This window comes from Chenopodium album, chromosome 1 (assembly GCF_948465745.1).
Source record: "Chenopodium album chromosome 1, dcCheAlbu1.1, whole genome shotgun sequence".
Taxonomy (NCBI): domain Eukaryota; kingdom Viridiplantae; phylum Streptophyta; class Magnoliopsida; order Caryophyllales; family Amaranthaceae; genus Chenopodium; species Chenopodium album.
Genome location: NC_137834.1, coordinates 82,900,781 through 83,036,042, shown reverse-complemented (window position 1 = coordinate 83,036,042; position 135,262 = coordinate 82,900,781). Strand labels below are relative to the sequence as shown.

The following is a 135,262-nucleotide window of genomic DNA, read 5'->3' as shown; positions in this document are numbered from 1 at the left end:
TCCATTTTTTTTTATTGTCTATTTCATCTTACTTTTGACCCACCATACAATGTACTAATCATATTTTTTTTAAAAAAAAATTCATAATCCACTACTTACGATAAAATTTTCACTATACTATCTCACCATAAAACCACATACAACTTAATTAAAAATTAATTACTAATAATGTATATGACCGTAAGATTTCAAATCCATTTCTTGTTGAACCCAATTTCAAATTATATAATGTTTTTTGTTAAGCATTCGTAATTGAGATGACATGACATGTTTCTTGTGCATTAAGGGATGGTTAACAACTTAACATTGCTTGCCACAAATGGAAATTTATGAACATGTCCAACTACATGTCTCATTGAGCACATAATGCTAGTTACTGCCAATTAGGTTCATGTATGTGTGCACAGTGCACCTTATTAATTATTTACAACCCCTTCTAAATTGATTGAAATGAGTTTGGCTTTGTAAAAATTGGATCGTTCACATTTGTAACAAATTCACCCTTTACCTTGGGGAGATGTGCCTTCATTTGACAATTATATAAGTAATATAAACATATTGTAAATTTGTAATCGATATATCAATTCCAAGTGTTTAAGTGTTGTTCATGTACTTTTAATATAAAAATTAGTGTAGGAAAAAAAAAAATCCACCAACTAGACCAACGTCTAATGTGCCTCTTAGCCAATAATACTAGACATTAATCATACATGACAAGTTTGATAAGTGGAAACATCTAAGCAATCCATAGAAATCATAACCCAAGGAAATGTTGTTATGATATAATCTCGGACTAGAGCCTTAAAAATGACAAGAACAAGCTTATTAGGGTTAGTTATGACCCAAACCCCTAAAATACATTTCATTATCTCCGAAATCATCCACATTTCTTTTTTCCACCCCCCAAACCACCCTAAATTTCCTTTTCTCATCCCAAAATCAATCATATGGATATGGTTACGGAGATTTGGAGTGGTGTTAGGGATTAAACAAAAGAAGACAAGTGGTTTTGAGGATGGGGAAAGAGATCTAAGGTGGTTTCGATGTATAATTAATCAAATTTCATTCATCTTGTTGTCATTAAGGATATATGGTGAATTATTGTAACAAGTTATGAGTATATGGTGAATTTGGGTACATGTCGAATAAACAAAAAACTCTAGGGTATATGGTGAAAAAGCCGAAAAGACAAAGGTATAGCCTCTCTACTCACAAACTTGTGACTCAAAATCTAATACCGATAAGTCTCATTATTGTTTTGTGCACCCAATGGACATAGAGGTTACATTAAGAGCATAAAGGCTTAAATAAATGTACATAAATAATGAACATAGAAGTTAAAATGAATGAGCATATAAGTTAAAATGAATTAACATAAACTCTAAAAGAATAAAGGAGTACAAACAAATGAACATAAACCTCAAAAGAAAAAAAAAATCGTATCTGTAACTTAATTGCAAATAACTTGCCTAATTTCCTCATCCAAACCCAAAAAATACCGTTAAGGCTTCAATAGCTCAATATATATATATATATATATATATATATATATATTTGAATAGAAATACATGTATATTTTGTATTCAAAAATTAAAGAATCAATAGGAGTCATATTGAAAATACTAATTTTAGATTCTACAAATGTCATAATAAATTTATCGAATTCTCTCTCAAAAGATAGGGTCTCACTCTCTCGAAAGAAAGAACTGCTCTCCGTCGTTGCACGCTCGATCTCCGGCACCATGGCCGATGAATTAGCTCTACAATATTCTTCTCTCAGATTGGGAGAGGATGAGGGGGATATTATTGATCTTGGTGATGTAGAATGCTCTGAATCGAATGATAATTTAGAACTATTGCTTGTAGGGCGCTTATGTACCGAACGTCCGTATAATATTGAAGCTTTTAAAAGGACTATGGTGAAGGCATGGAACCTATCGAATAAGGTGGTAATTAGGGTCCTTAGCCCTAATTTGTACGCTTTCCAATTCTTCCATTGGAGAGACAAGGAGAAAGTGTTGAAGGGAAGGTCGTGGTGTTGGGAAAATCATCTTCTTCTGTTGTGTGAGGTTGAGGGTGATGAACAACCTGATCGGGTTGATCTCAATTGCTCTCTGTTCTGGATTCGATTCCTCAATTTACCTTTTAACTGTCGATCCGATGCTTATGTGAAGGTTGTTTCATCAAACCTAGGGGAATTCATGGAGTTAGAGGAGGATTCTTTGGGTTTGAGCAGATACAGAAGGGTGCGAATTATGGTGGATGTGAAGAAACCCTTGCATAAACACCAATGGATGAAAGATAAACGTGGTAATGAAGTTAGGGTTGAATTCAAATATGAACGACTCCCATATTTCTGCTTTGCGTGTGGGATTATTGGTCATTCCGAGAAGGATTGCGTCGCTATTTCTGAGGAGGATAAAATGAAGAAATTGGGATGGGGACTTTTCATGCGTGCCTCTCCAAGGAAGGGTTTCTCTAAAGAAGCTGAGGAGTTGGCACAGATTACATTTAGTAGACGACAATTATTTGTGACGAGGGAGAATGACCTGACTCTAGAACACGATCCTAAAATTGGTGATGAAAGTGGAGTGCAGGAAGGGGAAGGAAAGAAGGACGATGCTACACAGAATTTTCAGCCGTGTACTGATCTAAAGTGTAATGGAAAGGAGGGGGAATTATCTGCTGAGCCGAATGTGAGTGATGCTGGGGATTTTGTGCTTAACTCTAACACACCACTTGTGTTTTCAAGTGGAGTTGCACCTGGACAATCGAAGAGCAAGAAGGCCAAAAAAGTTTTTCGCCCTTAGTCCAAAGACACTGATGATATGGAGCATGATGCCATACTTCCACCAAAACAAGCTGGTAAGCGCAAATTTATATTGAATTTTAATGATGATGCTTCTGGAGATAATGGTGGAGGTGGTAAGAGAGTAAAGAATGATGATGTTGTTTGTGAAGGGGTGGATAACACTCAAGTAGCGAAGGTTGGCGATGTCCAATCCCGCGAAGGGCAATGAAAATCTTAAGCTAGAACTGCTTTGGGCTTGGCAACCTATTGTCAGTTAAAGCCCTCCGAGATTGTTGTTGGAGGGATAGGCCAAATATTGTGTTTGTCATGGAAACTAAAATTGATAAGCGTAGACTTGAGTTGATCCGTAATAGGTGTGGTTATACTAATGGTATGTGTCTTGATAGTGAAGGGAGGTCGGGTGGTTTGGGATTGTGGTGGAAAGATATTAATGTTAATATTTGTTCCCTCTCTAATCATCATATTGAGGCTAATGTATGTGACACCAACAATGTCCCTCTTTGGAAAGTCGTTGGTGTGTATGGATGGCCCGAAGCTGCAAATAAATATAAAACTTGGGATTTATTGAGGAACCTGAAAGCTAATAGCTCCATTCCTATGTTATGTTTCGGGAACTTTAATGAAATCTTGGGTATGCATGAAAAGAGTGGTGGTGCTATTAGAGGGGAAAGACAGTTGGATGCCTTTAGGGGTGTAATGGATGATTGTGGCTTTCGTGACCTTGGTTATAAGGGGAGTGTTTTTACTTGGCAGCGGGGTACTACGGTGGAGACGATAAGAGATTTCACCATTTCAAAGACGGTATATGTACCTGCAATGACTACTCACTACTGGTGAATGAATATGTTTTGACAGCCAAAGACGAAGGTAACACATTATCTTGTTCGTGTTATAAAGATTACTATCATTGCACTTCCCATTGAAGAGTCGTCTTAGCAAAAAATGTTATAAGCTTGTTATATCCGATATTCCAATAGTATATTTGTGTATATGATTCACCTTGGGTTAGACTTTTTTTTTTTTACGGGATGGGTTAGACATGATTTCAACACATTTGAATTTCAATTGTGTTTTCACGTAACAAAAACTTCGTACTACGTTATTCTAAAGTGCTTATACACAAACTAACTAAACTACAACAAAATATTTGTTTCTAGTTTCTACACAAACGTTGGGCTACATTCATATGGGCTTGATAACAGAAATGGGCCGCTGATATGTGGGTCAGTAATTGTTGCCCAGTTTTAGGCTTTTAGCAATTCACACAGATTTGACAAGTCAGCATTCTCAGCATAGTGCATACCCAAAGAAGCTTTTCAGTAAAATTTCTATTACTTCAACTTTTAATTAGATATGGTTAAAACTCTTGGTAATTTTTGGTTCAAATTAGATATGGTTACTTGTTTAGAGTTTTTTCTAAGATACGTGGTATGATAAACGGGTCTAGGCCACACCCGATATAACTGTCCACTTTATACTACCAAAGAGGTTCCACCTCAAAACCATATGACAATGGGGAGAGTAGCCCATTAGCCTTATAAAGTGGACACAACTTTCTTATTTTTTCAATGTGGGATACTTTTCCCAATACAAACTCTTACTTATAAACTAAACCAATGTGAGACAACAACACACCACTCACATGTCGGTTTTCTCATGGGCTTAACATGGTAAATTATTGGTTTACATGATCATAATGAAATAGTCCTATTTTTTCTTTTTTAGGGATATACTAGATTTAGTTCATGAAGAAATTAAAAGGTCCTACGACATCTACAAAATAGATTGAACCAAGCTAATAGAACTTTCGCACCGAGTAATTTACTTACCCTTAATATACATTAAATACCAGTGGATAATAAGGATGTCAACGAACCGAGTCACTCTGAGTATTAGCCTGTTTGAGTTAAGCTTGATAAGAACATCTTAAGCTCAAGCTGAGTATAACCACGCTTTAAATGTTTGTTCCAGCTTGACTCATGTAGGTTTTTTTGTTGTCCGAGCTTGGTTCACGAACAATCTGTTTGAAATCAAGTCAAGCTAATCTTCAAATATTTATAATCTGAACTTGAACACGATTCAAACAAGCTTATTAACAAACACTATCGACTTTATAACAAAATTAATCTGATTTTGAACCTCAAATTTTTTAATTTTTTTTTTAAAATTTTTTTAACTCATTTGCTTACTTAACTTAGAATGAATTAAATTTTGGTCAAAGTTGTTCACGAGTGTATCGACTCGATCGACCATTGACATCCGTACTTGTAGAAGAACATGGATCGGCGTCAATGACGGTAATTTTAATTTGTGCATCGAGTTGCTTTTCTATACAAAGGTGGTTAGTGGTTACAACTTACAAATCATAATTAAAATATCACTCTACTCCATGAAAAGAATTTGCAAATGTGTAATTATTCCAATCTATTTTGTCTAAATTTATCATTATTATTATCAATTAGGGTATATTCTCATTGACTGAACTCAGCTGAATTGAACTGAACTGAACTGAATTGAGCTGAACTGAACTGAAATGAATATTTTATAAGAGAAGGAAATTAGGAGGTGAACTGAACTGAACTGAGCTGAACTGAATTTTAACGTAAGAGAACAGACCCTTAGTTGTTTTGTTTCTGTCAATATAGGTTCAAGACTGAATATTATGTACGCCTATTTAGACGCGTAGGACCCATCTCGACACGTGGCAGTCGGAATCTTCGTTGGAAGTAAACTGCTCCATTTTTTGTTTCTTGATGATCAAGCTTCATTCTTTCCCAATTGATCTATTGAACCTTTCCTTGTTTATATCCTTGCTTAGGCAAACCTATAATGGAGTTCTTTAGACCTTCTAAAAGTGTATTAGATCTTTCAAAAATAATCAGACATAATATTTTCTTTACATTTTTTAAATTTTAAAAATCTTTTTTATGGGTTTGAAATCTCCAATTTCCAAATGAATAATATTGTTTTTTTAATCCTTTCTATTTTATTACCCGCTACCTTGTTCGGCAAGATTTTTTCGTCAAACTTGTGGCCTTGGCGTTTCATATATTAATAATACTAGATTATTCTTATGCGATGCACGATTTGAACAAATAAATTTTTAAAAAAATTGTTTATTTTTTCATACCAAAATTAAAAGCAAAAAAAAAAAAAAAAATCCCTAAATAAATAATGTATCAAATATTAAAAATAAAATTTAGAGTTCATATAAAAATTAAAAAATAAAAGGGCTACGTGAGAAAGAAAATTTAAATTATTATTATTAAATGGATAGACTATTTTGAAAATTGATACTAATAATAAAATAGCTAATCAGAATTTTAATTAAATCAAATAAAAAATTATGATGACATCATTTATAGTTTTGGAGGGAAAATTTTTAATGACGATATGACATGTGTTTAGTTTTAGGAAATGATTATATAAGCGGTTGTTACTTTAGTATTAGTTATAGATTGAATCCAATATGAGCAATTGTTCAAATTAACAAATTAAAAAAAAATAGAGAAAGGATGGGAAGTATTACTCCGTAATATAATTAGGGTTGTATGTATGAGTGCAGCAATAAATCAGGCTTGACTTTGTCTATTACACTAAGTTAATGTATATCCTATTATCCTTTAGTGAACTTAAATCTTCTAGGACATTTTTGCAATGGCCACAATAAAATTGTAGCCACTACAAAAACAAAATCTACACCCTTGATTATCATTATGCAAATTAGGACTGTTGATTAACGTTGACCATAAAAATACCAAAAAAAAAAAAAAAAAAAAAAAATTTCTAAAACTGTTTTCCATAATCCTCTACGCACTTAACATGAACAACAAGACAATCCACTTAACATGAAATCGATGTGATCAATTAGTGCAATGGCCAGGGATAGTTCTAGACAGCAATAATTAAATAATTATGTACTGTGTAATTATCTATGTAGTTCGTATATATATCTTCTAATATAGTTAAGCAGTTATTATTGATATTTATTCTGTTGTTATTAAGGAGACTAAATATTGTGTAAAATATTTACCCTATGTTGTTCTTCCGTCCTTTTGTACGCCTATTTAAAGGCTTCTTAAATTACTTGTCAATACAAATCATCCAAAATCATTCCCTATCTCTCTATTCTTATAGTAGCGTCCATGAAAATGACACGATGTTGGTTTAATAATAATACGAAGCCATTGAATCGAGAGGAGGAGGAGGATGATGATTTAAGATTGTATGTGAATGGTATGCCCCGGGAGTTGATAGAATTGATCTTAAGTAGAGTCGACGACATTGTAACCCTTTGTCGCTGCTCGATTGTCTCTCGGGAATTTTATGATATTGTTACAAGTAAGAGTGTGCTCAACTTCACCATGCCAAGGTCGCTAATTGTGTACCCAAAAACAACGCCACTCATCAACTTTCCGTTCTCTGATTATTGTATGTTGTCCCTAAATATAAAATCCTGTGATTTTTTTACAAGATTCTCGTTTCTTGAGTCTGTGGTTGTTCAACTCCCGCCTCCACCCGTACCCTTGGCTAATTCTGATTCCTGGTTTAGGTGGGATTCTCAGATCAATGTTACCTCGCATCTTTCAAGTTATTACTTTGTTTCTGTTGACGCTACCATCGTCAACAACAACAATAGTAGTAATAATAATCATCAAAGTGGTCCACCTACATGGTCGTCACTCATGTATAGGGAGGCAAAACAAAGAGCGCACGTGACATGGAGGCACTTGAAGCGCCATGCTAGTACAGTCCTTGTACAATTTCCATCTATGAAAATCAATCCTACCGGAAAGGCATATTATCGCCAACCTATGTTGACAACAATTGTGAGCAAAGACGACGACACAAGTAATTTAAATAATGCAATGGGAGGTTAACTACTACCTCCGTTACAGGTTATGTGCAACGATTTGACATAAAGCAGAGAGGAAAAATATCTAATCATTGCACATAACCTGTAACGGAGGTAGTATATATAAAATCGACCAAGATGAATTACGTAATAATAAGTATCGATATCGATGCAAGTTTTGTTATTTGGATCAAGAGTTGGAGTTGAACTGTAGTGGTGTTACCATAAAAAAATGTCTGGCTTTGGTTGTACTATTATGACAATGATTCAATCGGATTACATAATAATGATGTTATCATGTCTTGCCTTGATAGAGGGGATTATCCAAGAGAAGAGCTTACGGAAGCTGTTATTAAAATACTCACGAATGACAACACATTTCACAAGGTGTGCCCTTTGGGGATCTTCCAAACAAACAAGACCAAACAGAAGCTGTCAAAACTCTACTTGTGATCTTCCAACACCAAACAGAAGCTCTCACAACTCTCCTTGTTTGTTTATTCGAATAACTGAATAAAGTATGGAATTTTTAACGTGTCAAATTATAATTTTTATTTTTTATCGTAAATTTAAGGTCAAATTTTATTCTCCTGCATCGAGTTACCTGTCATTTTGTGTCGTGTATGATGTCCAACTTCCCAACGTACTCATTCATCTAGGCTAATCTGTAATACCTTTTCTTTTATTTCCTTAGTTTAGTTGCAACACTAGGTGACTTGTGCTTGTGGACAGAGAATTCGATCATATGATTTGTTTATTTCATTGTCGTACGAAATTTCACAAGACATATGAGATATTGGAAAATATATACAAGTACTACGTTAGTGTAGAATAAAGATATATTTTACAGAATATTAACAAGATAATATAAACATATTATCTAACAGTTAGATCTCGTGTCATGTACGGTAATTTTTAACCACTTAAAAATAAAAATAGAGAGAGTATTACATGCACAACTAAAAATTAGATAACATTACAAAGTTAAGATAGGAAAATATTATTATTTAAAAGCAAATAATAACTTTTTGAGTGAAATCTTTTAACCAAGATATGGCACATGTCTTTCATGGTTTCGCCTTTAATATATAGTCGTAAAAGAGATAGATAGAGGGAAATAAATAAATTAAAAGAATATATTGAAAGTAAAAATTGGCAAGTCAAAATCACAATTGAAGTACTTAGAACATAATATTGCTAATAGTATGCAACTATCTTTTAATAAGATACTTAAGCTTGCATCATAAGTCATAATAAAAGAGAATATTTTTTTCGGAAAAAATTAACTTATTCAATTTTTATTTTTTTTGGTACATTTTTTAATTTTTAATTTTTTTTTATTTATGTAAAGTGGAAATCATACGGAGTATATTAGTTAAAGTATAATTAAGGGAAATTATAAAAAGTAGGTTAGAAAATTAAAATTGTATCATTAAAGTTAACTTATTTACTGCCTAAAAAATTATAAATGTGTTTCGGGTGAAAACAATGGGACCTTGCCGAAGGTCCGATGAGGTGGATGAAGACTAATCCGGTCCAAATGATGCTGGGCCGAAGGTTTCCTGCACTGCAAACACACGTAAACTGGCCTCGGGGGTGGATCCGAGGAAGACCCCTCCGATGCCGAAGTCAAACAGTGTTTAGAGAGAAAGCTATGCAAGAGAGTTAATGCTTGAGGCTTTTAATGTGAATGAATGATAAATGTTGCAATTGAAGGCTTTTATACCTTAGCATGACAAAGAGAGGAGGACTGGGCCGGACCTAATCATGGGCTGACCATGACGGTTTGGGCCGCTTGACCTTATGCTGACTTGGCTTAATGGAGGCTTGGGCCTTGACCTTGGAATATAGAATCATTTAATGACTAGGCCTAATTGGCATAATTGAACCCAAACAAAATGTATTTATAGGTATTTACCAAAATAAAAACCTAAGGACACATCAAAAGATAACACGTGTCATTGTTGGTGTGTCTTTTAGTATAAATATTATTGATCCGTCCGGATGAATAGATATAGGCCTCTAGCTCCTTTCTAAATTCAGGAGGTCCATAATTGATATTGTGATCAACATATCAGTTGGTGTAATGACTCTCTCCCTTGTCAAGGAAGAAGCCGAGGAGGCGAGGAGAAGTGACCTTGGAGTAAATATAAATTCGGTAACTTGGATATTCCTTCAGATGGAATATATGAAATCCCTTAAAATCTTAATGACTTATCATAAACTAGGTGACTCCAATGAAGGGGAAACTAACTGCATCATATCAGCACATCAGTAACCACCAGACTGATGAGTACTGTTCTGCTTCAACAGAATTCTTTCATCAAAATCTTATCAAATTTACCTGTCTTGTTGAATTCAGCATTTTTAACAAGATATTGGAGATTTGGATATGTATGGTATGGTACATGTGGTTCAATGGATGGCGCTTATAGTACATTCATACCAACCTAACAGGTATGCACTTCTTGTAATAAAAAATCTCCGCGTCTGTGGTGATTGACACAATTGTTTAAACATAATTTCAAAACTTGTAGGTAGGGAGGTCATCATGAGAGACGCTAAGAGATTTCACCATTTCAAAGACGGTATATGTAGCTGCAATGACTGCTGGTGAATGAATATGTTTTGACAACCAAAGCCAAAGGTACCACATTATCTCGTTCGTGTTATACAGATTACTATTATAGTATGAAGAGTCGTCTTAGCACGGAATGTTATGTACCCAAGCTTGTATATCCGATATTCCAATAGTATATTTGTGTATATGATTCACTTTGGGTTAGACATTATATCAAAACATTTTGAATTTCAAAGTATTATATTACACCCGTCTACAACTCTACACAAAGATCAAAACTGTGTTTTCATTGTAAACATATACTCTTTCCGTTTTTAAATACTTGCTCCATTTCTCCATGCGCGGAGTTTTAGGAGAAAGTAATAAAATATGGAGGTAGTGGGGTTGGTGGAAGAATTTAAATATGTAAAAGGCAAAAGTAGTGGAGAGAATTAGAGAAGAGAGAATAAATGTTGGGTCTACTAGGTGAGAGAAATTAATTAAATATTGTAAGAGCTTTCTAAAAAAGAAAATGGAGCAAGTATTTAAAAACGGCCGCAAATGAAAAGTAGAGCAAGTATTTAAAACAGAGGGAGTAACTCTGAAAGTACGTGTACACAAACTACCTAAACTTCAACAAAATGTCAAAATATTTGTTTCTACCCAAACGTTGGGCTACATTCATATGGGCTTGATAATAGAAATGGGCCGCTGATATGTGGGTCAGTAATTGTGGCCCAGTTTTTTTTTTTTTTTTTTTTTGACAAATGTGGCCCAGTTTTTATTCACACAGATTTGACAAGTCAGCATTCTCAGCAATATCAGCATTGTGCATAGCCTGCATACCCAAACATTTTACTAAGTACTTAAATTATTGGTTTACATGATCATAATGAAATAGTTTTTCTTTTTTTTATTACTTTAGATAGGTTGGGTTATAGTATTGAGAGAAGACTAACTTTTTGTATCTTTTCTTGTAAAAAATAAAGCAAATAATGAAATAGTTTTTTTTTTTTTTTTTTTTTTTTTTTTTGGCAAATACTAGATTAAGTTCATGAATCAAACAAGCTAATAGCATTTTTCAACCTTAAGGCTGACAGTTCAATCTCCACTATATACAAACTTTCGGATGATAAAGTGATTTCCATTAGTAATTTACCTCCTTCCCTTAATTATATAGTATGTAAATACTAGTGGATAATAAGGATGTCAACGAGCCGAGCCACTCCAAGTATTAGCCTGCTTGAGGTAAGCTGATTAGAACATCTAGAGCTCAAGCTGAGTATAACCAAACTTTTTAAATGTTTGTACGAGCTTGAGTTATTTAGGTTTATTGTTGTCCGAGCTTGGTTCACGAACAATCTCTTTGAAATCAGAAATCAAGTCAAGCTAATCTTAAAATTTTTTTATAAATGAGCTTGAACATGATTCAACAATTTTTTTTTTTAACTTATTTGCTTACTTAACGTATAATGAATTAAATTTTGGTCAAAGTTGTTCACGAGTGTATCGACTCGATCGACCATTGACATCCGTACTTGTTGAAGAACATGGATCAGCGTCAATGACGGTAATTTAAATTTGTGCATTGAGTTGCTTTTCTATACAAAGGTGGTGGTTAGTGGTTACAACTTACAAATCATAATTAAAAAGTCACTCTACTCCATGAAAAGAATTTGCAAATGTGTAATTATTCCAATCTATTTTGTCTAAATTTATCATTATTATTATCAATTAGTTGTTCTGTTTCTGTCAATATAGGTTCAAGACTCAATATTATGTACGACAAAATGGTGAAACAATGTTGAATTATGTGATGTTTCTCATAAAGATACAAACTTCAATTTATTAAATTAGGCCAATATCTTGTTCATGAATTTTAAATTAATGCATTTATTATACTTTTATTTTGTTTGTGTCCTAATTGAATAATTTGGTATACGGTACGGTTGGAAAATAGTTAGCTAGAGTTATGATAGGATTATTTATATGTGGATCTAAAGACAATTATAATGCTGAATAACATCCACCCTAAGTTATGTTCATAAGATAAACACAACAATAATGAATATTCAAGTAAGAATACATTTTAATTACAAAACACCAAAATTTCAATCAACTAAATCAGTTATGATCATTTAAAATAATTTTATACCTACATTAAAAATTAGTTTCAATTAGTAAAAAATTAAACTTAAATTTTAGGGCATCCTTGGATATAGATGGAGGTGAATTAAGGTAGTTGTAGAAGCAAGGAATAAGGTAGTGATAGTATAGGAGGTACAAATGAGAGACTTGTTACCATTATTTGGAGGGTCATTGTTATTAATCACCATATTAGGGTAATTTAATAGTAGTATTACCCCAAAAACGAGAAAAATAATTAAGGTCCCCTCTAGGCTTTTCGTTCTCATTCAATTATTAGTATATAATCCCTTAAATCGCCACCACATCAACTCATTATCATTCTCTCATTTCGTCTTCATTACCTTCTTCGTAATATATTACCCCCAGTTCAAGTGTGCCTTTTTTTAGTTATATTCGAACACTCATCTACATGCATCGTTCCTTGCAAGAAAATTCTATTCATTGAAATAATAAAGCATATTCCGTACAAATTTCCATTGATCAACTCAAATTAAGCAAAATTCCTTTTTTTTCATGCGCTGTTGTAGAAATTGATTTTAAGCATAAATCCAAATTTCCAATAGTTTTCATGTATTCAAAATGGTAACATAGTCTTATTAATCATAATAATCATATTTTCAGAACTTCAAGTTGAATACAGATACAAAATCATTGATCATAATAACAAAAATAATAAGCATGTTGCATTGCACTATTTGCATGCACAACTTTTTATTCAAGTCAAAAGAATATTATTGTCCACAACTAGATTTCATAGATGCTTTATTAATTTACTAAAGTATCTTATCAAAAAAAAAAAAAAATGTTTACTAAAGTACTAAAGATAAATTTGTTTGGAGAGTGTCTCAACTCATCAATCATGCCTCAATCTACTCGTGCATTTTTTCCAAAATATAGACCATTATACCCTTTTATTTATTTATTATTTTTATTAATTATATTTATTTTTGCACTAAGATTTGCTCCAAAAGACCAAAACCCAATGAGAGAATATTCTTAAAAATTTTAAAAATAAAAATATGGTCTTCCAAGACAAATAAACATTCCATACTGTACATAACAAAAGAAAAAAAAAAAAAAAGTTTCTTGCTACATTTTTGAACAAAAACACAAACAAATAAAATTCAAACTATTTTTTTTAACAAGATAAATCAACCAAACAAAATGTATGAATTTCTCACTACATACAATACCATCAATCCTCATCCCAAAAAAAAGAAAAAAAAAAAAAATTGTATCAAAGTTTCAAGTTTTGATGGGAACACTAGTAGCTGAAGATCTCTTGATATTGTCCATATGAGTAGTCTCATAAACGGGCAATCCACTCGAACAAAACCCGAATTCGTAATCGATCCGTAACTCGAAAAGATCCGAACTTGAATCACTATCAGCTCCATCTTCATCATCATGTTGATCAAATTTCTTGTAGTTTTCTTTCTTCTCTTGATAAACAACATGTGATGAAATGTTATTATTATTATTATTATTATTATTGTAATTTTTTGATTTCTCAACCATTCTTAATTTCTCATCAATCCAATCAATATTATTATTGGATGATCCTTTCATAACTTTATTATTATTATTATGATCATCCTTGGGAATCCCATTATTATTCCCATTTCCTTGGATTTTATACTTGGATAAGGTAGCCAAAACATCCTTATAATCCGAAAAATTCCTAAAATCTTTACAAGATTTTGTAGGAGTGTTAAGGTTATAAGGAGGCGGTGTTCGAAACCCAGAACTTGAAGTAGAGTACATTGATCTTGCATCAATTGCACTACTAGTTGACCTAAAATGGCTAATACTACTTCTCCTTTTTCTCCTATTAATCGGACTTTCATCTTCATCTTTTAAAGATGAGGATTTATTCGATGATTTCTTGTTCTTAGAGTTTGTTTGACTAAAGAGTGAGTTCAAGAATTGAGCTATCTTACCACCAGGAGAGCTAGGTTGTTTGTATTTCTTTTTATCCTTGCTTTTTTGTTGTTGTTGTTGTTGTTGTTGTTGTTGTTGCTGTTGTTGTTGTTGTTGTTCAACTATTGACAACGGGTTGTTGTGTTGGTGGATGTAATAATGTTTAAGGGAAGGTACGTCGAGGCTAACCCTACCTTCCCTTAAATAACCGCGTCTCTCTTCTTTAGACACCGCCTTTTGAGACACCAAGTAGTTGTTGATGTTGTTGTCATTGTAGCCGGAGAAGTAATTAGCCGCCTCGAACACATCGAGCTCCTCGGAGTCGTTCCGTCGATGGGAGGGCTTCTTAGACATGGTGGTGGTGGTTGTTGGAGTTTTGGTGGTGTTGAGCTAGTTTATGGAGGATTATTATGCAATGTTGTGGTTTAAGTTAGTTGTGTGTTTTTTTGAAATAATTGTGAGTGGTATGAAGAGTGGTTGCTTTATAATAATACTTGTAGTTAACAAAGAGAGGGTGTGACTAAGTTAAAATGATAAAAAGAAGGGTAATAATATTATGATGAAAGTTAATGCAATTGTAGTCCCACAAATATATATAAATAGATGTGATATTTTAGCTTTAGTGTAACAAAAAGATGGAAAAAACAAAGTATGGGAATTTCTTTTTTCTTTTTCTTTTTTTTTTTTCTTTTAATTTTTTTGTATGGTAAGTGAAAGATAATAGGATTATATATGTTGGGGATTGTGGGGGGGCATAGTGCGATCTGTCATACTTTGGATTCTTTGGAAAAATACTGTGCTACTCAAGTTATATAATGTATGGGGTTATAATAGCTACATTACCAAGATTAATATTTGGGGTGTTAGTTATTCAAACTTTAAGTGTGGCATGACTTGTATGTGGTTGAGAATGAGGGAGTGAGGGTGAAAGTGACTCAAGAACATCTTTGATTATATCTATCTAGTAGTATTATAGAGACACTATATGTCTATTGGGGCACCCCTTTGGCCCTTCTCTTTTATCTCTCCCTTCTTGCCTTCTTATGTTGTCGATGAGTGGAAAATAAAATTTGAATTTCTCTTTGCGTGATTTTTGGTTTTTGATTGAGAGAAAAATATATTATGTGGGGGTTACTCAACATGTGCTAATTGGAGTTGTCACTTAACATGAAATATTGTGATTTTAGGGTGATAGATTAAGGGGGAAAGAAAGTTACTAGTGTACCAAATATGAATTTTCTAGTTCTGGTCTACTGATTTTGCTTCACTATAAACCAATTTAATGAAAGTTCTAATGTGAGACACATTATGGTGTTAAAAAAGGGTTTTCTACTTTCACAATAAACCACATCTGGCCTATAACTTAAATGTAGAAAAAAGTTCCAAGACATATTAGCCAATAAATCCCTACCTTAACCTCTTAAAGTATGATAAAACACTTATAAAATAGTGTTACAAATTTAATGCTAAAATGTTTGTTTACCTATATAATGCCCCTATTTATATAAAGATAATTGGATCTAACTTTTTCCTCGTGTGATTTAATGATTTACTCCACAACTCTTATGAATAGTGGTTGGATAATTATACCTTCTAAAATTTTTTATTACTTATTTGCCCTCGTGTTAACTAATTATTTGATTGAATTCTTAAGAATAATGTGCAAATATTTATACCCCTAAAAAAATATTTGTTTACATATTTTTCCCTTATTAATATAACCAAAAACTAAAAGAACTCTTCAAACTAGCTTAGTAATTCACCAATATTTTCCCGCATTAGCCACCTAATTAATTCAAAGCTTTGTTAAGGTTATATAATAGTACAAGTTAGAATATAATACTCAAAAATTTTGTTTCGCAAATATGTATTTTCTACTAACTAATACTTTCTACAATATAAGAAAAATCATCATGCTAAATTTTTTTCTTGTAATTATTTTGTAGAAAATTTGAAATCTTATTATAGCAATGTCCCATGCATATACAGTGATATAGTCTAACCTAGATAGTTGCCTAGTTGTCTTATTATTCTTGCCAATACTAATTACGGTTGGCCTGGTCTCTGAATCCATATAATTGATTATCTGAGCAGGTTTGGGTTTTAGAGAAAAGAAATGTGTTTGACTAATTTCCCAATTTTTAATTTTTAAGTAAATTAAAGGAACGATTTTTCCCACTTCATTCTACCCTATTAGTAATTAGAAGCTATATAAATATATAATGAGATTAAGAATGAGCCCTTTGTTCTCAAATTTGATTTAATTTAGATAATGTTGTATCAAGGTACCTTAGCTTGTCTTTCGACCATTTATCACTAAGTATCCAACCCCTTCCAGTACTAAATTATTGAGAAGCCAAAGCGATATCAACAAGTCCACATATTTAGTAAAGCAAGTACTTGACTTGCCATAACCAATCGTTTCGAAACCAAGTACCTTACTATTTTGCTCCATATATTAATGACTTCTTAGTACCTTATATTTCAACCATTAATGACCAATCGAGTATCCAATCACTCCCGGTTCTAAATTATTTAGAAGATGACGCAATTTCAACAAGTCCCCAATTTTATTACTCGTACCAAGTACTGGACTTGCCATGCGTAACCTACCATTCAAAAACCAGGTGAGTACCTAATGAATTCGCTCACTACGTATTGTTAATGAATGAATGAACTAATTTGTCCAGATTCAATCTACTATATCTCCATTAATTTTTAGTTGCAATAAAAGAATTATTTACATCTTACAAATAATACCGCCCTTTTGTTACAAGTTTACAATTAAAAATTACCGGAGGTATAGTAAAATTCATCTTAATTAACCCAATTTGTCTTGTGGCACGTTGTGCGAATGCAAAACGATTATAATGTTAATAATCAATATTCAAGAGCAGTAGATCTACCAAGACAAAATAGTTCATTTATGATCGATGTTGATAATGCAATAATATGCAAGAGACGTTATTTCATTTATGACGTTGAAAGTCTATGCGGTCCCAAATCCCAAATATAGCTGCATCCCACGTTATAATTTTATTAGGTCCAAGATCACAAATTCACAATGTAGTAGTTTCAAAATTCATAACACTTATCTCAATATTTCCAAAATATCATCATCAATTTCAATGACACATCATATATTCTTGTTAAATTATAGATTAATATACATCCCAATAATACTCCATCTGTCCCTTAATTAGATTTTTATTTTTAACATTTGTTCCTCACATAATAAAGAGAAGTAGAATCTAATTAAAGGACGGAGGGAGTATGATAAATTAAGTCCCTATCGTATTATATAATAGTATTACATATTATTCTACTACCAATCAACCTTATTAATACGTAGTATAAGAAATAAGAATATAGAAGGTCGTAGTTGAGTACAATATCCATGTATTTTCAATTTCCCTTCATCTTATTTTATCTGATAGAGTATAATATAAATCGATTTTGGAGTTCAACCATCAGCTTAATCTTTTGGTTGAGTTAATCCTTTAATATTAACTTTACAGAAATTACCTATTATTTAATGATACTAATAGAGGTAAATAAAATAACTAGCACTCTAACTAATTTATTTCCATAAAATTAACAAGATCAACAATTTATGCCACATGATCATGTCCTATCATAACAAGAGGTTGGGTTTTAATTTCTAGTCTAGTTCATATGACTCAAATTAGCACAAACATGGTGCACGTAGTTATAAGTCTTATGACCCACATTTATCTTAACCAAAAGAAGAAAATGATAGTAGCACCTTTTTTCTTTAATTGTGAAACCACGCACATTAATTTCACTGATCTAAATCATTTTACTTTAACATGTTGTATGAATGTATGTGTTATGTGTACCATTTTTAAGTAGGTTCATCGAATCATATAACTAGAGCATATATTGATTTTGAAAATTTAAATTTATGGTGTCCAATATCTTACATCCATGAAGGGCTCACATCAAGAAAACTACATGAACGGATTTAGTCATGGTAGCTATTTATGCCTAGTTATTGTCACGATGATATGGCAATTTTCGTGCCAACGGGAATACGACAGTTGTCACGTGCATTATGGTAGATTTCTTCATACTTGAAATTCATTGGGTAGTTTTTTAACTTTAGGGATAGTGATACTTGTTACATTGCTTTCTTTCAATGTAAACCATACACTTATTGCTATAGTGTCACTCATATATGGTACGCAATCCTCATAAATCACTCGTGTATAAGCTCTTAGAAGAAGATTCCCGATAGAACAATTGTGTAGGAAATAAAATATTAAAAACTTGAACTTAATAGAATAACAAAGATGAAGAAAGCTATGTCACGTTGATTAGTTGAAAATCTCATATAAGTTGTGAGTCTTGTGACGCATTGTCTTTTATATTTGCCAATTTCGACAATATTTGTGTGATTTTCAATGACGGGTGCTCCTCAAGGATAACAATCCTAAATCTTGATATGAAGATTGAGATTAATTCAAGAATTGCTCAAATCTCTAAGAAATAATGTATTAGACATAATCATATTAATCAATATGAGTACATGTTCAATTTAATTATGATTTGATATATATTTTTTTTTAATAGTGGAGGTCAAAGGATTTACGGATTATATTTACTCATAAGAAATATGTAAAGTCAATGAAAATGGAAAATTCACCAAAAAAAAAAAATCCGTTAAATTGCATTATTATTTATGTATATACTTTTTTAACAAATTTTACCTACTATTCAGATATAATTTTGTAAAGGAAGTTCAAGATGAGCTCCAACTTAACTACTTATACGAGAAATAGCAAAGGGGTCAATAAGACAATAATTGCGGAAAGGATAGTGTAAATCGAACCCGAGATAAAGCCATGAAACCGAAGCTTGCTCCAATTGAGCTCAACTTCAAGCACACTATATAATATTATCTAGCTTAAACACATAAGATTAATAATTGTGCATCTACCCTCTTATATATACCTCATATATACAAGGGGAAGTTTCTGAAATTTGGTTGCATGGTGTTGACGTAACATATAATTATATGAATAGAAATTAGATGGTCTAGATATAATGAATAATATGATAATGGACCAATCGAACTTATAATTTAAATTAGTAAGAGGATAAAAGGGGCCACACACTATTTCATCAAGTGGTGATCTACATAAAAACATATACGAGTCTAATCCAATCCTCTCCTAGTTAGCTAGGGGCTAGGGGTTGATGACTTCAAGTGTTTGCCCCCTATTTGTGGAAACATCCAATGGTATAAAAGCAACCAACTTTTAGTTTTTGCTTAAATCTTTTCATTGTACTCATTTTTGTACCCTAAAAATGTAGCCTTTTTGGTAGAAAAAAGGTGTGGTTGTTGTAAACCCTTGTAATAAGATTTTTCCAAATTTTTTTTTTTTTTTTTTTTAAAAAAAGGGTAAGAAACTAGTGGAAAGGTGCATGGGAAGAGATTTATCTTTTTGATTAGTTGAAATAAAAATCAAATCGATTAATGTAATAGAATTGTTCACATTAAAACCGCTTATAGATCGAGTTATAGTATTAGCGGTTTTATTCAAAATATTATAAATTTGTCTCTTAATGCATATTTCATTTATCAAGAAGATAAATAAACTTGAGTTTTCTCAAGGTGGAAACTCTCAAACCTTCCGATCATATTTTATAGGTTCAATTTTCACTAGATCGATTTCTATGTAAAATAAAAAAATAAAATTAAAAAAAAAAAAAAAAACGAGCAAGTACTCGCACAACAATAAAATCATGAGTAAGGCACCACACAGGCACACAATAAGGAACAAGCAAGCCCAACGATCACACAATAACACGAATTTAAGATCACGTCAAGTAGTCACACAAAGGATTTAAAAACTTAATACCCTACTTTAGAGTAGTTCTTGGTACCATGTTAAGATTAGGAAAAAAGAGAATATTTGAAAGTAACCTCCTTAAGTCTCATCTATTAACCACAAACATATACTTTGTATATCATTACACAAAATAGGGTTAATTACATACACAACCCTGATACGCTACATAAAAAAAAAAAAAAAAAAACAAAAATACAAATACATTGTATATTTAATCATTCCTAATGGTATATATTTACATTTTTTTTACAAATTAGTGATTGTGACTTTACAATTCACTTATCCCTACCTTTTAAAAGTTTGAGATGATTCTTGTGAATTAGTGTTTGAACAACTATACCATATAAAATGTTCTTCTATTTATTTGTCCTAATTAATTCCCTATATATATATATATATATATATATATATATATATATATATATATATATATATATATATATATATATATATATATATATATATATATATATATTCCCTTATTAATGCCGCAAAAGGTTAAAGTTGTGACATAATAAGGCCAAACCAAAAGTTTTCTACGGACATGACTTACTATGACGCACATTAACCGTCCTAGTAGTTATTCTTGATTCAGATAAACAATACAAGAGGGGGTGAATTGTTTTGTAAGGAACTTGGAAAACTTTTTGCATAGTTAAAACTTAAAAGTATGACTCAAGGAACTCAAAGTGATAAGAGAGATTTTAGCATGGAAAACTTTTGGCCCTTATCAAGAAGAAAAACCATGATCCACTCAAGATTTTAAGCTCAACTTATTAATTATAATAGGGCAAACAACCTATTTTAATATAAGATTCAAGCTCAAGTTCCTCAATAAACTTAAGCACCCAACAATTGATCCCTCAATCAGTTGCACTCTTGAATATCTCTTTCTCTTAGCTTAAGTCCATACAACTTACAAACCACTTAGATTTACGCATGAGTTTGCTCTAGTCATCATCAAAACTTAGAGGTCAACACTTATTAAAAAAGAAAAATGTTACTATCTCCGTTAACTTTTAGTTGCAACTTTGGGGTATTATTTGTGAGATATAAAATATTCCAAAATTGCAACTAAAAATTAACGGAGGTAGTAGATATTTCATGCATCAGATGCATTTAGATCTAGTGATATACTCAGATACTGATGAGCAATTCATAATCCAGGTAAAAAAAAAAAACTTAATACTACCTCCGTTTCAGGTTATCTGCAACGATTATTTGACATAAAGTAGAGAGGAAAAATGTCTAATCGTTACGCATAACCTCTGACGGAGGTAGTAGATATCAACCAACAACTCAATATTTGGGCCCAAATTAAATCCTGAGTTCTCACCATTAAATGAGAAAAAGGCAAAATTGGAAGTCCAAATATAAGGGCCCAATCATGTGCATATTGTAGTAACAAAAAGGGACAATCTTCAACAATGTTGCTTATGGTTGGCATGTTATGTAAACTGAACTGTGTATTGTGTATGCCAATTATGTTTTAACAGTTAGGCAATTTTCCAGTTCCAATCAGAGATAAGATCATAAGAAGATCAGATAATGTTTTCTGATGATATGACATCAACTTATACTTGTATAAAGCAACAAACACAACATCAACAAAGTTACACGACTTGTACCACAGCATGTAACTACTCTGTACATAGTATGATCAAATCCCTACTTCTAAAAGAAAAATAAAAAAGCCTAAACAACTCCGGACTACATAATTAGTTCTCATTCACTCGTGTAACTTCAAAAAAACAAAAACGTCAGTCAAGTAGTATTAACAATATCATTATATCCTGGTGTATTAGTAAATAATCGTGACAATCCTATTATGAAAGCATTCGTGTTGTACTCACAAAGAGAAATGTCAAAATAAATCATCTGATGAAATTATTTCTTTTCATGTATTACGTCACAAGTTAGATTTAGTAAGGACATTAAAGCAATTAGCGAATACAAATAGTGTTAAAACATAACCGATTAATTAACCTTTTTATGTGAACTCGAATGGAATAGCTTTGTATATGAATAATGGATGTATCCAAGCCCACAGTTTTATTTATCAACGTTTCTCATCATTTATGGACGTGGCTGTTCTTAATGCACATATAGTGCCTTTAAGAATCTATGTCTCCCAAATTGGTTACATTTTTTATGGTCTTCCCTGGAACACCAAAAATATGTGGATCACCCTAATTTTCATGTTCATAATGTTTTTAATAATTCAATTTATCAAGTCCAAAAAATAAAGTCCATTTTCAGCAGAATTTATTGTTAATTTTCAACTAGGACAATATTGAACTAGTCCAAAATTGGATGTTTCATGTTTCATATCTTAGTTAGACAAAAGTAGTGGCTCAAGTAGTAAAGGAGCCCTCATTGAATTAACTTCCCCATTCTTATTCTATGATTCATTGAGACTATTATCATACATTAATTATTATTAATTTTTATTTTTTCTAAATGTGATTGGATAGGAGAAATTAAGTTGTTACTCTTATCTAGTTTTATGATTTCAATTTGGACTATTTGTTCTCTTTTTCTGATATTTAAGTTGTGTTTTTAGTCCCACTAACAGTACATAACTTGCAAATTTTCTTTTGTTCCTATCTAATTCCAGTATGTACTCTTGTTGTACAAATATTTTAAGAATTGCGCTGCATATATAATTAAGCCGGCTATTAATTCCGGAAAAAGAGATCGAAGCATACAAGTAAAACTATCATGTATATAATATATATATATAATCGAGGTGATAAAAATTAGCCCGGCCCGATTTTGGGTGGGTTTTGGGCAGAATTTTTCGGCCCGGAATTGGGTCGGGCCCGGCATGGCCCGGAATTATTTTTGGGGGGTTTGGGAATGCATTTTTATGCATGTGTTAATAGATTTTTTTATCCCGGGCTGAAAATGGCTCGAAAAGCCTGTACGGTCCGACCATTTTCGACGGGTTTGGGAAAAAAAATTTCGGCCCGAAGCTTGGCCCAGTTCGAGAAACGAGCTTAATTTTTTAGCTTCGGCCTGGCCCGATTAATGATCACCTCTAATATATAAGACGTATGTTGCTATTAATTCCAAATAAAGAGAACGAAGTATACAAGTAAAAGTTGCATATATAAGACGTATGTTGCTATTAGTTCCGAGCAAATTAAAGATCAAAGTATTACATGTAAAAGTTAGTAAGAGTATGTACAACAATGATGCAAGTACATAAGTACGTGATGTCGACAGAGGGTGTGATAAAAGCGAACCTTTTGCAATATGATCATGTATGTTTAAAAGTATATTCAGCCCCCCTTATACTATTACTAGTAGTAGGTACTAGACCATGTATGTTCTACTTTTGATCATTGATAGTATCATACGACGTACCAAATACGGAGTACTAATATAATGTATCTAGAGAAATGATATTTGTGACAACAGCATGGGTTCCTCGAAGCTTTAATTTGTAGCATTATGGAAAGTTGCTGTGTTTAGAGCATCAAAAAATTGATTGGCCCAAAAGTTTATGAAGGGGAAATAAAAAAAAAATGTTTGGCCCATGCAGGTCTCGAACCTGCGACCTTCGCGTTATTAGCACGACGCTCTAACCAGCTGAGCTAATAGGCCAATTGATTTCAATTTTGTAACATAATATATTTATAATTAAACTAATTTATCATGAATAATACCGTGGAAGTTGAAAAGGTTTCCAAGCGAATATCCATAATAATGTCTTTTAATAGAGAGTTTTTAGATGAATATCTTTATTTGAGATTCACTAGTTATTATATGAGTCCAAACAGGGCAAACACACGGTGATACTGTGTAAAAGATGTAAATTATTGGATATTTCAATGCTTTCATATTAGTTTTTGAAAATTTCAATTTTTGAAATTTAGATACTACCTCCGTTTCTTATTATGTGCAACAAAAGGGGTATTATTTGTGAGACATAAAATATTCCTTTGTTACATATATATAATAAGAAACAGAGATAGTATAAGTTTTAGGATAATTCATTTAAGTATTTGAAAAGTTCATATTTTGTTAGTTTTTGGAGTCTATATATTGGGATTGGTAAACTAAAAGTGAAACGAATTCACCGATTCACCATATATTTTGTGAGTAAATTATGATGATTTATTATGAGTAGAGGATTCTCTTTCTTTCCCTGTCTACACTCAAGCACGGTGATCTATCACATATAATTGGGAGTAGAGGGTCCTATTATCTTTCCTCTATACTGTACATACTTATATAGCTGAGTGGACGGACATGTGAGATTTAGGCGTTGTTCTTTTGAGCTTTTGGACAAAGCAGGGTAGGGCAGAGCCGAGCAGATTTCAGCAAAGCAGAGCTACGCTTTGCTTTCACACAATGCAAAGCAAGGTAGGGCAGGATAGGACATGCAAAACAGATTTCAACAGAGCAGAGTAGGGCAGAATAGCTCAAAAGAGCAAGGTCATTCAAATGTTCATTCTCCTAGATATAAATAAATATATAATGAAATTTAGATTTCTAGGTCAACTGTATAGGAAAACGACCCTAGTGTCAACTGTCCAACTGTCCATAACCCAAGGCCCAAGCCAAGCATGAAAAAAAAAGCCCATAATAGACGAGTTGGCCTACTCCTTTACCTGGCTTAATGCCTCGTTTGAATAAAATAAAAAATAAAAAAAAAATAGACGAGTTGGCCTAAACTAAGACAAAGTGTACGAGGAGTTGATCGAAATCCTTATATATGCAAAATTTACAGCAATATAGACGGTCTTACACATTCATATGTATGGTGATTTGTTATATTAATCTCTTTCTTCTTATCTCTTTTCTCTTTAGGATTTCAGTGTCTAGGTCATGTTATCTTAGGCTAAACATAGTCAAATTTCAATAACATTTCGGCTATATTTGAACTCTGTATTCTTCGTTTAACCAATTTTTGTGTTTTTGTTTCGATAAATCTACATGTTGATTGTTAATTGTGACTTGTAAATTTGTGATTTTCACGAGTGGGGTATTCGAGAACTTGTTTCCATGGGATTTGGGACTTTGTAAGTCCAGTGTGAGTTTGTTTCCATTTTTTAATCCTCACTATTAAATAATTGTAAGCCAGGTTGTTTTTTTTTTTTTTTTTTTTTTTTAGTTTAGTACAAATTTATTAGTTGAATTTTTTTTTTTTTTTTTGGGGAGGGGGGGGGGGGGGAGGTGGTGAGGTTACGTAGTTCTTGTGAGTTGTGACTTCGAATCCGATCAATTATTTGTTTAAGATAAGTTGAATAATCAAACCAAAGTAGTAACTTAAAACTTGCAATAGATGGATTGACAATCCCCTTTAAATGTAATGGACATATGCTACTTCTTTCATCTCATTGGAATTGCCTCATTAAAAAGGGGTTGTTAAATACCGTCGTCCAAATTTATCGCCACCGCCATCATTTCAAGCAAACCGACAAATCTTCCCTTAGTAACTTTTTTTTCTCATTTTCTTTCTCTAATCAACAACAACCATCTCAACCACCACCTTCTACACCGGACAGCCACAACGACGGTAAAAGTCGACGATAAATGGATAGTGATCGTGGTGGCTCGACGGAGAATGAACCGGTGACGCCACCCTCACGTTTAGAACAGGTATGACTTTTTCTCCGGTTGTTGTGAGTCGAAATATTGATCGGAGAAACCGACTGACGACGTCAACCGGAGACAAAAACTGGTTAACCGTTGCGGTAACCGGGTTTTGTCTCCGATTATTGTCACAGTAACCGGATTTGGCCTCCGGTTACCGTGCATAACCGTTGGTGGATATCACGGTAACCGGATTTGCCCTCCGGTTGATCATGGTAACCGGAGGTGAAATCCGGTAACGGTCCACGGTAACCGGAGATCAAATCCGGTTACCATGGATTCTGGTTGACCAAATTTTTTTTTTAAATTATTGTTATTAATATTAAATAATCAATGTTATTATTAATTAAAAAAATAATTATTTGTATCAGGCGTCATTACCGGACTACGGCGGTGATGGTGTTGATTATAGTCCGCATTTTCAGACTAAAGAAGTGTTCCCGACCTACGAAGCAGCTCTTGATTGGGCAAGAGAGATTGCCACTCCATTAGGATTGTTTTTAACAAATTCATCGTATAAGAAACAGAGAAACGGGCTTCCAATTAATTATATGAAATGTGATCGAGGGGAGAGGAACAGAGGGGAAAATCGGGATAGAGAGAATGTTATACGCAAGAACACGAAGAGTAAGGGTTGTAAATGTACGTTTAAAATCTCGGCTCGATGTTTGAGGGACATGGAAGGATTGGTCCTTATATCAAGAAAGGGTTTAAAAGGCATGCATAACCATCCGCTCATGGTATATCAAGAGGGTCACCGACAAGTTAGTGGTCTTAGTCCATCTGCAAAAGCACTTGTTATCGACATGACTTCTGCTGCAGCCCAGCCCCGTCACATTATGACAGCCGTGAAAGAGAAGTTCCCGAACGAGAACCCTAACAAGAGACATATCTACGATGTGAGAAATCGTGTTCGGCTAGATGCTTGTGAAGGTCGAGATGTTGCCCACCAATTTGTTCACTTGGAAAATGAGCACAAGTATGTCACTTGGATAAATGTCGACCCGGATACCCGTGCTATCACCCATGCTTTTTTGGCCCACCCAGAGATGGCCAATATGCTACGTACATATCCACATGTCATTGGGATGGATTCTACTTACAAGACGAACAGATATAACATGCCATTCTTCGAGCTCGTTGGTGTCACACCTATAAACCAAAACTTTCTGATCGGATATGCTATATTGAAGAGTGAAACTTATGATAGCTACAAGTGGGTTTTGGAAAGATTAAAGTTTTACATTGGATATGAGGTGGCTCCAAAAGTTTTTGTAACTGATTGTGAGTTGGGGTTAATGAAGGCATTGAAAGAGGTCTTCCCAGACTGCGCGCATTTACTATGCGGGTGGCACATTAACAAGGATGTGTTGGCAAAGGCGCACTATTTGTGTGGGAAGGATATGGTGATGGCCGAGAGATTTCGAAATGGTAGATGGAGAAGTGTAATGTGTTCGACCACTGTTGCCGAGTATGGGTTAGAGTTGCAAACTATGAAAGCGACATGGGTAGCATCGAACCCACCACTGGTGAAATACGTTGAGGAGCAATGGTTGGTCCACAAGGAGAAATTCGTGCGTTGTTGGACGAATTTGGTTATGCATTTCGGCAACGTCAACACATGTAGAGTAGAGAGCCAACATTCCGTGCTTAAACAATGGTTCGACAGTTCTACGGGAGCGTTAGACACTATCTTCCGCCATGTGCATAGCAACATTGAGGGTATGCTGATCGAGATTCGTCACCAATTAGAGGACTCGAGACGGCGAATGGGTTCGCAGCACAACGTCATGCCTTTACTTCACCTTAACGGCTTTTTGTCATTTCGAGGTCTTGATATTTTACAAGGAGAGTTAAGGAGGATGAGAGAGTTATCTGATGACGTGTTTGATAGGTGTGGGTATGCGTTGCTGACGACGCATGGTCTCCCATGTGCGTGCACCATGTGGACAGCAATTTGTGCTGGCACTGGGTTGTATTTGGATCAGGTCCATCCATTTTGGAAGACCTTAGTGATCGGTGATGGCGTTGATATTCATGTTTTTGCTGAGGAGTCAGAGCAAGATGCATCCTTGTTTAGGTCTTTGCTGGATGAGGTCTTAGATCGTGATCCGAGCTTTGTGAGAGGTTTCAGCCGGGTCCTATTTGAGGAGCTACACCGAGATCAGACAGATTTTACGGATCCAGAGATCAACAAGACTACAAGGGGTCGGCCACCGACAGGCCAATGGTCTACTTCTACTAGGCATAATCGTAGCGGATTTGAGCATATTTCGGGTTCTCGTGGCCGTCGAGGTGGGCGTAGGGGTGGTCGTAGACCACCCATTTTTAAACCTTCAGGTTCATTGTTATTCTTTTTGCTATTGTTGTTGTTGTTGTTATTTTTTCTAAATTTGTCCTAACTTGTAGGGAATGATTTGAACTTGGAGGAATTTGCATATTTGGACAAAATTCCAGCCTTCATGCTTCCGTTCTTACAAGGGTGGAGTGATCCGCTTGGTGATGGAAATTGCGGATTTCGATGTGTTGCCGATTTCTTCATAGGTAACCAGAATGAATGGATGTTAGCTTGACGTTTGATTGCAAATGAGGTTGCTGCTCACCGCGACATTTATTCTCAAGTATACACTGCTGGAGAGTTAGATGGAGCAATACACCGTATCACATGGACTGGAGGGAGATGCGGCATGGACCATTGGATGATTGCTATTGATGACTTGTTTCCGGTTGCCAAATTTTATAATGCCGTTGTTATGTGTTTTGGTATTGGTAGGGACGGTCGTAGTGTCTACCCATGCCTCACTGTACTACCTTGGATTGCTCCATCAACTGCCACTGGTCCGTATAGGGAGTTTTGCATACTATCATTAGGGTGGCATTTCGTGCGATTGGAGTTCGAAGATAATTTCCCGGTTCCTCCTATTGCTACTCCTTGGTTCCGTATACGTGATGATATCGTTATAGGTTGGGAGGACCGATATCAAGATAGGCGTGCTACATGGCAAAATCTATCTGGTAGTGAATGATGTTAATAGGATATGTATTGTTTTCCTACTACTTAGTTCGAAATACTATTATAATAACATTTAAAACATGACATTGAATATAATAATTGTTTGCTCCAAATCTAATAACACTTAGAATATTAAAACTCTTAAAATTACATCAAACCACCAAATCTAATAACACTTAGAAAACTAAAACCAAATCTAATAATATAATAAAACATATCAATCTTCTAACATGGCATTCCACTCCATGATTGCTTCCTGCGCCTCGATCACCGTGGGGGTGATGTTGCCTCCCTGCTCAGCTATGAACTTGCGCAATGGAGACATGAATCTTTGCACCCACTACACAAATGAAATTAAAATTTTAATTGAGTCTAATTTAATTAAGATAATTGAATAAACGAAGGTAATGAAATTAATTAATAAAAATTAAATAAATGAAATTAAATACTTAAATAAACTTACGTAATCCACGTCTGTCCTATCGGGTCGAGGTGGTGGGCGAAGCACTTCATCAGTACTCATAAGACATGGATGTGAGTACGTATAGAACCATTCCAAGTAATCATCAGAACAAGTAGGCTCCTTGTCCAGCAACAGCAAATAATCCGATAAGGGTATACAATAAGACCCAGAGTGAAATCTGTCCCAGAACTGAGGTGCACTTGCGGAGCTAACCACGTAACTCCGCGTCTCATACCCTGGCCGGTAAGCATAATCAGGTTTAAGAATGGGATGAGGAATCTGCTGAACATATCCAAGTTGTCGCACAACTCTGTCAGGGTGGTATGACTCAACAATGTCTCGATACTGTATCCAACCCAAGTAAGTAGTCCTCGGGACCAAATGAGCTGGAGTCAACGTGTAGGGCCTCCAATTAACCTACAACCAATTCCACAAAACAATGACAACACGTTAATAATTAGTAAGTGTGAAAACAATAATTTTCAATAAATACATTGCGCCAAATATACCTCATGATCTGTCATCTGATCAAGACGTCTACGAAAAGAAACTACACGATGGTAGTCCTTATCCAGTTCCTGTGTGTCCCACATGGAGGCCCGACCATCAGTCGGTGCTACGGCTAAACAGCCCTGAATAGGTCGAAATGCGGGAAAATACTCGTAAATCCAAGACTGTAGCAACGTCAAACACCCGGCAATCTGTTTGCAATCTATCCGCGAGGCAATGCCTAACTGCCGATACAGATAAGCAAGGGTAGCTGAACCCCATGAATAAAGAGAAAGTCGAGCATCCTCCTTCTTCACCTCTAAGATGCAAGAAGGAATAATACGACTACCACTCTTATCGACTAAGAGAGTGTTGCCAAGAACTAACATCAAGTAACCCTGCACCTGGATATCAACGTCTCCCCTCTCTGCCAGGCACCTCTCATGTATGGCCTGACATGATACCCCCCCCCATTATTCCAAATAGCTCCTGGCTTGGCAACAAGAGCCGCTGCTCTTACCCCCAAAAAGTTCTGAAAGTCAACCCTCAAAGACGCATCATCGCTACGCTCCACAATAGGAGCACCCTCCATTGGTAACCCAAGTATGTATTGGACATCATGGAGCATAATAGTCATCTCGCCGAAAGGAAAGTGAAAAGTGTTTGTATCCGGCTGCCAGCGCTCTACAAATGCTGAAATCAGGGCCCAATCAATGTGGTGATGCATGATGTGAGCTAGTCTACTCAAACCAGTACTATCTACTCGACTACGCACATCGTCTGTCATATTTTTGTACATCTCCTGCAAATCTAGGCACCACCGAGTTCTAGGATGACACCTCAAAATCTGACGATCTCTGGCACCACTCCCCATCCAGATCTGTGTGGCGATGTGACCTGCGTAACTAGGAATGACACTACCATCCTTGGGACCACCAGGCATTTCACCCTGAACAAGCCACATAGTATCAGTCAATGCTCGGCCACTACGAGGTCTACGAGTCTGGGAAGCAACAGCTCCTGTACTCTGAAATCTACCATCAGCGGCACCTCTCCTCAAAGTAGCCTCAGATGACGCCTGGCCTAGCTCTCTACCTCGCCGACGTCGAACATATCTGGAACTCCCATCATCACCCATCAAAGCCATAATTTGGTCCTCGTGCCACTCCTCCTCCATATCCTCCCCCTCTCGTCCCTCCTCAAAATCATCTTCAACACACGCTTCCTCGGCTATAGCAACAGATGACCTTTGTCTTCTAGCCGAAGCAGTCACTACACGAGAATTAGTATGTCGCTCACCCGACCCATCAATACGATCGAACGTCATTTTGAGTCTAGCCAACTGTCATAACCAAATTAACTAAAAAAAAAAAAAATAATAATAATAATAATAATAATAATAATAACAACAACAAAAAAAAAAAAAAAAAAAAAAAACAACAACAACAATTATTTTTTTAATTTTTTTTTTTACAGAATTATTACCAACAAAATTAACATTACTAAAAATAATTCATTTTTTTAGGGACATTACTAATAATAATTAATTACAAATAAATAAAAATATAAGCATAATTAAAAAAAAATAATAAGGTTTTTTTAAAAAAAAAAAATTCAAAAAAATTTAAATTTTAAAACCTGGTAACCGAATCCGGTCACCGTGACAACCGGTGGTCAAATCCGGTGAACAGCGGTTACCGGAGGGCAAATCCGGTTACCAGCAGCACATTACACCGCCGCGAGTTTCAACGCTGCAGGTAACCGGCGGCAAAATCCGGTTACCGCTGCTGGTAACCGGAGTCCAAATCCGATTACCAGCACCGGTAACTGGATTTGGTCGCCGGTTGCCAGCAGCGGTAACCGGATTTCGCCGCCGGTTACCTGCATTTCATTAAATAAAAAAAAACGAAACAGAAAAAAAAAATTCAGAAACTCGAAACACACCTCCTTGCCACCCATTCTGACGCCGCTGCCGCCAGTACTTGAATCCGCGCCGCCTCCACCACCGCAATTAGCGCCGCCGCCGCAGCTGCTGCCTAAAGTGGCCCTGCTTTTGGTTGTTTGTGGAGGTTGTGCGGTAAAGGTGGATGATTGAGATAAAAAAAAATTTATTAACTTTAGAGTGAAAATATAAGGGTGAAAAAATAAGGGTAAAAATTGGGTTAGGGTTTACTAAGGGTAAAATTGTCAACTTGCTTCAAATGATGGCGGTGATGATAAAAATGGACGGCGGTATTTAGCATTCCACATTAAAAATGGTCAAATGGAGCAATTCCATTGGAACGGAGGGAGCAAGTGTGTATATATAAATTTACTTTTAATAGTATGTACTCCGTATTTGTTAGATATTAAATCTTTTTTTTTTTTTTTTTTTTTTTTTTTTGTCATATGGACTTGCAATTGATTATTAATTATGAGTAATCTGAAAATAATAAAAACCGGACTCATCCGTACAAATATAGATACTACCTCCGTTTCATATTATTTGCAATGATTTGTCATAAAATAGAGAAGAAAAATGTCTAATCGTTGCAAATAATATGTAACGGAGCTATTAGATTACCATACATACTCCTCTAATACCTGGCACCATTAAAAGCATATATAAACTCTCCCCATCACCACCCATCACTAGTTGACTAGTACCACCATTAGTATTCATGTCAATCTTATATTAGAATATACGACGTACAAAATATGACATAAAAATGATAAAACCTTGATTTTCTATAGATCTAATTGGTCGTTACTAATAAAATAAAAACTTTTAAATCATCATACCAATAGTTCAAATGATCCATCATAAAAGAGTCTCACTAAATGAATGTAGTTGAGACTTTGGGGGTGTTTGACAATTGTCTTTTTTATGTGGTTTTTTAGTTTGGTCAAACAACCAAAAAATATGTTTGATAGTTGTTTTTTTGTTGGCTTTTAAGCTGTCTTTTCCACCAAAAGCTTATAGAAGTAGTTTTTTCTATTGGCTTCTGGCTTGCATGCCCACTTTATCACTAATAACCAGCTAACAACAATTAATAATTATACCAATTACTTTTGTAACACAGCCGACTTAAACAACTAAGTTGAAAAGTCAATCTATATAGTTAATATTTCCAGCTATTCAAATAAGCCAACAGCAAACACCCAAACAACCCTTTATTAGTGAAAAATGTTGTTTAAATACTTACTATAGTATTTATTATAATACCTCTGTTATAGGTTATGTGCAACGATTAGACATTTTTCCTTTCTATTTTATGTCGAATCGTTGCACATAACCTATAACGGAGGTAGTATCTGTTCTACAAGATATAACATATAACATAGATATGGATTGATATTTAATTTCCATTCAATAATATGAGCTATATGTATTCAAAGCGCCTTTTCAACGATGTCGATCTCACACGAAAATGATATAAATCCTAGGCCTATATTTAACCAAACACAAACCAACCAGGCTACTAGCCACATCAAATTGCTGAAATTTCCATATTGTGCTAGGTCCATAGTCACTATCTGGATAACAAAATTAGTGGTAGGGGTTACCCCCTTGTCATAATTTACGACAATAGTATGTGACAACAAATGTTATCAACAAGGACAACTATATAATATTGAGTCCTTTCAATGTGACATTTCCATTAAATGAATAATACCACTGATGTTAGTAATTTTTCAAAATTCTGCTTAATTTTGTATATGTTTCTTAGTGGGACAAAGTGGCAACACATCAAAAGTTGCCAGTTTAGATGAACAATCAACTTTCATTATGATTTGGATTCTTATTCCGTTTATCTCCCGTAAAATTGATAATTAGCCCGACATATACCAAGTATGTTAGAACCCGTTACACTTTTAAAGAAAAGTGACATACGTGTGGTATACGATATACAGTATATAAAATATAGAATCGATATATTATCTCCGTAAATATAATAAATACATCATTTTAACTGACATATCTTTCAATTTATTACTTTAACTATTAATATCTTTAAGGGCTCGATAGTAATAAATAACTAAAAATATTACTTGTGGCCAAGTCTTCCCCCAATCGGCCGAGTGTTGGAGGATCATCATGTTGTTGTCATAAGTGGTGGTCCTCATGTTATCCAATGCTTGGAAGAGGACCAATAGAAGCTGCTCATCTTGTTGCTCACTTAATTATATCATCTTTGTCAATAGACTTTGCTCACTTAGTTTGCTGGTTTCAGTCAAATATATATGCTCGAGTTTGATAGGATGGATATATAGTCATATAGGTATCCAAAGCTATGAGAAAATTATATTGTATCACATGTTTCTTGTGTTTTTATTTAAACTAAATGAATTGCAATATGATTTTATTTATTTTTAATTAATCTGTACTCCGTATTATTTTATCAAATAGCAACGCTAAGTCGCTAACCCTAAAAGCTTTGGTAGATCTATAATAAATTACTTAATGATCAACATTGAATAAATGAAAAAAAAAAAAATGAATTGAAGTAACCCGGCCAAGTGAATCAAGTCTAAAAAAAAAGGTCACATGCATGATATATTAATTATTAATTATATTGTGTTCCATAAAAAATAAAAACAATAAAATATACTCCGTGGGTGTGTTCGGCAAAATATAGTTGTGAAGGTAGTTGTAGCTGTAGAGTTAACTGATAGCAGTCAACAAGCTGTTAGCTGTGAAGATAAATACTTTAGATATGAGTGTTCAGTAAAGTAACGATTGATTAGTTGTTACATATAAAAATCAATATTTTATTTTTAAAACTATAGATTAAATTTTCAACAGGTACCTGAACAGCTACCTGTAATTTCAAAAGCTAATCTTTCTAACTTTTCATAAAAGCTACCTCCACCACTAAAAGCTACCATAACCACTATTTTGTCAAACACTCACTTTTTTGTTAAGTAGTGGTTTGAATTGGCCAAACCACTAAAAGCTACTTAAAAGCTAGAACACGCCCCGTATTTCATATAATAAATTAAATTTAGAAATTTATTATAAATTCATGAGTTTTTTTTTTTTTTTTTTTTTCCTTGATATAAATTCACGAGTATGTTTGATTGATGTACTCTTTAAGAGTTTAAGTTATACCACTTGCAATTTCGTTTGTTAGCTCATAATAATCTCCTCGTTGTATATTTGTTGCTATATAGTTGTGGCCTTGCAGGTGAGATAATTGAATGTCAATTAAGAGAAGGGTACACAAGAAGGAAAAAACAATAGGACATAGACTAATGAATTTGACCGATTAATTTAAAATATAAAAATGTGTGCATGGTGAATAGCTGATGATCATCATGAAAATTATAATTGACTATATATAAAAAATACTTTTACAATAAAAGATCATAGTTAAAATTTTTAACCATGCAAGTTTGCAAGTTTTATATGCTGATTATTCCCAATATTTGTAAATATCTAAATCGATTTAATTATTACTACTCCCTCCACCCCTTAATTAGATTCCTACTTCTCTTTATTATGTAATGAATAAATAATAGAAATAGAAATCTAATTAAGAGACGGACGGAGTAATTAAAATCACCCTAGCTATGTGCAACTCCTTCAACGTAACTATTGTTTCATTATCTTCACCAGGAGAATTCATAAATGAAGTACTCCCTCCTCCGATCAATACTTATCAACACCTTCTCAAATCTTTGAGATTTGAATTTTTATTTCCCAAATTGCATGATGTTTTCCCAATTTGCATGATGTGCGAGGTGCTTCCTCGTGGTACGACATTTCGAATTTTTAATACTCATTTCTTCTTTCCTTATATTTCTTCATTATTAGTTTCCTAAAATAAATAAATAATACGAGTATCTTAATTAGTTAGTACTAATAATTGTTATACATTTTTGCTTGTTTAATGGTAGAAGCTGATCTTTCTTAATGAGGGAGGTTACTAATAGTCATTTTTCTTTATTAATAGACATAAATGTAATTTTAACTTTTTGAATCAAGCATTTTTTATGCATATACTGATTTTTTTTTTTTAATGAATAGCACCCCTCTCTTATTAAACACTGATATTTTTTGTAAGATAATATACACTGATAAGGTTATGAAGTATTCTTTTGGTATCAAATCCTATACCTTATGTAAAAAGAGGTATTGATGTATATCTTTTTAAAAGAATATACGTAAGCTAAGTGTTCCATTTTAATAAAAGTTGAAATACTTAAACACTTTATAAGGCTTTATAAAGGGTTATTCCTCTGGTCTCTTGTTATTGCCATATGATCAATTGATCATTTTGGGATGAAACATCCTTAGACTTGTGAAATAGCACTAGGTGAAAAAACGTAATTGGCACCGGTTCAAAACCCCTCAATGTCACCGGTTTGAACCGGTGCCAATGTGGAGGGTGCCAATTACTTGGGTGAAAAGCCACCGGTTCAAACCGGTGGCAAAAATGATTATTGGCATCGGTTAACCGGTGCCAAAAATAACCCCAAAAAATTTTTTTATTGCTTTTGGCACTGGTTAACCGGTGCCAAAAATCCCCAAAATATTAATTCTTTTTTTTTTTTTAAATTATTGGTATTTGGTTACACATAAAATTCTTTGGGTATTTGGTATTAAAGTATATTAATCTAGTAATTTTATTGTAGAGATTAATATACATAGAACACATAATGTAAATCGAACACAGAATGTAAATCGAATATCAATCAATATAGATCAATTACAACATATAAATAAAAAAAAATACAGTATAAATAAAAAAAAAATTACAGTACAAATCAAACAAAAAAAATTTACAACATCACAATCAAAAATACCCCAATACAACATCTAAATTAATATATACTTGCATCTTGATTCTTGCATCAATATACCTGCACAAATTACAACAACAAAAAAATCGATTAAAAGAATTAATCGAAACACCTAGAAAATAAAAAAATAATAAAAAAATCAGTTAAACACCCAGAAAATAAAAATAAAAATCGATTAAAAAAAGAAAAACAAGAACAAAAGCCCAGAAAACAAAGAAATCGTGTAAAATAAAGAAAAAAATCCAGAAAATAAAAACAAAAATCGATTAAAATAAAACAAAAATCGATTAAAAAATCAATAAAAACAAAAGGCCAAAAAATAAAAAACAAAAACGAAATAAAATCGATTAAAATAAAAAAAAATTAAAATCACTTAAATAAAATAAAAAATCGATTAAGACAAAAACCTAAAAAATAAAAAACAAAAACGAAATAAAATCGATTAACATAAAAAAAAAAAAAAAAAAAAAAAAAAAAACTTCGATTAAACTAAAAAAAATAAACAGAAAATAAAAAAAAACGAATTAAAATGGATTAACATAAAAAAATTAAAAAAAAAATTAAAAAAAAAATAAAAAAACCGATTAAAACAAAAACCCAAAAAAAAAATATAAAAAATAAAACCGAATAAAATCGATTAAACCTCGAATTGGTGGTGGTCTTCGATTAAAATGGTGTTGCATGTGGTGGTCTTCGATTAAAATGGACTTCGTGGGGGTGAAAGTGTTGGTCTTCGAATCAAAGAAAGAAGGAGGTAGGACTTCGTGGTGGTGAAAGTGTTGGTCTTCGTGGTGGAGAAGGAGGTGACGGAGAAGGAGATCGAGAAAGAGAAAGATAGAGAAAGAGAAGGAGGAGATCGAGGAGCAGGAGAAGGAAGGAGGAGGAGCTAGAATGAATTAGGGTTGGGGCTGAGAAGAAATAGGGAGAGAGAGGGCCGCTTTTTTTTTTAATAATTATAAGGGCCGGTTCACAAGGGCACCGGTTCAAACCGGTGACCTTTATGTTTTTGTCACCGGTTTGAAGTGAACCGGTGCCTTTTATTCTGGTTCAACTTCCCTCCAATTTTGTAGCCCATTTTTGCCACCGGTTTGGCAATTAGGGGGTGTCTTTTTGATATTTTCTACTAGTGTAGATTTTCTCTTTTGGTGGCGGGTGTAGTACATTACGCCGAGCAACTGTTTTTTCTATTATCTTGTGGTTTCGAGATGAAATCTCTTTAAACGTATAAGGTGGACTCCCTCTCTTAGTCGCAGGTAATGTCAAACCCATATTTAACAATAGGTAAAATAAAATAAGTCAGACGTCTAACCTAAAACCGCGATACAAACAAATTAAACAGGGTTAGTAATAATCCATTAAGTGTTAACCACCTCTAGGCCAACTTTCATTTTACTTTAGAAATAGTAGAGTGTGGCTTGGTAGGTTTAATTTCCTAATCTTGGTCCTGTTAATAATGTTCCTCATCAAGTATATTATTCCGTCCAAACTCCGCATAAAAGCAATAACTACGGAGTACTGTATTTATTTTTTTTTAAAAAAATAAAATAAATAAACTATGCCTAGGCGCCTAGCCTAGTAGTTGAGTTGATATTAATACTGTCTTTTCCAAACTCGACACCTGTCTTCAGTACGGATCACAATGTACGGACATCTTAGACAAAGATCATCTATACCTCGTGACTCGCACCTTTTAACACATTCGGTTATTTTTTACTCTTAATTTGGAGTAATTTTTAGATAGGACGAGCAAAACTACTCGAAAATAGGTTCCGTGATCGTTCCGATAATTACTCCCTCCGTTCCTAAATTACATTCCTCTTTGGAAATTTACACGGGAATTAAGGAGGAAAGAATAAGATAAATAACAATAATTAGATAATGCAATGGGAAATACAAAGATAGATTAATTATTATTTATGACATGTCATCAATCCTTTGCAAAAAAACAAAAAAGGACCAATCACATGCTCCTAATTGAAAATTTTTAACCAATCATATTCATTGTAATTTGGCACAAGAATTATGAGTGAGATTAGGTAAGGATGAGTGAGAATGCATTAAATATAAAACAGAAAAAAAGAGTTGATTTACTAAAAAAAACTTACCAAAAATAGAAAGGAGGAATGTAATTTTGGAATACCAAAAATAAAAAGGAGGAATGTAATTTAGGGACGGAGGGAGTATAATAGTTTGGGTACCCATTCTGATAATTTGTTATTGGGTATGACTATTGTATATCATTTTAAAATTAACGATTATCCGCTCCAATTCGATAAACTTTTTTTTTTCTTGTACTTAAATCTTTTTTTTAATCTAAACTCTTACTTTACTTCATAATCACTTTATAATATCAATGAATAGTAATATTATTAATAATTTGGTGCAAGATCATATAGTATTGCTGTTAATTAGTGTTAAATGATATCATAATAATTACATTACTTACTTTATTTATCATTATTGGATATCTTATTGGGTACCCGATAACCGATTCGAAAATCAAGGTACCGAACTTATCGGTTCGGTTTATGGATATCACTTTTAGTGATTTTGGTTATCGGATACCCAAACCGTTAGTACTAACGATACGGGTGTCCGTCTCATGCTCACCCCTAATTTTTACTACTGAGTATATTTTTTGTGTTTTTTTTTTTTTGAAAGAAATATATATTTTTTGTGTTAATTAGTCTTACCTCTTTCGTCCCAGTTTATAGTTCTTGCTTGTATTTTTTCACGGTATTTAAAAATATGAGGAAAAAAAGTAAATGAGTACATTCACTACTAGAAATAGGCCGATTTCCGACGGACACAATTTTCTGTTGGAAACATTATTGAAATTGATTCTTCGATGGATGGTTTTCGTCGAAAATTTTTGACGGAATTCGTCGGAATATTAGTCACTTTCGTCGGAAAGTAGTTAATAAAAAAAACCTACCCTCTTAACCTAAACCATCCCCTTCCCTTATTTCATGTTTTCTTTCTCTCTCCGCCCTCCTCCTTCTTTCTCACCTCTCCTCTTCTCTTTCTCTCCACCCTCTTTCTCTCTCTCCTTCTCCTTCTCCTCCCTCTTTCTCTTTCTCTTCTTTGCCAGAATTAAGAGAGAGGAGACCGAAGAAGAGAGGTAAAGGGAGAATTGCTCGGTATGTTGTATGTTAGCCAATACTAATTTATGCACTCTTAGCTTTTTCGTATTTTTTTTAATGTTCCATTTTGATTTTTTTTACTATCCACATACACCACTTTATTTGACCAATATTTATAATTTATGCATAAGATCAAACATAAACATATACTCATATGAGTGTTTGTTATGGAGTAAAATCATCTCAATATATAATATTCTACAACTAATAACATTTTATAATTTATAATTATTATTAATAAAATATATTATCAGTTAAAGTTTTTGATAGAGTATATAAATCAATCATGAGCTTCAACCATCCGATTAAGCTTTTGGTTAAATTTGTCCTCTAACATAGTAACAATTATCCCCGGCCTCTGTCCAACAATTCGCTTCTCCTCCTCCTTCATATACACACCACCACCACTCAATGGTATTCCACCTCTACAACCAACTCGCCCTCCTCCTTCAACACCCCCCATCACTCGTAGTCAACGAGCTAAGGCATATACAAACCGAATCCCAAGTATAACTTTGTTGACCCTAAGAATAACTCAAAGCTCTGCTCCTCCATTACCAAAGTCTCACAAGCTAGCTCTTCTGGACCCTATTTGGAATGCGGCTATGCATGACAAGTACAATGCTTTGATTAAAACAAGGACGTGGGATTTGGTGCCTAAGTATGCGTGGGTGAATGTTGTAAATTGTATGTGGCTTTTTAAACATAAATACAAGTTTAATGGTGACCTAAAAAAGGCACAAAGCTCGTCTTGTTTGTGAAGAGGTAGGAGACTAGGAGTGGATTGTGATGAGACGTTTAGTCCAATGGATAAACCGGCAATTATTCGTACAAAACTTAGTCTTGCATTGGCTAAAAAATGGTCAATTCCTCAACTTGATGTAAAAAATGTCTTGTTAAATGGTGTCTTTTTACATGATGACGACGGTAGGCGAGGAGTGTCATGCCCTAGGGCCCATGGCCAATAGGGCCCAAATATAATATTAGAGTCTGTTCTCATTGACTGAACTGAATTGAGCTGAACTGAACTGAATTGAGCTGAACTGAACTGAACTGAGCTGAACTGAGCTGAGCTGAACTGAACTGAACTGAACTGAATATTTTATAAGAGAAGGAAATTAGGAGCTGAACTGAACTGAACTGAATTTCAACGTAAGAGAATAGGCCCTTACCCTTTGCTTTCATAATCGGTTTATATACCCTTTCAGTTTTGCGTTGACGAATAGGAAATGAGGGAATAGTTTTTTCAGCAATTAGCATACAAAAAAAGAGTAATGCATGAAATCAAATAAAAAATCGACACGTAGTAGTCTAAGAAACAGTTAAGCACACAATTAGGTACTCAATTCTTTAAAATTTCACCTTTTAGGTACTCAATTCTTTTTACTTTGTTTTTGGGTACCGAGTTAAGATTCAAGCCAAAAAAAATTAAATCAGCCAAAGAATTGAGTACCTTGGGTTAAAGAATTTAGTACCCTTAGTTAAATATGTGGGCCCCACCCGATTAAAAAATTAATAATTATAAAAATAAAAAAAAAAAAAAAAAAACATGCTCAATTGCTCATCTCTCTCTTTCATACAAGGTGGAAATTTAACGAGTAATTATTTCATTATGTTTGTAATTTTTACCCCATTTCAATCCCTAATTTTGTTCTCTATTTTCTAGGGGTTTTTAAGTTTGAGTGCAGTATATGTGATGCGAATTAAATTCGTTAAGCTCTTCTAGTTTTTAGAAATGTACTCCGTATTTCACTTTTTATACAACTTTTTCCATTGCTTGCCCTTTATCTATCCCCTGCTATGAGCATATCTGTCTCCTCAGTCCTCAATACTATCAGGTTCAATAATCACATAACTTTGAGTCATATTTCTTCCTGATCACTTCAAAGACTTGGAAAATACTATATTCTAATCAATTTAATTGCCAGTTTCATTGAAGATACACCCCCCCCTCCACACACTAAGCTGAAGCATATAAAAAATTATATCTAAGCTTCAATGTTCCTGTCTTCAATCCAGTGTTCTTTCTTATTCACCGTATTTTAACATCTTAACAAAAGAAGGGGTCCAAGGACAAAAAAACCCCAAAATTCGAAAACCCTATGTCGCAAATTACATCATCAAATGGGCAAAAAATCTAAAATTTATATCAAATTCACAACATAAATGATGAGAAATTGAGCTTACCTCAAAAAAATGGCGGTTTTGGTGTCGTTTTCACCAGATTCGAGCACAAAGAAAGCTTTGTTCTTCGAGAATGAAGTGTGCAGCAAAGTTCCAGAAGAGCATTTTTTTTTTTTTTTTTTTTTTTTTATAATTATTAATTTTTTAATCGGGTGGGGCCCACATACTTAACTAAGGGTACTAAATTCTTTAACCCAAGGTACTCAATTCTTTGGCTGATTTAATTTTTTTGGCTTGAATCTTAACTCGGTACCCAAAAGCAAAGTAAAAAGAATTGAGTACCTAAAAGGTGAAATTTTACAGAATTGAGTACCTAATTGTGTGCTTAACTCGAAACAATTGGATTGAGAGTGACATAAGTGGTATAGTCAGAAGTCTAACAATTTCCTTTTTAGATGACACGAAATTCCAACGGTTTCTCGATTAAAAGCGCGCACCATACTATTGTTGGCCGGTTATCCATGCACCACTTACTTTAATTACTACGTAAATTTCCTTTATTTACCACTTCATTTTTTTTTTTCCTTTCAATTACTCCAAATAAATGATGATGAACAATTTACAGCTATTACAAGTTTTGTTTTAGGTTAGACAAGCACGTCGTATGAAGGTCGGATCTATCACAAGTTTAGTTGGGCATAAGTCAAGCTATATGGATTGGTTGATGAGTTGTTTGGACAATTCGAAAGTGTCCTTTAACGCGGTGTCGATCCGAGAAAACCCTCTTTGATGTAAACGAGTTAGTTACGGCAACTTAATTAATTCGGATGTAATTTGTGAGTGGAACATATGAGCTTGAGAGTAAATGTACGTGTTTAATTTGTTGCAACTTGTTTTTATTTGACTAAAAAATACGAAGCAAAAAACAGACTTACAACCTAAAAAAGGATGAAGTAGAAAACTTACCCAAAAAAAGTCCTTTTACTTATTTGTGCTTTTTAAAAGCTGAAAATTGGGCTATTTAGCTATCAAACGTGCTATCATCAATGCTAGTTATAAAGGAGATCAAATGTTGCTTGGCACCATACAATGACAAAAGTGGCAATAGGTGGTTTGTGCACCTGGATGTACCATACGAATGGTCGGTACACCCGAATTAACTTGAAAGAACATCACTTATAATCGTAAAGAACATTATGAATTTATAAAAGAATACAACATTAAAATTAAAAAAAAAAAAAAAACACAGTGTTATGATAATATCTAAATATGGATGACTATTATCCCATGTACAATCTAGAATATTCTAGATTTGGGTATTGGGTCTTATCCATTGATGGAACCTTAGGTAATGTACATTATATATATCCCTGTAGGGAATAAATTTCAAGCGTTAATCCCCTAGTTTGAACCCCACTGTGATCATACACTAAAGTACGGTCACTAGTAGAAAAAGGCTCATTTGCGTCGCTCATATATAGTGTATTTGCGTTGCTTCTATGAGCGACGCAACTGCTCGCGACGCAAATGACTTTTAAGTCATTTGCATCGCTCCTTTATAAAGGAGCGACGCAAATGACTCTTCTGATAAACTTTTTTTTTGTTATTTGCGTCGCTCCTTTATAAAGGAGCGACGCAAATGACTCTTCTGATAAACTTTTTTTTTGTTATTTGCGTCGCTCCTTTATAAAGGAGCGACGCAAATGACTCTTATTTGCGTCACTCTTTTATAAAGGAGCGACGCAAATGACTCTTATGATAAACTTCTTTTTTGTTATTTGCGTCACTCCTCTATAAAAGAGCGACGCAAATGACTCTTCTAATAAACTTCTTATTTGTTATTTGCGTCACTTGTTTATATAGGAGTGACGCAAATGACTGAGTAGACAATACAAAATTGCTGTATTTGCGTCACTTGTTTGTTTAATGAGTGACGCAAATGAGGTGAATTTTTTTTTTTTTTTTATAATTATAATAATTGCCTTGTATATGTTTGTAGTACCTGTTTTCCTTACTAGTGGTATAAAGTAATATGCTAACGCTAATATAATTGAAATTAAAATGCAATATTATTGAATAATGCAAATGTAAATTTCGGCAGAGTCTCCTTTGTAATTTGGCCTACCCATAAAATTGGGAATGACGACATTATATTAACAACCTGTCCAATAAATTACATCTCAATATCATAGACATTATACTTATCATCCCAACACCAATTAACCAAATTCATTCATTTCAAGCCTATAATCCAAAACAAGAGTCCAACATGCGCTAAGTGTAAATCTAAAGTTCAACATTACATATAAAATACTCTGCCCAAATATCTCGAATCTCATTTATCTCCTCCTTGGTGTACGGTGTAGTTCTTGAAAAATCCTATCAACACAACAAATATACAAGAGGAAAGTTTTAATTCAAGATTGTAGCTAACATCAAATTGTATTTATCAAACAAAAATGAAATATTTGACAACTCATACCTGAATAAGATCCTCACTGCTATGGTGATGTTCAAGTATTTCGTACATATAACGCATGACGTAGTAGCCACACTCACGTCAACCCAATTGTTGAGGACACTACATGGAATTTAGATCTTATACTAATATTATTAAGTGATGAGAACCTTGGAAGACTAGTCCCATGTATCAGACCAGAAAAGCCTTAAAAGAAATACATACATGATGCCTGATCTTGCAATGAGTAACAGATGTAAAATATATGTCAGCAATTAGCATGAAAAGAATTTTTATAAAATGATTAAAGTGGAAACTCGCAAGGGCTACAACTACATATACAAAGTGTGTTGATTGAAAAGTTTCAACAATATAACTGTTTGCTTGTGGTAAAGTTGGGTTTAGAGTTACAGAATCATGCAGGAATACAGCAGTTTTATATGAATGAAGTTGCCTAACATATTTTACCAACAGGATAAAATTACATGAAAAGACTGCAGTGTAACTGAAAAAGAAAAAGACTGGTGTGCATGTACAATAGCAAATTATGATTACCGGAGAAACAAAGAAGTTGAAGGAGATGATAAGCCCCCCCCCCCCCCCCCCCCCCCCTTCCCATCCAATAATCTCAACAATAAGCCTACTAAATTCGGCAATTCGGCACTCCTCCTATATTTAGACTATCCATCAATCATCATTCTATCATTTGTTCATTCTTCATTATCAACTAAAAATTAATTGAAAATAAATTAAAATTCCTCTCTTTCTTCTAATTTCAAATAATCAACAATAAATAAAAACAAGAAAATCACAATTTCTGACAAACTCGAAATTTTAATTTCAACATAAATGAACACAAATTAAGAACAAAATTAAAGAACTTAAACACAAATTAAGCACAAAATCAAATTACCTTCTCATTAAGAGAGCATTTGGACTGAACATACGACTGAGGATCAAACCTATCATTCCGAAACGCGTTTGAGTTGATTTTTTGCTCGAAATGGGGGATTTTTGGTCGGAAAAAATCAATTTTTCTGGGTTTAAGGGTTTGAATTTCTTGGGGTTTTTGGTCTAAATTTTTGCTCGAAATTGCTCGGATTTGCTTCAACTTGACTGCAATTTTAATTTAGATGTTAAATTTGCTGGGGAATCGCGGTTTTTTGGCCTAATTTGTTGGATTTCAGAGACGAATTTGTGGGTGTTTTGCTGTAAATTTCAAATAATCAACAATAAATAAAAACAAGAAAATCACAATTTCTGACAAACTCGATCGAAATTTTAATTTCAACAGAAATGAACACAAATTAAGAACAAAATTAAAGAACTTAAACACAAATTAAGCACAAAAATCAAATTACCTTCTCATTAAGAGAGCATTTGGACTGAACATACGACTGAGGATCAAACCTATCATTCCGAAACGCGTTTGAGTTGATTTTTTGCTCGAAATGGGGGATTTTTGGTCGGAAACAATCAATTTTTCCGGGTTTAAGGGTTCAAATTTCTTGGGGTTTTTGGTCTAAATTTTTGCTCGAAATTGCTCGGATTTGCTTCAACTTGACTGCAATTTTAATTTAGATGTTAAATTTGCTGGGGAATCGCAGTTTTTTGGCCTAATTTGTTGGGTTTCAGAGACGAATTTGTGGGTGTTTTGCTGTAGAAATTCACTGGAATTGAAGAACTCTTGTTTTTTTTCTTTTTGATTAGTGAATGTAGGCGAAGGTAAAAAAAACGCAGAAAACCTAAAGCCAAAAGAGTTATTTGCGTCACTTTATTATAAAAAAGCGACGCAAATAACCTTATTTATGATATTGTACACAGCTCATATGCGTCGCTCATGTAGTAAAAGCGTGACGCAATTTACTTAATCACTTATTTGCGTCGCTTGTTAACAAATGAGTGACGCAAATAAGTTTATTAATTGCGTCGCTTTAATAAATAAGAGCGACGCAAATGAGAGAAAGCTGAAATGCACTTGAGTTTTGCGTCGCTTCTTGAATAACATGCGACGCAAATAACTTAAAAGGATGGTAAAAATAAACATTTGCTTCGCTCCTTAGAATGAGTGACGCAAATATGGCGACGCAAATGTACATTTTTCTACTAGTGGGTGGCGTCCAAAGGGGAAGAAGATAGAGCAAAAGAGTCGCCAACTAGTTTTTGGAATTTTTAAACCGTTCACGAGGTGAAGGTTACACCCCTTAACGATCCATGAGATCGTCAACTCCATAAGGTCTAGAACCAAAATAGGGTTCGGGTATGAAGGTACAAATCCAACCTAAAAGAGATTGAACCTGCCCTAATAATAGGCCTCTACTTTATTCTGATCGTATTCATGTGCGCTTTTTAATTAACATGCAATCAATAGGATTAACCCTAAACCTGTTTATCTATGTTGGTTGAATATTAATGCACAAATAAATCTATTATTGGCGATCACTTGAATTATAATCAAACTAACCCTAACAAGATTATTAATTATCTCATTAAGCGTGATTACAAGTACAAAATTCCTTTTAAACATGCATAAAAGGTGTGATCAAGCAATAAATAAGCATCAAGCAACACAATAATAATAAATATCATGACAATAAAATTATAATCATCATCAAGATAATAATAATCATAAAAATAATAATCATAATAATAATCGTCATATTAAAATAATAATCATCAAAATAATAATAATAACATTCATAATCATCATAAATTATAATCATCATAATCATGATCATGTTCATGTTAATATTAAAGCATAGCAAGATCCTAGGCATGATACTAACAAGATTAATAACAAACCCTAGCATGTCACTAAGCAATAAAAATCAAATCTTTAACCCTAACATGATACTAACAATCATAAATATTAGGAAGAGAATAGGAAGCATCGTAACAATTATATTTAATATTAAAATTACCCTAGACATGATACTAGGAATATCATAATAACAATATAAACATGATTTCTACATCATAACATCAATAAAAACCATTAAGCACTTACTTTGATGCCTCGTACCTCTTTCTAATAACAAAATACACATGTTAGTAACTTCAAGGAAAATAATAAAACAAACAATTAAATTAAATAATTGAAGGAGAGATTTGGGACCAAACCCTCAGAAATTAAACCTTTCACGTCTAGGGCGAAGGCAACTTCGAATTTGGCTAGGTGTTTCTAGATCTTGTGAATGCGAAATTTTGTTTGTAAAAGCAAGTTTAGAAAAAGAAAGAGAGAGAGAGATGAATGAATGAATTAGAAGAGAATGAGAATTGAAAACTGATTATTGTAGGTGAATATAGATGAATGTTGATGAGAATTGGTGAATGAAAACAAAGTTTTTAATACGTAATTTATAGAGAAAATTAGCAAAAAAGATAAAATTAACAAAACAGAGTCTGGCGCACGCAAAACGAGATTGGCGCCAGGAATTGGCCATTAGCGCCAGGCGCCAACGTCAGCGCCAGGCGCCAATGCCTGGATTTAGGCGCCAATCCCTTTTTGGCGCGTTTTCTAAAATCAGATAAATTTTGCCGTACAGGAGGATAAAATCGTATATTTTCCTTAAAAATGCTCTTTGATTTTAATTGAAACTCTGAAAAGTCAACGAAAGTCAATTTATCAATGCTAATTGAATTAGGAATGAAAAGAACCTTCTAGAAGAATCTAGAAGACTAAAACCATTCCTAATTGCATTAGAAATGATAAATCATATTAGGCCCTCCCCTAGATCATTGGGCCGCATATAAGGCTCAAATCGGACCCAGTTTAGTAAATTGGCCATAACTTCCTCAATATTAATTGGAATTGGGCTTATAATATATCGTTGGAAAGCTCTTGTCAAGCCCCATCCAACTACACTATTATTGGACCCATATCATGGACCAACCAAGATAGATTGACTGTTTTCTTAAAACAAGTTTTTAAAAACAGAGAGAAGAGAAAAGAAATTAAAACTGTCCGCAACACTAGACTTTCCACACTTTCGCTTCATTCGATTATGATTCGACGCGAAAGGTACTCATCACCGGGTTTGGTTTTTGGGGAGACACAAATGGGTGTCTACAATCCCGTACTAGATGAAATATGAAATACAACGTAACAATCTTCCCTCATCTCTCTATATTTTCTCTTCCATATTTAACACGTTATCAGCACCATTGCTAGTCAACTGAGTAGGATTACCAAACATTTATCTAGAATCCCATATTATTATTATCATGTAAGTATGATTGCAGCCCATAACAATTATAATTTAACATTTAATTATCTACTTTTGATGCTTATTTATTGGAATATCAACATATATAACGAATACAGGGCATGATATATAATTTAAGGTTCCATTCTTATTTTTCTCCATGCTAACGTTCTCATATTCTATTTCGTTCTTATTTATGCATGAATTGTATCAGGTTTATTTATGCATGATTATAATAACGTTTAGTACATATTTTGGATACTATTTATATATACTTATTTTTTTTTAATGTTATTTTATATAGTGAATAATGTCGAATCTTGCCAAACTTGAATTTGTGGCCCTTGATATTACCGGAAAGAATTATTTATCATGGGTGTTAGATGCTGAAATACACCTAGATGCTAAAGGGCTTGGTGAAACAATCAAAGAGGCTAATAAAGGCAACACCTCAAGATAAGGCTAAAGCCATGATTTTTCTTCGCCATCACCTCCATGAAGGGCTCAAAAATGAATATTTAACTGTGAAAGACCCACAAATCCTTTGGAGTAATCTAAAGGAAAGGTATGACCACCAAAAAACAGTGATACTCCCTAGAGCTCGTTACGAATGGTTGAATTTGAGATTGCAAGATTTTAAATCTGTTAGTGAATATAACTCAGCTATGTTTAAAATAACTTCTCAATTGAAATTATGTGGAGAAAATATTACTGATGCAAAAATGCTTGAAAAGACATACTCCACTTTCCATGCTAATAATATTGTCCTGCAGACACAATATAGAGAAAAAGGTTTTAAGAAATATTCTGAATTAATATCTTGTCTTCTTGTGGCTGAGCAAAATAACGAGCTATTAATGAAAAATCATGAATCACGTCCTACTGGCTCTACTCCATTCCCTGAAGCGAATGTGACAACCCATAACGGGAAAGAAACTAAAAGCAGAGACCATTCCAGCAGTAGTGGTCAAGGTAGAGGTCGTGGTCGTGGCCAGTGGCGCGGCCGGGGTCGTGGACGTGGATATGGTAGAAGTCGTGGAGGTCATTTCACAAACTCACATTCCCACCAGAAGTGATGGGAACGTAGGGATGATAAAGAGAAAAGTGATACCAATATATGTTACCGTTGTAGAGGAAAAGGTCATTGGTCTCGGGTTTGTAGAAATCCAAAGCATCTTATTGAACTTTACCAAGAATCATTGAAGAAAGGAAAGAAAGTTGAGGCAAACCTTGTTCTTGAAGATGGTGAAGGTGATTTTGATTTTGGCAATGCCAATCAATTTGATGTTGATGATTTCCTCACTTCCCCGGAAGGGAATAATTTTGATTTTGGCAATACAACTCATTTAGAAGTTGCTGATTTCTTCACTGCCCCAGAAGGGAATAATTAAAATTATATTGTTTTATGTCAGTTTTAAGTATTAGACTTATGTTTGCTTATTCTAGTGATTTACTTAAGTTTATTTCTTTCGTTGTAATAAGGATTTTTGCTTCATAAATTTATGAACTATTTGAGTGTTTTTATTGATTTAATTGTTTTATCATCTTTATTTTTATGCTTAATATTTTGACATGTATTTATTTCATGAAGAACATGGATATTACTCAAGTTCAATTTGCTATGAATGGTGAAGAATTATGTCTTGCTGACAGTGCAACTACACATACAATACTTAAAAATAAAAAATATTTCTCTCATTTGATGATGAAAAGGATTAATGTTAGTACCATATCGGGTAGTACAAATATCATCGAGGGCTCCGGAAGAGCCACTATAAAATTGCCTTGGGGAACTAAAATTAAAATAATTGATGCTTTATACTCCCCATTGTCTCAAAGAAATTTATTAAGTTTTAAGGATATTCGCAACAATGGTTATCATATTGAGACAAACAATGAAGAAAATAACGAATTCCTTCAAATCACAAATATAACTCAAGGCTCAAAACATGTTTTGGAGAAACTACCTACATTCTCTAGTGGTTTGTACTACACAAAAATCAATGCTATTGAGGCTCATGCTATAGTAAACCAGAAGTTTACTGATGATTTTGTTGTTTGGCATGACCGGTTAGGCCATCCCGGTTCAATAATGATGCGAAAAATAATTACGAATTCATGTGGACATTCTTTGAAGAGCCAGCAGATTCTTCATAATAATTTTTCATGTGCTGCTTGCTTGGAAGGCAAGTTGATTATTCGCCCATCACTAGCTAAAATTAATTTTGAATCAATTAGTTTTCTGGAACGGATACAAGGAGATATTTGTGGGCCCATACATCCCCCATGTGGACCATTTAGATATTTTATGGTTTTAATTGATGCATCAACTAGATGGTCACATGTGTCTTTGTTATCAACTCGTAACCTGCCGTTTGCGAGATTACTTGCCCAATTGATTAAGTTACGGGCACATTTTCCAAATACTCCCATTAAGACTATTCGGCTTGACAATGCTGGTGAATTTACATCTCAAGCTTTTAATGATTATTGCATGTCCATTGGGATAAATGTTGAACATCCTGTAGCACATGTTCATACACAAAACGGTCTAGCAGAGTCATTAATAAAACGTATTCAGTTAATTGCTAGACCATTGCTTATGAAATCCAATCTCCCAATTTCTGCTTGGGGACATGCTATATTACATGCAACAGCACTAATTCGCATTAGGCCAACAAGTTATCACAAGTTCTCCCCATTACAATTGGTTTATGGTCAGGAACCAAATATTTCCCATCTAAGAATTTTTGGATGTGCGGTTTATGTTCCAATAGCTCCACCACAACGCACTAAGATGGGTCCTCAAAGGAGGTTGGGGATATATGTTGGGTTTGAATCCCCGTCAATAATTAAATATCTTGAGCCTACAACAGGGGATTTATTTACGGCTCGTTTTGCAGATTGTCATTTTAACGAGTCACTTTTCCCAACATTAGGGGAAGAAAAGAGAGAGCTGGAAAATGAAATTAAATGGAATGAATTATCATTATCCTATCTTGATCCTCGAACTAAACAATGTGAACTGGAAGTTCAAAAGATAATTCATTTACAAAGTTTAGCGAATCAATTGCCAGACTCGTTTGCTGACCCAAAAAGAGCGACCAAGTCACATATTCCAGTTGTTAATGCTCCATTTAAAATAGATGTCCCGGAAGGACAAAATAAAATTGCTAATGAGTCTAAACCACGCCAGAAACGTGGAAGACCAATAGGTTCTAAAGATAAGAATCCTCGGAAAAGAAAAGGAGCATTGATTGATGATGATCAAATTGAAGAAACAATTTTCGAAGGATCTCCAGAAGAGACTTTAGACATGATACAAGAAGAAATTCAGGTACCTGATAATGAAGAAATTTCAATAAATTATATCATGTCTGGAATTACATGGAACCGAATCAAATCGACGTCGATGATGTTTTTGCATGCAATGTAGCATTAGATGTTATGGATAATAATGAGGATCATGAACCAAAATCCATTGAAGAATGTAGACAAAGAAATGATTGGCCAAAATGGAAAGAAGCAATTGAAGCAGAATTAAAATCTCTTGGAAAAAGAGAAGTATTCGGACCTGTAGTCCGTACACCTGAAGGTGTAAAGCCAGTGGGATATAAATGGGTCTTTGTGCGAAAGAGAAATGAAAAGGGTGAAGTTGTAAGACATAAGGCGCGCTTAGTTGCACAAGGATTCTCACAAAGACCTGGTATTGATTATGAGGAGACATATTCTCCTGTGGTGGATGCAACTACTTTTAGATTTTTTATTAGTCTGGCAATAAGAGAAGGACTTGACTTACGTTTGATGGATGTAGTCACAGCTTATTTATATGGCCCACTAGATAATGACATTTACATGAAGCTCCCAGAAGGATTCAAGCTGCCGGAAGCAGCAAAATCTAGTTCTCGAGAACATTTCTGTATTAAATTGAACAAATCTCTTTATGGATTGAAACAATCTGGGCGTATGTGGTATAACCGTCTAAGTGAGTATTTGTTGAAAGAAGGTTATAAGAATGATCCTATCAGCCCATGTATTTTTATAAAGAAATTTGGATCAGGATTTGTTATAATTGCAGTGTATGTTGATGATTTGAATATCATTGGAACTCCTGAAGAGATTTCATTGACTGTCAATTATTTAAAGAAAGAGTTCGAAATGAAAGATCTAGGAAAGACAAAATTCTACTTGGGGTTACAAATAGAGCACCTAGAGAATGGAATCCTTGTGCATCAATCAACATACATAGAAAAGGTTCTTAAAAGATTTTCTTTGGATACAGCACATCCATTGAGCAGCCCTATGGTTGTAAGATCACTTGAAGTAGAGAAAGATCCATTCCGACCTCGGGAAAATGATGAAGAAATTCTTGGTCCTGAAGTACCGTATCTTAGTGCAATTGGAGCACTAATGTACCTTGCAAGTCATACACGACCTGATATATCATTTTCATTTAATTTATTAGCAAGGTTTAATTCATGTCCAACCCGAAGGCATTGGAATGAGATTAAACATTTACTTCGTTACCTTCAAGGTACGAAGGATATGGGTTTATTTTTCCCAAAGTTGTCCAAAGAAAATTTGATTGGTTTTGCAGATGCAGGTTATTTATCTGATCCTCATAATGGTCGGTCACAAACTGGATATGTGTTCACATATGGTGGTACTGCCATTTCTTGGCGTTCCATGAAACAAACCATTGCAGCTACTTCTTCCAATCATTATGAGATTTTAGCAATTCACAAGGCTAGTTGTGAATGTGTATGGTTAAGGTCGGTAGTTCAACATATAAAAGAAGTTTGTGGTTTATCATCTGGGAAAGAGGCACCAACAACTTTATATGAGGATAACGCTGCTTGTATTGCTCAACTTAAGGAAGGATACATCAAAGGCGACATAACAAAGCACATCTTACCCAAATTTTTCTTCACTCATGATCTTCAGAAGAATGGAGATATATATAAATGTATTGCAGATTCGTTCAAGTGAGAATTTAGCAGACTTATTTACTAAGGCTCTTCCGACAGCAACATTCAAAAAGTTAGCTTACGGCATTGGATTGCGTCGTCTTAAAGATCTCAAGTGATGTAGTCATGAGGGGGAGTTAATGCGTGCTGCACTCTTTTTTCTATAACCATGGTTTTTTCCCACTGGGTTTTCCTGGTAAGGTTTTTAACGAGGCAGCATCTTATGCGCATTATAGTGTATTATTTTGTACGGGTTTTGTAGTAAATGTCAGTTATTGTTTTATTCAATATATAGTCATCCAAGGGGGAGTGTTATGATAATATCTAAATATGGATGACTATTATCCCATGTACAATCTAGAGTATTCTAGAGTTGGGTATTGGGTCTTATCCATTGATGGAACCCTAGGTAATGTACATTATATATATCCCGTACTAGATGAAATATGAAATACAACGTAACAATCTTCCCTCATCTCTCTATATTTTCTCTTCCATATTTAACACACAGTTTATTTCTAAGAAACATTTTTTCAAAAAGGTAAAAGAAAATTAATAATTGATTTTTACACATACATATAATGTCTAATCATTTCAAAATATTTAGTTTTCGGAATTTTTTATTTATATAAATTATTTTTCAAATAAAAATAATTCAAAATTTTCTTTTCAAATTTCAAAATTTAAAATTTCACTTTCCAAATTATTTTATTTCAATCACTAGATTTTTCCCCGTGCCATGCACGGTTACATAATAATAAGACTTGTAAATCATAAAATTAAAGTCAGTTATTTTAAATGGAATGATTTATGTATAAATTTTTTTATAATTTTTTGTTACTTTTCATCATGATGTTGTTTAATCTATTGTAAATACCTAAATATTGTTTGTAATGTAAAGAACATATAATTCAGACTCAAAGAACAAATTTCATTCCAATTCAAAAATGTATATGGATCTAAAAATGATAAAAGTACATTCATCATAATATATGAAGAACATTATCTTCAACATCAGAAAATAACAGGAAAAAAAAAATTGAAAAAAAAACCTTCTCTTCCAATATCAAATTAGTCAATAATTATATCTTTTGATTAAAGGATTCACTGGAACAATAAAATCAACCCCGTTATAACATTGAATCACTTCGAAATTCAAAATTTACCGTGGTTTAATTTCTATCTCTATATCATCTCAATTTCTCTCTCTTAACAAAAAAAAAAAAAAAATTGTTTACCAAAAGTAATATGGAATGCCAATAATTAATCAATTCCATAAACATAAATCAATCCCTTAAACCAGGGAGAGAATTGTTTTGGTATTGGTCTTGTACTTTATTTGTACATAATGTTCTAACCGCGTTTATTAATTACTTCCCTTGTAGTTTGACCGGGTGTACCATACGCATGGTACACTCGAGTGTATGATGAAATTTTCACAAAAGTGGATGTTGACATGTAAATAATTTGATTAGTATTTCATCAATCTATCCTGGAATAATTAACGTGTGATTTTTTTACTATTTTGACCGTAATTTTTTTCGGCAATAGAATATATAAAACAAATGTTAATATGAAGGAAATTTTGTGAAAAACTACCAATTATAATCCAGAATTTGCGAGAAACTACCTATTAAAAATATGTTGTAATTGACTACCTAAAATTTGAAAAATGTTGTAATTTACTACCTTACGCTGGATTTTGAAGGAGTTTGTCCAAAATTCTCCGACGTTGACTTGGTCACATGACCATCACTTGACACTTAATGACCTTTTTCTTTCCCAAATTTTCTCACAATTTTCCCACGTGATGGTCACTAAGTGTCACGTGACCAAGTCAATGCCAGATTATTTTGGTCAAACTTCATAATCCGGCGCAAGGTAGTAAATTACAACATTTTTCAAAAGTTAGACAGTCAATTACAACATTTTTTATAGGTAGTTTCTCTTAAATTCTGGACTATAATAGGTAGTTTTTCACAATCTTTTCTAAAAAAGATAATTTTTTTTAATTAGACAATATTTTGATTAATATGCTTGTTAAAAGATAATTTGTTTAAAAAAATAATTTAAATTTTATATCACTATTCATAGTTTTTATGTGGCACTTGAATTTATACTCTTAACTCTCATTCGTTAATTTTTCCTATGTGCTAATTGGTTTTTTCAATTTAAAAATATTTTTTTTTTCATTAGTCAAAATAATATATTTGTATATGTTTAATGTGAAAAGATAATTTTATTTTATTTTGTAAATAATTTAATCACTATTCGTAGTTTTTTAACATACGGGCACATAAAATTAAACTCTTGAATCATTATATTCATGAGACTCTAAGTTGTTGTTATTATTATTATTATTATTATTATTATTATTATTATTATTATTATTATTATTATTATTATTATTTGATTTATTTTACTATTTATAGTTTCAAACATAAAACCATATAATAATATACTTAAATTGCTAAGCTATAGCCTATTAGTAAATCTAATTTTATTATGTAATTTTATCCAACCTTGTTCATTGTTGTGATTATATGGTAACTGGATTTATTCATAAAATTAAATTTATGACCCAAAAAACTTTTCATAACTGGACTTTTTTTTTTTTTTGGATCGAGCTAGGTTGCATTTGATAAACTCTGACCTGCCTCCAAGTGTATCTAATTAAGAAAATACAGATTTATTGATTTTATTGTTGCTTTTATAATTGACCACATTTGTTAAAGTTTGGGAGGATGACAAGTTTAAAAATTATAGATTCTCACATTGACAATGTATTTTTTTTTTTTAATAATCTATAAATAAATATAACTAAAATAATTACCGCTGATATCATTACTTTCACGTGTAATGAATCACATTTATATAGGATTTATAGGCACGTTTATGCTAAGTTTATAGTTGCTTTTTAGGCCTTTTAGTCGCTTTTTAGGTCGTAAATACATAAGTTGTTTGTTTTGTACTCCATTACACTCTGTTTGTGTTTTTCTTAATGTTTCAGGTGATTTGATAGACATTTGGACGCTTTCGTAGTGTTTGGAGTTGATTATGATGATATTTGGGTAGAAGCCGATGAATTGAGTTTATTAATTGGAGATCCCATGTTTGTGGATGTTGATTTTGATTAATATGTGCATGAGACATGAATATAGCATTCACAAGGGTCGTTATGTACTTTACGGAAATGAATTTTAGTTAGAAACGAAGAAAAACGAAGGTTTGTAAAGTGGCAAAACAGACCTTTGATCACTCTTTTGATCATAACTTGAGTTCTACAGATCGGATTGAAGCGATTCAAATTGCGTTGGAAACTAGACTTGAAGAGCTTTCCAATGATAGGTTACACGCCCCAAGAATTCTTCTAGAACAGAAGTTAATTCCATTTCAATCCAAGCGTGTAGCCTGCGACCATACCCCGCGCCCACTCGAGCAACCCGTAGCTACTGCCAGGTAGGGCTGTGCACGGTGCGGTTTGATGCGGTTTGGATCTCAAACCGCACCAAACCGCAAAATTGCGGTTTGTGATTTTTTCAAACCGCACTAAACCGCAATTCTATACAAACCGCACCAGACCTCAAAATACGGTTTGGTGCGGTGCGGTTTGCGGTTTTTCCATAATTTTTTAACCTCACAAATAATGATTATTTGCTAATCTTTTGTTATGAAATTTTTACTTGGAAACTGTACAACTATGCAAATAATTCAATAAAGAAGTAGTGCTTTACTTCAATGTTAATAGTGACCCAGTAACATGCCAAGGCAAACATGGAGCAAAATCATTAAGTAAACCACAACCACTTCATTACAACTCCAAAGCACAAGAAACGGAGAGTAATAAGAAAGGAAAACTTTGGTTTTCTTAATAATGACCCACACAATTCAGTACATATAAATACAATATAAGTGTCTTCTTTCCATATAAGAGTCTTTGCATTAAATTGCGGTTTGCGGTGCGGTTTGGCTTGAAATTTTTTTGAAACCGCACCAAACCGCAAAACCGCGGTTTGGTCAAATTTGAAAACCGCACCGTAATTTCCAAACCGCACCAAACCGCAAAATTGCGGTTTGGTTTGCGGTTTGGTGCGGTCTAGACCGTACTCTGCACAGCCCTACTGCCAGGGCGCGGCCACCACCCTGCGGCCGCAGGTTCTGCCAAGCAGCCAAGGCAGCCCACGAGGCTTCGTCGCTACACATCTTCACTCGTCCCTTGATTTATCGATCTTATTCGTGCCACGTCATATTTTATCATCCAATAGCATTGCAACTTTTGTAAATATTATTTTCTTATTTCTTTTCTTTATTTATTTTTAGATTAGATTTAGGAAGTTTATAAATATCCCAAGGGATTAATATTTTCCCTTATGCCTTTTATATCTTCTATTATTTTACGTTCTTTTTAGTTTTCTCTTTTGAACCCTAGTTTCTCATGGCATCTCCATGGATTCTTCCATGGATGATTCTTGGGTTTATTATTTCAATTCATTGAGGTATTTTATTTCTATCTCTTATTTTTAATTATGTTTTATTCCTTAGCTCTAGTTTTAATTATTTCTTCCATGTTTGAGTAGTTTATTTCTAGGGTTTGGGAATCCATGTTTGTACAATGAATCTTGATTGATGTTTTTAATATTTTGATTATTAATTTCTCTAATTGATAGATTTTTATTGTTAATCTTGCAACCTGATCAATTGTTTGATTAATTCATGTTAATAAGAGTTTGAATCGAAAGATCTTACTTTTAGAGGCTTACCTACAATTAGCAATTCTAATTATGTTAGCGACCGAACTACATATGTTGAATTGAGAGCGTTAAGACCCGACTGTTGGCTTAGCAATTGCTCTAGATAATTGATTGATTGAATTTTTATTGATATTTGATAGATGTAGAGCTATAAACATGGTGAACCATAACCCTAGGTCTTTTTATTAATTATTTTATCCCTCTTTTAATTTAGACTACTGTTCTATCCCAATTTCGTGACATAGTTTAGTTTCACCAAATTCTTAAAGGTTAGATTAAATAGTCATCTCTCTGTTGATTCGACCCTACTTACCCTACTACATTGTTAGTTGGTTTTGTTAGGAATTTATTTTTGACAGGTGTACGACAACCTATCAACGTGTTAACATCTCATCAAAAAATTTCCCGCCAAAACAAATAATGACATTATTATTTTTTTTAACATAAATAAAAATTTAAAAATTGTAAATTATTTATACATTTTTCTAACAGATTTTATATTTAAATATACTAATTATGCAAATTTTCATTATTGGAGAAATTAAAGGAAGGTCTGACTATTTCATTTTCTTATAAACTTTATCTTTTTCTCCTATTCCGGATAATTTACACAGATTATATGTATTGGGGTTTCCACTCTTTATCAATATTAATATAATTTGATATAATTATTTGTACTACGTACATATTACACACAAATAAGCTAATAATATTGTTAAAATCGTAAAATAATGTTAAAAATTGTGCATCGCACGAGCCTAATCTAGTTTACTAATATAAGTTCAACCAAAACTATTAATTTGAAATCAATAAATTAAAAGTTAAATTCGGAAGAAATTAGGTGAATTTTTTTAATAATTATATATATAATTTCACGCTTATCAATGGATATTTAACCACAAAATTCTTTAATTATCAGCACTGATTTCATAAAGTTCAGTAAAAATATTATGGAAAATTTGCAAATTGCAGCCATTTAAAGTTCGTATTTTGCAAATTGCAGCCATTTAAATTTTTTTTGCAAATTGCAGCCCAAAAGTTCATATAAATTGTAAATTGCAGCCCGATTCAACTTTTTCATCGGTTTACAAGTTGAAAAATCTTCGATTAAGGTTTTAGGAGCCATTTTATTCCTTAAGGAATCGAATTGAGCTTGGAATTAGCAAAAAAATAACGCAAGTATCTCGTTTTGTGTAACAAAAATGTATCGATTTGTGGGAAACTGTAAATATGATACACTTACGTTTTTTTTTTTTGCTAATTTCGAGCTCAATTAGAGCCCTTAAGACTAAAATGACCCCTAAAACCTTAACCGAAGATTTTTCAACATGTAAACCGATGAAAAAATTGAATCGGGCTACAATTTACAATTTATACGAACTTTTGGGCTGCAATTTGCAAAAAAAAATTTACATGGCTGCAATTTGCAAAAAAAAATTTACATGGCTGCAATTTGCAAAATACGAACTTTAAATGGCTGCAATTTGTAAATTTTCCAAATATTATTTCTCCCCTCTCTTCTCAACAATTTCTACTAAACCATATATTTCTACTAAACCATATACAACCTCAGTTTTTGAATTTTGAAGGGGTTTTTATTATTTATTAAACTAGATTAGTCTTGCGCGATACACGATTTGATCAAATAAAATTTTCTAAATTTAATAATATTTTCATACCAAAATTAAAAACAAAATTATTATTAAAACATGAAACATAAAATATTTAAAATAAAAATAAAGCTCATAGAAAAATTGAAGGAGGAAATAGTATCCGAGGAAGACAAATTAAATTATTATTGTTAAATAGAATTAACCAATTTTCAAAATTTGATTCTAATAATAATGTAATAGACCAGAATTTTTAATAAAATAAAATACAAATACAAAACGATGACATCATTTATAGTTTTGGAGGGAAAATATTTAATGACAACATTACATGTGTCTTATTTTAAAATAGTATGATGTTAGCGATTGTTATTTTAATATTAACTAGATTAGCCCCGTGCGATGCACGGTTTTAACAAATAAAATTGTACTTCGTAGTGTTGAGCTCTCATATACTCTACAAATAATCTTCTCGAGTGAGGCGTTAGATAACTAATTAATATATTATTTAAAATAGTACTCCGTATTAAGTTTATAATGCATGACAAAATCACACATCAATCGGATAATTAATATTAATTTTACTTTAATATTTCCACATTTTTGCCATAGATAATATCATAAGCCTATATTATTATATTAAGTGATATATTACTAATAATACAACAACTCTTTCAATATACTTGACCTATAGTGGCCAACTTAAAATTAAATGAAACAACACCCAAATTATCAAATACAGAGAAATACTACAAAGTTCAATTTATCAATCTTTGAAAGAAAGAAAAAAAAAAAGTATCATCAACAACATGTTCAATAGTATGTCAAAATATTAAGGTGGATGATTGTTTTAAAAAAGAAAAAAAAAATATTGTATTAAGAAAATATTCTGATTTGAAAAATAAAGAAAAAAATATTCTTATTTGAAAAAAAAAAATCAAAATTCTTGTATTAAGAAGCAACCCCGGCAATATAATTAATCATTATTTAAAAGCAAGCCAATCATTAATATGAATTCGAAGTAGAAAAACAACTATCCGTTAATATCCCTACCTTTTAGGAAAATAGTAATCAATTTATTTTATTACTTGTAATTTAAATTATTAATTTATGTAAAATGTATAGTAACTTGGGATAAATACAAAAACAATTATACCAATTCAAATCCCATTATTTTAGGAAATAATAGTTTACTGCTGTAACTTTAAATGATAATTTTTTTAATTATTTTTTTCTAAAATAAGCCATACAATTGGCCGGGAAAATTTTTCATAATAAGTCGAAACATGTACAATTTTGGGGAAAAAATGACATCAGCGGTTGCTACTTTAGTTTATTTATAGATTATAGAAGATTATAGATTCTGTTTATTTTTTTTTGTTTTGTTTTGTTTTTTTTTTCTTAAAAGTTAACTTAATTTATTGATTATTGATTTAAAATTAAATATTTTTTTTTGAAGTTAATTTAATATTTTTACTGGTTGGTTCCTTATTATATTTTATCTATTTTTTATTAAAATTTACTTCGAGGTCCTTATCATATATATACGAATTATTTTGACAAGGCAAAGGGCTCTATCGAGCTTAAACCTTACACATTTCACACGGTCTGGGTAAGTAGGCGAGGCCCTTTAGAAGAGGGATGAGGGAATTCCAACTTGAAAGAGTCTCTAAAGAACCTCTTAGATCCAAAATTTTCCACTACACCAAATTTTAATTGGTTTTTATCATACACGTTTAATATAATTCAAAACGATAAGCTACTTTTTATACTACTTCGTACAATGTATTTTTCATTTGACAAGCAAGCTACAATAGTACAATTGTGTTTCTAAATAATTCCTCCGTTTCCAAATACTTAATCCATTATTTCTATCTTTTGCAATATTTATTTGTTCAACTTTGACTGATGTTTGTGATTTATACATAAGAAAAAATATAATTTGGGGGGTACTTGTTAGAATCGTTTCAATGAATAAATTATTAATTTTAATTGTTAGAATTTATACTTATTGACAATTAAAGATATTATGAGTGTTGGTCAAATATTAGCATTGACGTATGTGCACAAGAGAAATGGAACAAATATTTAAAAATGAAAGGAGTGTTTTTTTTTTTTTTTGTGTCAATGTATGTGTGAGGAAAATAATAACCTATTTTTATAATCACACTCCATGCATGTGTTTTACGGGTTTTCATTTCTTGCATGCATCGAAAATGAATTACCCATAAAAAGAATAAGGAAAAAAAAAAAAAAAGGAGAAAGATATTTTGTCGTATATGGCTAGCAATAGTCTAGAAAGATAGCAATAGTGAACCAATATCCTTCAATGAAGAGTCGACACGTCAAAACCCTAGGCGTACCAATTCCTTCAGGGTTGGTGCTTATTGACGTTTCAGCTCATTTCATTTTTCTCATTTTCAATTTTTCTATTCTGTATTTATAGCTATCGTATGTATTTTGTATAGTACTCCGTACTATAGTACTTCTAAAAAGTTAAAATACTACAGTATTTGTACTTCTCATCCATATTACTACGTATAAAAAAATTAAATAAAAAAGGCTAAACTATGAGTTATAGTCTTATAGAGTACGGAGTACAAGTATTTGAATAATGTAATCTGTCACATTGATTGTACTTTTGCTACTTTAATTTGAATGATTTGTCATACTCCGTATGAGTTATATGTGGTATTCGTATATATTGTTACTTAAAATTTTTAAACATGTGTGTAACTAGTACGGAGTATTCCACATGGACCACATTAGGTTTGACAACCATACTACGGAGTACTCGTATAAAATAATCCATTTTATTTTTTGGAAATAAGGAACATGGATGAGTATATGTCTTTTAAAAAAAAACATATGTTGACAAGTGAAGTGATTTTGTAGGGTTCTATCATTCATTGTCACAAAAATAAATAAAAAAAAAAGAAAAGAAAAAGAGTTTTGTCTTTCACATTAATTGTCAATTCTTAATTTTTTTTTTTGACACAAACCGAAAGTCTAGCAAATTATTAAACCATCAAGTTTGCAAAATCATTACACAACGCCTCTTGAATTTCAAGAGGGTACTCTTCAAGCCAAACACGAAACTCACTAAAGTTGCAACTTAACTTAGCTAGACAATGCGCTACCTCATTACCCGATCTTCTAACAAAAGAAAAAAAATACCCTTCGACAATCTTTCGAGAGCTTCGAGATATCCTTGCTCACCTTCCCAAACTCATTCGGGGGAGTAATACCCTTCTTCAAGTGGTGAAAGAGTTTGATATTATCGGTCTCTAGAACAAGATCCCTAAAGCCTGCATCCATTGCAAATATAAAGCTTTGCCTCATTGCCAAAGCTTCGCCCACATCAACTCCAAATTCCCCCTGAGAACACACACAGCAGGCCATCAACACATCGCCCTCTCTGTCACGAAGCACACCCCCGAACCCAACCTTCTGCTGTCCAGGGAATGCGGCATCAGAATTGAGCTTATAAAGGCCACTACTAGGGGCTTTCCACACAGACTCCAGCAGGATAGCTGGTTGCTTCACCACTATCTTCTCCAACGCATCAGCATATTCACCAGCAAGACTAGCAGCTTTATGTATCACCTCCACCTCAGGCTTCCACATTCCCTCAAAGACCCACCCATTACGCCTCAACCAAACACCCCAAGCTATGCACCAGAACATATCCCACCATCGAGATTCAGAGCATTTCTCCCTCATATTAATGCACCAATCTCTAAAGCCACACTCTCCACCCACCTTAACATCTAGCCTCAGCGCATAATATTTCCAGATTGCTTCAACATTCGAGCACAATAGCAGCATGTGCTCAACAGATTCATCCCCTTCCCCACACATTGGGCACCGCGTATCCACATCAAGGCCTCTCACAGCAAGACCATTTTTAGTAGGCAGGCTATTCATCACACACCTCCACGCAAAGAATTTTACCTTTGGTGGGATGTTAGCATGCCAAATATTTTTCCACTTGAACTCGGTCTTGTGAGCAGAAGTAGATGCCCTTTCCAACTCCACCTCCTCGATCATAAGATTATAAGCGCTTTTAACACTGTAATTCCCATCCTTCGAATAGTGCCACGTCCACCCATCCCTTTCATCAAATATAGGAATCGGAATGCTACTAATATTCGTAACTTCCCTCTGATTAAATAGCTCACTTAGCAGCTCCAAGTTCCACTTCTTATCAATCCACAATTCATTAACAAAAGTCGGAGTGCTTTCCCCTTCAACCTGCTGTGACATAATACGAAAATCAGGCATCATTGGTAACCACGGGTCCTTCCATATCTGAATACTGCTCCCCGAACCAACACTCATCCTTGCACCTTTAACAATCACATTTTTCACACTCATAATTGACCTCCACGTGAAGCTCGAATTAGATGTTACTTTTGCTTCTAAAAAAGATGAATGTGGGAAATATTTGCCCTTCGGAACCCGAGACATGAGAGAAGTCTCATTTGTCAAGATTCGCCAAGCCTGTTTTGCTAGCATAGCCTTGTTAAACATTTGCATATTCCGAAAACCCATGCCACCATTATTTTTTGCCCGATACATCTTATTCCACGCAACCCAGCATATTTTCTTTTCTTCACCTTTTTGCCCCCAGAAGAAATTCCTACACATTCTTTCAACCACTTTAAGAATGCTAATCGGAATTGAAAAGCATTGCATTGCATAAGTAGGGATGGCCTGAGCCACCGCTTTGATGAGAATTTCCCTCCCTGCTTGAGACAAAAAAATTTCATTCCAACCTTTAAGTTTCTTCATAAAAACGCTAAACTGCTAACTTTATTTATTTATTTAGATTATTATTTCAATCTCTTTTATTTGGAAGATGTCAATGGTCAGTTGATTATACTATCCCCTGGTACAATTTTTTTTCAATAACCAATATTTTTTTATTTTTTTTTATTTTATATTTTTTGTGACATCATGGCTTTGAAATATAATGGCTACCCAACTATTATAGTTGGGTTATTTTTTGTGACATCAATAACCAATGTGTATCTTTATGTGGACTTGTCAATAAAAAATTTTGTAACTTGACTGTACAGTTATAATTTTCTTAATATAGCAGGAGTTAATTCTTAATTTACAAAACTTTAATTTCAAGTCATAAAATTTTCAATTCGTCCAAAACTTTAATTTTCTAATTTCAAAACTTTAATTTCAAGTCATAAACTTTTCGTCCAAAACTTAAATTTTCTAATTACAAAACTTTAATTTCAAGTAATAAACTTTTCATCCAAAACTTTAATTTTCTAATGGTTAGCTACAGAGTATTTAATTTTTTCTTTACATCCAAAATTCTATAGTAGTCATCCTTGAAATGACTACCATTATATTATTTTTTTATTGGTTGATATTTATTAATGTCAAAATTAATTATAAATGTTTTTTCATATTTTTAAAATTTATATTTTTTATAAATAATTTATGAATTATTTTAAAATTTTAGTACTCGTAATAATAAAAGTGAATTATGAAAATTATAAAAAAAATAAAAATTATTTCAAAATTAGTAATTAAATTTTAAAAATTAGATGAATGTTGATTACCATATTTTCTTGAGATACTTTTGCTTGGAAATAAGTTACTTTAAGTTTAATCATGATTATTTGCTTTTTATGTCTAATTTTATTTTTATTTATTTATTTTTTTTTGGGGGAGGGGGGGGGGGGGGGGGGGGGGGAGTAGAAACACACTATTTGTTTAATTACATTTTTGAGATACGAAGTATTAAACAATCCAAATATGTTCCCTTATACAATAAACATGGGCCTTTTTTTTTTTTTTTTTTTTTTTTTCAGACACAACCCTAAAATGTTGTAGGCGATCTTAATATACTAGTATAGATATGAGTCAAACATACACTGTGCATACACATTTAAAACATACCAATATATCATCATTTAATCCACCATGGGCCCTCCTCATACCCAGCGCTTAATATTCCACTTGAAAGTGGGGGGTGGATGAGATTCGAACCCGTGACCTTTATGTCACGCTGGCTCCGATACCATCTTAAAGGACCAACTCAACCAAAAGCTTAAACTGATGGTTGAGGCCCAGGAATATGTTTTATACTCTATCAATTATTATTATAATAATTAATGGATGATTATTATTTATTTATCCACTAATGAGCATGAAATAAATTGTTGTAAAATGTAAGAATTAAAGACATATCATAAGGCCTAGAGCAACGAATGCTAATTCACTTACATGTTATCGATCAACTCCTTCATAGAATCATAAATATAATCATTATCGTTATCACCCATTATCACTTAGCTTGGGGTGGTATTAAGGGCATGTTCTCTTTAGCTTCATTTTAGTTTAAATTAGTTTAGTTTAGTTCGATTTAGTTCAACTCACTTTAGTAAATGAGAACAAACCCCAAGTAGATGTGAAAATATATACCCAAAAACATAAGATTGAGTATGTAAGAAAGCAATAACAAAACATTGTTATTGTTTTTTTAAAGAGAGAGTACGTACAAAAGCAAATAGTGTGACCGAAATTGATTTCAGGTCTTGATGATTATAATCCCTCGAGATTCTAACCAACTAATTTAATTGATCATCAGTAGACATTGATATTACAACACAACTTTTCTTACCAAATTACACCTAAATTCATTTCCAATACCATCGTTTACATATTATCGCATGGCTAACACGGCTAGATAGTAACGACTAAAATTCCCCTACCCATGAAAGGAAAAGATTAGACTAGTATCTAATTCTAGTTCTACCCAATAAAATACAGTACATCATACATCTATCATATTCACACATCTAGCCCACCTTCTTATTCATTCACCTCTCAATTTGTCCTTGAAGAAGAGCTAAGAAAAGTAGCCAACTTTCTATATTTGAAGGGTTTCAATTTTCTCTCACCTTCACTTATTATCATCTTTATTTCTTTCTCTCTCTAGGCTGTGTTACCTACTCCACAGGTTAACCCCCCCCCCCCCCCCCCAAAAAAAAAAAAAAAAAAAAGAAAAAGAAAAATCCTAGTTTTTGAGAAGTATTTTAGAGAGGCAAAAGCTATAGAAAAACCCAGTTCTATATTTAGTATTCTCTCATAAATTTAATAGCTAGACTTCTAATATTATTTTTCCTTTTTTTGAGCATATATTTATAATATTTTATAAGTGTGTAATATATATCATATAATATAAAATAATGGGAAGAGGGAGAGTAGAATTGAAGAGAATTGAGAACAAAATAAATAGGCAAGTAACTTTTGCAAAGAGAAGAAATGGTTTGCTTAAGAAGGCTTATGAACTTTCTGTTCTTTGTGATGCTGAAGTTGCTCTTATCATCTTCTCTAACCGCGGTAAACTCTATGAATTCTGCAGTAGTTCCAGGTAATTTTTAATTACTCTTTCTCTTTTTTTAATCGCAATTTGGATGCATAAAAGCTTGAATTAATACCATCGAGTAATAATTAAACTTATACTCACTCTGTTCGGAATTAGTTTTGTTTATCGATAGGGTGATGCAATAACTAAAGCCGAATAAAGGGATTAAAGTTATTCGGGGTTGCTTTTGATCATTTTTTATTTCATGTTGTAATTTGTTAGTTAGTTTATTCACGAAAATTTGGTTTTAATTTTGTCCATTCCTTTTATTTATTTTTTGTGGATTTATTGCCTTTAATTAAGTAGATTAGTAACTTGTCTTATCATGCTTAGTGACTAGATCATGTAAAATAACTTTCATTGCTAGATCTAAAAGGAAAAAATAGCCATAAAATCCGTCTTAATCAATAAAACTAAGAGTTTATGTAGAAATTAACTTCATTCTTGATGATCTATTTGGACTAAATAGTTCGTTTATGTGTAAAATTTTCTTAATTAATTTGTTGTATACGGCTTAGATGACTTTGTCTTATAAATTAGAGGTGTAAAACTTGAAAGATTAGTCAAAATTCAGCAGATAGAATTAGTCGTGCTTTAATCCTTTTTTAAATGTACGTTAATCATACTCTAATCATATATATAAGAAAATCCTTAATCATGTTTTAATTTCTACTCCAAAGTACTTTGTCCTTATTGGAATAACTAGTATGATTGGTAGCTAATCGTTTGTTTGTCATAATTTCTCATGATTATGTAATTAAATCATGAAATAATTTGCTAATTTGAAATTTAATTTTTGCGTGAATAATTATTAGATGTAATAAATTCCTAGGATTTTCAACATAATGTAAAAAACAAAGAGGTGTAGAACGAACCAAACCTTGAGGAAGAGTTTCTTCATCAACCTCTAGAATGTTAATTATGTGCCTAAATTATTTGTGGGAAGTTTCTAGAAAAATAGGGGAATAAAAGGTGAACCTTATATCAAATGTCTTATGTTTGTGATTAGCATTACTAATCATGTCTTTTTTGGGATTACCATTGCTAATAATCTATAAATTATATGTACGTACAATGAATAAGTACCCTTGTTTTGAAGGGAAGGTTCTATTAGACCTAGCAAACTTTATTGGTGACTTGATAGTTTGATTAGAAGTGGCATGAGAATTGAGAATATAAGGCCTTAAACACAATTATTTAACTTGAAGCTCAAATTTTATTTGGAGATTTTCTTTTGAAAATTTTGTTGTTGGACCCAAAAGAAGACCGGAAACTGACCTCTACGGCTCTACAAATTCCTAATGTATGTAATTTACTCGAACCGAAATTGAGCTGATGGGCCGATTTGACATTTCTATTTCCAATCATTTCTAGAGGTGTCATTCTCTCAATGGTAAGCATTTGGATTTTTTAAAAGTAACTTCTTATTTTTCTCAACTTTGGGTTTTTTTTTTTTTTTTTTTTTTTGTTCGTTCTTGGCATCTTATTTTCATAGAGTTACCATTTGACCTCCTTTCTCCAATAAAATATTATTTATTATGTTTTCTAAATAATGAAATTTTAGGACATGTTCTGATTGACTGAACTGAGTTGAACTGAACTAAACTGTACTGAATTAAATATTCTATGAGAGAAGGAAATTAAGAATTGAAGTGAACTGAACTGAACTAAACTAAACTGAAAATAAGCTAAAGAAAACAACCCTTAGTCCTCTATTAATAATCAATATAATGGTCGAGATTACCCCTCTAAGCTCCTTCTCTTCTGTCCTTTATGAGCTATATTATGCTAATGCAAGAAGCATAGGAGTACTGAGTACAACACACATGCATATTCCTCCATGGTTTGAGAACTTCAGTACAAAAAAGTGATTTTGTTTTGTTCCTCTTTATTAGACATAATATAGGATTAGTACTCTTAATTATTTTATAACTATATATTTTTGGTGCTACTAGTTAGACATGGTACAATTGATCTTAAGATGTGTTACACTTAAAAGAAACGACGTTAATTTACAGTAGCTAAACTAGTTGTATCTTGCAGTGTTACAATATTGATTATTCTCCATTGATTTAAGCAAAATATATTCCAACATTTCTAGCTAGTAGCTAGACATGGCACAGTCGATTTTAAGGTGTTACACCTTACACTTAAAAACATGACATTAATTATTGTAGCAATTAGCAAAACTAGTTATATCTTGTAGTGTTATTGGTTAATCTCCATTGATTTAAGCAAAATATATTCTAAACCTTCTTTCTTTGTATTAGTGTATAAAATTTTCTATGCACGCTAAGAATCATTGACAAGAAATAACAAGAAAAGGTATCTGATAAAGCTTGTTCTCGTACTAGGATACCAATGATAAGGCCTTACCTCTCCATTCTGTTTGTTTGTTTTATTCTAGCAATAAATCATTACATTCCTACTTCCTAGTGTACCCCGTCAAAAACATCTCCAACTTTTCTAAAGAACAACATTTTATTTATTTTTAAATAATTTGATCCTTCAATTAAAAATATCAATGAGCTACATAGTGTAATAATGATCATAAAAACAAGGTCATAGGACATAAATTCATCATTTTTTTTGTGTTATACTAATATTATATTATGTATGAAGTAAATAGGTCTAAGTTGATTGAATGGTGCGAAAGACTTTAATTTTAGATTTTGTAAAACTCATACTCGTATCATTTAGTAACAAAATTTGTCTTCTCATAGAACACTTTATACTTTAATAATGGATGTAAGACTTGTCTTTAAAATTAGTGGGGTGACATCAACAAATTATGTTGGAGAAAATTGTCAAAGAAAAGCTAAAAGTAAAGAGAAATTGATTGAAGTAAGGATTGGAAGCTAGACAAGAAACATTTAGAAATAAATGAAGTACAATAGAGCTTATATAGCCGACAATAAGTTTAGCTAGGCATAGTTGCCTTTCACTTGTACCTCTTGATATGGGTTTGGATCATTAGTGATCACAAGTCCACATCATCTAATTGGTTTTCCCAATTTGACATAAACAAATAGTTTAATTAGATTATGTCATGGACTGAAAAAGTCTTGTATGATACAATATTATTTTAACTTTCACGTGCATTAACATATTCCCAAATTATAAGGTATCTAATACATTTTTAATGTTTTAGAAGGTCGAATTTGAATTCGATTTAGGATTTAAGTAAGATAATATCAGTGATCTATTTTCATTGAACGCTGACAATACAACCATTGATAATATAATTGATCAAGTATTAAAGTCAAACATGAAATTATAGCTTTTTCTTGTTATCTCTTTTAAAAGCTCATTTTCTTATTATTTAAGTTTTAATTTGTATTAAACAGCAATAAATTAAACATCTATACAAAATACTCTATATAGCTTAAGTTATAGATGCTCTAAACAGAGGTATAATAAAAAATTCAATTAGTCAGGTTTCGATTACGCTATATACTCTATATAGCTTAAGTTATAGATGCTCAAAACAGAGGTATAATAAAAAAAAAATTCAATTAGTCAGGTTTCGATTACGCTATATAATAGGTTGTCCAATTTAAAATTGATTATGTTTACATAAAATTTTATTGGATATCAAACTAACCCATACACAACCCTAGCAAGACCATGTTAAAGTTTTGTTTTTTTTGTTTTTTTTTTTTTTTTTCCTCATTAATATCTTAAAACGTTATGTTAAAGTAACCAAGACTTACGGATAACGTAATCTAGACTTTCTCTTCTTTATGGTCGACAAATGTTGTGTAAATGTCTAATCTAAAAAACTAATTGCTTATCTACCTTTGCCTTTTTTTTTCTTCTTTTCTTCTGTCACTCTTTTTCATTTTAATTAATAAGTTCAAACAACATTTTGACACATAGTAGCTAGTGAGTAGTGACTTTATTTGATTCTCATGAACCAATCAAATATTTGTATTTTCATCAAGGGTTATAATCTCCTTTATTTTTCACATCCACAAACTAACTATGACAAGACTGATATGTGTTTTGTTTTGGGTATTTTCTTTTTACTTTTGTGTGAATTTATTTCATTTTAGTCACCATTATGTGTTTCAATTTTTTTATATCACATACATTAATTTTATGGCCCACGACCAACAACCTAATTTCGTCGGTTTTTTAGTTGTGTCATTTTGACTTTGTATATTTACTAATTATATATTATGAATATATATAAAGACAAATCCAATGAGATAGATCCAACATAATTGCGTCTATATTATACTTTGTATGTAGTATATGTTCAATGTGTAGTGGTTGTATTATCAGGGCCGTCCCGTTTGATTTTGGGGCCCTGTTCAAATCTTAAAAATTGGGCCCTCAATTATGTCACTTGACTTGTGCTAATTTTAAAAATTTAGGCCCTAAATATTACAATGAGATAAAATGCATATATGATTTTTTTATTTTAAGTTAAAATTGTACATAAGTAACGTAACCCACAATTTGTGAATTAATATACTTCCTCCGTATCAATATAAACGCAACGATTTGACATAAAGTAGAGAGAAAAAATGTCAAATCGTTGCGTTTATTTTGATACGGAGGAAGTATAATGAAAGAGATGTAGTTAATCCGTGGGAGGAAAAATTAGAGGATGAATTTTGATTTGTTGTATCATGTATCAAAGGGAAAAAAATATACAAGTATAACAAAGATATGCATACAATAATGAGAAATGGTTAAACAAATACTTAGTAATAATAAAATAAGGAACATCAAAAAAACAAAAAAAAAAAAAAAAAAAAAATGTTTCCCACAAGATTTGATCACGCGTGGGGTATCATGAAACCCTTGCAATGCCATATAACCACTGCAGCAGAACTAACTTGTTGCTATGATTGTGAACCTTATTAGTATATATTTGTTTGCTGTTTTGGGGCCCTATTAATTTGGGGGCCCTGTGCTGTTGGGCTGTTTGCACAGCCCAATAACCGGGCCTGTGTATTATGTATAGTGTCAAAATTGAAAAATGAAACAATGAAAATAAGAGGAAGTAAAATTTATTACATTAACCATAAAAAATTATTGACACACAAAGTAATTACAGATTATTTATCCAATATGCACTTTCTAAGTTATCTGATCGATGATTTAAGGCTTTTAGCACATAATGTATAAACTCATATAGTAGTATGAGTAGGGGTTTTTATTTTTTTTTTAATTTTTTTTATTTGTCAATTTGACTTTATGTAACATTTAAATACTACACTTTGACCTCTTTTTACAAAATATAAAACTAATTATTAGCTCATGTTTTAAATTTTTTAAAAAAATTAACTCATCATAATTTACACTAGCTTAGCAGGTTGTTATTTAAGTAATCTTGTGTATATAATATATTTGACATGTTTTAGCTACATAAAACGTTACTAATGTGAATAATTTGTTTGCTTATGATTTTATGAATGTCAATATATAGTATGGCAAAAACCTTGGAGAGGTATCAAAGGTGTAGCTATGGTTCACTTGAAACAGGTCAGCCTTCAAAGGAGAATGAGGTAAATTTATACTCTTCTCTTCTTTGTTCTTGTTGTTGTATTGAAATCGTTTGCATTGTATTGTGTTTGTGATACAATATCGAAAATGCAATTACTACATTCATTAGACATTCAACTGATTTACGCTCTCTACGTTCCCAAGCAGAATAGCTACCAAGAATATCTAAAGTTGAAAGCCAAAGTTGATGTTCTACAACGAAATCAAAGGTGAATGCTACATATTTATAGAGTGCATTGTATAGGGGTTACGTTGCATAATCTTTGAAATATCTATAAAATGGTGTTTATAGTGTTATGAGCAAATAATTATTGATCATATGATTTTTGGGGGCTAATAAGCTAGGGTAAGTTAATTACATAGCATAACATGCGTACTAATGCACATCTTTGATTAACAATATGGAACAAAAACAACATAAATAATTGATATTTGAGAAGTGAAAATTGAGATAAATTTAACAAGACCCCATATATTTGTGTTTTTATTTATGATCAAATTAAAATTATAAACAATGTGCAATGTGTGAATTATGTCAATTTAAAAGTGTTTCATCTATTGAGTATAAGAAAATGAGGAAAGTACATAAATGTGTTTTAATGTACATGTAAATTGGTAATATGTAGGGCATATAATATTTTGCATTAATTAGTGATGGAAGTCATGAAACTGAATAAAGCTTTTATTGTTATTTTTAATTAAAATATGAAACTCATTTTGAATAATTTTAATCTATTTCACATTAAATATATGATGTGCTATTGATGGACAAGCATATTACTTGTATATATATGTCCATATATGTATAAATAAAGTAGTTAGGATGATGCTACACTATCTTGCCATTGTTTTTGTTACTTGTAGAAGCACCTAATATAATATAATGTAATGTATGAAAAATTATGTATGCTAAATTGCTCATAATTAATTCTAGAATTTGAGTATAAATGACACTATCTTATGTATAGAAGCACCTAATATGATGCAATGTGTGAAAAAATTAATGTTTTTGCGCGATGCTCTATTAGTTGAATGATTTATTCTAAATAATGTGTTAATTTTGCAGGAATCTTCTAGGGGAGGATTTGGCAGAGTTGAGTACCAAGGAGTTGGAGCAGCTTGAGCATCAACTAGACAAGTCCTTAAGGCAAATCAGATCAATTAAGGTAACATATTCATATTTCCTACTTCCAAAATCATGCAATACTATGTAAAACAATTATTAATTGTATTCTAGAAATTCTACATACTCCAACAAATTAAGATCAAATTCAATATATTTATATATATTGCCCTATTTGTTCATAATTTGCAGACACAACATATGCTTGATCAACTAGCAGACCTTCAAAGAAAGGTAAAATGCTTAATTTATTATTGCATTGTTGTCTAAGCTAGCTAAGTACACTTTCAGCATTATGTCTTAATTTATTATTTTAATTTTTACATAATTGTGTTGTTCTAGTTTAGCTACCTGAGTAGCTGGTATATATACAAGTGTCACATCAATATTGTGTATTTGTAGTAGTATGTAAATACAATACATCAATGGGGAAATTCAACAATAATGACAGTACATTTAAATATATAATAACTAGATTATATTTTGGACCAAAACATACCGGTACTTCGTCCCATGTTAATTGTACATTAAGGTATGATAAAAGGTGTGTATAAAATTTTTAGAAAATATATTGTACACATACATAAAATTAAGTAATACCATCTTATCTTCATTCCAAACCAATATTGTACATTCTCTAACCTATATATACTCGTTCTCTTCAATCCTAAATAAACACAACCACCAATTTATTTCTTTACATGTATATGCTGATCAATTAGAAAATCAATATTGTTTAAGTTAATAAAGTGTTCAATTCTAATTAAGTACTCCATAATGTATATGTTTAGAGATAATGAATAATGATCAGAATACAGTTTAATTAAATATTGTTTTTATGCATTGAATGATTCTGGATACAGGAGGAGATGTTGCTAGAGTCCAATAGAGCTTTGAAGGCAAAGGTACATTTATACTAATTAAGCTACAATACATACAAAGTTTGCATGATTTAGTGTTTTTTTATTTTTTATTTTTTATTTTTTTAATCTTAGGTTATATTATTATTATTAGTTTATTACTACTAGTACTATTGGTCTATTGCTACTAAACAACATTGCTAGAACTAACCTTTTTTTTGTTGTTGTTGAGAAAGCTAGAACTAACTATGTAATTAAGCATATAGTATTAGATGTATATGATAATATGAATATAGAGTAACATAGTTAAGGAACATAATTCTACATGCTATGATTTTCTTACAGTTGGAAGAATCTTGTGCAACATTGAGGCAACAATGGGATGTTGAGGCGGCACAAAATAATCCTACACCTTATGCTCGCCAATCTAATGAGGATTTCTTTGAGCCATTGCCATGCAACAATAACTCGCCGCCAAACGGGTAAAAATTCTAACACTCTTGTCTTCTATTCATCTCCATTGATTCAATAGATTGATTGATCATTAGCCCTTAAATGAGTAGCTAATTAAATTCATCTCCTTTCGGCTTTTGCGCAGTTATAATGTTGGGACGCAGGATCACTTGAACAACGCGACAACCTCAACTCATAATGACAATAATAATGGCTTTACACCAGCATGGTTGCTTTGATTTACATGAACTGTTTTTAAGTATAAGTTTACTTCTTGATGATTAATCTAACTATAATGGACTTTGTATGTAATAATAATGTATGTTTATTATAGTCTGAATAAAGCAATTGAAAAGGGGACATATTTCATTTACTAAAAAGAATGTAATTTAATGGATGAATTTTACTACTTTATGACCCATTATATTACAATGGAAGAAGATTTGAAAATTGAACATTATTGATACATTACAACTGAATAAATTAAGCTCATCAAGTGGCTAGCTAGCTTTTTAGCCTCTTTTAGTTTTAAATTAATTTTTTTAATTATTAGTAATTAGTATGTTTGATCTTGTAAAATTGAATTATTTTTTTTTTTTAGCTTGGACATCAATAAATTTTTTTATAGTAAATTAAATAAATAGGATTTAAACCTTGTGTATGTTAGAAGTTTTATGGAATTTATACACCATTGAAATCAGGTCAAAATATGCTTTTAAATTAGACCTATATATGTGATAATTACATTAAGATCACGTCAGGGTAGTCTTCTCTTAATACCATGATATATTTTCTTCCGTTTTTATTGACTTGCAAGCTGCAACACACCCTTTTAGCACACACTTTAAGGGAAATATTAGACCAAGTAATTATGGATCGGACAAACTAGTTGACAAAAATTTCCACTGATAAGACGAAAGTGATAAGTTGTTACAGTTTACATGTTATTGCTTAACCCCATTTACCTAGTTTGCCAAAAAGGTGAGTTGCACGAATTATTAAAAAAATAAAATAAAATAAAAATGTCTTGAGGAGAATGATGATAATCTCACATAAATCATCTTATTCTTCATTTTATTAAATACAAGACCTAATATTATTATAATTAAAATTGAAACTCTAATCATCAATTAGTATTGGAATTACAATCAAAGAAAGATTCTTCGATATGTCAAGCTCAAAAGGGCAAGGATTAATAGAAAATCAAAGGTAGCAAATAATTTCAAAATTCAACACCAACTTAAAATCAAATTATTGGAAGTAAATATCATAATAATATAATATGCTTTTCAAAATTTAATTTGACTGAAATATATAACTTGAATTATTGGAAGTAACATCATATTCTATCTTAACGATAAAATACCATGTGTGGGCATTTTTCATTGACTCGTAGTGTCCTTAAGAGACAAGGTACGATGTGACCCCCAATGATACTTTTACTAATCTTAGCTCTCACTCTCTCAGGGTATGAATTATGATGTCTATATACTACATCCTTTAATGTGTGCTTTGGCTCATGAATACCAAGCTCAAGTTTATCGCATGTATGAAGTAGTATAAAAGTCAAAATGATGCATGTGTTGAGATACAATTAAAAATATAGTGTGTACTCTACTACTGTACAATTGTACATGACCAAAATTACTGCTTGTACAAACTATATATGGAAACAATCGCTTCCTCTTCAGTGTAAAATGTAGTTTAATCTTAATGTACATTTTCATTTTTCAATACAACCCTTCTTCTATCTTTTTTGTTAGATACAGTCATAGACGGGTTTGGACCACACAAGTTATCAAAAAAAAAAAAAGAATCCATTTCAAGGGAGTAACTATCCCTAGATCATTTTTTTAAAATGTAGAGAGACCTACAAGACTATAAGGACAATCAATGTAGACGAGATTTGATATCAAGTACTTAGTGCCATCTTTTAAGACAACCAAGTTAGCTAGTTGATTGTTCATAACCTGATAACCATGAGACAACAAGTTGGAGGAGTACGTAGCTTCTTAGCCTAGCTTATAAAAACTCATATGTTTAGACACGCGATACTTCAACAAATTCTACAAATAGATAACTAACACAAATTTTCATATATGGCTGGCCACACTGTTTTGCCGGGTTTACTTATTTAGGGTAATCCTTAACGGACTGTGTAACTCTTTACTGAATAAGTAACCCCTAATCGACCAAGTAACCCTTAAATAAGTACCTCTTGACCGACCGAATAACCCCTAAATAAATAGCTCTGGACATATGATGTGGCCAACCACAAAGAAAACGTTATGAATTATTAATAATAACTAAAGTTTTGCTTTTATCAATTGTAAAAGTCCAAAGGATATAGCTTATGTAAATAAAAACAAAGATTATTACCCTGTAATTGACAATAGTCTAATGTTTTGTATGGAATAATTATTATAAAAACTTTCAAGAAAATTAAGATATACTCTAATTAATCTAAGATATAATTCTAGATTAGTTTAGGCAAATTATTCCGTTCAAAAAAGTTCATTTCAAACAATAAATTTATTACTTAATTTGAATCTTGCAATTAAGCATTCAAAGTTTGAGGAAATAGTAGAATTTCTAAATCAATCCCAATATATAAGAACAAACATAATCATTTGGGAGTGTTATTTGATTTATCTCAATTATTGTTTTAAGAACATCAAAATCTTATAAATCTTACTAAGGACTTGCTCACTTCATTTTAAGAAAATAATATTCAGTAAAAATAATTTTTGTTCAGTAAAAATAATTTCAGTTCAGCAAAAATAAGTTCAGCTCGGTAAAAATAATTTCATTTCAGTAAAAATCAGTAACTTTGAAGAAGAAATATAACAAAAAATCAGTAAATATATATATATAATTTCAGTTCAGATTAATTTAGTAAAATTAAGAACATTAATATTTAAAAATATGCATTGATTAATGTACACATCATAACAGGGCACATGAAAGAGAAACAAAATGAATATATACTTTAGATAATTATAAGTATAATAAAGTTTAGGCTATATATGGTCGCTCAATTTTACTATTAATTCATTGGTATATATATAAACAATCAAAGGATTTGATATTATGTAAATGTAGTGGGGAGGTGTCAAAATTTTGTCAGACTGATCCAACCCAATGAGGAAAAAAAATCCGACTCAAATTTTGATTTGCATAGACACAATAATTTAGCATAACTCAACTTAATTACTCAAGTTTAAACTTAGACTCGACACGGCTTGATCTGACCTCTCCTAATCCAAACCAGACACCCGAATAGATGCCTTTAAACGCATCCAAGAGTTTAGTTCACTCTAAGTCTGTTTTGAGTATATTAGAGTTTATGATTTTGTAAAACATATTTGACTTAATTTGTTATTAGTTTCTTACCTAATTCAAATTTTGTTAGTTAAAACATGTAATTAGTTTGGAGAGTATAAATTGGTTAGGTTTTTTTTTTTTTTTTTTTTTTTTTTTGAAGACATAAAGGGGGGTGTTAAATACCGCCAACATTTTTTATCAAAACCGCCAACATTTAAGACAAATGGACATCAATGCCCTTACTATACCCCCACCCATCTTCTTCTTTTTCTTTTATTGTTTTCTCTCTCATCACCCATAAGGCCACAACCACCGCCATTTCCCAACCACCATCAACCACGTCAGCGGTTGTATGTTGGAGGTGAAGGGAAGCAGCGGCCGTACGTCGGAGTTGGAAGTGTAGCAATGCCGATGACCGGAGGAGGCATCACGGTGGTCGGCAAAACAGTCCACCCCCAATCTTCTTCTTTCTTTTTTTTTTTTCTTCAATAATTTTCGACGCTCACGCAAAACCAAAACACCACGGTAACCGGTTTTGGACGCCGGTTACCGTGGTCAACCGGTGCGCGAAATCGATTACCCGGTACGGCAACCGAATTTGGATGTCGGTTACCGTGGTCAACCGGCGCGCGAAACCGATTACCCGGTACGGCAACCGATTTTGGACGCCGGTTACCGTAGTCAACCGGCGCTTGAAATCGGTTACCATCCCGGTTGACTGATTTTGCGTGCCGATTGTGCTGTTAGCTGGGATATAAAGCACCACCACCGACCAGTCGAGGAGCAAAGGTGGCGGGTCTTCATTTTTAATGTTGATTGTTATTCGTAAATTGGTGGTTCCGGCAACACAAAATAAAATCTGGTAGTATTTTGAGCGGTGATGGTGAGTGGTCGTGGGTGATGGTGGTCATGGCAGCGTGGGTAGTGGTGGCATGGGTGGTTGCTATTGTGGTGGTTGACGGTTGATTTTGAGACTTGATGGACTTAGGAGAGAGAAAATCAAAGTGGGGAATGAGTAAGGGTGATTTTGTCTCTTCATCATTATTGTTGGCGGTTTGATAAAAAATGTTGGCGGTATTTAGCAATCCAGGACATAAATTGGTTAGTTCATACTAACACACGTTTGATAAAAATGTAGCCCTTCAATTCACTTTCTCTCTCAAAACAATCAAGCTCTCTCTTCCCTCAACAATGTCTTCCTTCTTCAATTCTCTCTTCTTCCTTCACTATTTCCACCAATCTTAACAAACCCACTAAAACTTTTACTCACAAAATTAACTTACATAATTTTACATTAAGCACTTGATTAGCAAACCCTAAATTTAATTTAATATAGACACTAATCAAACATCCGCATAATTAGGCTAAAAATTGAGCATACTCCCCGTGCGTGTAGGGTCCATTTTCTTCCTCTAAAAAGATCAAACATTCCTAGCTCGACAACACAACATCCCATAAACCACTTTTGGTTTTCGTAAAAACCACATTTCCTTTTCATAAAACAATAAATCAACATTTATATTTTTAATATAATATTACAATTTTTTTTTTAACCTTATCTTCCTCTCATCAATAATCATGAATACTACTCCTCCTACCTTTTCCTAACCCGTACATCACTCTCTTTACCCCCAAAACTCCATATATACCACCACCACAACCATATCCTTTCCTTGTCTAGCTAGGGCCGTCTAGAAAATTAAATCACGCATCGATTGGTGTAATTAAAAATTATCGACCATCACAATATAGTGGTATTGAAAATGGGGAGAGGAAGGGTGCAGCTAAAGAAGATAGAAAACAAGATAAATAGACAAGTAACATTCTCAAAGAGAAGAAGTGGGCTTGTTAAAAAAGCACATGAAATATCAGTTCTTTGTGATGCTGAAGTTGCTCTAATCGTTTTTTCTCACCGTGGAAAACTCTTTGAGTATTCCTCTGATTCTTCGTAAGTATATTATTGTTGTACCAATTTTATTTATATTCCGTATATAGTATGTATATTAATAGTAACTATATTATTCTATATTTAGGTCTATGTATTTAATGGTGAGTAAATCTTGCAATTTTTTAAAGTTGAACCTTAATTTTTTAAAATATTCTTTACTTGTTTTGAATCAATTTTTTTACCCCTTCACGTGTGCTGTATTTAATTTTTATTGGATTTTTAATTTTTTTATAAAAAAAATGGTTGATGAAATACACAAAGAAAGGTTAAAGCAATATTAAGGTTTGTTTGATGTATACTATGATGAACTTGTATAGATTAGGAAATACATGAAAAACCTAACTATTTTCATGCAAGAAAACATTATATATACCCTCGGATTTATTAATTCTGATTCGATTTATCTGAATATATTTTAAAAAGTATTCGTAATAGGAAAAATTACTACAGTAGTAATAAACTAACCCTAGTAAAAATATACAAGTAATTTATAACATCATGTAATTCTTCATTCGATTTACTAATACTAAATTTTTCCTATAAAGAAACCAAAATGGCTAGCTTTTTTATTTATTAATTATTTATACTTTTTTTTTTTTTTTTTTTTTGGTCTTTAGAGAGCTACAAGAGTAGGGTGAAAATCGATAATGGCTAGCTTGTTAGGTTAGTTTTTTCTAATAAACTCTTGGTTCAGAATTAATAGTCGGTTCGATATTAAGCTAGTAATGTACTCCGTAACAAATATAACCACAAGGAACTAGACTACAAATGAATAAATGATCATCAACAAATTACGGAGTGCTTGTAAAATTTTACAAACTTTTTTACATATATTATTGGGTTTTTAAAGCAGTCTAAGCTACTTCCTAAAAAAAAAAAAAAATAGCTGAGGATGAAGGGTAGCTACATGAAATAATATTGGGAAGGAAACATAATATTTGTACTACTTACAGAGTTTGAACAAGCTTGAATTGTTTGCTACTTGAATGAATTCAGCTAAAGCTAGTAGCATATTTGGTTAATAAATTATTTAGTACTTTGGACATAAATAAAATTATAAAATTAGTATAATGTACAAAGACTTGATCCAATGGGTAATGGTAGATTTGACCATACAATGAAGCCAAGTATTAATTGTTTTCAGCTTTAATTTAATTTATTATTTATACATCAATTTTATTGGTTCAAACGAATTGAATTGAACTAATCTTGACCTTGCTTTCTCTTGTCAATTTCGTCCTTTATTTTTGTTCTTTTCTACATGTGCTATAACATTGAATTTTCCTCATTTTTATTCTTAGTGTTTACACCTTACTTATTAATTAGTAAAAATTTAATTAGATTGGGATTGTTCGGATGACAAAAGAGCTGATCTTGTCTATCTATCAAAAAATAAAAAGAGTTGATCTTGTCTAGTAATTTAGGGTTGACTCTCAAGTCAAAATAAGAATTATTTCCATACAATTTTCAATCAAAATTTGATATAAAATATACCATAGCAGGGTTTTTCCATAGAAAAGAAGAATTTTGTAACAAATTGCTTCATACAAATTTCTTCTAGATTCCATTATACTAAATTGTTGAATGGCTTAAATATTATTTATTACCTTTTTGCCTAATTTTCGTATATTAAAAACAAAACGACACGTATGAGTGCTACCAAGTCCATATATTTTCATAGGAAAACTTGTCATCGTAATTATTTTTGTTTATATTTTTAGCACTCTTTTAGTGAAAGTGCAAATTAGCCCACTAGCTAAATACTCTTTTTGTGAAATAGCTAGATGCTCATTTTATCATTAGATGAAGATATGAAGACATGCATGCTTTTTGCACTTTTTCCCTTTTACTTTAATTTTCATATATGTTAAAATATATATCAAGAAATTTTTTAGAAAATGAATTACGAGTATAAGTAAACTATTGTAAAAGTAAATTATTTATGTAAAACTTTATTATCTTTAATTTGTTTGCTCTTAAGGAGTTAAGGGTTATTACTTTAACAAATTCATCAAAAATAAATAAACAATTAAAAATAAATAAATAAATAAAACCACTAATCTAAAAATGTGATTTTAAGAAAGTATCCCAATGATATGGATCAGAGAAGAAGGAAAAAAAAAAAAGAATCATGAATGTTCTGTCATAAATTGAGTACTAGTTAGCAGTAGCATCACATATATGAATGTACTCAGTATATGATTTTGCGTGGTCTAGGGTTATGAAATTGTGGGCTTTATATGTCTTTTCAATTCCAAAATTTAATTAATTATGCTAATTTATTATAATGTTGTTCAATTGCTTCAAAGTATGGAGAAGATCCTAGAGAGGTATGAGAGGTACTCTTATGCAGAAAGGCGGCTAACTTCTAATGATCCAGACTCACAGGTACTACATCTAAACATTGTATGTAAAAATGTACATATACAATGTTCTGCGTATATAGTAATAACATTATGATTTAAAAGTATACATACCAATTACATTTTCGAGTTCTTCCAACTATACATGAATATGATCCTTGTTCGGTTCTTGGAGAAGGACTTCCCTTGTTCGATTTGGATTGAGTTGACATGTCTAGTCTAATAAGGGTATTTATCTTTACTAGTTTGAAAAAATTAATTGGTTTATATCTGACTTATGTAGAATATGTTTTTGATTCATTTGAATGTTTGATGAACACATATAGGAAATGTCTTATGAACCGTTGCTAAAAAATGGATATAAAAGGGAAGACCAACATGCATTTAATTTGGACAAACAATTATTAATGTTGTTCAGCATAACATTTACGTTATTGTTCTAAATATTTATGAGGAGTTAGGTATTTTTATGACTGGCTTTGTTAAATATAGGTAAATTGGACCTTTGACTTCGCCAAACTGAAGGCCAAGCTTGAACTTCTACATAGAAATCACAGGTACGGTGACAAGCTAGACTTGTGTATGTGATCGTATATTCGTATGTGATATACTCCAAGTTCGTCAGTCATACCACTTTTCGTGTTAGGTGTTCTACATATTTGTTACATGCCTTTTCGTATTAGATATTCTCATTGTACCTATTATTAGTCGCTTTCGTGAAAGGTGTTCTACATATATTTGTTACATGCCCGTTTTGTATTAGGCATTCTCTTCGTAAATGTCTCATATTAATGTCAACTTTTACTTGTACAATCTATGTGTATAAAATGATATTAAAAATGTAACATGCATGTTTAATCAGGCACTACTTAGGACAAGAGTTAGACTCACTCAATGTGAAAGAACTCCAAAGTTTAGAGCAACAACTTGATACTGCTCTAAAAAATGTTCGATCAAAGAAGGTATGTATTTTTATTTTTTGTCTTTTTTTTTTTTAGTTATAATCTAGTTAACTACTTATATGTGTATACTATTTTCGTAACTATAAGTCATTAATGAATTGAAAATAATACATATAGTTTTTCGAAATTTAACAAAAACATTATCGGATCTAGATTTTAACTTGTTTGAATTTTATGACAGAATCAACTGATGCATGAGTCCATCTCTGAGCTCCAGAAGAAGGTAATGCTCCTTTTAGTCAGCCATTAGGTTCATATTGGCTTCTTTTTGGTCATAGATATAAGTACAATTTTCATATTCTTTTCTATTCATTTTTTTTCATGATCTTCAATACATGTCTTTGCTTGTTAATATGATTATTTTCAATCTTGTAACAGTCGATTAAATTGATTATAACGATCCAATTTGGGTCCTTAGATTGTCATAATCGGGAGGTCTAAAGGTTTTCCACGACATAGTAAATTGGTATTGGGTTTTTACTTTTAAATTAATACTACCTCTGTTAATGGTTATCTACAACTGTAGGGTATTATTTATGAGATATAAAAAATTTCAAAGTTGCACATAACCATTAACGGGATAGTACTACTTGTGATTTACTTAAATGTTAAGTCGAATTTCATCATCCACTACATATGTTAATATGGACATATAAATCACTTTCTATTAAGTAATTTAGGTTAGGGCTAAGTATATTAATAAATAGTTATGAAAATTGGCCAAATGTTTAAAGTTCTAAATAAATAATAATTAGATAATGTACTCAAATGAAAACTCTAAGTTAAATATACTAAGCTTAGAAATCTACTTTCTTGATCTATAGTAAATTTTCAAATCAATTTCATTTCAAACTAAAGAGTCTTCAAATCAACCTGTAAATGGGTGAAGTTTAGCTTGAGGAGCTTTTGATTCATATTGGAATAAACACGAACACAAACTTGACCCGACCTTTTTTTTTTACCCACTCTTGTTAATTTACATGTTGCGCTTATCATACGTTCTTCAATTTGCAGGAGAGGGCAATACAGGTGCACAACAATATGCTGTCAAAGAAGGTACTTTTATACTTCAGTTTATTATGTAATTGACATTTCACAATCCTGTACTTATATTTTGTTTGCTGGTTTTGTTGGAAAATACGTACAACGTTATGCAGATCAAGGAGAAAGGAAAAAACATGGCACAAGTGCAACAGTTGCAGTGGCAGGAGCAGCAGTCACCACCGCGAAATCATCAAGAAGGCCCTTCTGATGCATCTAATTTCCTACTTCCACCTCCACCCCCTTCTTTGAACATGGGGTAATTTCTTTTTTGATCACCATTATTAGTAGCTTATTGGTCAATATGATAATTTTAGGTCTAGGAAGTTCTATTAAGTTCAATTTAGGAAATATATAAGTTCTGATAAGGGTTAATCAAGTTCAAATTACAACTAAAATAAGTTTTAATAAAGTCTAATAAGTGCAGGAAAGTTCAAATAAGTTCAGAAAAGATCAGATAAGTTCAAATAAGTGATAATCAGGTGAATAAAATACACCCTTAAATTTCACTTATTTAGTTATTTTAGCATGGACTGTCAAGTTAAGGGCAAGTCGTGTTATCGTGTATCACCTGTAATTTGATAAATTTATCATAAGTTCACAACCCTAGGGTAGTAGAACGCTAAAAGCATGAACTATAAAGCAACCTCTGATCAAATAGTTAGTTGATTAATTAACAATGCCATTATGTTGCTAACCTAACAGTAATGTTCATCATGCAGTGGTGCATACCAAGGTGAACTTGGTGGTGAAGGAAGGAGGAATGATCTTGATCTGACACTCGAACCAATATACTCGTGCCACATGGGATGCTTTACTAATTGAGAGAATAATCAACTCAAGGTATTTATGAGATATTAATGTATCTTAATTATATTGCTCATGAAGCCCTAAAAAAAGACCAATTATTACTTTATTAGAGTTGTATTATGCATGTATTATTAGTTTGTTACTGCTGTAACTCGTTACTAATTAAGCTCGTTTAATGCACGAGTTGGATTTTCATATATTATGTAACAACAAAGTTGGTTATAATAATTTAAACTTATAAATGGTAACAACAATGAGAATTGTATGTTTGTATCTACTTATATGATTTTGCACCTCTTGGCCAATTTCAATACTGTATATCCTTACCCTAAGTGGTTATTCTATTTATATTATAACAATTATAAAATGTGTTTTCTTATGACTACAATTTAATTCTTACTAGTTACTACTAACAAGTAACAACATAAATGTCACCTACTATAAGTCTCTATAATTAAATTGAGGTGTGAAATTCTAATAATTTTGACACAAATTAAAATGACTAGTACCGCACATTTATCATCCCAATTTATTTATAACCCTAAAATTGAAGTAAACAAAAGTGTTATTCAAAATTAATACGTAGTACTTTGTATTTCTTTAGGTTTTCCATTTGCACTAGTTGAAACTCTTAAAATGCACTAGATCAATTGTACACTTGAAATTTTCATTCCTAAATAGGAATAGGAATGCTACAGCAGTTTTTTTTATAAATTAGTTACCCTATCACCTTGACAATTAAATCTACAGGAATTGAATAAGCCAATTATAAGAAATACTACCTCCGTTACATGTTATGTGCAACGATTAGATATTTTCCCTCTATGTTTTATGTCAAATCGTTGCACATAACCTATAACGGAGGTAGTAAATGCAAATCATAGAACTTTTTTTTTTTTTTTTTTTTTTTTTTTTTAAGGAACATAGAACAATTTCAATTGAATGCGAATGGGTTGCTTGCTATTTACCATCCTCAGCTCGTGTGTCTATACCGTCGTTTCTTGCTAATTACATTTGAGAGAGCTCTAGCTACAAAACTAACAGCTCCAGAAAACAACTACAAGGCCTATAACTTTGTTTTACTCGTATTTGCAGTTAAATTCAACGTTACTCAAATATCGAATTACCTCTTACTTCTTTGATGTTCATTATCTTAAGTTTTTGGTGTGCTCCAAGATCTCATCAGTTTTCACTAATCACCATCAGCTACAACAATTAAAAGAAATTTTCTCAGTTAAGGAAGAATTATAACCACTATACACATGTACGTTACAAATAAAAATTAAAATCACGGTACAAAATGAATATAACGTGACACATAAAACCTTTCAAAATCACAAAAATCAGCAAAAGATAATCAAATTGCCAGCAATAAGTGAAAAAAAAAAGGAAGATGCATTACCCTGAAACAAATTGGACACCTCTCACTTCGTTCCAACCAATCGTATATACAGCTAAGGTGGAAATGGTGTGAACATTCTGTAATTATCCTGGGATTGTCAGGTTCATAATCTGCATTAACAAACCCAGTAGAATAAGATCAGTCAAAGGAAGTTCGGCCTTCAAATCCTTAATAAGCCTCGCTTTTGCCTTACAGAAACAACAGCGAAGGACACATACATCATATGAACTAATTTCATGAATTAATTAAATTAAAAAGGGTATACCTTCCAAACAGGTCGGACAAACATCCTCTTCGTCTGCTGATGGAAACACTTCATAGAATGTTCCATCTGCTTTTGTAAATGACTTTTCTGAGTTAGGAGAGGCTTCTTTAGTACAGGAATCTATCTCAGTCTTCGAATGTAGTCCCTCTTCCTGGGACTGCACATTTTCGACATTTTGGTGAACGTGACATGAGTCTGGATTTAAGGTTTCAGTGACTCCATCACTGACAGTAGCAGTAGCAGTAGCAGTAGCAGCAGCAGTACTGTTAGGAACTGGTTCAATCCCGGGGTTTTGTTCTGAAGACTGATGATTTTGTTCGTGACATGAGCTTGTGTTTATAATCTCAGCTGTGACTTCGTCACTGACAGAAGCAGCATCAGCAGTACTGTCAGGAACTGGTTCAGTCCCGGGGTTTTGTTCTGAAGACTGTTGATGGTGTTCGCGATATGAGCTTGTGTTTTTAATCTCACCTGTAACTTCCTCATTGACAGCAGCAGCAGTACTGTCTGGAACTGGATAAATCCCGGAATTTTGTTCTGAAGACTGATGATGGTGTTCGCGACATGAGCTTGTGTTTAAGATCTCAGCTGTGACTTCCTCACTGTCAGAAGCAGCTGCTCTGTCAAGAGCTGCTTCTACAACAGGGTTTTGTTCTGAATTCTGAAGATTTCCACTTTCTACATTTGTGTGTTCGCGACATGAACTTGTGTTTACGATCTCAGTTGTGACTTCCTCATTGACAGTAGTAGCTGCTTCATAAAAAATTACACCTACCTCATCAAGGCTTTGTTCTGAAGGCTGATTTTGTCCACTTTCAACAGTTGGGTGATCAACAGATGAGCTAGTATCTAAGATCTCAGATTTGACTGTCCTGTTGACAGAAGCAGCAGGTATATTAAGGATCACAGTAGTTCTGGGGGATTTTGGTACGCTATTTGGATGAACGCGATATGAGCTTGTATTTAAGATCTCTCGCGATTGCAATGAATTAGGAAGATGATGAACTTCGTTTCCATGGAATACTCCTTTGATCTGTAACAATAATATGAATGAACAAAAGAAATAAAAGTCAAGTCTAATGTAGATTACTTAATTTTATTATTCTCGATATAAAATGCACACACCAATTAAGTTTACTCTATCTCGAAAAGTTCTTCCTGTTCTGTTTTTTTTTTTTTTTTTTTTTTTTTGGATAATAATCGTCCAAACAAGGAAGAGGATCCAATGGAGTACAATATAATTTACCTACTAGTAGTTAAATTTTGAATCTTATGATTGGTTCGTAGAACAGCAAATTAATAGGCTAATCTATAGGAAAAATTGTCCAAAATAATTTCTTGATTCCTCAGTACGTTTTTACTCTATAATAAAAATCGCAAGATATTATTAAAAACTAATGGTTTCGAGCAGCTAGCGATTTTAATATTCATACATATGAAATTGATTACAGTTAAAGAAAAAAGAGAGGAATAGATACCTTATTACATATGGAATAAAAAGAAATTAAGCAATTTCTTGACGATGAAGCATGAGAATTTTCTGTTTGTGTTTCTGATTCTGGTGGATCATCTTTAATCGGAAGGCAACAAGTTATACCCATTGTTTAAGTGTTCTGCGTCATCATTGTACAAGAAATTATCAATTTGACTTGATCAACGAATTTTGAATTAATAATATTTCAAAAATAAAAATTTAATTAAGTAAATCAAAAACCCTAAACCCTACCACAAACCCTTAATGGCGGATTAAACAAAAATAGAAATTAGTCTTCTCGAAATTATGGTTAAAGAACGAATATAATGGTGAAAGTAATTAAATTTAAGATTTTTTTTTCTAACAAATTAACTCAAATCATAATCAATATAATACAACTTTGCAACAAAAATAAAATCACTTGGACAATGCTAAAAGTTGATCGGGGAAAGTAGAGTTAATAACTAGAATTGAGCAAATTAATTGTACGAGTAATAATAACATGAAAATATAACGAGGAAGAATAAAGAAAGAGTACCGTTTTGTTGTTAATGGAAGTGAAAAATTAAAGAGCAAAGAAGAAGTTCGTATTTTTATCTTTGACAGAGAGAAGAAGGTTTGTTACTTGTTAGAAAGGCTATATTGTTTAAGTGGGAATTTGAAGGATATATGATCATAATTCATAATAGTGGGTTAAGTTAAACGGATTATTAGGTTAGGCGCATTTAATTCGTTTTTCTAATAGGAATAGAACTACAGGAGTACTGTTAAGCCTTTTTTGGTTGAAGGGATTTAGATGGAAATGAAAAGAAAGGAAATTGTTTAATTAAATTCCCATGTTTGGTCGAATAAGGGACATAAAAATCTAAAGGAAAGGAAGGGAAGTGGGAGAAAAGTCTCTTAATAAAATTTTGGCTTTCCTTTCCTCCCTAAATTGGAGGAATTTGATTGGAAAGAAAAAAATAAAAGTAAGGGGGCGTTTGGTGCACATAGTGGTATGGGGTTGGAATCAGGAATGGGGTTAAGGTGGTATCGGGTTGGAACTTGATACTTAATACCATGTGTTTGGTTTAATTCTGGAATGAAATATCTCACTATTTTCTCCTTTTATTTGATACCTAAGGGAATGGAATGAGCCAAACCCACCTCCCCCCCAAGGTTTCTAAACCCCATACCTCATGGGTTTGAGGTATGGGTTTGAAATTCATATTTTTGACAACCAAACATATGGTATGGGTTTTAGTTATTCTAAACCCATACCTCATACCTATATTTCGTGAACCAAACGCCCCCTAATTTCCTTTCTCTTCCCTTCATTTCCTATTCATCAACCAAATATTGAAAAATAAAATCACCTTTCTTTTCCCTTTCCATCCTTTCTCTTCTTTTTCTTTACTAATGTTGAACCAAACAAAGCCTTAAGGAGTGTGAACCTAGACTTTTATTATTAATTAAACGGACTAGATTAACTCCCGTGCGATGCACGGATATAATAATAGAATTTATAATTGTGTAAACTTCAAAGACATATCAGTTAAAATATGTAAAATCTTTGTATTACATACGATATTATTAACATAAACCAAATTGCAAAAATTAAAATAATATAAACAAAAGAAAATTCATGTCTATAATAAAATTTTGCGAAATTTGTAATTTGTTGGAGTAATCACACTTACTCCGTATACAAGGTTGATATTTGCATTGTTTTCCTTAAGATTTTTAAAAGGTTTTTTTTTTTTAAATAAATTCTTTAAAACTAAAAAGTTTTGTGTACAGTATTAAACTACTTTGCAATCATTTTTTAGATTTTTTTTTTTTTCAAAAAAAAATATGAAAGGAAAAAAAAAGTTTAGGCGGGAAAAAAATAAATGAGAAGCCGAAACTTGTACAATTTTAAAATGTAATGATGTCAGCGGTTTTACTTTAGTAATATTTATAGATTATTAAGTTAGGTCTGTTCACTTCAGTTTAATTTCAATTCATTGCAGCTCCTAATTTCCCTCTCTAATAAAATATTCATTTCTACTCAGTTCAGCTCAGTTCGATAAATGTGAATATATAAAAAAAAAAAAAAAAAGTTGCAAAAATATTATTTGTTCTACCAGATGCAACTTTTTTTTTTTTGTGAAGAAAGTATAGTTATATTTTCATTCATTTATTAATACTAGGGGGGCTTCATTGGCTTGCAAGCGATGTGTGCGCCTTAGCTAGCCATTTGCGCGAGCTCTTTTAGTTGTTGACATTCTTGACAATGTAATGAGGGAAATATATGTAAACAAATATTTTTATGGGTATAAATGTCTACACACTATTATATATTAAGAGTTTATTGGAAAAAAAAGACACTTAACTTAAATGAAGACAAATAATAAATAAAATAAATAAACAATTTAGATGGTATAATTATCCAAATACTATTCATAATAGTTAAATTACAATGCAAAAGAAAAAGGATGGAGACAATTAACATCGTATCAATAGGAGCATTTAGGTAAACAAACATTTAAGGATATTTTTTTTGAGGGGAACATTTTTAAGGATATAAATAGTGTGTGGCCCAGACGATGCTCTGAGTTTTTTTTTTTTTTTTTTTTTTAACACTTGTAATTGAATAGACAGGTTCATTCTTTATTATTTATTTATTCGATATTGTTTATAATATGTAATAGTTTTTCATTAAACCTTTGAATAAATTATTCATAGAACAACTATTGATTAAATATACAAACATGTTCCTGTCAAAAAAAATTATATAAACATGTCATTTGTTTATAATTTATAATATAATGAAAATAAAGACATAATTATTATCAAAATAATTAAATAACTAAAATTAATTTATAACAATAGTTAATTTTTCTTGCTTGTATGTATTACCTCGATTAACATAATTAGCAAATAATAGGATCGATTTTTTTAATAGAATTTCAGTTTTTAAATGTTCATATTTCCATCCAATCCATATAGTTATATATTTATGAGTCGAGGGTATATATAAAAACATGATTAAGATATGGATGACATGGTAAGACACCTAATGCATATTTTTGTGGTTATGAGTTCGAATGTCATGATAGACATTTTTATTAATTAGAATATGTTCATAGTTGAAAGATGACATGGCGAGGGTGCCGCATGACACATAAACGTTTTTATGAACGCTTTTAATATAGAAAAGTATAGATATAGATTATCCTCACACTATTCATACTTCCTCCTTTACATATTATGTATAACAAACCTTGTTACACGTTTCCCAAGATAAATTTTGTTAATAGGTGATTAACAAAGTAAAAAGGATTTGTGATTAAGGGTAGGAGAGAGAAAGGGGGGAAATTAATTAAGCACCACTACCACCCACCAGTACCAACATCTACCATGCCCACCAGTCCATCACGCCCACCAGCAGCAAATCCACCACCACCCACAGTCACCCACTCCTTGAAACCACCACCACCACCACCACCTTATCTCGTAACCAATCCCTCACCACCACCATGATCCAAAACTAACCCCACCAGCCAAATCACACCAACATCGCAACCATAACCACTGTACCCAATCACACCAACACCGCAACAGTAAACACCATACCCAATCACCCAAAACTCACCCCAGCCAAATTGCACCAACACCGCAACCGTAACCCAATCACCACAACCAAGATCTGAAACCTTCCATAACACCACCCAAAACCAACCTCGCCCATTTCACAGCCACCATAAACCCAAATCAATTTTTAGGGTTTCGATGTAGAGGAGAATCGGCGGCTATAACAAGGGGAAAATGAGCCGACGACGACTTTGACAAGGGAAGAGGAGGGGTTTATGCCTTGAGGTGGGCTGGGGTCTTGGCAGTGAGAGAAAATGTGAAAAGTAGTTGTGGTTGTGGTGGTGATGGTTGTTGTGGTGGTGGTTGTGATGGAGGTGAGAGAACACTTGGTGATGATGGCGGTGGATAGGTTGTGAGGGAGGAGAGAGATTAAGATTAGGGATTAAATCATAAATGAATTAATTTAGTTTAATATAATAATAACATATAATCTTATTAATTTAATGTGTGTTATTGAATTTAAGTAAGGGCACATGGGTCATTTTACACAAAAATATTTACTATAAATGGAAATTTTTACTTTGTTGCACATAATGTGTAACTTTCGTTTTTGGAAATTGTTGCACATAATGCGTAACGGAGGAAGTAAATGTTTTCTCATACTTTTTAAAAGGTATGGATTGTCGTTGAACATTAACTCTTTTAAATTTAGATTTAATAAAAAATGATGTGGGTCATCGTCCGGGCAAATAACTAGTTTCAAAGTAATAATGTTCTGCAATTATACCCTTTAAAATTTTATTTACTTATTTTCCCTTATAATGTTAATAGCCTCTTCTTTTGAACGTTTAAGAATAGTGTGTGGATAATTATAATACTGTCAACAACTAAATTTGTGACTTTTTAAGGTCAAACCAAAAGAGCTCATGGACATGACAAGTTATAGCGTGCACATCGTGCACGTTAGCCACCCTAATAATAAAATAGAAAATTTTCACCTTTATTTTTTTAAAATTTTTTTTTTTATTTATAAATATTGTTTTGACTCTTAGCTTGGCTTACACTAACATTGATGATTAATTGGTTACCAAACTATAGACCCACCCAAAAAAAAATTGAAAAAAAATGAAAACTACTATAAAAACCATCACTACATTAAGCCTAATCATTATTGTCTCAAAAGTTAGAAATTCTGATTAAATTGCAGCCAATTGAAGCACCGTGTATAATATAGAAGAAGATAAAGTTGCAATAAATTAGATAGATTATACTTTTGTTTGCTTATAAGCTTGTTTTGCACTCAAAGACCAATGTAGCTTATCTTTGCATTTCCTTTTTTTTTTTAAAGAAAATTATAATAACTCATTTTCTTTTGTATACTTTTAGTTGTTGTTGATGCAATTATTATATTGATTATTACTTTTTAACGGTTAACAGGATTAATTATAATCGAATATTTTTTTTTCTCTCGATCTAGTATAAAGAGGTTGAGTCACAAAGATCAAATGATGTAGATAGAAAGACAGTCATTAAATGAAGTAAGGGGTGCACCTTTTGTCGACAAATGACATAAAAACCAAACTCATCTAATAATACATGTATATGCGCATAAGAACGCGCTTACATATGAATGTCTACACTTAATTGATCAATCAATTCTAGTTCCTACAAGGTCTTGTGCATAGAATGCCCAACTTCAAATTAGTATCATGTATTTAAATGACACAAAGTTTAAAAAAGCAAGTAAAATTACATGTAATAATATATGGTCCTAATTCAGAATAATCTTGCATATCTTTTACATTTTTTTTTTGAATACTTGCCTATCTTTTACATGATTCAACATGACGAACCTCATCTTTTCTATTTTTTTTTTTTTTCATTTGAGATTGTATAATGAGTAACTTAGCTTCTATACTACTCTTTTGTTTATTTTATTGCATGTATGGCAGACCAACTTTTGTACAAATGATTAATAAGAGTTTTCTAAACTAATATACATGTCCTTCAATAGATAAATTACCTTAATATTTTATTTTCTAGAAATCTAAATTAAAATAGGATTATCCTATCCGAATTAGTCCTTGAGATTTGATCTCTCAACCTCAAGATAATTTAATCATCCTATATATCCAAAGTCTAAAATTCACTGGCTACCTACTAATATATATATGGAGTGTCATTCTTGCACAAAATGCATGCTACTGTGTCAATTCTATGCTTGTAATTAATAAACAAGAGTTACATATATATGCATCAAATCATCATATCACATTCTTATACTTAATTACTTTTATTACAATCGTTATTTTCAAACTATAGATTTAATATCATGAGCCCTTAACACTTTATAAATTCACAGTCCACTCTATCCTTTAATTTATTGAAAAGTGTAAAGATTTAACCAACAATAATCGAAAAGGATTCATTCCTTCCACCTATAACTCTATTCTTATAAAAAGAAACTGTGTATAATCTTACCTCATTTATACTAAATGTATAATACAAAGTAATTAAATAAGATTTAATACCCTTTCACCAACCTTTTATTAGAGTAAATTTTGTTAACACCATTGATATGATCACCCTTTTCTTCATGCAATCATGTAAATTGGAGTTAAGGACTAGAGAAAACTAATCAAATCAAACTATAAAAGTTTCCAAGACAAAAAGGGTCCTACAATTTGATGGCAACCACGTTGAAGACTTTATTCTTTAACCCCACATGAGTAAATAAAAACAACATAGAACCAAATCATAGCAATAGCCAAAAGCAAAATCAATTAATTAATTTACAAAACAAAAAAATTAAAAAATTTTAAAAAAGAAAAAAGTAATTGTATGACTCACACTTTTAACACATTCTCAATCATCATTATATTTAACAACTACTATATGATTTTCCACATATTTATACACATTCTCTTTCCTCATTTTATCTTCATATCCCAAAAAATTGAGGAAAATATGGGAAAAACAGGAGGCAAAAAATTGCAAACATTTTGTGTTAATAGAATTAGGCCCTTAGTTAAGGTTCCCATACAAAACAAATTAGGTAGTAATACTTCTCCAAATTGTGTTAAGAAAACTAATGTGAATAATAATCAAGTAGTTGAAGGTGATAGTAGCAATGATACCAAGTTTGAGGAAGATTGTGAGAAATTGAAGGCAAATGTAGGGAGGAAGATCATGGTGGTGGTTGATTCAAGCGCCGAGGCGAAAGTTGCCCTTCAATGGACACTCACTCATACGGTTCAAAGTCATGATCTTATTGTTCTTCTCTATGTTGCTAAGCTTAACACTAAGCAAGGTTTGTATATATGTTCCTTCTACTAGAACAACTTTGTTAATCTAATACGATAACATGTATTGTACTCCCTCTGTCCGTAATTTATTACTTTATCAAGGTAATTTCTAATAACTAGTATTAACATATTGTATACTTTTGTAATCTATAGTTCAAATTAGATTTTTTAATTTGTTTAAAGTTAAGTTTGGCTAATTTTATATGTATAAGAAGAATGTTTAATCGTAAGGACAATTTGTCATGGCTTTTAGTTCGAATTGGATGTATAATTTAGATACGTCTAAGCTTGCTTAGCTTATTTGTCTTTCTTTGAGGAATTTTTATTCACCAATATAATTTTCATGTGAATATTACAGAAAAGGAGGATACGAGAAAGAAGATGTCACCAAAGGTGTATGAGTTACTACACTCTATGAAAAAGACATGCCAGTCAAAGCGGCCTGAGGCGAGTTAACTTTACTTACTGCTCATAGTGTCCATTACACATCCGAACGTACCTTATTTGTTACTCGTTTAGAATTCTCCTAAACGATCAAATAAAAAAGAAAAAAAAAATACGCGTATATCTTAATTGTTCAGCTCATTAGCTGGATGTAATGAAGGCGTTTGCCAATATTAACATCTACTACTCCATACTTTCTTTAATTTATTGGTCACAAATTATCTTAACATTTATTTTCTTCTCTTTTTTTTATAACAACTAATTTAATCAATTTTCCTTGGAGCTTACCTTTATTTGTACAACTTTGTGGCGTGCACACTATTAAATTATTAATTCATGAAGGAGACATGTAATACATATTTATGTTATATCCTCTTTTATTTGTGTATGTATCATGATGTTGTTATATTTTGATGTGATAATGGAAATTATAGGTAGAAGTGGAGGTTAAATTGGCAGAAGGTAAAGAAAAGGGACCTACCGTAGTAGAAGAGGCAAAAAAACAAAATATATCCCTACTAGTTTTGGGCCAAAAGAAGCTGTCAACATCATGGCGGTTGTTACTGATGTGGGCAAGCAACAAGGTGGCGGCCGGTGGCGGCAGCGGTGGTGGAATGGTGGAGTATTGCATACAAAATGCTAGTTGTATGGTCCTTGCGGTACGAAGGAAGAGCAAAAGAGTTGGAGGCTATTTGATCACAACTAAGCGTCATAAGGACTTTTGGCTCTTAGCTTAGTTGTTAGAAGTCTAGTAGATAAGTGGATTTTTTTTTTTTTTCACTTTATATATTTTCGAAAAAGGTGAGTTAAATGTTGTTATGTAACGTGTTTATATATAATGTTCATAATCTAATCAATCAAACAACTTTCCTCAAATTGATCTAGTTTACCACTTTTTTGCAACTTTGTTAAGTTGTCATCAATCTCATCATTGTTGAGACTTAAAGCTTACATTTATTTAAACAATTTAGTGTTAACGACCAAATACGTTAGAGTAAAAAATTGATTTTGACACACCCTTAATTGATTTTGGCACACCCTTATATATGTGAGAAGAGCCTAAAAAACTTTGCTCTCACATGGGATGTACCAAAATCAATTTATGGTGTGCTAAAATCATTTTCCGTTAAAATTGTGTTAAAGACTTTAATTTTAATGGAATTACTTCATGACGAGAAAGAGAGAGAGAGAGAGAGAGTGTGTTTAATTGGAAGCCAAAATAGAATAAAATTAGGAAAAAGGGGGTGTGATCCATTAGAAAAATAGGAGGCATGTAACATACACTTGTGGGATAAAGGGGGGTCAACGCCGGAAAAAGGTCAGCCAATGACAGAAAGTGCCACCTGGTTGTCCTGAATAAGAAATTATATATATATATATGTGTGTGTGTGTGTGTGTTTTCGCAAATAAGGCGTTTTTGTGATTTGTGTTAGTGGTATGGTTGTGACTTTTGTGATGGTTGGATGAGTAGTGATAGACCACTACCAGAGTACCAGGTATGGGCTCGTTGGGCCCATACCAGGGGCAAAAATGTAATTTCACGTATTACTTACCCATGTGGTAAAAATGCAGTCTCTCTCCTCTCAATAACAATATATAAATTAAGAATAACAGTATATAAACCAAGAATAACAGTATAGAAATTAATAATAACTGAGCACCGACGTCAATTTCCACCGAACTCGGCGATTTCCAGCATAGAACTCACCGTTTTTAATGGCTAGAGCCATAAGTTTGTGTCTCTCGTTTTTGGGTTATGTTTTTTTGGGTGGTTTCCGGTGATTTTTAATGGACGTAGTTGCGTGTTTTTGGATTTCGACCAAGGTAGTAGCTGGTGGGGTGGACTTCTTGCTGTCGGAGGTGAAGGTGTGGTGGGCGGAGGTTTGGCTGGCAATGGGAACTATCCATGGAGGTGAGGAAAAGGGTTTAAGGAAGGAAGAAGATGAAGAAGAAAGGGAAAAAAGGGAAAAGAAAAAAAATTGTGGTATTGGGTAGTATTACCCATACCATGGTAGTGGGTAATACTTACTCATGGTTGGATGGTGGTGGTTTGGTGGTGATAAGGGCGGGTTGATTTCTGAAATGGTTGTTAAATAGTTGTAGGACAAGGCTAGCTAAGGGTGGTTACTTTCTGCAAAAAAAAAAAAAAAAAAAAAAAAAAAAAAAAAAAAGGCTAGCTAAGGGTGGTGGACATGGTGACTGAGAAAGAAAAAGAGGAAAAAAAAAAGTTACGTGCTACTCATGTGATGATATTGCCTGAGTAATGGTAAAACCGGATAAAAGTATCAAAGTGTCAATTTTTTAAGGTCCTAAAGTGTCTTTTTACTTACGTGTCATTTCACACAAAATATTCGAAACTAATATAATATGTGGTTGTCAACCATCGAGTGCGCCCTTGGCAATCAACATGATTGACAATATTTCGTCAATCAGTTGCTTATGTGGCCCCCCACTTGCCAGATTAATTAATTATTTATTGTTGATGGGATTTTAAGACGTTACGGTGTTACTACTAAGTAGTAAGTACTAACGTCTGTTTTTTTTACTATCTTCTCCAATCTTTCACTGGCAGCACCACCATAGCCAATTAGCCACCATCATCTCCACCACAACGCGAAACCCTTAACAACCACCACCATTTATTCGCCTTTTGCCGGTCAAACCCACAGAAGCTTCCCCTTCGTCTCGACGTCCTCTTCTTCTTCCCATAGTCCCCCTATTCTTCCTCAACAATGGGTGCTTTGCGGCAAAATAAAAAGACACCCTACTAGAAAAGAGTGTAAATTAGGGCCATATCAACCCCTTAGGGAAAACCTTCCATCCGTGGCGGCATTTTGAACTGCCATAGGTGGTGGTACTGTGGAGGAAGAAGTGGTTTCGAACTGCCATAGGTGTTAAATAAGGGTTTCGAATTAGGGAAAACTTGGAAAGCTATGTCTGAGTTCTGGTTTTGGTGTTAGATTAGCGTTAGCCCAACGTTTGCCAAGTTATGTCTAAGCTGACAATAGTACCCTTACTATTATAACTGTAAAGATGAAATTGCCTCCTGATTTACACACAAGCTGTAAATATGATGAACATGAATTTTCTCGCCAACCATCATAAGGATTACTTTGTTAGTATAACAAAGGTTACTTGGTCCATGTTAATAGATTACTTCGTTATTGTTATAGGGTTATCTCAGTTAGTGTTTTAGAGTTACTTAGTTAAGGTTACACCTTTTATAACGTTAATTGATCATAGAAGTTGTTTCGCTCTTTAAGAAGTGGCGAATCGACACACAAAACGAGCTGAAATTACTCAAGTTCGGCTCACTAACAAGTTTTATCAACCTAATTTTATAATCCGAGTATCGAATCATATTCATATACACTTGCCTCATGTGCAGCTCCGCATAAACCCCTTTCCCCAACATAAACCCTAAAAACTCCATTGCTGAAATCCCTCCTTCAACAATGGCGAAGAATAATGGCACCGAAAATAAGAAGAAAAACAAGAAGAAATCAAAGCAATCTGGCGTAAACAAAGTATCCATGAAACTCAATTCAGTTCCCAAAGATAACCCTTTCGAGACCATTTGGTCCCGCCGCAAATTCGACGTTATTGGCAAAAAACGCAAAGGTGAAGAACGCCGTATTGGCCAAGCTCGTGCTCGCGCTATTGATAAGGTTCACAATTCATCTTCTCATTTGAATTTGTTTGATTTTAATTGAAAAATTGAATTGATTTTGTTTTTGTGAAATTATAGAGGAAGAAGACGTTGTTGAAGGAGTATGAACAAAGCGGGAAAGCTTCGGTTTTTGTGGATAAGCGAATTGGGGAGCAGAATGATACTCTTGGTGAATTTGACAAGGCTATTTTGCGTTCTCAGCGTGAGCGCCAGGTATTAATGGACTGTATTTTTATGTAGCGTTAATTGTTTAGGCAATGACTTATGAATTCGGGATCGTTTGTATAGAAGTTTTCGGGTTTTTGTGTATAGAGGTTTTCGGGTTCTTGTTCGATTTAGTTGTTGCCTGAAAAATTCACTGTTTGGTCATTTTGAACATGGGGATGGACATGCTTTTGATTAAAATTAGGGTTAAATTATGTGTTCTGTCGAGTGATCATTGACGGATTAGTAGCTGAGAGAAGGAAAGTGTTAATTTGGAGGGAATTAACTAAACGAGTTAAGTCTTTGATGAAGGTGGTTAAGCCATTAAGCTCTAGACATAGAAATTGAATGGAAGTGTTGAGTAATCGACTAATCGGTGTCCTAATTTTTGGTTATAATGGAGTTGATTGGAATTTGGAAAATTGACTCAGTGATGTAATTGACAGTCCATTGGTTTTGTTGCTCATTTTAAATAATTTTCTCGCCTACAGATGAAAATAAAAAAGACAAACATGTATAATTTATCTGATGAAGAAGAAGATGATCTTGATATCAATGATGGACTAAGGGATGACTTCAATGACGATGTGGAATATGATAGTGATGAGGAAACAGGTCAAGGTAAAGATGGAAGTTTTGAAATGTTATTTCTAATGTTTATTCTATTGTATGTATGTTAATTGCTGAATGCTGATTGGAATTAGGAACAATTATGTGATTGTTTGTAAATATGTGAAAATGGAGAGGAAAAGTTTCCAGTTTTAGAAGCTATAATAGATCACAAAAGGGTAAAATGAAACGTGTCAGTGGTAGATGGAATTCCTTTCCATTGGTATATGAAGTGATTCATGATGGCAACATTAACTGTTTGATACTATAAATACCTCAGCATTGCCCTCATTATGAGGCTGAGATATATTGACTTTCTTCTGTTGCTTTGCACTTGCAGGCAAGTAGTTTTCTTTCTGATTCTTACTCACTCACAAAAATAGAAGCAAGTTCTGTTACATTACATATTTGAGTTTCTCCATTATAATTGGGAAGTTTATCCGAGTACCATTAACCCTCTTGACTTGATTAAATTATGCTCTGTAACAATGTTAGAATGGGAATGTTTGTTTGGAAGTCTAGTGGATAGGTCTGTGCGTTAATGGTGAAAATAATCTGTTGTTATGGCTACAGTGATGGAGCTGTTGAAAATTACTTAAATAACTTCTAATGCTGAACAATAGCTTAGAGCTAAAGAATTGGCTTAGTTTCAATATGATGATGCATATTATGCACATGGAGGATGGCAAGGGCTTTGAGTTCTTGGAAGTGGAATCTAAATCCACAGAGGCTGGTAGCATGGAGGGCTTGGTTTGTATTGTAGTCATACTGAATAGTGTAATTTAACTTCTCATCTTTTGCATTCCCATTCTGTGATTGGATGCTTCTTGTTATAAATAATGAGATAAAGGCTCTTACACCAACCATGTGATTGTGGCCATTTTTGCTGATGAATGTCTTTGCATTAGAAGCTTTTTTAGTTTTCTTCTTGCTTTACTTATAGAAGTTGCTGTAATGTGGTTGAGTTTAATGATCTGTTAATATATTTTATTGATCTATTTATTTTTGGGTGTATTAGACAGGTCTTCCATCTCAAGGCTTGGGCGTAAATCAGTGGATGCAGACATAGCCGAAGGGGAGGGAAATGTAAGATGATATTTATTAAGTCTCAACTTGTAAAGTGTATTTACTGCTTGTTATGGTTGAACCTGAATGTAGAGGCTGTTTAAGACTAATTAATTATCTGTTACTTTCTGTGCTTGTCTCAATCTCATAAATGATTAACATAAGACTGCTCTTTGCTACCTTTAGATGTACTTTAATACAAGCAGTAGATATTGGTTGATGTATTCCATACAGGGCAGGTTGTGGCCTGGTTTACATTATCTTGTTGACTTCCTTGGTGAAGAGAGCTAATGTAGTCCAGTGTTACGAAGAAAGTTTAGAGGGACCTTCAAAAACATGGATTTGAGAACAAACTGCAACAATTCACCTGAACTCCTCAGTAGTCAAGATGATTAGTTAAATACTCAGTGTAATACTAATCAATGGCATTTGTGTTCTGAATCCCTCTGAAGAGAAAGTCCATGTGGCTGAAATCTTAGGCTTGACTCTTGAGAAAAAGTCTTTCCATGTTTACTAGCGCCTGATTTAATTAGTTTGGAAGCAAAAAAAATAAAAATAAAAATGCCAATATTCCATTATATATCTTGCATCTGTGATTTTGTCCCCTCGTTTGGAAAATTATTTTTGGACCTTTAGATTATATCGAAATATGGTCATGTAAAGAAGATGAACTTTAAAAGTTTTATTACTTTATTATACAAATGTAGTGAATGATAGAGTTAAGAGTATAAATGCTGGCAAGCATGTCTTTCTTCTTGTATGTTGTTCCGTAGCTAGAAAAATATAAAAAAGAATTTCTTTTTTAGTTTACTGTCTCTTTATTGCATAATTGTAGCATATCTTGACTTTCTCCAGTCATACCTTTCCGTCTTTGTTCTTAAACATTGTTATATCAAACATCATGTACAGTTTGTACACTTATTTTAATTGTTCTAGCAGCTGAAGTATGCATAGTCCTTACATTGTAACACTAATATGATTGTCTAATTGCAGAGGGTGAAGAGTAAGAAGGAGGTGATGGAAGAGATCATTCAGAAAAGCAAGTTTTTCAAGGTGAGGTTCTTTTTTTATTTATTTATTTATTTATAATAATAATAATAATAATAATAATTATTATTATTATTTTTTTTGGGGGGGGGGGGGGGGGAGGGGGGGTTGGATGGGGGCCTAGAGTTGGTATATTTGTCTTAATTGTCTCTCAAATTAGCTGTCACAACTTTGTAAACATATAACAAGGCTTACCTGCTCAGCAGTGGATACAAAACATTACTGAGTTAACAATTTGATGCTGTTATTCTAATCTGTTGATACTCCCTCCGTTTTTAAATACTTGCTCCACTTTCCTTTTCCGGCCGTTTTTAAGTACTTGCTCCATTTCCCTATTTGGAAAGCTTTGACAATATTTAATTAATTTCTCTCACCTAGTGGATCTAACAATATTAATTTCATATTCTCTCTCCTTCAATTCTCTCCACTACTTTTGATTTTTTACAATTTTTTATTCTTCCACAAACCCCACTACCTCCATATTTTATTATTTTCTCCAAAATCTCCTAAAACTCCGCGCATGGAGAAATGGAGCAAGTATTTAAAAACGGAGGGAGTAATACTTAATGTAAATCGTTTGTTCCTTCCTTTTAAAAATGATAGGCACATTTGACTTACTAACTATTGGCTAAAGTAAGTTGTTTCTGACTTCGATAATATGTCTGAGTTTCTCATAAGTAATACACCATCTTCTTCTAAATTTTCTAATTAAAGAAAAAAATGTTTGAAGTGGACAAGAATACACCATAGAATTTAAATACACCTATTATATTCAAATAGAAGGGGATAAGAATAAGATTAGCTGTTGTTTGATTTCTCACCATGTCTCACATCTTGTAACCATCTGTTCTTATTTCTCTACATTATTGACTTTAAGTATTCAGTACCATTACTTTAATTGTTGGACTTTTTTAACTTGATTAGCTAGCATAATAAAGAGCTGGGTTACTAGTTGAAACACATTGGGACAGAAATCCTAGATTTAGTATAATATAACACATTCTCTATCCCGTATGGAGGATAAACTTACTATAGATGGAGCTGGGTCACTTATTTAGATACATAAAATAGGATATAAGTCGGATGTCCTATGTTAATACTTCCTCTTGTTATTTTTTTATTGCACCATAAAGGGTTTAACGCTTGCCAATGCATAAATGCATTACTTTGGCTATTAATAGCTTTTATTGTACTTTTGCTACCTATCAAATACCTCAATTTCAATTTTGCTACCTATCAAAACTTTTATTTTATTTTACTACCTAACATATACACTTTTTTAAAGTTTTGCTACCTGTTAACGGAATCGGTTAGGATTCCGTTAAGGTTATTTATTTATTTTTTTAAAAATAATAATAAATTAAAAAAAAAAAACCAGCCACCCCATCCCTCCCCCCTGCCGGCGGCCGGCGCCGGCGCGAACCCACCCCCCCTCCCTACGCAGCTCCCTACCCTTTCCCCGACGTTTCGCTGCCACGAGCCCCACCCCGAACCAAATCCACCCCCCTTTCCCCTTCCCCCACCGGAATCCGCCCCTAGCCCCGTTTCCCCCACCGAAATTGATAGCCCTCCCCTTCCCCTCATGTTTTCGGCCTTCCCTAACCCTAAACCACCACCCCAAAACCACCCAAGACAAAACCCTAAATTATGCAATTCGTTTAAAGTGGTTTTGGGGTGGTGGTTTTGGGTTAGGGAAGGCCGAAAGCATGAGGGGAAGTGGAGGGATGTCGATTTCGGTGGGGGGACATTCCGGTAGGGGAAGGGGAAAGAAGGTGGATTTGGTTCGGGGTGGGGGTCGTGGCAGCGAAACGTCGGGGAAAGGGTATGGGGGCTGCGTATGGTGGGGAAAAGGGAGGGAAAGGGGGCTGTGTATGGTGGGGGAAAGGGAGGGAGGGGGTGCGCGACGACGACGGCCGATTTTCTGGGCGCCGGTCGCCGGCAGGGGGGGAGGGAAGTGGTGGCAGGTTAGGGGAGGGGTGGCTGGTTTTCTTATTTTATTTATTTTTTTTTTTTTTTGTGGCTGACGGGGTGGTGGCCGGAAGGTGGTAATGAGGGTGGCTTGATCTCACTAACGGAATTATAAACGGATTCCGTTAACTGGTAGCGAAATTTAAAAAATGGGATTTGATAGGTAGTAAAATAAAATAAAAGTTTTCATAGGTAGCAAAAATAAAATCGCGTTTTTAACAGGTAGCAAAAGTCAATTTTTCCTAAAAAAATTGATATTTGAAAAGTAGATTTCAAGACGAATCTAACTAGATCTCACATGACTATGTTTTTCCTAATAGATAAATCACAGAAGATAGTCAAAGAAGATAAATCACACTTCCTCCACCCCTTATTTTCAAGGATAAAATAACTTCACAATTACTTTAAAGTCAGGATTCTTTTTTTTTTTTTTTTAGAAAGAGGAATGACAATAAAATGATGGTTTACTTGATGCATGGAATTGGTGAATAGTACTCGGACTTGTCAGATGCACAAGGTGCAGTCCAAATTGCTGAGATTTATGGGGACATGCTAGATCTCATAATCTATGGTTCTCATAAATTTAGCTTTGGGATTGTCGGTGTTATTTTATTTTAAAGTGAAAATTCGATTGTAGTGCAACGATGTCAAACCAGAATTCATTTCCTGTTGCTTTTACCATGTTCTTTTCAATTTCTTTGATAAAGCCAAGGTAAAGTTTTCCAGCAGAACTCATGGATCATGACAGGATGAACCTGGGAGCTAATGTGTATTCTTTTGCTGAGAGCACATAAACTAAACCTAGTTAACTATTTCAGAGAGTTTCAATTTCTTTTTAGATAGTGTAGTATCCTTACCTTTGAGTTTATTATGAGTTACCTTTGGTCTATTTCTGGTTCTGAAGGATCTTCCTATGATTGCTGAATATTAACAACTTTGTTCTGTCTACCAGGAACAAAAAGCGAGGGAAAAAGAAGAAAATGAGAAGCTGGTTGATCAATTGGACAAAGATTTTGAATTATTAGTTCAATCAGATGCTTTATCATCTCTTACTCAACCAAGCAAGATGAATGCTTTGAAGGCTCTTGTGAATCCAAACTTTTCAAAAGATTTAAAAAATAAAGAGGTTACATCAGTTTCTGATGTTTCCAAGCAGGTACTATCTTGGTTCTGTTGTTTGAAGCATCTTTTGTTATTCCCTTTCTTGTTTGTTTTCTTTCTTTCTTAACTAAATAAAAGATCCTGTTACAAGTACATGTTGATTTAGCTGTTCGTCTTATATATTAAGTGATTGGCTGTGTTACTAAAGCTATGCAGTACTACCATTTCTTTATCTGATTGTTTACCCAAATGCCATTTTGTTGGGCTTTATCGTATTTTATCATTTAATTTATTTTTTAAAAATTTTTGAGACTGGTTGTTCTTGTTTTGCACTTATGGAATGTCAATAGTATATGTGCTTTGTGTTTGAAGTGATATTTTGGTTAATAAGCATCCTTCCCTAAAAATACTTAAATGGGAGAGTGAACAAGAGATTGTTTGGTCCTTATGTTGGAATTTTTCAGGCTTTGTACTCAGTAAGACATGAAATCTATTTCTGCTGTGTTTATATAGGATGAACCTGATATTTATGATAAATTGGTAAGCGAGATGGCATTCGAGATGCGTGCTCGCCCGTCAGATAGGACTAAGACACCAGAAGAGATAGCTGAAGAGGAGAAAGAACGGCTAGAGCGACTTGAGGTACGTTTACATGTAGTTTACGCAGTTTAGTTCCCTCCATTTTTACAATGTTTATAGTAGTTTATACATTTTAGAACCTGTGATTTGAGCCACAGATTTCAAAGTGGCAAGTTTTTTGGCACGAATGGACTGTTATTGCTTCGCTTGCCAATATTAGTTGGCAAAATGGTGATTTTATCGGTCCATTTTATATGAAATGCGCTACTCACTGTTAAAAGCAGTTTATTTTATTCTATTTTCTATATTTATTTATTATTTTGTATTGTAATTGACTTTCATCATTTTGGGGGAAAGTTATCGATTTGTAGATTCTTGATCCTCACTATTATTATCCTATTTGAAAAATCTTATTCCCTCTGTCACTTTTTGATCTTTACGCTTTGACTATTTTTTTCTCACAAGAATTTTGAATGTAAAGATTTTAAAGTAATGGAGAGAGTACATGTTATGATACACATTTAATCTATACTATCTCCTCTATTTTTAGTTGACATGTTTCGTTTACATGTTTGCCAACGCACAAGTTCAACGATGAATATCTCTAACTAAATAAGTAAAAATTATAAAAAGTTGATATTATGAAAATATACATTGATTTGATTCCAAGAAGATCCTAGATTTATCATAACTATATATATCGCAAAAGCTAGTCAAAGTAGAATGTGTATAGTGTCAAAAGTCAAAACATGCCAACTAAAAAAAATGGAGGAAGTATTCTAGTTTTGTCGAAAGAATTTTTATCCTTTAACTACCCTTATTGTCTTTTTACCCACTTGTTGTAGCCTATTATAGAGTAATTGTTAAGGGGCGCTTAACATGCAAATGTCTATGAACAGCATTGAAATAACAAAGTGTAAATCTGGTACAATTTCATTCTACAGTGAGGGAACAGTTTATTTACTTTTATTTTCTATGTTGGAGATGCTGTTTGCTATTGATTACTTTGATCTCATATTCTTTTTTAATTCTTGGGTGTGTAAATATGTAGCGTAAATGTCTATAATTCTATTGTCTATGACATTGTCAATAATTTCACTTTCCATGAACCTGTGCTTGGGAAGAATGACATGGATACTATGTAAAGGATTTGTAAAAATTAAGATCCGTCTAATTATTTGCCAATGACAGGACTGAATGGTATTATTTAGGTGATGATAAATTGATAATTGCTATTAAGATTGGCTATTCTAACTCTTTTTGTCTTATAGCAAGAGAGGCTGGATAGGATGCGTGCTACTGATGATACCAGTGAAGAGGATGATGATGATTCTGAAGATGATGTCAAGCATTCTGCTAACAAACAAAGTCATGTTTCTGGTGATGACCTTGGTGACTCATTCACTGTTGATGACAAGCCACTTAATAAAAAGGGATGGGTTGATGAAATTATGGAAAAGAATGTTTCAGAGGATACTGGGGATGAAGATAGTGGGTGTTCTGATGATTCAGACGAGAGTGAAGATGATGAAGAAGGGACTGACAATGAGGAGGATGACGGAAAGGGAGAAACATTGAAGGACTGGGAACAGAGTGAGGATGATCTTGGTACTGATCTTGATGAGGAGGACGAGTCAGATGAAGAAGAGGAAGGAGAAGATGATAAAACACAGGAAGAGAGAAAGGACAAAAAGAATGAGAGGCTTGTCAATCCTGACAGAAAGGAGCAAAAGAAAACTGCTATGCTGAATGTAGGTGTGGCACAGAGTTCAAGGCTTAAAAAGGAACTTCCTTTTACAATTGATGCTCCAGGGAGTATGGAGGATTTATATGCACTGTTTCAAGATCATTCAAATGAAGATATTATTGAAGCAATTATGAGGATCCGCAAATGTAATCCAATTCGTCTTGCTGCCGAAAATAGGAAGAAAATGCAAGTAAGAATATCTGGGATTTTTCATTCGAGCTGTCTAGCTTGTTGCATTGCTTTTGAACCAACATGTGATGGATTTGGAAATATATCAAGAATTTAAACTCTTCTTTTATTGTGAATTGGTTTTTTATTTTTTTAGGATGCTTACTTGAAATGCTGGTGGCGCTTTATTTATTATTTTTTTTTTCAGGTGTTCTATGGGCTTCTCCTGCAGTACTTTGCTACATTACCAAACCAAAATCCATTAAACTTTCAATTATTGAACTTACTAGTCAAACCATTGATGGAGATGAGCACAGAAATTCCATATTTTTCAGCAATATGTGCTCGTGAACGGATTTTACGGACTCGTACAAAATTCACTGAGGATATCAAAGACCCAGGTTTTAATTAACCACATACCTGTTTTTAGTCCTTCTTTTGGGCGTCTTGAAAAAGATTAATGAAGTTGCCTTTTCTCTTTTCTTTTTTAAACATATGCAGAGAAAAGCTCCTGGCCTTCCCTGAAGACCTTGCTTCTATTGAGACTTTGGTCCATGATATATCCATGCTCTGACTTCCGTCATGCTGTCATGACACCAGCTTCTTTGTTAATGTGTGAATATTTGACACGTTGTCCTGTTCTGTCTGTCCGCGATGCTGCAATCGGGTCTTTCTTATGTTCCATAATTTACTTGGTAGGTTATGTTCATCCACATATATGCACTACAGTGTACCTATATTTATTATGTTTTTAAATCATTACCAATCATTTCCAAAAAAAAAAAAAAAAAAAAAAAAAAAATCATTACCAATCATCTGATGTTAAAAGACAAGATTGGAGGATTGTATTGTCTTCTGTACATTGGATTTGCTTATTTTGCAAGCCACTACTCATTTTGTTGTAAATTTGTTTGTCAAATATATGTTTTCTTTGCTACCACTTTTCAGTTCATGATAAGGCTTTTGTGACTTTTTGTTGTTAGATGGTTAACTTTCATTGCTATATCTGACACTACAAATAGTATAGAGGGACTTCAAGAGTAGTGGAAGAATATCATAGGAAAAGCTATTTGAACTTGTACAAACTCATATGATGCCTTTATCATGGTCTCATGTACTATCTGTGAAGTGTTGACTTGTTATATGTCATCAGTTGTGGCCACTTACAAGACTTTACAACTTTTGGGTGTTGATGATTTGAGTTCTTTCTGCAGGTGACTAAAGACAATAAGAAGTACTTTCCTGAAGCTTTAATGTTTCTCAAGGCTTTACTAGTTGCAGCTATAGATAAAGATCCTAAAGGCATCAAGGACTCTCAGGTAAATGATTTTTGCTACTGCTCCCAAATTAACAATCACTAAGAAACTGTTGCACATGGTTTGGAACAGATAAGATGATGCTACTTGTCTGTTAGCATGTTATTTATTAAAGTGTCTCTTTTCATTGTTTTGATCATTCTTGACAACTTAGATGAACTGACGTATCCTGTTGTTTTTATAATTCAGATGTATCAACATCTTCTAGAGTTCAAAGCACCCGTGCCATTGTTGCGCATAGAAGAAAATATAAAGGACATTAAGCCTCTGGACTTCTTGAAGATAATGAAGTTGCCTGAAGATTCCTCCTTTTTCAACAGTCAAGGTTTCAGGTTAGTGTAGTTTACAAGTATGCTTGTTTGAATTTCCAGCACTAGCCGGAGAGCTTTTATTCTTTCAATGCACAATAATTACTCCATCGCATTCTTTCTGTTAATCTTATTTTGCTCAATCAACAAGTTTATATGCTTTAGTGACTAGCTGTTTGACAAATTTGCACATGATATATATTTTTCCCTGGATAAAATGAACTCCATTCGTCACCTGCAGTCTAAGTCCCTCAAAAAAAAAGGAGAGAAACATCTAGGATGTAGGTTACATGTATGAATTAGCTTATAGGTGTCGAAAATGTGTTTTGCAACTAGCTGAAATGTGTAGGATAGAAGTATGATGTTGGCCACTCCCCCCTGCATTCACTCTTCCCCTTTTTTCCCACTCCTTTAATGGTGTGAAAAAGGGAGGGCGGGGGACTAATAATAGTAGAATCCATGATGGGTAGAGGGAGAAAATATTTGCCGGCAGATAAAAATAGATTAAAGAATTTGTATTCTAAGCTCCAGGTAGTTCTTCAAATTTTTGGGGGAGGTAAGACCGTAAGAGAGAGGAGGGAGGCTGTAGGGTACTAAGGTACTTTGGTCATTTTGATTAAAGGTTGGCTCCTTTACTGAGTATTTTGGATTAAATGTAAAGCTCCAATTCTAGTTGTGTTATTCAACACCACCAAAAAACTACACACTGCAAATTAATGGGGGAGGTAAGGAGAGGGAGGGGATGTTTTAGGGTACTAAGGTACTTTGGTCATTTTGATTAAAGGTTGGCTGTTTTACCGAGTAATTTGGATTAAATGTAAAGCCTCAATGCTAGTTATGTTATTCAACACCACAAAGAAACTGCATCGCATACAACTCATTTTTATAACATTATGTTACTGTGAAATATTTATACTGCTCTTTTTTGCGTTGTGATGTAATTGCATCTTTAGTTGTGACCGTATTCATACATTGTTTCCCTTACTCTTTATCTTGGTTTTTGATGTTAGTTAATTGAGTGTTTGATATAAAATTGCAGGGCCAGTGTGCTTGTCTCAGTGGTGGAGACCCTCAGGGGATTTGTAAATGTCTATGGAGAACTTAAAGCCTTCCCTGAAATATTTTTGCCTGTATCAGCATTGATGGTTAAAGTTGCTGATCAACAAAATATGCCTGGTGTTTTGCAAGAGAAATTACGAGATGTAGGCGAGCTCATAACAACGAAAGTCGAGGAATATCACAAACTCCGACAACCACTTCAGATGCGGAAGCAGAAGCCTGTGCCTATTAAATTACTGAACCCCAAGTTTGAGGAGAAGTAATGCCTTTTTTTTTTTTTTTTTTTTTTTTTTTTACTTCTGCGTTATGGTTATGATTGATATCGTTTCTTTTATATAGTAGGCAATAACATTTTTTTTTTGGCAGTTTCGTAAAGGGTAGGGATTATGACCCTGATCGTGTTCGAGCTGAGAATAAGAAGATGAAGAGACTTCTGAAAAAAGAACGCAGGGGAGCTGTTAGTGAGTTGAGGAAAGATAATTACTTCCTCCAAGAGGTGAAGATGAAAGAGAAGCAACGACTGGACGAGGAGAGAGCAGAAAATTATGGTAAGGCAAGAGCTTTTCTTCAGGAGCAAGAACATAATTTTAAGTCTGGGCAGCTTGGAAAGGGTCGTAAGAGAAGAAGATAGAAAGGATTTTCAATTGTCAATGAGGTATTTTATAGTTCCAAACCATATGCTCTGATAGATCATCAAAAGATGTGAATTCGAGTATGGTGTATGTTGGTTCTCTTTTCTGTTTAGGCTGGGTTAACGGAGTATGATCACCACTAATTTACGTTACCTAGAAGTGGAAACTGTCAGGTGAGAATGGAAGATGCATGAAAGTTGGATTAGTGGCTTACTGCCATTTCATTGTCATTTGCTGGGTTTGTGGGAGAACCGACTGGTTTACTTCATTTGCTGGCTTTGAAAGAGTTAGTATCCGACATGTCCATTGTACTTCCAGTATCCAGCATAGTAGAATAGGAAAATTTTGTGATTTAATTTGGTTTATCAGCTACTCATAGGAAATGCAATACTCTGCAGTTTTGCTCTTCTGTATAGTGTTTCCCTCTTTCTTTCTTTCTTTTTTTTTTTTAGGTTTTCTTTATAAGGTATCTGAACGAATACAGCAGGTCTGGCATCATTCTATGTTTTTACATGCTCAACAAATACAGCGTTTCTCTTTTAATACAAGTACATTTTTTTGAGGATAGCTAAATCTAGTGTAACGGAGATAAAAAGTAATTGTTTCAAATTCATTACATTACGCCTAGTGTTAAATTGGGTACATTGTACACTTGTTCCAGCAACCTTGAGGCATTAAGCCATTAATAGCTTTTCTACGCATCCATATTAGAAACATCGGGCTATGCATGTAGACGGTCATGTTAGTAGGACGAGGGTGCTTGTGCCTCTGGAACTACGTCTTGGCAGTGAGGCTGGTGCCTCGTAAGTTGAAGCCGCATGAATCAGATTTGATTTCTCATATTATCTATAGTTTATGAGGATAATTCTATTATCTTAAACTTAATGTGTAATATTCTGATTTCCATTTAATTTTGTTATGAACTTTTTCTTACACTGAAGTTACACATGATGATCAAATTTTGCATCTCGCCGTCTACATTATAAGTAATAGTTGTCTCTCTTGAATTTTTTAATCTTCAAGTACTTTTGTGATATTCAGTCACAACCCTAACAATGAAGATGGATGGTAGCGTTTTGGCAAATGAACAAGTTTTGGTGGCCGTTTTAAAATATGCTTAAGATATCATATAGAAACCGTAATCCCATTTAAAAAAAAAAAAAACAGTCACCACTAATAAAAAAAATAATAATAAAAAAAAAAAAATGTGCCTTTATCCTACAATACTCATATTGCTAACCAATAATTTCACATATTATTGCAAGTAAACATCAAAATGGTTCCAATAAGATTTCCCATACATCGATTGCAACCGAGTCATAAACTCATTACGCAGCCGCTAGCTAGGATCACAACAATGAACAACCTCTCAAGAAGTGGTAGAGAGTTGATGCTTGGAAATCAAAATACCATCATTATCAGCCCACAACCAATCACCATCATTAATCACAGCTCCAGCAAAATGAACAGAACCATGCTTTTCTCCAACACCCTTTTTATGAGACTTAACTGGGCTTGTCCCTAAAGCCCAAACCCCAATATCACAAGCATCTATCTCATCAACATCTCTAACACAACCATTCACAACAATCCCAGCCCAACCATTATCTTGGGCTATTTGGCCCAAATTCCCACCCAAAAGTGCACACCTTATGCTTCCCCCACCATCCACCACCAAGACCTTCCCTTGGTGGGCCTTGGACTCTAACAAGGCCCGGACCAAGACGTTGTCCTCGAATACCTTGACCGTTACGACGGGCCCATTAAAGGCCCGTCGTCGGCCGTAAGGTTTGAAGAGTGGTAGTAAAACCTTAAGTTCTCCTGTTGAAAGGAGGCTTGAATTTGCATCACAAATGTCTGTTGTTGCTACCATTATTTTTTTGTATTTGAAGAGTGTTTTGGGTTTTTTTTTGAGAAAGTTTGTTAGTGATAGTTGTTGGATTTGTGGTAATAGAGACGTGTAGTGTAGCGGAGTTGTTTTAGGAGAAAAAAAAGTTGCACCACACAATATAATTATTGGTTTTGTTGATTTATGTGCCTATTTTGTTGATTATTGTGGTTAAGGAGATAAGAGTGAGGACTGAGGACAAAGAGTGATGTTAGCAAATATATCACATGTTGAGCTTAATATGCCACTTGTTAGGTAGCCAAGTACCGGGAATTTAGTATTGAGAGAAGACTTTCTCGAGATGAATTTTAGATTAACTTTTGACTTATTTGATTTGACGAGTTTTATAAGAGTCGAAAGAAAAGTGATGTAGAGTATAACAATGGAGTTTAGGGATAATTCGATCTTAGAAGGGAAAGAGTATTACTGTATTATTACAGTATTAGTATTAAATGTAATACTCCCTCCGTTCCCGAATGATAGTCACTATTTTCATTTTTGGACATCCAAAATATTAGTCATATTTCACAATTTTAGGTCTCATACAATAACACAAAATGACCAATATACCCTCATTTTTTTGGATGTATTATATGTGTTTCCCAAAATACCCTCATATTTGCCTTTGTACTTGTGCCTTAATTGAATGAGTTGTCTCCCTTTATAATGACAATTAGTTTGTCTCTCTTCTTTTTGTTTTGCAAATAATTGGGTTTTAGTTCCCATGTACTTTATTTATTTCTCCTTAATTCCCGTGATTTTCACCCAAAAGTGACTATCATTCGGGGACGGAGGGAGTATGAATTACAATGGAAGTTGACAGCTTGTGTTTTTATTTAAATTGTAAATTGTACGTAATTACTTGGAAAATTTGTAAATTGCAGCCATTTAAAGTTCGTATTTTGCAAATTGCAGCCATTTAAAATTTATTTTGCAAATTGCAGCCCAAAAGTTCATATAAATTGTAAATTGCAGCCCGATTTAACTTTTTCATCGGTTGACAAGTTGAAAAATATTCGATTATGGTTTTAGGGGCCATTTTAGCCCTTAACGACTCGAATTGAGCTCGGATATAGCAAAAAAATAACGTAAATATCTCGTTTTGCGTAACAAAAATGTATCGATTTGTGAAAAACTGTAAATATGAGACACTTACACTATTTTTTTTTGCTAATTCCGAGCTCAATTCGGGTCCCTAAGGACTAAATTGACCCCTAAAACCTTAACCGAAGATTTTTTTTAACATGTAAACCGATGAAAAAATTGAATGGGACTGCAATTTACAATTTATACGAAATTTTGGGCTGCAATTTGCAAAAAAAATTTTAAATGGCTGCAATTTGCAAATTTTCCTAATTAATTAGGTAATAGTTGAATCATATCTTTGCCGTTTTAGAAGTTGCTGAGAATGCTGACTAAAGTGATACGTTATTATCCTTGATTTGATCATCTAATTAGAAGATACAATTGTGCTTGTTGTCCAAATGTTTAATCATTGTCGTCACCGAATCAATCAATCAATTAATTACATAATACTAAAACAGACACCGAGAATGACGCGTCATTCATTCCAAAAAAAAAAAAACCATTTCTAATAAAATAAAATAAAATTATTCCTACTTTAATGTTTCTATATAATCTTTTTTCATTGACAAAAGATATAGACAATAAATATACTTATGATAGAAAAAATAGATTCTTAGTATTAATATAAATATTATTTTCTAAAAATGATAATGTATTATAATAATATATTAATTTTTTTTTTTGAAAGCTAATAATATATTAATTATAATAATATCTAAACGTAATTTCTTATAAAAAAAAAAGATTCGATATACAAAGTATATATTTTTTTTCCCTCAAAAAAAAAAAAAAAAGTATATATTTTTTTTATTAGACATACAGTATTAGTATTACTTGATTTTGGGAATTTGGGTTAATTGAATTTGATCTCTTTCCAACAAATTCTTTAGCCATTAATCTTATGCCTACATACATACCTAGTGGTAATTCCGAGGATGATCCCTAGGCCGTCGGATTAGCTAAGAAATTAGTAGTAGTTTATTTGTTTTTTTGTTTTTGTTGTTGCTTTTATTTCTTTGTCTTTTTTGGTAAAAATCAAACATGGTTGAAACTAAAGCTGTCAGAAGTTGACCCGACCCGAAATATCGACTCAAACCTGATTATTAACCGACCCATCTGAACCCGAAAAAATGGTGATCCAAATCCGACCAGACCGACCTAAAACCAACCCAAGACCCGAGTTGACCCGAGTATGTGAGACCCGAACCCGAACATGAACTGACCTGGAGATGACCCGACCCAAATGTAACCCGTAAATTATTGACCTGAACCGAACCCGCCTTGAACCGAAATTGACCCAAACCCGTTTTAACCCATCAAAACCCGAATTAACCCGACTTATTACTAACCTGACCCGAATTCAACCCGACCCGTTCCTAACCCGACCCGATTTAACCCAACCTGTTACAAAACTGACCCGAAATCAACCTGACTTGTTATTGACCTGACCCTAATTCAACCCGACTTGTTATTGACCCGACCCGAATTTTACCAGACCTATTACTAACCCGACCCAAAAATTCTACCCAATCTATTACTAAGCCGACTCAAAATCAACACGGCTTGTTAATAACCTGACCTAAATTCAACCCAAATTGTTCCTGACCCGATTTCAAATCACCTTAAATGCAATTTAGACCACCTTATTATTGTTGATCAAAGAATTTTGTCGAGGGATACCAAGTCGGTCCAGGCCAGCAAAAGAAAGAAGCATCATCCTCAAATTTAAGAGTTAAATACAGTATATATTTGTTGTACGGTAATTATCTTTCTAAATTATAGACTATAATTCCCTAGTATATTGCCATATATATTATAGTCAAAGGAAATGATTAGCTTGATAAAATGATAATTATTTATTTATAGTTAGTTGAACTCGAATATGACCGAACTTAAAAACGACCGAACCTGATTGTAACCTGCAAATTTTTTACTTCAACATAACCCGACTTGACTCCGAGAATGACCCGACTTGGAAATAACCTAACCTGATTATAACCCGCAAATTATTGACTTGAACCAAACTCGACTAAAACTCAAGAATGACCCGACTTGGAAATGACTCGACCTGATTATAACCCGCAAATTTTTGACTTGAACTGAACCCGACTGAAATCCGAGAATGACCTGACCATATTCTAACATGCAAATTATTGACTTGAACCGAACCTGACTCGAACCCGTGAATCACCCTAACCCGTTTTAACTCGTGAAAACCCGAACCCGAATTAAACCCGACCTATTGTTCACCCGACCTGAATGTAACCCGACCTGTTATTAACCTAACAAAAACCCGACCAAAACTCGATAAGAAGTATGACCCGACGTGACCCGAGTCACCAAACTCAAGCATGACCCAACCAAACCCAACCCGCATAGGTTATGGAATTAACCCGAATTGACCCGACCCGACCCACTCTTACCGATCCAAACCTCACCCATTTACCCGAATTGACAGCTAGCTTTACCTGAAATCTCCAAAATTTCTCAAAAAGCGTGGATTTTATTAGCCTTCAATTTTGGAATTTTTTTTGACTTTTTTTCACTTGAAAATAAAAATTGCCGAAATGTTTACCATGGTCCCTAATATCCTCCGGGTGTTCAATTGGCTGGGTGGAACCATCCAATTGCCTTTAAACGACCAATTTACCGGTTTACAACTTGCACCGATTTCATTAACTCAAGCTTACTACGAACATTTATGACAACATATAATGATCATATATGGATCCAAACGACATTATATGACCCTGGGATGTATCCCCTAAAATCTCAATGCTTTTCGACACCAGGCCCCGAAACATTCGAAATTTCCCAAAAAGCGTGGATATTAGCCTTCAATTTTGGAATTTTTTTACTTTTTTTTCGCCCAAAAATAAAAATTGCCGAAATGTTTACCATGGTCCCAAATACCCACCGGGAGTCCAATTGGATGGGTGGAACCATCCAATTTGCCTTTAAACGACCAATTTACCGGTTTACAACTTACATCGATTTCATTAATTTAAGCCTACCACGAACATTTATGACAACAAATAATGATCATATATGGTTCCAAACGACATTATATGATCCCGAGATGATTCCTTAGAATTTCAAGACTTTTCGACACCGGGCTCGAAGACTCCAAAAAATTTCAAAAAGCGTGGATATAGCCTTCAATTTTTGAAGTTTTTGACTTTTTTTTCGCCCAGAAGTAAAAATTGCCGAAATGTTTACCATTATTTACCATGGTCTCTAATACCCTCCGGGAGTCCAATTAGGTGGGTAGAACCATCCAATTTGCCTTTAAACGACCAATTTACCGGTTTACAACTTGCGCCGATTTCATTAATTAACTAAAGCCTAACTCAAACATTTATGATAACATATAATGATCATATATATGGTTCCAAACGACATTATTGACCCCAACATTATCAACACCGGGCCCCGAAACCTCCAAAATTTCTTAAAAAACGTGGATATTAGCCTTTAATTTTGGACATTTTTTACTTTTCTTCGCCCGGAAATAAAAATTCAAAATGTTTACCATGGTCCCTAGCTAATACCCTCTGGGAGTCCAATTGGGTGGGTGAAAGTGGAACCATCCTATTTGCCTTTAAACGGCCAATTTATCGATTTTGCACCGATTAAATTAACTTAAGCCTACTACGAACATTTATGACAACATATAATGATCATATATGGTTCCAAACGACATTATATGACCTCGAGATGTATTCCTTTAAATCTCAAAACTTTTCGACACCGAGCCTCGAAACATCCCAAATTTATCAAAAAGCGTAGATTTCAATTTTGGAATTTTTCGACTTTTTATTGCCCGGAAATAAAAATGCCGAAATATTTACCATGGTCCCTTATATCCTCTGGGAGTCCAGTTGGTTGGGTGGAACCATCCAATTTGCCTTTAAACGACCAATTTACCGATTTACTACTTGCACCGATTTCATTAGTTCAAGCTTACCACGAACATTTATGACAAAATATAATGATCATATATTGTCCAAAAGACATTATATGACTCCGAGATGCATCCCCTAAAATCTCAAGCCTTTTTGACATCGGGCCCCAAACCTCCAAAATTTCTCTAAAAGCGTGGAATTTTTGGATTTTTTGACTTTTTTTCGCCCGGAAATAAAAATTGACGAAATGTTTCCCACGGTCCCTAATACCCTCTGGGAGTCCAATTGGGTGGGTGGAACCATCCAATTTGCCTTTACACGACCAATTTACCGATTTATAACTTGCACCGATTTTATTAATTCAAGCCTACCACAAACATTTATGACAACTTACAATGATCATATATGATTCCAAACGGCATAATATAACCCCGAGATGTATTTCCAAAAATCTCAAGTCTTTTCGACACCTAGCCCCGAAACTTCCAAAATTTCTTAAAAAGCGTGGATATTAGTCTTCAATTTTGGAATTTTTTGACTTTTTTTCACTCGGAAATAAAAATTGCCGAAATTTTTACCATGGTCCCTAATACCCTCCAAGAGTCTAATTGGGTGGGTAAAACCATCCAATTTGCCTTTGAACGACCAATTTACCGGTTTACAACTTGCACCGATTTCATTAACTCAAGCCTACCATGAACATTTATGACAACATATAATGATCATTTATGGCTCCAAACGGCATTATATGACCCCGAGATGTATTCCCTAAAATCTCATTTCTTTTTGACACCAGACCCTAAAACCTTCGAAATTTCTAAAAAAACATGGATATTAGCTATCAATTTTAGAAATTTTTGACTTTTTTCGCACAGAAATAAAATTTTCCGAAATTTTTACCACAATCCCTAATAACCTCTGGGAGTCCAATTGGGTGGGTGGAACCATCCAATTTCCTGTAAACGACCAATTTACCGGTTTACAACTTGCACCGATTTCATTAACTCAAGCCTACCACGACCATTTATGACAACAAATAATGATCATATATGGTTCCAAACGACATTACATGACCCCGAGATGTATTCTCTAGAATTTCAAGACTTTTAGACACAGGTCCCCGAAGACTCCAAATTTCTCAAAAAGCGTGGATATCAGCCTTCAATTTTTGAATTATATATTTTTTTTCGCCTGGAAATAAAAATTGCCGAAATGTTTACCATGGTCCATAATACCCTCCCAGAGTCCAATTGGATAGGTGGAACCATCCAATTTTCCTTTAAACGACCAATTTATTGATTTATAACTTGCACCGATTTCATTAATTCAAGCCTACCACGAACAATTTATAAAAACATATAATGATCATATATGGTTCCAAACGACATTATATGACCCCGAGATGTATCCCCTAAAATCTAAAGGCTTAAAAACAGGCCCTGAAATCTCCAAAATTTCTCAAAAAGCGTGGATATTAACCTTCAATTTTGGAATTTTTTTACTTTTTTCGCCCGAAAATAAAAATTGACGAAATATTTACCATGATCCCTAATACCCGCCGGGAGTTCCATTGGGTGGGTGGAACCATCCAATTTTCCTTTAAACGACAAAGTTACCAATTTTACAACTTGCACCGGTTTCATTAACTCAAGGCTACCACGAACATTTATGACAGCATATAATAATCATATATGGTTCTAAACGGCATTATATGACATCAAGATGTATTCCCTGGATGGAATTTCAAAAAATTTCGACACCGAGTCCCGAAACGTTCAAAATTTCGCAAAATGCGTTGATATTAGTCTTTAATTTTGCATTTTTTTGACTTTTTTCCCTCGAAAATAAAAATTGCCAAAATGTTTACCATTGTCTGTAATACCCTCCGGTAGTCCAATTGGGTGGGTGGAACCTTCCAATTTGCCTTTAAACAGCCAATTTATTGGTTTAAAAATTGCACCGATTTCATTAACTTAAGCCTACCACAAACATTTATGATAAAAAATAGTGATCATATATGGTTCCAAATGACATTACATGACCCCGAGATGTATTCCTTAGAATCTCAAGGCTTTTCGATACCGGGCTCCGAAACCTCCAAAATTTTTCAAAAAGTGTGGATATTAGCCTTTAATTTTGGAATTTTTAGTCTTTTTTCGCCCGGAAATAATATTGCTGAAATGTTTACCATGGTCCCTAATATCCTTCGGGAGTCCAATTTAATTATCGGCTTACAATTTGCACGGATTTCATTAACTCAAGCCTACTTCGAACATTTATGACAACAAATAATGATCATATATGGTTCCAAACAGCATTATATGACCCTGAGATGTATCCCCTAAAATATTAATACTTTTCTACACCGGGCTCCTAAACCTCCAAAATTTCTCAAAAAAGGTGGATATTAGCCTTCAATTTTGGAATTTTTTTATTTTTTTTTCGCCCGAAAATAAAAATTGCTGAAATGTTTACCATGGTCCCTAATACCCTCCGGGAGTTCAATTGGGTGGGTGGAACCATCCAATTTGCCTTTAAACGACCAATTTACCAGTTTACAACTTGCACCGATTTCATTAATTCATGCCTACCACGAACATTTAGGTAAAAAAATAATGATCATATATGGTTCCAAACGGCATTATATAACCCCGAGATGTATCCCATAGAATTTCAAGACTTTTCGACACCGACACCTGAAATAAACCTCCAAAATATCTCAAAAGTGTGGATATTAGCCTTCAATTTTGGAATTTTTTGACTTTTTTTCGCCCGGAAATAATAATTGCCGAAATGTTTACCAATTACCATAGTCCCTAATATCCCCAGGGAGTCCAATTGGGTGTGTGGAACCATTCAATTTGCTTTTAAACGACCAATTTATCGGTTTACAACTTGCATCGATTTACCGGTTTGCAACGGCGAATTTAATTAAGTTGCACCGAACCCGACTTGAATCGAAATTGACCCAAACTCGTTTTAACTCGTCAAAACCCGAATTTAACCCGATTTGTTACTAACTTGACCTGAATTCAACCTGACCCGTTCCTAATCTGTCCCAAATTTAACCCAACATGTTACAAACCCGACCCGATATCAACCTGACTTGTTATTGACCAACCCGAATTTGACCATACCTATTACTTACCCAACCCAAAAATTCAACCCGATTTGTTACTAACCCGACTCAAAATCAACACGACTTGTTATTGACTCGACCTAAATTCAACCCAAATTGTGTTCATGACCCGATTTCAAATCACCTTAAATGCAATTTAGACCACCTTATTATTGTTGATCAAAGCATTTTGTCTTAGGAGACCAAGTCGGTCCAGGCAGCAAAAGAAAGAAGCATAATCCTCAAATTTAAGAGTTAAATATAGTATATATTTGTTGTATGGTCAAATGAGATAATTATCTTCCTAAATTATAAACTATACTTCCCTAGTATATTGCCATATATATTATAGTCAAAGGAAATTATTAGCTTAATGAAAATGATAATTATCTATTTATAGTTAGTTGAACCCGAATATGACCATATTTAAAAAAAAAAAAAAAAAAAAAAAAAAAAAAGCCCGAATATGACCCGACTTGGAAATGACCCGACCTGATTGTAACCTGCAAATTATTGACTTGAACATAACCCGACTTGAATCCGAGAATGATTCGACTTGGAAATGACCCAACCTGATTATAACCCGCAAATATTGACTTGAAACGAACCCGACGTGAACCCGAGAATGACCCGACTTGAAAATGACCAGACCTGATTATAATCCGCAAATTATTGACTTGAACCGAACCCGACTCAAACCCAAGAATGACCCGACTTGATTCTAACCCGCATATTATTGACTTGAACCGAACCCGACTCGAACCCGAGAATTACCCTAACCCGTGAAAACCCGAATGTAACCCGACCTGTTATTAACCCGACCTTAACCTGACCCAAACCCGATAAGAAGTATGACTCGACGTGACCCGACTCAAGCATGACCCAACCCAAACCCAACCTGCATAGGTTATGGAATTAATCTGAATTGACCCGACCGGAGTTGACCCGACCCACTCTTACCCGAACTAAACCCAACCCGTTTACCCGAATTGACAGCTCTAGTTGAAACTTGAGTGGTTGATTGTAATGGGCCAAAGCCCACAATACTCGTGCTTCGAGGCTCCCTAGTTATGTGTGAGTGACTCTATATATGGTCGTATTCTAGTTACCTTTTCTTTTCTTTTCTTTTAATTTGGCCCTTTTTTGTTTCTATCTCTTTTCCTCCATTGCTTCTGCTTTCAATGTTCCTAATTCTCTCTTTATGTAAACTTCTTTTAATTTCAAACAAGCACCGCCACAGTGATGTGCAAGTAGCATGCTTTAGACGATTTACAAATTTAGTTTGAAAGATGTGTGTTGTCGCCCTTCCTTAGAGATTCTTTTATACAACAGGTACATATATAGAGATAAGTGCACTTAAGTTAATTTAATTTAGGGTTACACTACCAAACAATGACCATGTTGCTTAATTCACTTGTAATACTACCTCCGTTTCATATTATTTGCAACGATTTGACAATTGACATAAAGTAGAGAGGAAAAATGTCTAATCGTTGCAAATAATATGAAATTGCGGTAGTAGTACTTTTGGTAATGAAATTATAAGGAGATGTTAGCAAGTCTCGCCATAGTCTTTTTAAGCTATACTTAGATGTCTGATGTCTCACTAATTAAATGACTTAAAGCTTTTAGTTTCGTTTTAGAGATAATCAAACCGTTACATTTTTTTATTGGTTCTAATTCATGTATCTTTATTACTTCCATTAATCCATCAAAACAATCCAAACTTTGTGTAATCATTAAAAATTTTTAAAAAAATCCCGCTCAAATACGTACAATAGTCATACTACATTAAAAAAAAAAAAGAAAAAGAAAAAAGATGAACTAAATAGGATGTCTAAAATTTTATTCACATTATACCTAAGCTAGGTGTAATATATTGAACTTTAGACCATCCAATATCCTTTAACCTTTCTCACAAGAAAGTTGAGTATGACATCCATAATAACAAAAGGTTAGTTTTTAACTTTAAAGTGATCTAAATGTATGTATGCACTCAAACCCAACACATATTCAATTCCTTAACCCTTAAGCCAAATAACCAATAATCATCATATAATAAAGTGAACTAATTAAATCATTGAACTTGTACATAAAAAGGTGTTAGCCTATTCATTAAGTTAGGACAAAAAAAAAAAAAAACATACAAGAGATCAAATAGTAATGGAAGATAATTCTAGTACCAAAGAAAGATTATCCCATGTTAGCTCTTCAATAACACACAAAGTAGGAGACTTCTTTCATTGTCTACACCTTCCAAGGTCTCTAACAGTGCCAGCAATAATACTAGGTTGTCTTCTCTTGCTTCTCTTATGTTGTTGCTGTTGTTCCAAAAGATCCGAAAGACCTCCTAGGATGATGATGGTTAAGGTTTGATGCAATTTTCCTCGAAATTTATTCGATGTCTTAGTATTGTATTGTGATTTATTTAGAGTGTCCTTCGCTTCATCATAATTGTATTTTTTTTCTATGGCTAGCAATAAGTATGTTAGCTTTGCTGCTTTTGAGCCGGGGTTCGATTTTCTAGATGCAAGCTCTAATGGAATGACTAGCCGAAGGACAAAATTCAAGGTAGATCAAGTTTTGAAATAGGCTATATAGGTTCGACTTTGTGTCTTCACATAGTTAATTAAGGAGCTAAGGATCTAGCAATATGGCTATAGTAAGGCCTTATTATATAGAAATGTTAGGGTTTTTAAATTTTCATATGTACAAATAAACGGTTTTTTTTTTTTTTTTTTTTTTTTTTTTTTTTTTTTTTTTTTTTTTTGGGATATTAGTTTTGTTTCATTATGGTAATTAGGTTCATCTAGGTTGAGATTGGAAATTCCCTAGTATCTTGTACTTTTTTTTTTTTTTTTGAATAGTCCCTAGTATCTTGTACTTTGATCATGCATATATTGCCATTTTGTATATTGTTGATAAATGTGAAAAAAATGAAGGTGGTCTCTATAATTGATTGAAGTACTCGTATATGATTAGTAGGTTGTATCAATGAGTGTAAGTAAAGCCGTAAAAGTTTTATGAATTAAGATGAATCATATATTGAGTAATTCGAATTAATGTAAGATTGACTTTTCTTGATTGTTTTTTGAATTACAAAGTATTTTTCGGAGTGATATATATAGCTTAATTAAGCTATTTGGAATGTGATGGAATTGATTCCATTCTTTTCTTGGGTGTTGGTCTTTTTAAGTTACATGAGCTAGATATAATTCCATTCTTTACTTTGGTTCGTTAAGTTTAATTGATAACAAAGCTAACATGCATACTCTAGATTCCGATAGTGAGCTAGACTTCTCCAATTTTCTAAACACTTAAATTGATATATACAACGCCTAAAAGTGAGTCTTACATGAAATTTTAGCTGTGGTCATCGCCATATATGTAAGTCTTTCATTTTTGACACTATAAAAGCTAATTGTGAGTAACTAATTGGTTTGTGATTTGCGAGCTATAGAGTGTCACATATAACGCATCACAAGTTGATCATGTTTATTGTTAATTAACTACATGCTATTTTGAAAAATGGAAAACCTTTAGTTGGGATACGTATATTGAATTAGTACTATATAGTATATACCTAGTATATATGGTTGTTGCATGGTTCTTTTATTAATTCTTTTGTCAAGTATATTATTTCTATTGGCTATTTTAAACCTAGTACAATGTTATAAACATATGAAAGGAGGCAAGGAGCCCTATACACACATGAGTAACACATAACGTGTTGAATAGAATTATTAACCAGTTAGTTCGTAGGTTATTCAATTCACTTTTCTCTACTTTATTTCATTCATCATTTTGATTCTTCAAAGCTTGTCTTTTCTAAAATAATGGAAGAAACCATCATTCTTCTTTGAAAGAATGATGCATAGTTCTTACGCACATATATTTATCAAGCTACTAATCGCCTACTTGAGGATAGCGCACTAAATTAGCTAGTGCTTATGTTTTTTTTTTTTTTTTTTAAAAAATTGAAATTTAAGCGTTGTTTCACAACTCTATGATAAAGTTTCCATTAGAATTCTTTCAATAGACGAAAAAATACTTTTTATGGAAAACATATTTTTAGAAATTCACAATCATAGATTACTTTTCGTTGGTTTTTGGTTCCATACAAGAATAGTTACAGATAGAAAAATTAGAATTAGAAGGGAAAAAGTGAAGATGGATGAGAGGAAGTAAAAAGATAAGGAGGAGGAAAAAAGATTTGGCTTCCCTTGTTTTTCTATTTTTTTAGCTTGAATGTTAAATATGATCCTATAACCACTTTTGATAACATAAAGTATTTATACATATGATATCATATCACTTATGACTTATATGACTTATTTATATAACAATGTACTTTTTGTAGTTTATTTGTAAATTATTTCTAATGAACTGAAACTATTTTTTCCAAATAATTTTTTTTCCGATTAAAACTTATTTTTAGTGATTTTCTATTTTTTTTTATTAAAATATATTATTATTGGATCTCATTTTAAAGAACTTTTTAAAACAAATTTATGATGAAAATAGTACTGAGTTAAAAGATATTTATTAAAAGTTATAATTAATTTTGTATATAATAATAAAAGTATATCAATAATAAAACACTATAAAATATTTTTATCTTAAAAAAAATTCTATCCAAAATTTGCTTACTGGCATCCTAGGTGTCACAGTAATACCTATTTGTCGCCTACGTAGCTCGACACTTGGCGAGAAGCTGAAATGCCAAGCCAAAATTTTGTTGTTTGGCTGCGACCGGCTTTATATATTAGTGATATGATTCCATAATATTTTTAGTACATAATTGCTGCAATATAATTCATTATAAAATTTAATAAAGTCGTACACGACACGGGAGTTAAGTTAGTTGTTAAATAAACATAAATTTTGTGGACCGTGATAATGTGCGCTTGGGCTTAAGTTGGGTCAACGTGGCTTGTTACGAAGAAGAAATCTTTGGGCTTTGTTGACATTGATGCTTGGGCCTGTGTGGCAAAATCCAGCAAAGTGTGAGGCCGCGTGAGGTTGGGCATTTGGGCTTGACCAAAAGTTTTTTTTCTTTTTCTTTTAGTCTACTTCTCTCTATTATGTGAAGAATAAATGCTAGAACTAGGGATATAATTTAGGGACGGAGGGAGTACATACATGTTAATATTCAAGACAGAGTGACAAATCTAGGAAAACCATCAGTTTTATTTTGTAGGTCAAAGGTCTGAGTTCACTTTTCAAAGGTTCATCAATTAATGATTTTAAAATTCATTTAAACAAAGCTAAAGGAAGATTCATTGCAACTGAAGCGCAATTACCCTATTTTTCATTGCACAATAAAAAAGCAAAAATTAAAGAATTACAACTTAGGCTATCTTTAAGTTAGAACTTCTTTATTCTGTCAAAAAAAAAAAAAAAAAAAAAGTTAGAACTCCTTTTTATTTTTAATCATACTTCCTAACAACTTTCCCCTAATCAAAGGTTAGGGTAACATCTTTCTCCTAATCAAATATTAGGATTTCTATTAATTGTACGGACAATTAGGAATTAAAATGCATTTTTAACTATTGATTTTTTAAAAACAAATTTATATTACAAATGTGGTAACTTTAAGCTTAGCAACACTTAATAGCTGGTAGTAAACTAGTAATGGTCGACAATGTAAGTATTTTGGGAAGATAATTTTTCTCAGTGCTTGTTTGATTAGATAGAGGAACTTCGAAATGATGATTTACTTCCTAAGAATTGCAAAATTTTGTTTGGTTACGCACTTAATTTAAATATAGAAGTTCAATTTTCCATGAAAAATATCACTTATCAAGCTAGCGATAAACACAAGTTTCTACAAAGTTTCTATTAGCAATTTCGTCTAATTTATTTCATGTGAGCACAAGTTTTTACGAAGTCTCACTTCTGATAAACTCGTCTGTTAGTTCAATGTCAGATCAATTATCAACTAAAGCAGATACCAAACAATTGTACATATAATTTGTTTGTGAGAAATTCATCACGTATAAATTTATATGTCAACCAATCAACCACTAATTCTCAAAATCACCAAAGAAAAATCCAGCAAATAAAAAGATCTTTTAAGATACTACATACTTTATAAGCCAATCCATAGGTAGGGATGTCAATGGGGCGGAGGGATGTTGGCCTTCCCATCCCCACCTAACATTTTCATCCCCATCTCGCGGCGGGTCCAAAATTTATCCTTATATTTGCCACGGCGGGTAAAGCTCTAAAACCATCCCGCCCCACCCCCCATTTGGATATTCACCCCCACCTAATCCTCGCCAAAGACCTGCCTAATCCCCATCCAAAACCCACCTAATCTCTGCCTCTCAAATACGCAATCCTACATAATTAATACGAATTACCAAAAAAAAAAAAAAAATTCTTAATAATACACACGTTTTTGTTTATAATATAAGTGTAATACAAAGTATTATAATTAATACTCCCTCCGTTACGAATTACTCGCAACAATTACTAAAAATGGCTGGTACACATTACTTGCAACAAACTTATTTCTTTCCTTTTATGGTAAGTTTTTTTTGTGTGATATTACAACATTACCCTTACTTTTTTTCCTAAACACCCTAATTAAACTATTGATTTTATCTTATTAACTTAAACCCTAACATTGATTTAATCACCTCCCATCTAAATTCATCATCATCACCACCACCACCACCATCACCTTCATTTGCAACAACCACCACCACCACCGATCACTACTAACGCCGTAAATCACCGTCGTCGTCTTCTTCCTTGTCGACACCTTTGTTTTCTCTCTCTTCCTTTTGTAGATCTGACTTTTTCTGAGTTCGTTGTGCATTTGGTGGCTCGAATTTCTGGATTAGGTGCTTGGTGGGTCGAATTTCTGGGTTCGAATTCCAGGGTTTGGTGGTGCTGAGTTTGAATTTCGTGGGTGGTTTCGTGGGTTCGAATTTCTGGGTTTGAATTCGTGGGTGGTCTCGTGGTGGTGGGTTTTGGGGTTGTGGATCTGGGTTCGAGGGTTATGGGTTTCGGGGTGGGTGGTGGTGGGTTGTAGTGGGTTCGGCGGTTGTGGGTCTGGGTTCGTGGTGGTGGATTTCGGGGTTGTGGGTCTAGGTTCGTGGGTTGTGGGTTTCGGGGTGGGTTGTAGTGGGTTTGGCGGCTTCGCAGGTGGTGGTGGTGCTGGGTTTTGTTGGTGGCGCTGTTGATGTTTAAAGGTTTTGATGATGAGGAACTTAAGTTACAGCAAACTCATCTCATAAAGGCTTTACAAGTGTTTGTTTAGTTTAGGTGAAATTGATCTTGGAGCTGGAAGAAGTAACTGAAGCTAAGAAGACTTGAAGGAGTTCTTTATCAAGAAAGTTATTCAAAATAGAAGAAGAGTTCCCTCACAGGAACTGAGTTCCCTAACAGGAACGTTCCTTAATAGGAACTTGAAGATGGCTGGCTAAGATCTTTGGAGGAACTTAGTAAGCGTGAAGCCCAAGTAATCCCACCAGAACAAGAGCGCAGCGCAGCAATGTTTTAGTTAAGATTTTATCTTCTAGATTCATTGTTAAATATGTTAAGTAGGGTATGCATGGAATTTATTAGAGGCGTGACAAGTTAGCTTGACAAATAAATTAAAATCGGAAAAGATAAAAGATAGAATTCGAAAAAGATTTTCTTTAAATGATTATTTCTTAAAATCAGTTTGTTAAAAAGATATTATGCTTTTTAACTCAATCTTTCTATCTTTATTTTCAGAAAAGATTTTCTTCTAAATGATTTACATAAAAACCGTGTGAAAAGATAAGTTAAGTTTAACTTATTTATCTTTAAGAAAACCTACTTTCTATACAAGTAATACTTGTATAAATAGTAGAGAATAATAGGAGTTTAGTTTTTTGTGAGTTTTATGCGTGAAGAATTTACAGAGCTATAATTGTGTAAGTTTTCCGAGCTTATCATTTTGTCATATTAGTTTCGGGTTTCATGCATAGCTTGCCTATCATATACTAGGTGTTTGTACTTGTAATTGGTTGAGGTTATTTGGGTGAGGTTTTTTTTATTATCATTGCATACAAAGAGAGCTTCTGGTGAGAAGGGGAAAGATTTGTACTTAGGGAGTACGAGAGAGTCTGAGTGTGGGACTTAGACTGGGTAGAACAGTGTTTTGTTCTGTAGCAAGTTCATTTAGGAACTTGTGGGTAGAGACTTAATTATAATAGGTTGTAACTTGGTGTTTGCCCTATTATAGTGGAAGTGTTAGTGTTTGAAATCCCTAAGGTAGGGTCGAGGTTTTACTTCTAGTTGGGCACTAGAAGGTTTCCTCGTAAAATCCTGTGTGCATTGCATGTTCCTATCTTATTCTGTTTTATATTTGCAAAAGTAGTCATTAGGAACTCAACTACAATTCACCCCCCCCTCTTGTAGTATTCGTCTCAACTAACAATTGGTATCAGAGCAAGGTTCTCACGTGCAAGCAGATAACTTTGCTGAGTAAGTTCCTGGAGAGATGAATTACAAGGAGAAACTTGAAGAAGGGTACTCAACCCAACGTCCACCTATGTTCAATGGTAAGTTTTATGCCTACTGGAAGAACAGGATGGAGATATTCATCAAGGCTGAAAATTACCAGGTTTGGCGTGTAATTGAAACTAGTGATTTTGAAATAACTCAAACCAATGACAAACATGAGGTAGTTTCTAAATCCATTTCTGATTATGATAAAGAAGATTATCAGAAACTTGAAATGAATGCTTTAGCTATAAAGTATCTGCACTGTGGACTTGGACCCCATGAACATAATCGTATCATGGGATGCAAGTCTGCCAAACAGATTTGGGATTTGCTACAGGTAACTCATGAAGGTACTAACGAGGTAAAACGTTCTAAAATAGATTTATTGATGTCTAGGTATGAAAGGTTTGAAATGCAATCTAAAGAAACTATAGAAGAGATGTTTACTAGATTCAATGATATTATTAATGAACTGAACTCCCTTGGCAGGCATATTCCTATTGATGAACAGGCAAGGAAGATCTTAAGAAGCCTACCACAAGATGAACGCTGGAGATCCAAGGTTATTGCTATGCAGGAAGCTAAGGACTTCACCAAGTTTAATATGGAGCAACTAGCTGGATCATTGATGACTCATAAATTTCATCTGAGTTCCAATACTGAAAGTTCCAGAAGTAAAAGTCTTGCACTCAAGGCTCAAGACTCAGAAAAATCAGAAGTTGATGAGGAAGAGATGGCTATGCTAGTGAGGAAATTTAAAAAGATGATGAATAACAAGAAGTTCTACAGGAACAAGAAGTACACGAGTTCCAGAAACACAACGTGCTTCAAGTGTGGGTCAAAAGATCACTTCATTAAGGATTGTCCTGTTCAGGATGGAGAGAAAGGAAAGACAAAAGGCAAGGATTAAGCCAAAGAGTCAAAAGTCTATAAGCCTTACTTTACTAAGGACAATGTGAAGAAAGCCATGCTAGCTGCCTGGGGAGATACAGATTCAGAAGAAGAGGAGGACCAACCATCAGAAGAAACCGCTCATTTATGTCTAATGGCAAAAACTGATGAAGCTGCCAAACTAAAGGAGCTTAAGTATGAGGTATGGTTCTCTTACAATCAATTAAAACATCTGTCTAAAGAGAATCTAATAAATACTGTTTTGGAAATTCAAGAAGATTTAAAGGAATTACATAGATCCAAACAGCAAAGTGATAAAGCTTTAGTAACTTACAAAGAGAACAGTGAATGGGTTGATAACATGAAGTTTGACATTCAATACAGGTTCTTTAGTCTGTTTGATGATAATAAAATTTTAAAAGAGACTATTGAAAATCTGAAACATGATAACATACTTCTAAACGTAGAATTATCTTTGCTAAAGCTCAGTGTAGATACTCCTAACTCTGAAGTTCCTCCACTTACTGAATATCCGAATTTTGAAAAATTAAAATATGATTTGGAAGATTTAAAAACGGATAAAGCACGTCTTGAGGGGGAACTTGAGAGAGCTAGGAAAGGCAAACATCCAATAGAATATAGAGTTCCTGATTGGATCACTAAGGCTCAGACCAAGAGAACTGAAGGTTTAGGTTTTAAGAAGAAGTTCCAGAAAGAAAGAAAGTATGTCAATTTGCCTAGTAGTATTGTTTGTTATTTCTGTGGCAATACTGGACATAAGCAGGTGAAATGTCCTAAGAAAGAGAAGTGCACTCAGAAGAATGTCAAACATGTAGAACAAATCTGGGTTAAGAAAAATGAATCAACTCCTGTTACACAGGAACCCAAGGAAACCTCGGTTCCTGACTCTAACGTTTAATTCTTTTTGCAGGTTCCAGTGAGGGGGAACAACACTTGGTACCTCGACAGTGGTTGTTCCAAGCACATGACTGGAGATAAAACTAGATTTCTGTCACTGGATGCCTACTATGGTGGAACTGTGACCTTTGGTGACAATATGAAAGGTGATATAATTGCTATTAGAAAGATAGGAAGGTCACGTTCCCATGCCATTGATAATGTATTTTTAGTTGAGGGCCTCAAACACAATTTGTTAAGTATTTCACAGTTTTGTGACAAAGGTAATTCTGTCGGCTTTACTTCAAATAAGTGTAGAATCATCCACAATGACACTGGGAACATTATTTTAGAAGGAACTCGGAAAGGGAACACATATGTTGTGGATCTTAACGAGGTTCCTAACAGCAGTTTAACATGTCTTAGTGTTATTGAGGATGATCCTCTTTTATGGCACAAAAGATTTGGCCATGCAAGCTTTTCTTTACTTGATAAACTAAGATCCAAGAACTTAGTGGAAGGACTTCCTTGCATTAAGTTCTTGTATGACAAAGTGTGTGAAGCTTGTGCTAAAGGCAAACAGACCCGAATTTCTTTCAAGTCCAAAAAGATGGTAAGTACCAAAAGGCCTTTGGAACTCATTCATATGGATCTCTGTGGTCCAATGAGAATCCAAAGTAGAAGTGGTAAGAAATATGTAATGGTTATTGTTGATGATTTTTCAAGGTTCACTTGGGTTTTTTTTTTCTTGTAAGCAAGGATGAAACGTTTGATGAGTTTGTTGCTTTTGTAAAGAAAGAACAGAGAAGAACTGGTAATCATTTGATACATCTTAGATCAGACCATGGAACAGAATCTGAGAATTCTAAATTTGATGAATTCTGTACTGAGTATGGTATGGATCACAATTTCTCTGCCCCAAGAACTCCTCAACAAAATGGGGTGGTGGAACGCAAGAATAGGAGTCTTGAAGACATGACAAGGACAATGCTGATATCAAGCAGGCTGCCTAGGAACTTCTGGGCTGAGGCAGTGAATACATCATGTTATATACTCAATAGAGTATCTTTTAGGGCCATCACTAACAAAACTCCATATGAACTTATGAAAGGGAGAAAACCAAATATTTCTTACTTTAGATCTTTTGGTTGCAAATATTTTGTTCACAATAATGGTAAAAGAAACTTGGGAAAGTTTGATGAACGTAGTGATGAGGCAGTATTCCTAGGATATGCCTCAAATAGCAAAGCTTACAGAGTGTATAATAAAAGAACAATGTGTGTTGAGGAGTCTGTACATATTATATTTGATGAGACTAAAAATTTGGTTGATGTACATGATTGTGATGATGATTTCGAGATTGGACTTGCGCGTAAGCAGAATCCAGATGAGGAACCAGCATCACTGCAAAAGCAGCAAGTTGAAATTGCAGAAGTAACGAATCCTGAAGCAAATGCTGAACCAGAGTTGGAGAATGCACCAGGAACTCCACTTCAAGAACAGACTGAAAATCATAATGAAGGCCAAAATGTGGAAACTCCTGAAGAAGTTCAACCTGAGATCCAGAGTCAAGTTCCTACAGAAGAACCAGTCAACAATAATGAAGAGAGATTGTATCCAATCAAAGATTTCACCCCAAGGCCCTGGAAACATCAGAAATCTCATCCAGTTGATGCAATCATGAGTGACATAACAAAAGGAACTCAAACCAGATCTCAGCTTAGGAACTTCTGTGCATTCAATGCTTTCCTTTCTTCCATGGAACCTAAAAATTATGTTGAAGCTTTGACTGACGCTGACTGGATTAATGCTATGCAAGCTGAACTAAATGAATTTGAAAGAAATAAAGTTTGGCATCTGGAACCTAGACCAAAAGACAAGAAGTCCATTGGACTAAAATGGGTATTCAGAAACAAACTAGATGGACATGGTATTATTGTCAGGAACAAAGCAAGACTAGTTGTACAAGGTTTCAACCAGCAAGAAGGAATAGACTATGAAGAAACATTTGCACCTGTAGCCAGGTTAGAGGCTATTCGTTTACTTATTGCTTTTGCTGCTTATATGGGATTTAGGCTGTACCAGATGGATGTCAAATGTGCATTCTTAAATGGATACTTAAATGAGGAAGTCTATGTGGAACAGCCTCCTGGATTTGAAAATCCAGAGTTCCCAAACCATGTCTATAAGCTTGACAAGGCTCTTTATGGGTTAAAGCAAGCTCCTAGAGCATGGTATGAAAGATTATCTAAGTTTCTTTTGGCTAATGGTTTTAAACGTGGTAAAATTGATAAAACATTATTTTTAAAGTCAAACGGAACTGATATCTTAGTTGTACAAATTTAGGTTGATGATATTTTATTTGGTGCAACTAACGAATCTTTATGCAAGTATTTGCTGACCTTATGAGTGGAGAATTTGAAATGAGCATGACTGGAGAATTAAATTTCTTTCTTGGTTTGCAAATTAAGCAAACTGAAGAGGGAATTATGATTCATCAGCAAAAATATATTAAGGAACTGATCAAGAAATACAAGTTGGAAAATGCCAAAACCAACAATACTCCTATGGGAATTGCTACTAGATTGGATGAAGATCCATCCGAAACTTGCATTGATCAATCTATGTGTCGAGGTATGATAGGCTCACTACTTTACTTAACAGCTAGTAGACCTGACATATCTTTTAGTGTAGGTCTGTGTGCCAGGTTCCAAGCAAATCCAAAGGAGTCTCACCTGACAGTAGTAAAAAGAATCCTTAGATACTTGAAAGGAACTGATGATTTGAGTCTCTTCTATCCTAGAAGTGATTCTTTTGATTTAAATAGTTTTACTGATGCTGACTATGCAGGTGATTTGATAAATAGAAAAAGCACTTCAGGTATGGTACAATTTTTAGGACCTTGTTTAGTTTCTTGGGGTTCCAAGAAGCAAAACACAGTTGCTTTATCTACAGCAGAAGCTGAATATGTGGCTGCAGCAGCATGTTGCTCACAAGTTCTATGGATAAAACAACAGGTCAGAGATTTTGGTATTATTTTTAAATGTGTACCTATTTACTGTGATAATACAAGTGCTATATGTATTTCTAAGGATCCAGTTCAACACTCAAAGATAAAACATATCCACATTAGGCATCACTTTCTAAAAGATAATGTGGAGTAAGGGAATATTAAGTTAGAATTTTGTCAAACTGAAAATCAAATCGCAGATATTCTAACCAAGCCCTTGAACAGAGAAAGATTTGAGAAATTGAGACTGAAACTTGGGATGATCAAGCTGAAGTACTAGCCTCTGAAGTTCCAAGATATGGCAAAGTCAAAAATAATGTAAATAAAGCAAAAAGGAGCTTCTACCACAAACTTGGTGTGATAAACATAGCTAAAGTGTCACCGTTGTTAACTACCAAAGGTAAGTTCATTAAATTGCTCAACGGTATAAGTTATTAAATTTGTACATTGCACATATTTAGAAAGCGTGTTTCAATTGTGT

At 33.2% G+C, this 135,262-nt stretch overlaps 6 protein-coding genes, 1 long non-coding RNA gene, 1 other non-coding gene and 1 pseudogene across 9 annotated transcripts; 5 read left to right on the top strand and 4 right to left on the bottom strand.

Moving 5' to 3' along the window:
- Positions 1 to 13,358: 13,358 nt before the first annotated feature.
- On the bottom strand, positions 13,359 to 14,855 carry LOC145618461 (protein BIG GRAIN 1-like E). The gene has a single exon (XM_081673263.1). The coding sequence runs from the start codon at positions 14,647 to 14,649 to the stop codon at positions 13,621 to 13,623; it is 1,029 nt and encodes a 342-aa protein (XP_081529389.1). The 5' UTR covers positions 14,650 to 14,855; the 3' UTR covers positions 13,359 to 13,620.
- An 8,851-nt stretch (positions 14,856 to 23,706) lies between these two features.
- On the bottom strand, positions 23,707 to 23,780 carry TRNAI-AAU (transfer RNA isoleucine (anticodon AAU)). The gene has a single exon. It is a non-coding gene; the product is annotated as a tRNA-Ile (tRNA).
- Positions 23,781 to 25,715: 1,935 nt separating this feature from the next.
- On the top strand, positions 25,716 to 28,801 carry LOC145636995 (PKS-NRPS hybrid synthetase cheA-like). The gene is made up of 4 exons (XM_081688522.1): positions 25,716 to 25,781; positions 26,147 to 28,115; positions 28,185 to 28,319; positions 28,398 to 28,801. The coding sequence occupies exons 1-4, from the start codon at positions 25,716 to 25,718 to the stop codon at positions 28,799 to 28,801; spliced, it is 2,574 nt and encodes an 857-aa protein (XP_081544648.1).
- Positions 28,802 to 44,016: 15,215 nt separating this feature from the next.
- Positions 44,017 to 46,209, bottom strand: LOC145618394 (uncharacterized). Its single transcript, XR_014107913.1, has 4 exons — positions 45,613 to 46,209; positions 45,165 to 45,460; positions 44,276 to 44,483; positions 44,017 to 44,172 (listed from the first exon to the last, which is right to left on the bottom strand). It is a non-coding gene; the product is annotated as an uncharacterized LOC145618394 (long non-coding RNA).
- Positions 46,210 to 66,827: 20,618 nt separating this feature from the next.
- On the top strand, positions 66,828 to 75,844 carry LOC145618296 (MADS-box protein CMB1-like). The gene is made up of 8 exons (XM_081673105.1): positions 66,828 to 67,186; positions 72,621 to 72,699; positions 72,845 to 72,906; positions 73,764 to 73,863; positions 74,013 to 74,054; positions 74,684 to 74,725; positions 75,026 to 75,162; positions 75,279 to 75,844. Exons 1-8 carry the CDS (start codon positions 67,002 to 67,004, stop codon positions 75,370 to 75,372), a joined length of 741 nt encoding a protein of 246 aa, XP_081529231.1. The 5' UTR covers positions 66,828 to 67,001; the 3' UTR covers positions 75,373 to 75,844.
- Positions 75,845 to 80,158: 4,314 nt separating this feature from the next.
- On the top strand, positions 80,159 to 94,159 carry LOC145618196 (agamous-like MADS-box protein AP1). The gene is made up of 9 exons (XM_081673004.1): positions 80,159 to 80,405; positions 82,715 to 82,793; positions 83,261 to 83,325; positions 83,631 to 83,730; positions 83,912 to 83,953; positions 84,745 to 84,786; positions 84,888 to 85,030; positions 85,494 to 85,568; positions 93,963 to 94,159. The coding sequence occupies exons 1-9, from the start codon at positions 80,221 to 80,223 to the stop codon at positions 93,994 to 93,996; spliced, it is 765 nt and encodes a 254-aa protein (XP_081529130.1). The 5' UTR covers positions 80,159 to 80,220; the 3' UTR covers positions 93,997 to 94,159.
- Positions 94,160 to 95,212: 1,053 nt separating this feature from the next.
- LOC145618095 (uncharacterized) lies at positions 95,213 to 97,044 on the top strand. The gene is made up of 3 exons (XM_081672917.1): positions 95,213 to 95,587; positions 95,941 to 96,029; positions 96,461 to 97,044. The coding sequence occupies exons 1-3, from the start codon at positions 95,245 to 95,247 to the stop codon at positions 96,761 to 96,763; spliced, it is 735 nt and encodes a 244-aa protein (XP_081529043.1). The 5' UTR covers positions 95,213 to 95,244; the 3' UTR covers positions 96,764 to 97,044.
- A 2,339-nt stretch (positions 97,045 to 99,383) lies between these two features.
- Positions 99,384 to 112,050, top strand: LOC145558772 (uncharacterized). 2 transcript variants are annotated; one of them, XM_081620117.1, is made up of 15 exons: positions 99,384 to 99,694; positions 99,775 to 99,909; positions 100,392 to 100,521; positions 101,528 to 101,595; positions 102,568 to 102,627; positions 105,542 to 105,745; positions 106,204 to 106,332; positions 107,541 to 108,206; positions 108,393 to 108,585; positions 108,686 to 108,879; positions 109,399 to 109,503; positions 109,690 to 109,832; positions 110,848 to 111,126; positions 111,234 to 111,522; positions 111,613 to 112,050. In XM_081620117.1, exons 1-14 carry the CDS (start codon positions 99,482 to 99,484, stop codon positions 111,496 to 111,498), a joined length of 2,784 nt encoding a protein of 927 aa, XP_081476243.1. In that variant the 5' UTR covers positions 99,384 to 99,481; the 3' UTR covers positions 111,499 to 111,522; positions 111,613 to 112,050. The 2 variants fall into 2 exon arrangements, with proteins under 2 accessions (XP_081476243.1, XP_081476237.1); XM_081620111.1 differs by having other exon boundaries at positions 111,234 to 112,050.
- A 685-nt stretch (positions 112,051 to 112,735) lies between these two features.
- On the bottom strand, positions 112,736 to 113,520 carry LOC145558790 (putative 4-hydroxy-4-methyl-2-oxoglutarate aldolase 3 pseudogene; annotated as a pseudogene).
- Between the last annotated feature and the right edge of the window lie 21,742 nt (positions 113,521 to 135,262).

Bases quoted from the DNA above. Each gene is read 5' to 3' on its own strand.
- LOC145558772 (XM_081620117.1), top strand. From the start codon at position 99,482: ATGGCGAAGAATAATGGCACCGAAAATAAGAAGAAAAACAAGAAGAAA. The intron at 100,522-101,527 runs GTAAAGATGGAA...TGGGTGTATTAG, and splicing joins TGATGAGGAAACAGGTCAAG to ACAGGTCTTCCATCTCAAGG. The intron at 108,207-108,392 runs GTAAGAATATCT...TTTTTTTTTCAG, and splicing joins AAAATAGGAAGAAAATGCAA to GTGTTCTATGGGCTTCTCCT.
- LOC145618296 (XM_081673105.1), top strand. From the start codon at position 67,002: ATGGGAAGAGGGAGAGTAGAATTGAAGAGAATTGAGAACAAAATAAAT. The intron at 67,187-72,620 runs GTAATTTTTAAT...GTCAATATATAG, and splicing joins GAATTCTGCAGTAGTTCCAG to TATGGCAAAAACCTTGGAGA. The intron at 72,700-72,844 runs GTAAATTTATAC...GTTCCCAAGCAG, and splicing joins AGCCTTCAAAGGAGAATGAG to AATAGCTACCAAGAATATCT.
- LOC145618461 (XM_081673263.1), bottom strand. From the start codon at position 14,649: ATGTCTAAGAAGCCCTCCCATCGACGGAACGACTCCGAGGAGCTCGAT.
- LOC145636995 (XM_081688522.1), top strand. From the start codon at position 25,716: ATGGATAGTGATCGTGGTGGCTCGACGGAGAATGAACCGGTGACGCCA. The intron at 28,116-28,184 runs GTTCATTGTTAT...CCTAACTTGTAG, and splicing joins ACCCATTTTTAAACCTTCAG to GGAATGATTTGAACTTGGAG. The intron at 28,320-28,397 runs GTAACCAGAATG...TTTATTCTCAAG, and splicing joins TGTTGCCGATTTCTTCATAG to TATACACTGCTGGAGAGTTA.
- LOC145618196 (XM_081673004.1), top strand. From the start codon at position 80,221: ATGGGGAGAGGAAGGGTGCAGCTAAAGAAGATAGAAAACAAGATAAAT. The intron at 85,031-85,493 runs GTAATTTCTTTT...TTCATCATGCAG, and splicing joins CCCCCTTCTTTGAACATGGG to TGGTGCATACCAAGGTGAAC. The intron at 85,569-93,962 runs GTGCCACATGGG...TCTTGTGCATAG, and splicing joins ACACTCGAACCAATATACTC to AATGCCCAACTTCAAATTAG.
- LOC145618095 (XM_081672917.1), top strand. From the start codon at position 95,245: ATGGGAAAAACAGGAGGCAAAAAATTGCAAACATTTTGTGTTAATAGA. The intron at 95,588-95,940 runs GTTTGTATATAT...TGAATATTACAG, and splicing joins TAAGCTTAACACTAAGCAAG to AAAAGGAGGATACGAGAAAG. The intron at 96,030-96,460 runs GCGAGTTAACTT...TGGAAATTATAG, and splicing joins GCCAGTCAAAGCGGCCTGAG to GTAGAAGTGGAGGTTAAATT.